Raw genomic sequence first — 144,179 nt, forward strand, 5'->3', positions numbered from 1 at the left:
GTGGTGTGCTGCTGGGGCCAAGTGGTCAACAGCGAACACAGAGGAAAGCAAAGGGGAATGACAGGCAGACTGGGAGTCCATCCCAGAGGGCCTGAAATATTGTGCTAAGAAAAAAAAAAATCGTGTAGAAAAGTGTTTCTAAGCAAGACACAACCCTTCGCTCTGTTGCTTGGTGCCTGGCACAAGAATGCGGCATTTTATTTAGTCCTTAATCCTTAAAGTTTTTACCTTTGTAAGATAGATTGTTTTTTTATCACCTCTGCTGTTGAGGTAAGGAAGCCAACCACAGAGAGGTTAACCAATGAACTCAGGTGAGACAGAGGTGAAACCGGCAGCTGGGGAAACCCCATGAGGCAGGAAGCTTGCAGGGGCTCTTCCATTCACATCTTCACGTATTTCCTCATTCAGAAAATAACTTATTTAATACCAAGAAACATTCTAAGCGCCGGAAGGTGCAGTGGTTGGGAAAACAGGCAAGGGACTAGAAATTATACAACTTATAAGATACCTGAAGAATATTCTAGTATGTCTTAACGTAGATTTGTATATCTAACTTGGGGACAGGGAAATTAAACTCAGCTACGATTACTTACTTAATTATCAAATGTACCCCTAGAGTTTAACCTTGAAGAAACCAGAACTAGGGGTATTTTGATTTTTTTTTATGTGTTTGAAAGGACAGGAGTGAGAGTAAGAGCTAGAAAGAGGGGAAGAAATAAAGGAAGAAAGAAAAAGAAAGAGGGAGAGATGTACCTTCTCACCCCTGATTCGCTTCTTAAATGTCTGCAAAGCCAGCCCTGGGTCAGACCATATCCATGAGCATGCGATTCCAGCCAAGTCTCTCACATGGATGTATGGGAGTTGTCATTTGCTGCCACCCAGGGTGGAATAGTGGGAAGTTGGATGAGACAGGCAGCAGTCTAACTTGTGATGCAGGTGTCTCAAGGAGTGGTTTAACCCACTGTGTCACCAAACCCACGCCACATGTCTTCTCTATCTCCGATGTGTAACACTTAGGAACTGCCGCGTAAGGATTTGACGAGTGAATGCTGGGATGGCTCACCAACTGGCGGAGTGAGCGATTAGACTCATGGTAGTAGTCAGAACCACCTGGTAGGCTGTCCGTTGCTGCTGCTGGAACTGGTCCTTTAAACTGGGGCACTGTCTCTCCTGTGCACTCTCCGGTCCCACTGCTGCTTGCCTAATACCCTGCTTTGTGTTGCAAATCTCATCTCCCATTTATCCCTTGCCATAGGTCAAAGTTGCTAAAACAGAGACCTCATTCATCAAGTAATCTTCCCACTGTCAAACGTCCAAATATCTTCCATTGGATTCCAGAGTTTAGTGTAGCATCTAAGGCCTCTTTGAGAGTCCACCTGTAGCCCAGTTTAACTCTTCGCATTCTAGTTTAATTGTTCTCATACAGGCCATGCTCATGGGACTATTTGCAGTTCCTCAGCCGTTCCAAGCATGCCTCTATTTCTCCCCTAAACTCCTTCAAGATACAGCAGCTCAGAAGTTACCCATCACAACTGGAGTTCATTGCGCCCCGAGCTGAGGGCAATAGCAGCACTTGGTTGACAATTCCGCTGTGGTGCTTCCAAGACTTCATTCTGTTGAGGTCTTTCCATGCTTATCTTTCCACAACAAGCTCAGGGGTGAGGCTTACTCATCATCGTGTGGGCAGTTTCTAGAGGGGTGCCCAGCAGGTAACAGGCATTGAACAAATCATGCTTGCATGAAGGAGCCAGCGAAGGGAATGACAGGCTTTGGCCAGGACGCCTGGCTTTGACAGTTCTTCTTGTGTGTGGAGGTTCACACTGGCGAGCCAGCCCTGGGACCCACTACTAGTTACCACTTGGGAAAGACGGGCTGTCCATGAATGTACTATGTACAGGCCATGTTGCTTCATTCACAAAACCTCTCCCATGGAGAGCACTCACCGGGCTGTGGCGCATGTGCAACTACGAGCCCCGCCGACTGTCCCGTGGAGAGACTGAGAGACGGAAGTCCAAAAGCTCAGCCAGAGGCTCAGCCTGCCCGTGTTCACTGCTATTCTGAATGCTGGTCTCCAATCTACTCATTTGTGAAACGAGAAAACGAATAGCCCATACTGTGAAAATCATGCAGGTACCACGATTCGTTCCACACCATTATGTTAAGGCTGCTCTCAAAATGCGGACATCCACCTCAATTTTTTTCTTTCAGGTTTTTAAAACAAACAAAAAAGCTTAAGGAAGAGAACAGATGTCATGTATTTCAAAGCTGTAATTCTAACATAACCATACTTTCCCCCTGCCTGCTTCTTTTTCTTTCCTCACCCTTCCTTCCTTCCTTTCCATTTCCTTTAATGTTTGCAAAAGCATCATTTCAGCCCGCTGTATAATCACAGGCTTAATGCACCATGAACTAGAATATTCATTGAGCAACAAGTAGAATGAGCACAGTACCACCAGAGTAGAAACAAGGGCTAAAATCAACAACCGACTCACAGCAGCCCAGTGTGTTGTGGAGGGCGTCGCTGCTCCCGTTCAGCACGGCAGTGCTCCTGTCCTGGTGCTGAGTAAGCAACCAGGGTGACAGTGAATTTCATCTTCCCTGGCCAGATAACCCTGCCATTTTCCGCAGGAAGGCAGTTGACCATCCAGGGCTGCTTGAGGGTAACTCGAAGCTAACGGAAGCACACGGGGAGCACCACTGTTTATGGTGTCTGCTTTGAAGACCTGGAACAACACACAGGACGTCCTCCAGGAGGCAGGAGCCTACTTGATGCTTATTTCTAAAGGCTCTGAGTACCGGAGCCTTTAACACGAGACCATGTCTGCTTTACCATGTGAGAACGCAGGAGTTGCCCAGCTCTCACACATGCTTAAAATCTTCTGCCCGAAGATTTCTACCGCAAAGAAAAATTGTTATCCATATTAGGTTGCATCCTGTGCTGTTCTCTCATGCTTCATATTGTTTTTGATACAGTCACAACTTCTCAAAGACCAGAGAGCTGCCATATGCTTTTCTGGTAACCCGGATGAGCCCCAATGTAAAACCGAGTAAACAGATGATGCTCTCTACGTAACATGATCGATAGGGTTCCAAGCACAGAGATAAAAGGGCATGTGAGAGATGAATCCTAACACATTCACTTCTTTTGAGGCGGCTGCATAAGAAACCACGATTATTTCTGTTCTGAAAGCTACAGGACAAACAAGGTTCCCAGAGCAATGATCTACACAGTTACCCTAAGCTGCTCCTCTGGCTCATGCTGACATAGAGACGGTTTGTAGTAGTGGGACTGAAATTTTATCACGTTTAAAACATAACCCGGGCCCGGCGGCGTGGTCTAGCGGCTAAAGTCCTCGCCTTGAAAGCCCCGGGATCCCATATGGGCGCCGGTTCTAACCCCGGCAGCTCCACTTCCCATCCAACTCCCTGCTTGTGGCCTGGGAAAGCAGTTGAGGACGGCCCAATGCATTGGGACACTGCACCCGTGTGGGAGACCCGGAAGAGGTTCCAGGTTCCCGGCATCGGATCGGCGCGCTTCGGCCCATTGCGGCTCACTTGGGGAGTGAATCATCGGACGGAAGATCTTCCTCTCTGTCTCTCCTCCTCTCTGTATATCTGGCTGTAATAAAATGAATAAATCTTTAAAAAAAAAAAAAAAACATAACCCAGGTGCCTCTATATGTGGAATTCCATTGTTATTCTGTTGTCATGCCTTAAACATGACAGCTGAGACCCAAAGAGACACAGGAAGGCATTTCAAAGAGTGAAATGGTTGGATGAATTACTTCGGGAAAAACAATGGACGCATTCATATTCTTCAAGATCACAGAAAGGTTGATAAGGAAGAAAGAGTTTGATGAAAATAAAAATAAGAGTGACCACAGAATGACCTTCCAAGTCCAATAATCCCACCACCTAAACACACAGCGTGAAGAACGGCTCACTTGATGGTCCTGTGACTACTGCTATGAATAGGTTTTAGGTCTGTGATCAGTTAACGGTGCATGAAGCCCCAGTTTCTTATTAAGGAGACCAAAACTACTTGCGGCTCATGTGCTGAAGAGCAGGTAACTGTGCTTTCTTACCAAAATCTGACATGCTGGTCTTCACAGACACACCGTGCTTGGGGTTTCTTTACTATCATACCTAGGTACTTCGCATAGCTCGTGGGAAAATAGCAGGAAAAGATATGCTTCTGTCGGCACAAACCAGTGTGAAAATCCTGCATTGTATTTTTATTATACGCATTCTCACAAATATTTGGAAGAGCCCTCCTATGCATGGATTTTGAATTTTTTTCGCACCAAAATAAAATTTTAATTCCATTTTCCAAGATCCTCTTGAAATATTCTCATCTGTCTTTACCTTTTACACCCACAACTTTTTTTTTCCTCTAAATTCCTGCAGAATTGTATTTGTCCAAACAGGATCTGGGCATGTCATGACTTCTCATATGGAAGGTGTCATTTGCCCTACTAAGTTTGTTGACAGAAACAAGGATGAAGACCATAATAAGAGGAGGTCCGTTTACGGCGCATCTCCGGTACGCCATGTTCTTCAAGCGTTCTAGTGAATCCGAGTCATTTAATCAATGCAATTTTCTTTGTATGATTATTTCGTCTGCCAAGACGCAGAATAATATTGCTTATGAAATCAGTACAATGGCAAGGAAGTTCAACAGTTTATTTTCCCTTTTGGTAACCTGGAGACATGGGTCGATCTATTTGTGGCTCGATAGCATTAGTGGTTGCTCTGTATAATTTTCCGGAAGCCTCTGTTAACCAGGCATAGAGAGCCTCCACTTCAGGCATTTTACTTCCTCTCCAGTCCAGTTTAATGGCATGAACCCACCAGGTTCACAGCCAAGGCTCACGACTTATCCAGGCCAAAGCAAAATTACAGAAAGTGACTATAGGGTACACAGTGATAATACCTTTGGGCCGTCCCTGTGGGTCAGACACTGTAAACATACCACCATGTCAAACTGAGAAGAAAATCAACAAACCAGGTCCTGGGAAGACAACGAGCTGCAGGATACATGTAAAGGTTCTTTAAGAAGTCTGTTGTATGTGGAAGCAAAATATAACTTTATTTTGATTCAGGTTGATTTTCAAATCCATGCATTCGTGCATATAACTGAGATGTTTCAAAAAGACTCCATAATGAATTTGCAAATGTCCCGTGTGTTTCAAACTAATGTTTCTGTGTATATTCAAGTTGGGTGGGTTCTCAAATACCTAGGTTTGAAAGCACTGGATGCCTTAGAAATAGTAAAAAAAAAAAAGAAGAAGAAGAAAAAGAAAAAGAAAAGAAAAGCAACTGAGTTTTATTTAAAGCTCTACGCAGTTCAAAGTAAGTCTTCAACATCCTCAAGAAACGCCCACTTTCAAAGAAATGATGAACTTGTGAGCAATGGGAAGGCATTTTCAGTCAATTCGGTTACATTTTCCATGATTTTCAGTGCTTGCTCTTCAGAGTGGTTCTCTGTTGGGTTTGTTGTGGGCTCCCAAAGACACAGAACGCCCAAGCCGAGCAAGCATCTTCCTGCCGCTATTGCACAACTACCCTGCATCTCTCCAGCTGCCATTCAATTGCAGCATCTGGAAGAAACTTTTCTGGGCCAACGGAAGTTGAGAAAAGAGGGGTAAAGGGGTGTTTGCGGAGAGAGAACCATGGCAACTTGTCTTTGAACTCCTTCATTAGCCTGGAAAACTGAAACAGCCCAGTTTGTGAACAATCTATGGCATTTTTGCCAAAGAAAAGGTCGGAGCCTGTAGAGTTTTTTCTTCCTTTGGATTGGGAGGGCAATCTTAGAGCTTGAGTTGCTTCAGAGTGATGGGCAGTGAGTCAAGATGGCCACATTCCCAAGCTTTCTGGATCTCTGTGAAAGTTCTCAGCCTCGATGCAAAGATTTTTTTTTTCTCTCTCTCTCTCTGCCAAGTGGTGCAAAAAAAAAAACCCAGTGAGAACAGGTTTTCCTTGTAAGGTGGCTGACGCCTCCGCATTCGACTCTGGCAGGAAACCAAAGTGAAGCAGCATTGTGAGGAACCTTGTAGAACATCATAAGGGGACAGGATTGGAATGTGGTTTCCAAGCATGATGATTATTCAAGGACATGTGTCACAGCACTCACACTCACCATTAACCAGCCAAGGAGCCAAGGAGCCAGGGCAGGCTATCTCGTGGATATGAATTAGAAAGCTTTTTATCAATTCAGCATGATCAGCCTGTGGCCCAGGAGGTCTTCTTCAACAAGGAAGCTCCACAGTCCATGGGAGCTTCAATCTCCAAGATCTTTTACCTGAGTTGTTACTTTTTAATTTCAGGAGGGGATTTCTCCACCTGGCTCAAAAAGTCATTGATTTGGATCACTCAGTGAAAGCAGCTTTTCTATTTGCCACCCTTTGTCTTTCCTGAGAAAGAAAAATCGAAAGAGAAAACTCTATCTGTGGCTTTCTGGCACAAATGAGAAGGGAACACGCCTGATGGCTCCACTCTCTGCAGGTCTAGGGGTTCAGATGCTCTCTGGACACAGTAGAGTCAGGTGAAACCAGCGCTCACCCACTTGGGTGGCGCTGGGGCTCCCAGTGACCGAGAGCCCCCAACCATCCTCTTCTCAATTCTTCTGGGAAAAGCCCTTGGAGGGACCAGTTGCGCAGCAGCTTAGGCTTGTTGGAGAATCTCAAGACTTTGGGCCTTCCGTGCCTGCGAAGCCTGAGAGAGATGAGCAGCCTAGCTAGGCAAAGTGATGAAGCAGTGCCTTCACTGGCACGCCTGCTATGCTTTCAAAACAATAGTTTGGGGGGCAGACATTGCACCGCATTTCATAGATTGGAAAAAATAGATGATTTACCTTCTGCAAGGTCCTGCAGCGTCTAGGCTCCACGCGTACCCTGCAGCTCATTTACAGTGGAGTGAGTTCGCCGCGTCCTGCGTGGCCTGTGGACGGACATCAACAACAACGGAGATTCTGTTGGGAATGCTCATCCCCAGGCCCTTCCCAGACCTCCTGAATCAGAGTTTTCACAGATCCCAAGTGACTTGTGTGCACATGACAGGGAGAGACGTGCTGCCTCGCACCCGAACTGTGTTCAGCCAGAGTGCAAGTTCAGCTGAGGACTCAACCACACAGTGACCTAACGGGATGAAATGTGTGCCCTGTGGGAATATCCAGGCAAGCTCACATTAATTTTGCGTGATTCATATGCAGTTAGTCCCCAAATTTAAAACAGCCCCAACTTCACAGAGTCTCAGCGTCTGTGGTAGATGAACATCTACACACCCCAGATGTCTCGGGCTGGGAGGGCAGGAGGAGCGTCATTTTCTTGTGGGTCTTCTTGACGAAACCTAATGAAAACAAACTCATGGCCTGGGCCAACGTTGGGGACCCCGCTGACACAGCTCTTGATAAGTAAAGCCCAGTCAGCTTGAATACTATTGGAGCTTATCGTGGAGGAGTCATATTGATTCTTGCTTGAACCAAAGCTGCTTTTCATGTCTAAGATGACAAGTAGCTGCAGGGTAGGGGTTGGAGGAGATGGGGAGGAGAAATCCTCCAAGAAGAACAGGAAGGAAAACTGCCTCTGACGTCATTGCCTGCCCTCTGAGAGGCCTCAAGAGAGGATATGTCAAGCACTCAGTGCCTATCTTGAAGATGTCATTGTCATTAAATAATTAAATAAGACTGTGCGTAGATTCTTCTCCAACAGGTTCAACTGAGGAAGGAACGGTCAGTTATGGAAATTGCACACGTGTACCCTCGTCTCCATCCTTTCCGCAGGGGCAGCAATTCTGTTAAGTCATTGTGGCTGACCAAGAAGCACTCACTGATATTCCAGGACATGTCAGCCTGCTTGGGTAAGAGCCACAGGTCATACTGCACACAGGCAATGTGTCTGGGAAAATATTCCAATCTCAAGCTGACTTTGTTTACTTTGGACTCTGGGACTCAGAAATCCAGGTTCTCTCTGACAAAATGAGATCAGGCAAGCTCACTCTTTCTGTGAATTCCCTGGGTCTAAAGCAAACTGTAGAGGCCAGCATAGTGGCATAGTGTGTAAAGCCTCTCTCTGCAGCGCTGTCATCCCCTATCAGCATGTGTTCAGGTCCCATCTGTTCCACTTCCAATCCAGTTCCCTGTTGATGCACATGGGAAAACAGCAGAAGATGACCCAAATTCTTGGGTCCCCTAGGAGACCTGGAAGAAGCCCAGGCTCCTGACTTTGGCCTAGCACAGTCCTGTTTGTTGCAGCCGTTTACGGGTGAACCAGTGGATGGTAGATGCCTTCCTATGTCTCTCGTTATCTCTCTGTAACTGTGCTTTCAAATAAGTACCTCTGCAGAGTGAATTGCAGTCCGGTGCACCTATGTGGTTCTTCCCTTCTATGCAGTCAGCCACACTTGCGACTCACAGGATTGAGTAAGCTACTGTTATAAAACAAGTGCGTGACTATCGTATATCAGATCTTCAGTCTGATCAACAGATTAAAAATTTGAGCCCCACATTCCCTCTTTCACCTGTCTTTGTTCTCCAACAGTCACAGGGCTTCTAACCAGAGTCTTGTCTAAACTCTGGTCCAACTTGGTCACCTGAAGTGCTCCGATCCACTGCTCATAACACGTTCTTGCGCTTGGATTCCCTATTAAGAATCTCTAAGAATTCCGCAGAAGGCTTCTGCTGCAAATCCTCTATGCTAATAGAAAATTTGTCTCTCTTCACATTCCTGCCATGTCCTTGCTGCTCCTGGGCAAGTTGGGGCCACGATGAATGACACTAACTCCAAACCAAAATCTAGTGTCAGAGACTCCATTCAAGGCGCCCATCTCCACACGATCACATGTAAGCAAACATGTGAGTCTAGAAACATCGGCCATTTTCATTTGGGGGAAGACTGAACATCATAAGGCATTTACATATATAAATACATACTTCTTCATTTAAAAAATGAATAAACTGTGACAACATTAAGAGGAAACATTCTAGAGATGAAAAATTCTCAAGTTTCACATTATAGCATGAACAAACCTTGCATTCTCCAGCTGCGTTTCACATTGGCCTTGAGTCGTCTCTTTATCCTGTCAACATCGGATGCAGCATCTATTCTGATTGACTGCCAAGTATCACAGTGTGTGTTCGAGTAACTCAAGTCATTCATTTGATTCGGTGTTGACTCTGAAGCGCAAAAGCAGTGGTGTGTACAATTCAGACATGCCCAAGTGAAACCATCAAGCGCTTCCTTTAAGTGAAAAGGGAAAATTTGTCACAGGTGTGGGTGTTCAAGAAAGAAGCAGTTTTGTTGACATGCAGGGATCGGTACAATCCTCAGTGTCAGACACCCTTGGGGTTCTGGAACCCGTTGTCAGCCAAGAGGTGGAGGCGTGCTACCTCCACATCAGCAGACAAGACACACTGTTTTCTTTTACTCCAGTGAAATCTCCAGAGCGTGTTAACCACAGTGCTCAACTCTTCTCTCTCAGGAGTACATCGTACTAAGTATACTCCTTAGATGGATGGTCACCCCGATGATCCCAGTTTGTTCAGGGCTACTAAGCACGTAGTAGGACTCTGGCAATGATTTGTTGAATAGATAAGTACATGATTGGAAGGGCTGTGAGAGACAGACAAATTATGTTTCCCTGGTCCCCGAGTTGTCCTGTTTCCCACCTTCCATGCACATAGCTGCTCCCCCTCGAGTGACATCGGAGGAGCTCCTCCGGATTCTGAGAGGCTGTGGAGTGAATGCACAGTTAATATTTCCTTCAGCTAAACCGCGTGGGCTGCACCCATTCAGCCTCGGACCTGAGAACCTGGCTGTCTGCAGGGAGAGCCATCAGCTGTCAAGAAACAGGGCTCGAGTGGAAAACAGTTGTAAAGCTAACAAAAGCAAATGGGGTCCTGTTCGCCCATGACATCCTGGGGAAGCAGTGGGTAATACAAGAGAGAAAGCAAAGAGAGGCCTGATACTATAATGTGCTGTTCTCTCAAGTGCACACGCCAGAAGAAGGCAAGTCCCCTTGAAAGGGAATGAACGGGCTGGCAGAAATAATTACTCTGTACTTACTGCCACTGGAGGTTGGCCCAACAGGGGAACAGGGGGTAGAAGGCGCCGGAGTTGTGCTGCTGGGAGGGAACCACTGGGCACTGAGCAATTGACAAAGAGCTCAGTTGCTCTACCTGCAGAGAGGATTGTGTGTGTAAAATATTACATTTAATTAACACTTGAAGAGGGGAATGAAGTGGCTCACACCGGTGATCCCAGGCTGCCTTTGTACGAACCAGATGAAGGGGAAAAAAACCTTATTAAGCACTGGCCTTAAATACAGTTTTCTTGGATTTCCTTTTTCCTCCTTACCATATAATAACATGGCTTAAAATTAGTTCTGACAGCTAATCAGAATAAGTGGCTCTTTCTTTTTCTTGAGTGGTTAACAGAACTGTGTGCATTGTGCCAACGTAACGACACTGCTCAACGGACGTAGAAAGCGAAGAAACGATTAGTCCTTCCATGGTAGGCATTTCTGCACCTTGCTTCAGTTGCAACTGGAGATGCTGTTATACCAGGGCCAAGTTCTGTGTCTGGGAGAAGCCTGGGAACGTTAACACTCAACTCTGCTGGGCTGATGGTTCCCCCTGCTCTTCCTCGCCGGTTCTAACATGCCCCTTCCCTCACCGGGGCCTTCTGTTGATAGTTACTGTGGCTGCTGATGGCGCTGTAGAAAACTGTACAGCGGAGATGGAGTGCTGAACTAAATGCAGACTGCTGAATGAGAAATCAGGGAACAGCTCAAGACAGAAATAGAAAATCCAATCAAAGGCTGTCTTTAAGAGAACACGGGACTCAACAAGGACAGGCCTGAGTATATAAAAGACACAATTTAGGAAAGGTCATCCCCATGGGGCTTTCCCTGCAAGGGCTATCATTGGCTCAGCTGAAGGAAATTTGTCCACCTCACCAAGAATTGTGCTTTTCTAGCCTGGAATGCAAATGAGCGATTGCTGCTGAAAGGGATGGGATGAAAGGGCATGGAGCCCAAATGGTTCAAGATTTCTCAGGCCCGACGGCGTGGCCTAGCAGCGAAAGTCCTCACCTTGAACGCGCCGAGCTCCCATATGGGCACCAGTTCTAATCCCGGCAGCTCCACTTCCCATCCAGCTCCCTGCTTGTGGCCTGGGGAAAGCAGTCAAGGATGGCCCAAAGCCTTGGGACCCTGCACCCATGTGGGAGACGTGGAAGAGGCTCCTGGCTTTGGATCGGCACAGCACCGACCATTGTGGTCACCTGGGGAGTGAATCAGTGGACAGAAGATCTTCCTCTCTGTCTCTCCTCCTCTGTGTATATATCTGACTTTGCAATAAAAAGAAATAAATCTAAAAGATGCATTTATATAAAAAAGGGTTTCTCAAAAGAAAGACATACAAAGTGATAGAATGACTGCTTTAGTGATTAAAAAATAATATCCATAGCTCGGGCAGCTGAAGACACAGTGTTTGGACCAAACACAGCACACAGGATTTCAAAACCTGTTCTAAGCTTAACAGTGTTCAACATCCCAAGCACCCTTGAATCTATAGCTCCCAACATGTCCCATTCCGAGAAAGGAGGCCAGGATAAGAGTTTTTGGGCTTAATAGCAAAAGCTGGCAACTTGAGGCTTAAACTGCGGGCGTGTCCCCAGAAGGGAGGTGGAGCCAGGTCCAAGTCCATGAGCCAGGGAACTGGGTCATGCCCAGTTGGCCCCAGGCTGGGCTCCTCAGAAGACTCCCTCCTAGGTTCTCTTGTGGATGAAGGATGCGTACTCACACTTTTCAGCCCAATTTCTTCAGCTTCCCAGATAAAAATGAGCCCGTAACACAAGAGTAAGTTCTTAATTTTTGAAGTGTTATCTACTCACTCTTCCATTTGAAAGACAGAGATAAGGAGGAGGCCTCTCCATTTGCTGGTCGGCTTTTCCAGTGCTGTTTCCCTCCCAGGGATGGGTCCAGCTGATGCCAGTAGCCAGGAACTGCATCTGAGTCTCCCATGTGGCTGTCAGGGGCCCAATATATGAGACACAATCTTCTGTCTCCCTTGCACATTAGCAGGAAGCTGGATTGGAAGCTGAGTAGCTAAAGCAAATGGTCACTCTAAAATGGAGCACCAGCATTTCAAGCGGCGCCGCAACCTGCCGAGTGGGACTTCCTGGGCGCAGGTGTTCTGGCATCGGGGGCCACGTTTTGCTGTGCTTATGCCACGAGGCCAAAGGAAAAGAGGAAAGCCAAGCCTTCAGAGTCACCTTTGAAACATGTATGGGCTATTCTTGGCTACATGTTCTGGCTTCTCTTTAAGTTGCAAGAAAATATGCATGGTGGAAGACACACTTTAACATTTGAGAGTGTGTAAATCTGTGATATCAATTGCGGTCAGAATATTGTGCAAGCACAGCCACCGTATTCTTCAATGATGGCTTCATTGTCCTGAAAGGAAACTTGCACACACCGGCTGGCACCTACCCTTTCTACTTTCCTGTGTCCCAGACAACCGTTACCTTGTTTTCTGTCCCTATGGATTCCTGGGCATGAAATCTCGTACCATTTGTGTCTTTCTTCCTTTACTTAGCATCATGTTTTCAAGCTTTATTGGTGTTGTGGCTCACCTTATTGCTTTTAATGGATGGATGGTATTCTGCCGCATTGGGATATCCCAGTTCATCCACTCAGCAGTCAACACACTTCTGGGTTGTTTCTAGCTCATGGCTAGGGCAAGTATTGGTGTTAGGAATGCTTATGTACAATTTCTTTTCTGAACACCTGTTTCCCATTGTGTGGGGGTATTACATGTCTAGGAGTGGGATTTCTAGTCATATGTTAATTTTATGTTTGACTTATAAATGAACTCTCAGGTTCCCATAGAGATTCTACCGTTCTACATTCTCACCGGAAATTACAGGGAGGCTTCAATTTTTCCATTCTTTCGCCCACACTTGCTATTTTACTATTATTGTTATTGCCATTCTAGTAGATATGAAATGGTGTCTCATTGTAGCTACAATTTACATCTTCCTGACGACTGAACATGCTGGCACTATTTTTATATGCTTTTTGATCATTTGAATGTCTTCCTTAGGGAAACAGATTTTTCAAATCCCTTTCCTGCTTTTACATCACATTGTCTTAGTCTGCTTGTTGTTGAATAGTAAGAGTATTTTTATATATTGTAGATATCCACAATAAGCTTATCACATATCAGTAACAAATAATCTCTCTCACTCTATGGGCTATCTGGATAGTGGGCTGTCTCGTTTATTAAGGAAAGGATGCTAAACAAAGAATCAGATGTTCTTAGAAAAGGAATGTCAGATTGTGCAGTACCAGCCACTAACATTTGAGGGACAGAGCTGGTGTTGTAGCACAGCTGACTAAGCCATCACATCAGATATGAATGCCAGTTCAAATCCTGGCAGCTCCATTCCAAACCTGCTGCTTGCTAAAGCACCTAGGCAAGCAGTCGAAGGTGGTGCCTGCCACCCATGGGAAAGCCTCAGGTGGAATTCTGGCCCACTGCTGTTACCCTGACCAAGCCCTGGCCTCTGGGGTCACTGGGGCGTGAATCCATGGAAAGGAGACACTCTGTCTTCCCACCCCCTCCTCCCTTCACCCTTGTAACTCTGCCTTTCAAATACACAAAATAAATAAGTTAAAAGTTTAAAAAGCTTGACTTTTTAACTTTAACCTTTAAAAGTTAAATTTAAAACCTTAACAAAAAAGTGGTATGTTTGGGGTACATCTGGGGCCTTCTTGGCCATGGACAAAAGGATCATTGAGGGGTTCTGATGTTTTCAAAGAAGATTTGAAAACTACTACAAGGCCCTGTTGCTTCATGGAAGAAACCAAAGCTCTTGTAACCTCCTGTAAAACAGGTTTAGATAAAAACAAACCCATTCTGGGCTTCACGGAGTGAAAACAGATGTTACATTTCCACACACCCACTCAGGTACTCGTGCATACACACATACACACCCTTGCACACCCCCCCTGCATCCCACAATTCCTGCCTATTCCTACTCTAGGTGCACAGTGCCAATTCTGAAGGGAGTTGCTTCTGAATTCCCACTCACAGAAAAAATTATTATAACAATAAGTCTTTTGCCAGGAACCGCATCCTTGTCCGGAAGCAGCAGTTACCAGTCCTCAGTCAAGGATGCCTGTCAACCACCAACCAGCCTGAAAGACGCCAAATCAGAGGCATCCCTCTCCTTGTTACCACCAAGCCACAAGGAAGGCTTCCGTCCTTTGTCACCAGCGGCAGCCATGATGCTGTTCAGCAAGAGGCTGGTCTGAGGAAGCCACACGAGGTGAGGTTAAGCCTGAGGAGACACCACGGGCAGGTGCTCATCCTTCCCGGGGGGTTGGATGGAGAGGTGGTTCCATGTGAGGTGAGAGGGACATGGGGCTGCCCGGTTTGCTCATAGCATTTCTGACCTTCCAGACAGGGCAGGTTTCAGCAGGTACAGATTTGAACCTGGCTTTCCCCCAAGTACACTGGAAGTGAAGTATGATCCAGGTCAACCTGCTGCCCCTCGGTCCAGAGGGTCACTGGATGGACTAACTTCCAGGCAGGCTGTCTTAGGGGTGTGAGGTTCAGCATGGAGAGGATGAGCACTCTCCTCAAGGGTGAGAGAGACTTTGACATGGGTGTACAGGCAGGTGGGTTTGTGTAGCTTCTTAGAACCCAAACTTTCTTTTCTGAACATTTGTACTTTGTGCCGCTAAATTTTCCAGTGCTGCCCCAGTTCCTAGTATGAAATCACATAAAGAGGCTTAATGCTATGAACAGGCCACATATAAGGAAGGGGTACTGGAGAGACTTCCTGCCTCCTAGATCAATTGGGATCCCAAAGCACAATGACTTTTCTTTTTCTTTCCATCCTTAGTTTTCTTCAATTTAAATGCTATCTAGAACCTTCTGTTCCCTTATGCTCTCCCATACCCTTTTAACCATGGGCAGTTATTACCAAACTCCTAAGGTACAGAGTGTTTTCGAACTCTCAGGCACTGACCGTAACAAATGAGGCCACCTAACTTAAACGCAGAAACCGCAGAGCCAACAGGTGTCAGCTTGCTGTGTTCTCCAAGCCCTTCCCAATGGCTTGCCCAGGCACTGTCATCCTGTAAGCAAGCCTCATTCACCATGGAAGTCAGTCGTAGGTTAAGCAGGTTGTGTGGGGTTGTTGCAGTCAGAAGGACCCTGCTAAAATACACGTAGCATTGTAGGTTCCGCCGCTGAGTGTTCTCACTCTGGAGGAGTCAGTCAACATGAATCCACAGACACAGGTCGGAGCAAGCCTAGCTACGTCCTGCCTCCCGCTGCTTTGCTCAACACCCACACTGGGCCATGCCCAAGTCACATGGCCAACAGTTCCCATGTACCTGCAAACACTGAGTCATTCCTGGAAGGTCAGATTCTTTAAGGTTGAGAAAGCGGTCCTTCGCCCCATCTGTCTGTCTTTTGAGGCCGAGTAGTCTGGCTGAAATGTGTTCTGTCCTTTGCAATCAGAAGTCTTTCCTGCCATCTGAGAATGAATAAAAGTATGGGGAGATTGGCACAACTTTGACTTCCTGACTTCCCGGCTTCTTGGATGTTTTGATAGATCATGATGTCTAGTCTCTTGGTGTCGTGATCCAGCCAGGAAGGAAAGAAGAAAGGGTGAAGGGAGGGCATCCATGGGCAGGTATTGTGGTATGACACGTTAAGACCCTGCTTGCAAAGCCAGGATTTTATACCAGAGAACCCAGGTCAGTCCTGTTCATGCGCCTGGGAAGGCAGTGGAAAACAGCTCAGGTATTTGGGCCTTTGTCAATGAAGGTGGGAGATCCCAGTGAAGTTTGGGTTTCTGGCTTCGATCAGATGTTGGGGTCACCTGGGGACTGGGCTCCTAGATGAATATTTCTCTGTGTCACTCTGATTATCAAAAAAATCGATGATCTTAAAAAAAATGATCTTAAAAAAAAAAAAAACAGAATAAAGAGCATTCTCAACACACTACAAGCTGGCGAGGAGCTCACTGGCTCCTCTGCCATGCCATTTACTCAAGCTGACCTCGGTCTACTACACCTGAACAGGGTAGTAGTGACATTGTCCCACCAGGAAAAAAAAATCAGCCAACAGGTGTCTGGCCAATGCTAAAGGCCATCCCAAGGGTGCAAGAGACTGGGGAGCTGGGTTTTGGTGGGCTCTTGGCAGCCCTAGAAGAAAGGGGGTAGAAAAACGGCTAGCTAGCACCCAATAGCAGGGACAACATAATGACCGCAAGTGTCTAGATCGTGATTCTTTGAGGTGTACCTTTGCTGTTATAGCTTCCTATTGTACCGAACTAACCAATCTCAGGGATTCTGGGTGAGAAAGCCCATGGATTAGATGTGAAGGTTCTGATAGCCTAGTGGCTAAATCCTCACCTTGCAATCACCAAGATCCCATATGGCTGCCAGTTCGTTTCCTGGCTGTTCCACTTCCCATCCAGCTCCCTGCTTGTAACCTGGGAAAGCAGTTGAGGACGGCCCAAAGTCTTGGGACCCTGCATCTGTGAGGGAGACCTGGAAGAAGCTCCTGGCTCTATACTTTGGATCAGCTTAGCTCTGGCTGTTGTGGCCACTTGGGGAGTGAATCAGAGGATGGAAGATCTTTCTGTCTGTCATTCTGTGTAAATCTGACTTTCAATAAAAATAAATAAATATTTCTTAAAAAGATTGTACTAAGTAGCAACTCATACACTCTCTAGTGTATGCTTTATATGAAATCAAGAAATGCTCTGTCTCACATCATTGGGGTCTCCCCAAAACCCTGCTCATAACCCCTCCACTCTCACAACAGTAGAATGTAGGCAGCACTTAATGAGTTCACAAAGCAAAACTGTGTGTATTGTGTTAGATGCATTGCAAACATGCTTGCTAAATTAACTGTGGCTTCCTAAATTAAGTCGTATAAGCGAACAAAAGAAAAATCAATTTTCTGATCAATCATCCTTATTGATCTTTCAAGGTCATACTTCAGCACACAAAGAAATGAAAATGACGAAAGTCATAAAATTTCAAAACACAGCAATTGTTCTCTTTATCCATGCATATGTCCAGAATCCTACTTCTAGAATAAGGCCTAGTGTTCACATTGGGGTTGCAGACAGCATGGGTCTGGATATCTATAGATTTGGCTCCACTGTTAGAAGCATATTTGTTGGAACTTGAGAGCTTTCTTGAAAACAGATTGTCCAAGACAATCTCCGTCAGCCAAATTAAATAATTCACCTACAGAAAGAAGCAAAATATGCCCTTGGATATCCTATTATACTTATTTTGCTAAATTATATATACTATACTTGTACTCTTTAAAATATTAATTATATTTTGAATGTCAGAGTTAGAGCAAGAGCAAGAAGAGAGGAAGGAAAAAAGAGATAGAAATGTCTTCCATTTTCCAGCACTACTGGGTCACTCCCTGAACGGCTGGAAGAGCCAGGGTTGGACCAGGCTGAAGCCAGCAGCTTCATTCAGGTCACCCACTTGGCTGACTTCAGCTACTTTGTCCAAGCCACTAGCAGGGAACTGGATTAGAAGCAGAATAGCTGGGACTTGAACTGGTACCCATCTGGGATGCTGAGGTCACAGGCGTTGTATTTACCTGCTATGTTGCAAAGTTGGCTCCTATACTTGTACTATCAGTGCCCCAGTTACAAGTTTATCTTGGAATCAAGACTCACAGTTGACCTAAGTTTCATCATTAAACATGAATTAAGATATCCAACTTCAACACATTTTTATTTGAGAGGGCAAACTTATACGTCTGTTTATAAAACAGGGACTTAGAAATAATTCTTAAGAGGCATAATATTTTAAAAGTATAATTTCTACATAATATTTAGATACATTCAAAGTAAGCTTTCCTTTTGAAAGAGAAAAGGTAACCCAAATTTAAATGTTTAGGTTCATAAGCAGAAACATAGGGTTACCTTTGCCCACACCCACCCAAGTTCCCTTTCTATTACCCCTTTCTCCCTAGGACATAGCCTGGCCTTGGGCTGCCCTGACTCTGACCCCTTTGTCACAGAATTGAGAGGAATCGGGCAAGCACACTAGGTTTCTATTTGTGAGTGGGAGGTCTTGCTACAAATTCTGATTCTTAGCCGTCCACCAGATCTATTGATGCTGAATTTCTTGGAACAGGACCAGGAATTTTCTTTTTAACAAGATTCCCAAGTAGCTCTTTTCTTCTTAGAGATTTATTTATTTTATTTGAAAGTTAGAGTTACATACACACACACACACACACACACACACACACATATACAGAGGGAGAGGGAGAGAGAGAGAGAGAGAGAGAGCTGATTCACTCCTCAAATGGCCACAATGGCCAGAGCGGTTTCTCTCTGAAGCCAGGAGCCTGGAGTTTCTTTGGGGGCTCCCATGTGGGCGCAGGGTTTCAATTACTTAGGACCATCATCTGCTGCTTTCCCAGGTGCATCAGCAGGGACCTAGATCAGAAGTACAGCAGCCAGGACTTGAACTGGCATCCATACTGGATGCCAGCCTTGCAGGCAGTGACTTTATCTGCCGTGCTGTTTTTTGTATTCATAATTTTATTCAGGTTTTACATAACATATTTCTAAGGATCAGCTTTGTGCCCTCATCAGTTTCTTCAGTTGTAAGAAACAGTTGTTTATATTTTGCTTGGGAAAGAAAACGCTGCTCTTCAATTGCCTTTCCATTTCTCTCGCTTTTATTCTACACTGCAGTTGGCACTTACCTGCCTCATACTTCCGAAAATGCCAAACAGATTTTGGCAATGGATCCACTGAGGGTGAACAATTGTGCTTCTTTGGAACTGACCTGCTTTTAGAACTGAAACTCCAAGATTGCAAGAAAGCCTTCAGTCCCAGACAGGACAGGAAGATTGGCCACTCTTGACACCACACTACCCAATACAGTAGTCACTGGCCTTATGGGACTACTTACACGCAAATCCAACTGAAATGAAATAGATGAGCAAATTTAGTTCCTTGGTTCCACTAGGCACATTTGAAGGACTCAAAGACTACATTTATCTAGACTCCTTCACTGAACGACAGAAATTTCCATCATTGCAGAAAATTCTGTTGGCTAGTGCTGACCCAGAAGGTGTTTCCTGTGGTTGGTTCAGATCAGCATCCTATAAAATAGAGACCCCATCAAGTTGGAGGAAGCTCACATGATTGGCTGTCACCTTAGTCAACTTGCAGGGTGTGCTTGGTCAGCAAGCCCGCAGCAAAACTTTCCTTTATTTATTTATTTATTTATTTATTTATTTATTTATTTATTTATTTTTGGAGTTAACATTTTGTGATGCTTCAGGATTCTGGAAATACGACTTGATCTTCTTGGATCATAGGAATTTATGTCCTGTTTTTGGTATTTAATGGAAAACAAGGATATCACCAAGGAAACACTTAACAAAACTTCTGGCAAGAGGACTTGCATCTTCTTCAATGGTACCCAAAGGCGTGGGGCTCATGCTGGTTTGGTTTCCACCCCTAGCTGGTCCTTGGATGCACAGCCCCACAGAGAGCTGGATCTAATTGACGGAGAGCTGAGGAAGACACGCATGAGTCAAGCCGCCTTCGGAATGGGCGACTTTCCGTCTGTTGCATCTCTGCCCCCGAAGTAGCAGTAGGATGAGGCTGCAAGGCAGCCAAGAGTTGCACAGAGGGCAGCATTTTGGCAGCCACTCTCTTCTCCCAGGGCTAAAGCAAATTAAAAGCTGCAGCAGAGACTGATGGAAGCTTCATTACAGAAAGACCTAATTGCAGACACAGAGAGTTCTTCATTTCATAAAATATTGTTGAGTACCAACTGTAGTCCTACCTCAAGACATTCTGCATAGGGTGGAATCAGATTTGCTTACTTATTATAAAGTATAATGTAGCTAGTGATTTGTAAAAATGGTGATGATGATGATGATAACTTAAGAACTTGTTAAGTTCTTATTAAGAACTTTCTGGAAAGTAAGCTTGAGTCTCAATGCTTTATGTGAAGACATGCAAAAAATACTTATTTTTTAAAGATTTATTCATTTTTATTACAAAGTCAGATATACAGAGAGGAGGAGAGACAGAAAGAAAGATCTTCCATCCAATGATTCACTCCCCAAGTGACCACCACAGTTGGAGCTGCGCCGATCTAAAGCCAGGAACCTGGAACCTGCTTCAGATCTCCCATGAGCATGCAGGATCCCAGGCTTTGGGTCGTCATTTCCCAGGCCTCAAACAGGGAGCTGGATGGGAAGAAGGGCTGCCGGGATTAGAACTGGCACCCATATGTGACTTAAGTCATTAAGCCCCTGTGCCAGATCTGAAAAAAATACTAATCTTTAAAAAAGTGTATTATGCAGATGCCAGAATATAGCAATCTCTCCAAAATTTCCAAGATAATTAGCATAGGAACAAAGCAAAATCAGCTTATGAGCTTTTTGGAGAAGTACCATATTGAGAGAAGTTTATAGAATGGAGTTTTTCAAAAACAAGCCTTTTCAAATTGGGGACAATTTTAGACTTAAGGGACAGTTATGAAGCTAGTACAATTCCCACAGGGGAGTGGGGTTCTGAATCTGAGCCCACAGCTTCAAGACTCAGATCTGCCATTTTTGCATGGTGTATTCTGGGACAAGTCATTTAACTACTTATTTTTCCAAAGATGGAATTCCCAGTTTGTAAAATGGTCTATCAATACTTACTTTAGGGGGTGCAGAGCCGAAATCAAAGAGGGAATATAGTTAAGAGCTTGACACATGTCTTGTCCATTGGCATGCTTCAAAATATTAGAAGTTATTTGTTCAGATGATACATCTGTCTTAGCAAAAGAATGAAAATCCCACATGAGAATGCTGTTAAATAAATCAAATCTAACCATTTTAGCTTTTCAAAGGACACACTCCATTTCCTTCTTACCCTGCTCTTTTTTCTCAGGCAGTTGAAAGATTACTTAATTATAACCATTACTCAGGTCCAGCGCACCTGGTCAAATAGATCCACTATCCCTATTGTCTCAGAGTAAAAATCTCTTCCCACTTCAAGACAGGAAGAGAAAGAAAAAATGGAGTTGTTACATACATTGTCTCATCTAGCTCAAGGCTCTAACCAAATGACCCAAATAAGAAGGTAGCTTAAACAATTCAAATCCATTTCTCACTATCCTGGAGGCTGGGAAGCCCAAGATCAAGGTCCCAACCCACTCCAGCTCCAGAGAAGTAAGTTTTTGGGCATCTCTCTAAGAGGAGCACCAATTTTGTGGGAGCTCCATCCTAGTGACCTAATCACCTCCTGAGGTCCCCACCCCCCAGGCCATCGTGGGAGCAGGACTTGAGCATATGCATGCAGAAGGGAAGGGCAGACACACACCGTTAATTCTTTGCACCCATGGAGGTGCTCTAGTCAAGCGGTACAAAGGCACCCCTCAGGAGCTCTGAGAACAGGTTCAGAGACTCCCTCTTCTGGGAACTGGTAATGACCCATAGCCCAGGTTGCAGTATCTCCTTGCTGAACTGGAGGATGGGAGCAGAGGACCAGGGGAACTGCTACCAAGCAACTTCCACAGCTGCCCCTTTGCTTCCCAGTCTGAGATCTCCAAAGTAACGAGAGGGCTAGTGTCCTCCCCCTGCCAAAATCCCTAAGGCCTCTGTGGCAGCCATTTAATTCATGCGCATTTCCTTCCACCCTTGCCTAAATCACTCCTGCCAACTGAATGTTTGAGGACCGAATATTTCTAACTAGACAATGTTTGATCTATGAACTCAAAAACTGAGTTTCTGGGGCTGGAACATGTGATAAAGATTTGAGCGTGATTGAGTTGTTCTGTAGTTGTGTGTCCCAAGAAGGCATTAACCATTCTCATTTGATCTCTATTTTGATTAAAACGAAAATACAGGAAAGACGTCTAGCACAGCAGTTAAAATAGCACCTGGACCACTTTTCTGCCATATCGTATTGCCTAGATGCAAATTCCAACTTCACCCCCAGTTTCAACTTCTTGCTAGTGCACCAGGGAGGCAGCAAATGACGGCTTAACTGGGGCCCTTCCACTTATGTGGGAGACGCAGGTGGAGTTCTGTGCTCCTGGCTTTGGCCTGACTCAGCCCTGGTTGCTATGGTGACTTAGGGAGTGACACAACTGAGCAAAGGAACATTTCTGTTTGTAGCTCAACCTTCTAAATAAAAGTAGAGCAAAGCAAAACAAAAGACAAAGATATCAGCTCCACACTGAGTGTGTGTCTTCCTACTCCCTTTCCGGGATGCATCCTCCTGGTTCGTAGACTTACTCTTTCTCCCTCATTCTCCAAGAAAACTGTTGATAATTCACCAGCTTTGAGCTTCAGGTCAATTTCAGTTGGCCTTTTTCAATTCCTAAGAAACTTAGCAGAGGTTATGGGGAAATTCTGGGTCATGACTGTTGCAATGGAAAGCCCCAAGTTACGAGTAAAGATTATTATTTTTTTCAAATCTAGAAGCAACGGTTGGCCTGAAGATCACTGCAGAAGATGTTTGGGAAATTATTCCCCTCCAATGCCTTCTGGAAAAATATCAGGTTCCCAGCAGTAGAGATTCAAGCGGCAACTTTAGAACTTCCCACATGCTGCCCACTGAGGCTGCACTGTGAATTTTATTCTACAAACTCACGGTCTAGTGATGGAGACGAGGGGACCGTGTGGGCATTCTGAATTCAAACATTCTGCAGGTACTTCCCATCACAAAACCTCACCCTTTTCGAACAGCTACAACCTCCACAGGTGCCAGCCTGCTTGCGTTCCACATCGTCCCATTCCATCTGAACAGCAACGTTCCAAGGTTGAGTTGGGTTTAGTGTTCTGCTTCCACATTTGAGGAACAAGAGCCAGAGAACATTTCATTAACTCACCAGCATGGCGCAGGTGGAAAGGACAGCCAGGACCTGAAGGAGGGAGTTCTGAAAATGGAGCTCACTCTGTTGGTGAAAACCACCTTCCTCCTTCCACTTCAGCGTTCGCACATCTTTGCAAGCTATTGTTGAGCTGCAAGCCTGAAGTCTCCCTGAAACAACAGAAAATGACATGACTCCCTTTCAAGTCCTCCAGCAGCTTGCAAATATCTCTCGCCACCCTCTCAGTCTTACTGTTACTGTTCAGCATTGAAGGTAGACGATAGAATTCAAACAGCAGTGGCCCCATGGCTGATGGACTTGCCAGGATGACTTTGCTGTACTGTCTCTTATCTTCCAAGACTGTTCATCTCGAAAGTGACAGCCAGAGGGATGGACACAGCAATGTGTCTGTGAACTCTACTGAAAAATCAACGACTCTAAAACATGGCCTTTTTGATGTTAATACCGTGGCGGAGAAGGTGTCCCTGGAAACAGAGCCCTGATAGGGCATTGCTGGATACAGGGCAGTAGCTATTGCTTCCTAAACTACAAAAATAAATAAATAAGAATCAGCTTCCCAACACTCCAGATAAATTCACAGGCTGCATTTGGTCACAGCCTTGAATACTGGTGTCTGCCCCGCATCTGCTCGCTGTGTAGGCCTTCCTCAGTCATGTTCTCACAGCTGCTTCTGAGTCGTAAGAGACCGAGAAGACAAAAGGACAAAATGTTATGTTAAAAAAAGTTCAGACAACTTTCAAAACAAAGTCTACAGGGTCTGAGGACCAGGGTGGAAACTCAGATCGCTCCTCAAATTGGCTGTTATCTAGTCATTTATTTCAGTCCCAGAAGCCCAACAGCTAGAAAGCATTTTCTTTATTTGAAGGTAAGACAGACTTATTTTTAACGAACATGTGATTGATCTGGGGCACCAATCGAGCAAACACGAGTTCCTGTAAGTAGCTCGAATGATCATGAATATTCTAGAGGAGATGAGTGACCAGGCACTATTTATTCACCCAGATAACATGGAGCAATCTCCGCTGGACACTTGCTGCACAAACATCAGACTTGTTTGCTGGCAGACAATGCCAAAGGAGGTCAACAGGTGTGACCTTCACCTGGAGCAATTTTGTAAACAAGCACTGTGTGAGATTTCATTTCAATTTCATGCAAGGCGAGGATGGCAATTCTATTCACAGGGCAGTGAATGATTGAGCGAACCAACTCCCGGTGACCAAAAGAGAGTGAACTACTCTGCAATGAACAATCTGGCAGATTGGTTTTTGTTTTGTTTTGTTTTGTTTTTCAGAATAAAGAAAAAAATTTTAAGTATATTCACCTTCTCCTAACTGTTATGAAGCACTGCCCTCTATTTCTAGGCACGAAAGCCAAATTTTTTTGAAAGGCCATATAATATTTTGGCAATGCAGAAATAAGGAAACCAAGTACAAACAGCAACAACCTCCCCCACTTGGCCAAAAAAAAAAAAAGAGATCTGTCTGATAATGATCTTTGGCAGTCGGTCTAAAAGCACAGCACAAGCATTCATTGTGTGTGTGTGTGTGTGTGTCTGTAAATCTCCAAAAAAATTACTTTGAAATTTAATAGCTGTAATTCCTTAACAAAGGCCACTTGCTTGTCCAGGGTTGAGGGGTTATACAGGAAACCAAATCTTGTTCCATTCTAGGAGCCATTTCTGGTGCCTCTCTGCGCACACACATGGACACTTGAAGAGACAAATAAAGCCTTTTCTCCTCCCAGGTAAAAGACCTGGTGCCTTAAAGGATGAGGTGGGATCCCGCAAAGCACCCCGATGGCAGTGAGGGAGAGCCCTTCCCTGTCCCCGCACAGGGGCATGCGCTGTTCCAAGCTGGGACACTGGATTCTTCAGGATCCTAGAGACCAATGATCCACAGCTGAAGGGAATTTTCTTCTGGGGGAGCTTTGATAATGCTGGGTGATATTTTTGCTTGATGGTCCAAGAGCTTTGATAGCACCAGATAAGCCATGCGAATTGAAAAAGCATCATGAAGGCTTAGGAAACGAAGTTGTCGTTGGAACTGCTACCTGCAAATGTCAAGCCAGAAACAAGGCGTCAACCCCAAGATGGATGAATGATTACTAGAATAAAAGATTTGAATAAAGACTTCAAATCGACTCAGATAATAATCTAAATGTATAGGATACAGCGGAAAATCACCGGCCATTCCAAGGAAAATCACAACTCGAATGAAAAAAAAAACAAAAAAACAATAAAACCTCAACTCACACCAGCAGGAAATGAATTGGAGACTCAGGCTGTTCATCAAAGATTTGAAGTTACATTTAAACATGTGTCAAAGAGCAATTACAGATGCCCTCAAAACAGGTCAAAAGAAGAAAAGGCAAGTAAAGAAACAGAAATTACAAGAAATCTAAGAGACAATGATAAAGAACTGAAAAATATAATTAAAATATAAAAAGTCAGCAGATGAGCTCAAGGTCAGAGTGGAGCTGACAGAGCGTAGACTCAAAGAACTTGAAGACAAAGTGACAGATGTCCAGGGAGAGTGTGAAAAGAAGGATGGGGTTAGTCATGTAGTTGAAGAACTAATGATTTAGAACTCAAATTTGGTGCAAGACGTTAATCTACAGATTTTAGAAACTGAAGAATCTTCAAATACGGTACTGCAAAGAAAGCCTTCCCTCATCAACCATGATTAAACTCCTGTACATGGCTGACAAAGTACTGAAAGCAACAAGGGAAAAACAAAACTCTACTACAGTGAAAAATTAATCCAATAAAGAGCACAGTTCTCATCTGAAACTACAGAGGCAGAAGGAAGTAACACATCATGTAACAGGTGCTGCGAGAAAGGCTGTTGAGAGGGGAGTCTATATCTTACAAAACCGTTATTCAAGCACGAGAGGTAAATTTAGACATTCTCAGATGAGGACAGCCTTAAAGGACTTGTTGCTACAAGACCTGTCCTGGTAAACTAGCTAAGTAAATCATTCAAACCAAAAGAAATGGGAAGAAAAGGAAGCCAAAAATGTAAGGGGAGACTTAAGAATAGCCTAATGGCTGGAAATAGGAGTCCTAGGATAGACTAGATCTTCTCATGAAATTTACAAATCATATTTAATAATCAGGAAAAGTAGAAACATTTGAGACTATCACTATGTTACTTAAAATGAAAAAGGTGAAAGGTTGAAGTGGAAGGAGTCAGATTTTCCTATGAAAGGTTCGAATGTAAAGACATAGATGGAAAGGTGGCTTGTGTCATCTCAGAGCATCCCCTGAGGAAACTACGGAGGGGTGGGCACTGTGACTCACCAGGCTAGCCCTTCACCTGCAGGCACTGGCATCCCACATGGGTGCTGCTTCATGTCCCAGCTGCTTCGCTTCCAATGGTCTGGGAAAGCATGAGAGAACGGGCCAAGCTCTTGGAACCTTTCACCCACATAGGAGACCCAGAAGAATCTCCCGGGTTCAAATGATCTCATTTCCAGTTGCTGTTCACCATTTGGGGAGTGAACCAGTAGAGGGAAGAGTTAACCCCATCTCCTCTTTTCTTTGTAAATCTGCCTTTCCAATAAAAATAAACACTTTCTACAGATATAGAAAACACTCTAGATAGCCAAAATCTTAGAAGTGTTCAAACAGCACACAGGAAAGCAACAAAGGAGGACCAGAGGTATAAGTAAAGAAAAAAAAAAAAAAAACAAGAAGAAAATAAGTAACTATATGTAACATTTAATTCTGAATATATCAAGAACTGTCTTGAAGAAAAATGGCCCAAATATACTAATTGAAAGGTAAATGTTGGCACTGTAATTAAGGTTAAACAGGACAAACCAATAATCCATGACCTAACTAAAGTTATCTGCAATAAACTTATTACTAATTTCAATGAAAAAGCTAGACCAACAGTGCAAGTAATGGAAATTGTATACTGTGTGTTCACTTATTAAATAGAAGGAATTGCTACATTAATACCAGATGAAGTAGACTTTATCTGAAAAAAGTAAAGAGGAATGTTACAGAATCATTAATGAAATAATCCATCAGGGATACATAGTAGCACTAAAGATGTTCGCACCAAGCAACAGAACTTCATAATACAGAGCAAAATTGATAGACTGGATAGTAGAAACTCCACTCAATGACCAGATGACAGAACTATTAAAAAATCAATAAAGCAACTATTGCTCATAAGCACATAAGTATAGATGAATGCATTAATATGCAATATGAACATAGCTGATTTTTGTGTCTCTATAAAGACTATTAAATAAAATAACCAATGATTGAATTCTGTTCCTCTTGTGACTCATTTCCCAGGAAAGCAGGAATTCATAGAACACAAAAATATCAGAAGCTTGAAAGTGGCCTATGTTGAATCTACTTTTTTAAGCTTGATGATTAACTCAGGATACAAAAATCTGAAATATCTGAGTGCTTTCAGTGTTTTTCTGATGAGCACGCTATGTGCAAACTAGGTGAAATAGGACCTCGTCTAATAAAGATCCTTCTAGGCATATGGCTTCACCTCAATACATTTCTCAGACCTTAAATCATCAAATTAATTTGTGCAAAATCAATTCACTTGAAAATTCTAGAACTTGAATTCAAAAAGGTATAATTCAAGAGATAATGAAATCTTGCTGCACTTCTTGGTAAGAGAAAAAAAAAAAAAAACCTGCCTGGTTTTTGCTATTGCATGAATAGCTGAGTAAATTCTCCAGACCCTTTGACTTTTCATGTTCTCATCTAAAACACTAAGCGACTGAACCAGCTGGTGTCCAGCTGCGCTTTCCTACTCCAAACTCTTAAAGTAGTGGGAGTCAACATCAGGCTTCTACATACGACGGATGCTCTGACCTTTCTCTGAAAATGTACCTTCAAAACTTCCAACAGCGAACTCTGCCCCTCTGAGTGGGCAGAGAAGACCACCACGTGGCATTGTGGTCCACGGGAGAGCAAGGCAGGAGACACAGAGAAAGCTGGCTCTGAGTCAGGTTTCCCAGGGCAGCACACAGAGCAGTGGGTGACAAAAACAAAACCAAACAAAAAGCAAGAACAGACAAGTTCAAACTCCAGAGCCTGAAATCCACACACGTTCTTATCAAACACAAACAGGGCCTTTGCGGAAAGTTCTAGTTACAAAAAAAAAAAAAAAAAAAAAGACCATTACGTGGCTTATGAGAAAAACAAGCGCTCATGGAGGTAGTGACCCAATTGGGGAAATATATAACTGTCACTTCTCCATCACACATACAGCAAATGAACAAGCTTGCTACAGGTGCAACATTCTAGACTTCCTGGTCTTGGCTTCGACTGGTTCCCATTCACATTCAGTCGTCTCCAAACGTATCCACGTGTTATTGGAGAGTTACTTTTCCAGTCACTGGAGGAGATACTGGTCCAGAAGTATCAGGCATTTTAGGCACAGATGAATGGCCTTGGGTGATGAGAACAGTAACAATGAGGGAATTTAGAGAGTCCCTAGGTAAAAATGAAGAATAACAATATGGCAGCTAATTCGTTCGAGCACTAAATCCTTGTTAGCATCTGGACTTCTCCTGCTGCCTTGACCAGTGCACACAGCGAGGATAAACTAGAACTGGGTGGCAGCTTCGGTCGGGCTTGCAACAGGAAAGCGTAGCCCTGTCATCTGGAGGGTTGTTGATAGGCCTGCTTTCCCAAAGAAACGCAAAACTAATAGTGTCCATAGCACTATGGGATATGGAATAGCTTTAAAGAGAATGAGCCATTCCAGAGAACTCCGAGCACGTTAAGAATGAGTGGAATAATGACAAGTCTCGCCAACTTGTCTCGCAGATCAGAATGACTGAGTTTTATTGGCTCTTTGCTTAGCACTGGCAGCTGGAGACTGTCTCTCTTGGGTCACCATGAGAACCCACTCCCTCAGACACTTCACCTTAACCTCAGGGACTCTGCTTGGCTCTCCTTATTTCCTTCCCACCTGTGTGCTACCTGCAGCTGCCAGCACAGAGCAACCTCCAGCACTTCCCACCACGCTTGAGTCTGGGTTCTGTGGGAGCAGACTTACAGCTTCATCGATGGGCCCCGTGGTTCCACGGATGTCCTGTCTTTGAGAAATGAGACAGTCCCCATCCGTGGGTGGGTCGAGCAGCCCCAGGTCACACAGGTGTACAAGATCCTACTCCGGTCCGGAGCTCCTGACTCCAGGCACTTTGTACCTGCCACATCCCTTAGGAATTAGCCCAGGAACAGGTTATGCCTCTCCCAGGCAGAACCGCGACTTGTGCCAGGCACACGAGCAAATCACTTAATTCAGTGAGGTTATTCTAAGCCTTATCTTCTGCTACATGATGTCTGGATTTTTCCATGATTCACTCAATGCATTCGCTTCAGCTCAGACTTCTGTATATTCAGAATGACAGAATAATGTGCAGGATCATTTAGGCTCCATTAGAACCTTACGCATACCTCTATTATAGTACTTATCACATCATGCTGTAATTTTGTGTTTACATATCTGTCTCTGCCACTCGCCTGTTAGTTTCTCCAGGGGTTAGGCTGTGTCTCACTCATCTAGCATTCCGCCTCCTTCCCTGCAGCCGACAAGCTGAACACTTTGAACTCAGCAGGTTTGGAATGAATGCGGCAGCTTTAGAGTAAGGCTCAGCAGACTCGTATGTCTGCTACTCACATATTTATTATTACTATCATTTGCTCTTAGTTAACAATAAAATCATATCATTTGTGGTGTACAACAAAGTGTTTTGCAGCGTAAGAATGACCTCAAGAAGTATACGGGAAATGGGACCAAAAGATAATGCAGCTTTTTCATATACTTTTTTTAAAAAGATTTTCTTATTATTGGAAAGCCGAATATACAGAGAGGAGGAGAGACAGAGAGGAAGATCTTCCATCTGATGATTCACTCCCCAAGTGAGCCGCAACGGGCCGATATGCGCCAATCCGATGCCGGGAACCTGGAACCTCTTCCGGGTCTCCCACGCGGGTGCAGGGTCCCAATGCATTGGGCCGTCCTCGACTGCTTCCCCAGGCCACAAGCAGGGAGCTGGATGGGAAGTGGAGCTGCCGGGATTAGAACCAGAGCCCATATGGGATCCCGGGGCTTTCAAGGCGAGGACTTTAGCCGCTAGGCCACGCCGCCGGGCCCTTTCATATACTTTTAAATCTGCCTTATATATAGATACTTCAATAGTAGCTAAACCAACATAATTAATGTATTTCTCTGCGGTGACAATATTTAAAATTTAGTCTTAGTAATTTTCAAGCATGTAATAGATTCCTTTAAAAAAAATTGTGGGTTTTTTTTTTTTTTTTGGTGGGGGGAAAGTCAGATTTATTTATAAAGAGAAGAAAAGATAGAAAGATCTTCTATCCACTGGTTCACTCCCCTAGTGGCTACAACGGCTGGAGCTAAGCTGATCTGAAGCCAGGAGTCAGGAGTCTCCTTCAGGTATCCCATGCAGGTGCAGAGCCTGAAGTCCTTGAGCCGTCTTCTACTGCTTCCCTAGGCCACAAGCAGGGAGCTGGAAGGGAAGTGGGGCAGCTGGGACACGAACTGCTGCCCGTATGGGATGCAACACAAAGAATTTAGCCACTAGGCTCTTGCGCCAGGCCTGTAATAGATTCTTATTAGCAATAATCATTGTGTCGTACAATAAATTTCTTGGACTTATGTACGTTTCACAGCTAAGAGGCAAAGACAAAAAAAGTGTAAACAAAAAATTACAATATGATATTTTTAACTATCAGTAGGATATGCATAGACTTAATTTTCTATTGTGTCTTCTTCACCCTTCATCCACCAGCAGACACTTCGGCTGACTCCATTGTTAGTTATTATACATAATGCGGTGTGGACGTGGGCATGCAGCCATTGTTCCAAAGCACGGATTGCATTTTCTTGGGATCAAATTACCATTCGTGGGATTACTAGGTCACTGATAGCTATTTTATTTTATTTTAAAAAATTATGTATTTAGTAGGCAGAGTCACATACAGAGAGAGAGGTCTTCCATCCACTGGTTCATTCCCCAGCGAATTGCAGCTGGACTGGTGCCAAACTAGGAGCTGTTCATTTCTTGCAGGTCTCCCATGTGGGTGCAGGGGCCCCGGGCCTTGCTGCAGCTTTCCCAGGCACATTGCCAGGGAACTGAATCAGAAGTGGAGCAGCCAGGACTTGTACACATTAGCAGGAACGGGAATAGGAGCAACTGAGACTTTAGTTGGCGCCCAAATGAGATGTTGGAACTGCAGGCAATACCTTTACCCACTATGCTACAGTGCCAGAAGTGTCTCATGATTTGAACATTGTGCTTCTCTGAGGTTACTGACGATCGTATTTGTTTTCAAACGTTTTGGACATTTGTGTGTATTTTTAAAGGAATGTCCATTTATGTTTTTTCCCATTTTTATTTGTTTTTAAAAGACCTACTTACTTACTTTGAAAGTCAGAGTCACAGCGAGAGATCTGCCATCCGTTGTCCACTCCCCAGATGGCTGCAATGACCAGTGCCAGGCCAGATGCAAGCTAGAATCCTTTTCTGGGTCTTCTATCCGGGCTCAGGGTCCCAAAGACTTGGGCCATTTTCTGCTTTTTATCTAGGTGTGTCAGCAGAGAGCTGGATCAGAAGAGGGGCTTCTGGGACTTGAACCAATGTGCCTATATGGGATGCTGGCATCACAGGCAATGGCCCAACTCACTGTAGCATGGCACAGCATCAGACCTTGCCAATTTTTAAACTGAGTTTTTGGTCTTCTTATTGAACAGACATTTATTGCATATTTTGTGTTGAGCATTAAGCTTTAGCAATTCAAACGTACCATCTCTAAGACAGAATAGCTTATAGAAAAGATTGATTTACAATCGCAATGCAACTTGTAGGGATGAGTAGGCACTAAAAAAACATCTAAGGGGTTCTTCAACGTGTCCTAACTGAGGGGAGAGGTTCGGGGAAAGGTTCTTGGGCTACATTTTGTAGCCACAGGAAAACTATTCCACTTCGTGTTGAGCCGTGGCCCCAGAGAGAAGAGACAGCAGGGGTGAAGGCACCGGGCTCGAAACTCTGTCACATTGGTGTTGTTACAGGAAAATCAGGTACAAAATAAGAGACGAGGCTGGAGAGAGACCCTAAGCTGGGTGGGAGTGAGCAGTTGGTGAAGTCATGGGACTTGGATGAGGTGCTGCAAGTGATATTGGTGTAGTGGAGGTATCAGCCAAGCAGGGATGTGGCATTTCAGAAAGCACCACTCCCTGGCCTTGTGACAATAAAGTTGGGAGATAAAAACAGAGTTTGGAAAGCAGGAGACAGTTGCTATGGTGCCACAAGAGATGAAGACTTGAACTAGGAAAGTTGGAGAGCAGGTGGAAGGAAGGGGTCTGATTGGCTTTGGGAAGGAAAAGGAAGAGAAGGGAGAAGGACGGCTCCAGGTGAAGGATGATGGTATCCCCGCAGGGAAATAGGTGAGAAAGACCAGGCTTGGGGGTAACACTGAGTTACGTTAGGGGAAGGTCTTGCAGTGGGCCTGGCTTGTCCAGAAGTTGCTCCATCACAGAGGAAGATGTGTTGGGGTTCAGTGGGGACTGGGAAAGGACCTGAATTAGGAGTATAAGATTCATGGGCATAGACCAGGAGGCAGTGGTTGGAACCTTGATAGCACAAGGACAGGTCAGCAGTGTGAGACCAGTGCCCAGCCAGACCAGCTCCCTGCAGGTCACTGCTGGCCACTGACAGAGAAAAGGCTTGCTGGCCACCCTACGGAGAAAGCAGGGGATGCTGGTAAGAGTGGTCCAGCCCACGGCTGCCTCGCATCGCTTCCCATCACTTCCCAGACACCCCGCTTTCAGTATTGCTATATTCTCTGAAAATACGGCGATGTATCTTTTCCAAGTTACTGGAATTGTCATTAGCATCTACTTTGTGATTGTTTAACATCTTTTTTTCCTTCTGCAATGGAAGCTCTGGGCAGGCAAGGCCATATCTGTTTTATTCCTCAGGAAGTCTCAATTTGTTCAAGACATCGGTGGACACTGAAAGACCCAAGTTCACGAAAGCTCAGAGTCCCAGAGCGAAGAGCCTCGACACTACTCTGAGTGCGTTGTTCAAGTCAAGTGAAATGTGCTTATTTCATTTTCCCACGGAGAACAAATTTTCATCAAAATTTTTTTAAAGTCAATGACCAATTCTCTCTTTTCTTGGATCGACTTGAGGTCTCCATACACTTGGAGTAAAAAGACTCAGGCAAACAGATTTAATATATAATACTGTATAATATTAGGTAGCTGTTGGCCACACTCAACTGTTTCCCAAAGTTTGCCTGGTGGGGAATAGGTGGTTAAATGGCTTCATGAAATTTTGAGAATCAATGTGGTTGGTCTGCTATGGGAAGCTTCATCTTCAAAATCATTTCATCCCTTTTGGAGATATGTTATTTGGGGTGAGTGTTAGCCTAGCAGCGGATACCCGAATTTCGTTAGATCACAGTCGAGTGCCCGGGCTCTAGTCCCAGTTCCAGCTCCTGTCTGCAGCTTCCTGCTAACACAGACCCCCAAGAGGCAGTGATGATGACTCAAATGACCGAGTCCCTACTACCAAGGTGGGAGGCCGGGATGGAGTTCAAAGACCTGGCCAAGGTCTGCTGTGCATGTTTCTTGAGTGAAGCAGTGAGAGCTTGCTTTCTCTGTCTCTTTGTCTTTAACTCTCTTTGCCTCATAGGAGCATTTTTTTAAATTAGTTATTCATTTATAAGTTGCTTTGGAGCATTGTCCTCAAGAACTTTCTAGAAAGCATGTGTGATCTCACCCTTCTTCTATTCAAGTGTTGTCATCGATTTGTTGTTTGTTCTTACAAAATTCATCTTACCCTGCTAAGGATTCTTTTCAATCTGCTGTTTTATCCTAGGGCTGCAATCTACACCCTATTTAGACATGTTGGAACGGAACACGTGACATGACTGGATGGCCTATGGTTTTGCAATCTATACTCCATTTTTTCATAATATACATTTTCCATGGACTTTCTGATGACCGTTCATGGTACAGATTTATTAAAGAGCTGTTAACTGAGTTGCAGCGCCAAATCTCCCAGCAAGAATTTTTTAGTGACTGCGTCAGTGTTTACGAGAGCTTGCCTCTGCACACCTACAAACCTTTACGTCCCTTTGTATCTCTCCCTGCTTAATCAGTGGTAGGCTTAAGCTCAATATTTTTGCATAAAGGGAGGCAGCCTCTATCTCTAAATTGACTTCTAATAGATGTAACTCGATAATTTGTATGTGCACCAAATTTCAAACTATAGCTGATCCTTTTAGTGACAACTCTCCTGGGAAGATGGCCGGAGAAAAAACCCTCAGCAGGGAGGGGAGTATTGAAAAAGAGTGTCTGTGAGTGGCTGAGCCAACATTGATTCTTTGTAGTTAAGTATAGCCGGCATCCCATATGGGCGTTGGTTCGAATCCCAGCGGTCTTGCTTCCCATCCAGCCCCCTGCTTGTGGCCTGAGAAAGCAGTGAAGGACGGCCCAAAGTCCTGGGACTCTGCACCCATGTAGGAGACCCAGAACAAGTTCCTGGCTCCTGTCTTCGGATCAGCTGTTGTGGCCATGTGGGAAGTGAATCAGTGGATAGAAGATCTTCCTCTCTGTCTCTCTTCTTCTCTATATCTGACTTTCCAATAAAAATGAATCTTTAAAAAAAAAGACTACAGAAGTAAACTCCGATCTCTATATTTTGTTGAATGCATATTTTAGCAACCTGGACTTCTATTCCGATTTGAAAATGAAGATAGCAAAATTACTAAACAGGGCTGGTGCTGTGGAGGAGCAGGTTAAGCTACTGCTTGTGAGGCTGGCATCTCGTACCAGAGCCCCATGTTGAGTCCCAGCTGCTCCACTTCCAGTTCAGCTCCCTGTGGATGTACCTAAAAAAATCAACAAAATATGATAAAGGTCCTGGACCCCTGCCACCCACATGGGAAACTGTCACCCACTGCCACCCACACAGGATGGAGTTCCAGGTTCCTGGCTTCAGGCTGGCCCAGACCTGCAAGTTGCAAGCACTGAGGAGAGGGTCCACAGATGGGGGCTCTTTCAATCTCTCTCATTCTCTCTCTCTGTATCACTCTGCCTTTCAAGTAAATAAAGAAAGAAGTAGATATTTAAAAGCAATCATCACAAAGAGGGATTAAGGGTATTAAATGAATTAACATGTCCAACTTGGAACACTGGCCGGTGAAACAGTAAGAAGTGTAAGGCTATTAGCTGCTTTTATTATTTACAACTTAGCCAAGCCTACTGAGTTTTGCACGAAGTTTTACATGACTCATTTCCTGGATTACCTACTCCTTTGGAATGGTTTGTTATGGCCTTTTATTGTGAGGAAAAACTCTCTCTCTCTCTTTCTTGTGGTCTAATTTCTTGCTCCCACAGGGAAAAGAATCTAAAGCCGAGACACAAACACATCGCTCTAGGGAGAACAGGACTGATTCAAAAGAGAGTGGGTACAAGAGCAAGCAGGTGGACAGTCCCACATGGAGATACGAGTCACAAATGGGCCAGAGTTATCCACGGGGGAAGGGTGTGGGAAGAGGCCACAGCCAAATGATGCCTAAGGATGGTCCAGCAACCAAAATGGGGGAAAATAAATAAGCAAGAGGTGTGGGGCAGTGAAGGAGGATATTCAGAATCTTTGCTATTGTGGGAGACAGTAGCAGGTTGAATCTCCCCTGAAGGCACCAGGGGCAATCGCTAAGGTTTAGATGAAGAATCAGCCAGAGGAACTAGCTGTGTTTTGGGGAACTTCACCTTGCTGTTGAGATGTGAATGGCTCAAGCCCCTCCTCCCTGGATGCCTACCTGACAACCTTCCTTTAAAAGTCTGATGCTGCTAATAAACTTTGGCTATTGACCATCAGTCAGTAGTCCATGCGTGTTATTGTCGGCTCCGTGCACCAAGTCCATTGCTGCGGGACAGCGACAGGGTGGGGACAGCTGCTCTCGCCTTTTCTGTCCCTTTTCTGGTTAGGACAGAGTCCCCTAGTTGAACTGACAAGCAGGAAGGAGCTTTTTGGTAGGGGTAAGTGTTCATGAAGCTTCCTGGGAGTTGCCTGGTTCTTCCACCTGTGGCCAACATGGTGTCTCCTTCCCGGTTCTGGATGACAGGGCGGGGCACGGTGAGAACGCAGGGCCATGTAGAAACTGTGAGAATTCTCTTCCAACCAACCGTTCTGCCTACTTTGCCTTTATCTTGAAATACTTGAAATACCCTTACTCCCCCAAATTTGTAAGTTGAAGCCTCATCCCCCACGGTGAAATCAGAAGCAGAGCTGGAAGAGGTGATGAGGGCATCAGATCACAAGCACAATTTATCTCCTTATAAGAAAAGCCTGGGCTTGGCGACGTGGCCTAGTGGCTAAGGTTCTCGCCTTGATCCCATATGGCCGCTGGTTCTAATCCCGGCAGCTCCACTTCCTCTCTATCCCTCCTCCTCTCAGTAAATCTGACTTTGTAATAAAAATAAAATAAATCTTAAAAAAAAAAAAAAAAAAAAAAAAAAAAAGAAAAGCCTGGGCCCGGCACGGTAGCCTAGTGGTAGCATAACAAAGTTCTTGCCTTGCAGGTGCTAAAATCACATATGGGTTTCAGTTGTGTTCCAGCTACTCCATTTCCCATCCAACTCCCTCCTTGTGGCCTGAGAAAGCAGTCGAGGACAGCCCAAAGCCTTGGGACCCTGCACCCGCGTGGGGGACCCGGAAGAAGCTCCTGGCTCCTGGCTTCAGATCGGCTCAACTCCGGGCCTGTTGTGGCCAGTTGGGGAGTGAACCAGTGGATGGAAGATCTTTCTGTCTCTCCTCCTCCCTGTAAATCCGGCTTTGCAATAAAAATAAATTGTAACAACAACAACAAAAATGAAAAAAGGGCCTGAGGGGTTTATCTGTCTCACCACTTGAAGACACAGCTGGAGGTAGCCATCTGCGGGCCGGTAAGCGATCCCTTACCAAACATTGGGTCTGCTAATGCCTTCATCTTTCTGGCCCCACGAACACATTTCTTTTTCTTTGGGTTTTTTTTCTTTGAACAATTCCCGCAGCTCACAGTGTTTTGTCACAGCAGCTCCAAGCAGACCGGGCAGGACTGACTGCATGGCAGCTCTTGAGTGGCTGGCTCAGGCATTCTCCTAGCAGCAGCTCCTGACCCCGAGGACTGTGGCCTGCTGAGAGGTGAGTGTACTTCTCTTTCTGTTTGGGCCTCCGTGTCCAGTCTTGGGCTCTTTCTCCAAGGACTTGTAAATCGCTGCTAAACCGGCCCTAGCACCACCCTCAGACTTACATAACTGCATTGGGAGCTTTACACGGAGGGATTGGCTCCACTCCCCCAGTCGGTTGCCCGGGGAAACCAGCAGCAGCTGATGTCACAAGGAATCGCATTTCTAGCTCTCTCTCTCAATTCCCTCTCTCATGGCTGAGGCGGGGCCCAGTGCTGCAATCATGGCTCCTCCCCCAGCAGCTGTGCAGGGAACCTCCCCCACACCCCTCAGTGTCTAAACTCAGGTATGTTGGAGCCGTGCCCGCAAGGCCCTCCTTCCCTCTACCCTCTGGTGCCCAGGAATGCCCACTTCTCTAGGACAGAGACATGGAATCAAAAAGAAAGAGAATAACTCTCGGAGAGGATTCCTGCCGTCGCTCCCTGGAGGATCAAAGGTGGTTAGAGGTTACACAGAGCCTGCGTGGTAAACTCAGGAGCCCGATTACAACACCCCACTTCCCTCTGCTTCGCTTTCTTCACGCCCTCAACACGCCCACACATCTCCACCTCCTGTTTATCAACCTGTTTCTGATTGTCCCAAAAGATATTATTGAAGCTCCCCTATCAAGTCTACATGAAAATAAAACAGGACCATGTGGATATTTCAAAACGAGGCCATTTCCCCATGCCTCTGTCACAGCTTCAGGAAAACTAATGCAGAGTGTGTAGCTCTTGGACTCCAGCCAAAACAGAGCAAAGTGCAGCCCTCGCTCCCTGGCCTCCAGAAAGCGTGGACGTTAAAACATATGCAAATCTGCAGATTATTATTATCTAAACGCAGGCAGCTGAAAGCCGGGCCATAATCCTGACTCACGAGTATATCAGGAACGGAGCCTGGGAGAGAAGCAGAAGCCAGCCGATGGTGGAAGTTTCAGCAGGGCGTGTTTTCTAGCTCCGCAGCCTGCCACAGGGCTTCAGCAGTGACTCAGCACCAGGAAGGAAGCTCCAGGAGCCGACCCCGGCGCCCCCGACCGAGCTGGCCATGACGAAGACTGCGGTGTGCATATACCACTTCCTCCTTTTCAGCTGGTATATTTTCATCAATCATTACATCTCACAGAAAGGCAAAACCCAGTTGGGATCCAAAGTCTTTCAAGATGGTGGACGGTGGAAGTACTTGACAATCCTGAATCTGGTAAGCCCCTAGAGCCCAAGCGGGAACTGGTCTGTTTTTGTGTAATGTCGGGGCTTCTACATAGAGCATCTTTCGAGTCTATCAAAATGCAAAATCCCATAGTTGGCCTTCCTTCCCCACCTACTCAGGATTTCTGGCTCTCTCTTTTAGTTGAGCCCCAGTAGCTGCCATTTTGTGCTGACTCATTGTTAAATGGTCTTTGGAAAAGAATCTTGTCTTGGCACTTCTCAAATTAGGCCAAACTAATGATATCATCGTGGCATTGGCTACAAACGCAGCAAGACTTTGAACTTTGGGGAAGTCTGGAGGGAGAAGGCGGAGTGGCGTATGTTGTGTAGGAAGTGTAATTTCCAATGGAGGAATAATGCCATTTTACAGCACACACCAACAGATTTATCTAAGAAAAGCAAACACATTTTGCCACGTTCAGCTCCCACTTTAAGTTTTTTTTAATGTTCAGCCTCCGTTTGAAAGGACAGATGAACCAACTGAATGGCAAACAGATTGTTTTTTAACTACTTAAAAATGAATTATATACCTCGATTCTTTTTTGTCTTCCCAACCTTGCTGACCCCAGTGTGGTGAATGAAGTGTGAATGAGTGAAAGGAGAACAGATTTAAGAAAAACTGTCTCGGGGCTATTTAAAGCATTGTTACAGTTAGAACCTTCAGATGAGACATTTGGGGGAGTGACGATTACTGTCTGAGGGTTTTGATGAAACTGTTGAGTGCCAGGGAAGCATTAACTTCAGACCCTGGCCCCTCCCCTCCTGGGTGGTGACTGTGTATTGGGCAAGCAGGAGACACACCTACTCAGAAAAGGTGATTCTGGGAGTGGCTTGGGAGCCAGAGGGGAGCGAGTTCAAGGTGAGACAGCCCAGAAGAGCAGATTGCTGGCTTCTCAGTTTGAGCCCGAGAGCGTAGAGCTCCGAGCACAGCTCCAGTGTGCTGCTAAGGCCAGCATCCCCGCTCGCCCGGATGCTAGAGTTTAAAAAAAAAAAAAAAATTAGCAGAAAATGGTTTTGTAGAGTAGTAACACCATGTTGAAAACCAAACCAACCAACCAGCCAATCAGCAACAAAGGCTTATATCTCTGTTAGCTTTATACTGAAAATGAGCAACCGAAGAGTGTAGTGTCTACAGCCAGGATTGGTGTTCTGACCAAATCCAGTTTCCAATGTGGATGTCCACAGATAGACTCAGGACTGCCCGCTGCAAAGCAGCTCTCTGGCATCTCAGTGCAAGCTCATCTACATGTCCCAGGGCCTTCATTTCCCAAAAGCAAGAAAGGACTGTTGTCAGTAGCGCCGTCATTCCAGGTGCGCGTTCCAGTTTGGCTTCCAAGCTGGAAATTGGTGCCTTCTTGGGGGTCCTTCGCCCTGCCTTCTGCCCCTCCCATCCCGTGTGTCACTCATTTGCACCTGGGTGACTTCATCATGTCTCTCACGGGCCATTCCCCTCCCTTTGCCACTCAGTGTTGCCAAAGTGCTGTTCTCCCTGTTGGCTCATTTTTGTTTTCTACTCTTCTGAACTGCTCTGCCTTATGACATTAACCCAGCGCCCAGGCTCCTGGCCCCCTCTTCCAGCAAAGCCAGGATCTTGGACCCTAAGGTGTGTGTCACACTGCTCCTAGCACTGCCTGCTCTCACTTCTGTAGTTATTCTTTGCAAGGCCTTCTGGTCTTTTCCACCACTTTCCTTCCTTCATAGAGCACCCACAGTCCACGATCTCCCTGAAGATCTCAACCCACCCTCCTCTTCTGATCGTGAGAGCGGTTCCTGGGCTCTTTTATCTTTGGACAATGTATCTCATAGTTGCACCCCTCCCCGACATGTGACTCTCAGCAACCCTACATGGCTCAACAACCGTAACTGATTCTGCTGTTGTGTTTGTCACAGGGAACTCACAGACCAGGGGCTTGGTGAATGATATGTCCGCTGGACTCACAAAGCTTTACGCACTTCTGGCTCATGCTTCCCCCTTCTATCCTTCTCCAGCCCTGTGCGTGAGCGGGAAGGGTCTCACCTGTCACAATCTTCTCTCAGTGCTGTTAGCTGTCACCTTGAAAGGGGCACAAGGAAATGCCCCTCACTTCCGGTCAGGTGGATTGATTGTATGTCAGAGAATGAAGGATAGGTTTTAAATATGCTATTTCAAGTGAAAAAGTTGGCCCTTAAGATTTCTAGCTCTTGAGGTCTCATGGGCTGATTAATGGTGAAGTTTCCTACTGATTAATTACTGTTAATTAATGATGAATTAGTGAACAGCTGTTCTGATCCAATCACAGAGGCCTGTACGTCCACTTGGTGGAATTAATATCAAAAACCAATGACCCAGGAAGTCATTAGCTCCTCCTCAAATAGATTGAGGGCTTCCACCCACAACCCTGCTTTTCCCCCAGTATTTGTTTATTCGTTTGAAAGTGACAGAGGGAAGAAGAGACATACAGAGACAGAAATCTTTCCATCTGCTGGTCCAATCCCTCAGTTGCCTGCAATGGCCAGGGCTGAGCCAGGCCAAACCTAGAGCCAGAAAAACGATCATCTAGGTTTCTCAGAGGAATGCAGGAGCCGAGTATATGAGCAGGGAGCTGGATCAGAATTGCAGCAGCTGGAACTTGGATTGCTGTTCCTTCCTGTGGGAAGCTGGCGTCGGATTAGCTCGCTGCACCACAGCATTTGCCTTTAGAGGTTCTGCCTTCTGAGAATACAACCCATGTCTGTGCTTTGGGGACCCTTAATCCCCTCCTTCCTGAAGCTACTCCCAGGGGCCCAGAGAAAGGACAGGGAGGAGCTGTGCTGGCCAGGTCTTTGGACCAGTTGCTGATTAAGAAAGGCAAGAGGGCCCAGCACAATAGCCCAGTGGGTAAAGTCTTTGTTTTGCGCATGCCAGGATCCCATATAGGCATCCGTTCTAATCCCTGCAGCCCTGCTTCCCATCCAGCTACCTGTGTGTGGCCTGGGAAAGCAGTCGAGGACGGCCCAAAGTTTTGAGACCCTGCACCCGCGTGGGAGACCCAGAAGAAGTTCCTGGCTCCTGGCTTTAAACCAACTCAGCTCCAGCCATTGCAGCCACCTGCGGAGTGAATCAGATGGATGTCTCTCCTCCTCTATATACATCTGACTTTCCAATAAAAATGAATACATCTTAAAAAATAATAATGAAAAAGGAAGGAGGGGAGAGGTGAGAGTCTTTGTATAACAAAACAGTAAACTGACCACAGGCAAGAGGTCACCAGTGCCCTCCTGGGAGGGAGCAGCCATGTGGCTGTCCCTTGGGATAAAGAGCTCTGGGGCCAGCCCAACCTGTAGGTAGAGACCTCAGTTCCAGAACTTACTAGCTCTGTGACCCTGGGCTGGGTGCCACTTTGTGTCTTTCATTTTCTTATCCAATAGAAATAACAGCAGTAGCCAACCAGGCAGTACTCCAGAGTAAACAGTGTGATAGATGGGAGAGGCCGGAGGACAGGGTCAGGCTCGTGTGAGCAATCTCACCTGTGATAAACACGGAGGGTGCAACAGGGACGGTGTCCGACAAGAGGAACATCGGTGCCTGCACGCAACACCGGGGCTAGTGGGTAGAGATCTGGCCAGGTCACCTGCTGCCCTCAGGACTCATGTCTGTCCCTCCATCGCCATCACCCCAGCTACTGGAGGCTGGGCCTCGGCCTTCTCAGCGAAGGCTGCCAGGGTGGCTGGCCTCAGGCATCCGAGCAGAATGCTGGTAAAATTCGTAGGTTCAATCATAGTCTAACGAACAGGCAGCCCGCCACCCCACCCCCCGGTCTGGGCGTGGCCGGCCCTTGGAGTTGGGCGTGGCCGGCCCCGGGGCTGGGCGTGGCCAGTCCCGGAGCTGGGTGTGGCCTGCCCCAGAGCTGGGCGTGGTCAGCCCCTGGAGCTGGGCGTGGCCAACCACCCGTGAAAGGCTTCAGGCTGCTTCTTGTGGACTCAACCTATCTCACATCTGTTCTCTACTCTACCCACTCCTTTTCTACTTTTCCGCCCCTCTTCACGAAGCTTCCCATGTCTCAGGCATTTATGACATCATTCTGTCAAGCTCTGTGATGACATTGTGACATCATCACAGTTTCTCAGAGACGGTGAGGCAGGGCCAGGGGAAGCCAGAGCTTGGGAGACCCTCCAGTGATCCAAACTGTGAGACAGCTTGAGATAGGACTCTTTTGGAATCACAGCACCCCTGTCTGTACTTGAAGGACACCCGTTAATGTCCAGGTTGGTCTATTTGTGTTCATCTGTCGAATTCCTTGATGCTCAACAAAGTCAGAAATACACGTGACTTGCTTTGCCTTAGGCTGTGGCCCACAGATTTCACTTCTCAAGATGGCTGCAGGGAAAGGGTAGTTGAACTAGGGCAATGGGCACCGCCAGGGCTCCAAACAAAACATCTGTGAGTGACAAGGACAGGGTTTGGGTGGCTTTCTTGGAGCTGAACCCTACTTCCCATTTGCTCTGAGATAGTGAACTGTTCAACTTCTCTGTGCTTCAATTTCTTCCTGTGTGGTGGTTGTGGGGGAGGCCCTCGAACTCTCCCAACCTCCCAACATATTCATGTCCCAGCTACTGGGAGAAAGAGGTTGGCCGCTGAAGGCCCCTGGCTGAGTTCCCCACCTCTAAAGGACCTCCACATGAGTGAGGGAGGCCAAGGTGTCAGCTCTCCACGGATGTTGTAGCATCCAGGGACTGGTTACTAAGGGGTACCGTGGGTCTGTTCCAAGATGCAAATGCAGAACCAGCTCGGCTCCAGCTCCCCCAGGGATAAGATGATGCTGTACAACTGAGTTGCCCTAAGCCGGCCCATCCCCCAATCCCGCTGCTGCCTCTCATGGAAGTTTTGATAACATTGCTTCATGTGCACCTTGCAGGCACATTCTGGAAAGTCAGAGTCTGTTTCCCAAACCTGATGGTCATCACGAAAAACAGTAAGAGTACATGCGGTAAACGTTCTACCTCTCTCTTCATCTATACTCTTCACTCCCCTCTTCCTCTTTTCCCTATATCTAATATGTGGGTGTTGACATGGGGTTTGTCCTGGCCTGTGTGATGTCTGATACAGTTTCTTGTGTCTAACCTATACTCCATGAATGTTAGTTGAATGAATCAGTGACCCGAAGCTAACTCCAGCTGGTGTGAGCTGCTGTCCTGGGCACCCCACCGCATCTGGCAGATGCTCTATCACAGGCCGTCCTATGGCTACGCTGAAGCCAGTGGCCAGCAGCTATACAGCATTGGCCAAGCATTCATTCCGTGAAAGAAGCACCTGGGAGAGGCAAAGAGCAAGAGTGAATGACCGAGAGAGTCAATCTGCTGTTTCGCTTCCCAAATGCCCACCATGGTGGGGTGGGAGCTGGGAACTGAGTCCCATGTGGGTGGCAGGAATCTAACTACGTGAGCTATTGCAACCGCCTCTCGGAGTTGGCTGTTGCAAGAAGCTAGAGAGCCCAGGCACTGTGATGCAATACATGGACATTTTACTTTTAAATATGGGTATTCATTAATTCACTTTAAAGACAGAGCATCAGAGAGAGGGCTATATGAGAAACACGAAGAGTTTCTGGCAGCTGTTTCACCCCCCACATGCCTGCAAATGCAAATGTCTGAGCCAGGCAGAGGCCAAAAGTTAGACACTCCATTCTATGACAGGGGTGCATGTATTCAGGCCCCCTTCCCAGGGACCTTATCAGCGAGTTGGACTGAAAACAGAGCAGCTAGAGCTCAAACTGGCATTCCAATACGAGATGCCAGCCTTCCAAGCCGTGGCTTAGCCTACTGCGTAACAATATGACTGGAACATGGATATATAAATAGAGTAACTGAGAGACGCAGAGAAATAGCTTCCATATTCTGGCTCATGCCCCAAACAGCTGCAATAGCTGGGGATAGGCCAGGCTGAAACCAGGAGGTAGGAGCTTTGCCCGTCTCCTTCATGGACGCAGTGACCCAAGCATTTGGGCCTTCCTTTGCCACTTTCCCAGGCTTGTTAACAGAACAGCTGGGACTCAAACTGGTGCTCATATGCAATGGTTGGCATTGCAGGTGACAGCTTAAGCCACTATGTCACACTGCCAGCCCTGACACGAATGTCGTAACTTCCGATCGAAATACACACTCCTGGCCTCACACTTTCCTATTTCTTCCTCCTGAGTCTCTCTCTCAATAGTCTTGATTTCATTTCTCTCCTCATTATTGCAAATCTTGTTCTTCAAATTATTTTCCCTCGTGTGCTCCTTAACTCCCTCTCTTAATCTCTCTCACTAAGCTAAATGCAAATGTGTGATGACTACGTCTAATTCAGAAAGTTCAAGGGAAAGTGGACTTGGGATAGTTACATTCATGCAAATATTTTTGGAATCCAAGCATAGTTGTTGTTGTTGTTGTTTGGTAATACACGTTTTCCACGTACATTTGATGAACCCTCCCCTACCCTGTGGGATAGGCTTGGCATGGGATAGGCTTGGCAAAGGCTCGCTTCCACCTGCTCCAGACACGGCCGTGTGATACACAATGTTCATCATGCCTGGCCTCACTGGTTCTTTAACTCAGGAATCATCTTCTCCATGCAGAGACTGTTTCCGTTGGGAAGAGAAGAATAAGAAAGTCCCCTCCTGGTTGGATCAGGCTTGGGCTCCTCGGCTGGGGACTAGGTGAGCTGATTCATCCAGTGAGCTGTTCCGTCTTGCTCCGGAAATGTGTAGAATCTCCCTCTTTGGAATTATTTTTTAAATGGAAAAATTCTCATTTCCTGGGGGTAGTTGAAGAGGATTCTGGCTTAAAGACAAAGAAATAAACTTAATGGTTTAGAAAGGCTAAAAATCTGTCATGTCAAGGTTCTCTCTCTCTCTCTCTCTGTCTCTGTATTTTTGTGGATCTGTGAGGCCACAGGGATGTAAAAACTGCACAATTCCTTAAATTGCATTAGTTACAAACGTGAAAAAATTAGCTCTGGCGCAGGTGGTAATTGGTTAGCTAGCAACGGAAAGACAGCTAACGGATTTAGAACTGTGTCCAGGGAAAGACGCAGACGCTCAAGTGTCGCAGAACCGGGGAAGAACCAGCAGTAGAGACAAGAGGAAGGCAGCAGCTGTGGAATAGGCCAGACAGTAAGGAACCACGGAGTCGGCTTTCCAGGGTGCTCGGAGTACTGGAGACTTGTGCATGACAGTGTTTGTGTTGCGGCATTATCAGGGAAAGGCCATTTGGCTATAGTGTGGTTTACCAGGGTGCCATGATTGAGCCTGGTAGACCAGGTGACTTACACAACAGAACTTAATTCTCTCCCAGCTGTGCCACCTGGAGGGCTGTGGTCAAGACACCAATAGGGGTGATTTCCTCTGGGGCCTCTCTCTTTCACTTAAACAAACTTGTCTTTTCCCTGGTATTTGCATTGTGGGTCCTCACCCGTTCCTGTAAGGATTTCAGTCTTATTGGATTTGAGCCCATCTCAATGATCCCATTTGCCATAATTTCCTCTTTAAACACCCTATCTTCAGGGGGTGCGACATTTAGGATAAAACCGCTGCCGGGAAGCTCTGTATGGGTGCCTGTTGGTGTCCTGGCTGCTCCACATCCTAGCCAGCTCCCTGCACTGCACCAAAGGAAGCAGTAGAGAACGGCCCAAGTGCTTTGGCTCTTACCACCCACATGGGAGACCCAGATGTGGCTCCTGGCTCCTGGCTCCAGCCTGACTCTGTCTTGGCCATTGATTCACACTGGGGAGTAAAGCAATGGATGGAATTCTCTCCCTCTCTCTTTCTCTCGGTAACTCTGCTTTTCAGAATGAATAAATCAACCTAAAAAGGCAAATACAGTCATGTCCTAAGGCACTAGGAAGCAGGGCCTGCACGTGTGAATTTGTCAGGAGTGGAGGGAGGGGACGTTACGCAGCTCCTAACAGTTGGTGTTTCTGCCTTGTTCTTCCATTAACTTCACACGCATTGAACTTGAGAATAGGCAGACTGCGCGAGTCGCCTGTGCTGCTCAGGTACCTTAGCCCTGTTGCAGCCCAGCCCTTGGGGCTCCCTTCTGCCCAAGCCCTTCTCCTGGCTCTAGCACCTGCCCCTGGAGCATCCCGTGGGTTTCCCCACAGGATCCGCACTGATACAGATGGCGACATGTCAGTGTTGACTACCTGCAGCAGCGACAAAGCTGCCTGGCACCCACAGGTGGTATCTGAGATGGCACGGGGAAGCAGCGTGGCAGCTGACAGCGGGGGAGGGGAGGGGGAGGTGATTGACACGTTTGCGGTGGGGAGCGTGTTTTGTCTGATGGAGGAGCCCCGGAGGATCCGAGTAATGCTTCTTTCCCTTCATCTGATTTCCATATTCTGGGACTGTGAAAGGCCGCGCTGGGTTCACCGTGACTCGGGCGAGCCCTGGACAGCATGGAGCCCAGAGTCCAGGCCCAGTGCCTGCTCAACTTGACTAAAACAGGGACCTGCCGTAGTCTGAGCTGCTAGGATGGAAACCTGGGGTGGGGCTGGAAGAGAAAGGGGGCAGGGAGCGGCCTTGAGGGACACAATTCTTCTGACATCCTATACAACTGCATGTCCACGCTATGCAGGCCTGGTTGGGGGGAGTGAAGGATGCTTTAATAGCAATCAGAGGGCTGGATGGTAGGGGGCTGGGGACCACCCACTCTTGGCCCAGCCCCTCCTTGAAGCCCCCCTCCTCCCGTGTTGACACCACTTCCTTCCGGGTCGGTTTCTGGTTTCCTGTCACTTGGTCAGCCCTTACTGCGTCCTCCTCTGCCCCTTCGCCTCCTGTGGCTTGCCTACTAGCCTTTTCCCGGTGCTTGCTTTCCACCACCCCCTCCTGCCTGTCCTGCTCTCAGGCCAGCATCCTCCCCACCACGAGGGTTCAGCCACCTCCACACGCCCCGTCTTGAGACTGCCAGGTCTGAAGTTCATACAAGATCATTTAAACAGGGGATGCCCAACCTCACGTGCCGCGAGGTAGAATCCTCAGGCAGGAGTTTATCAAAAATTGAAAAGCCTGGGGTGTGCTCCCAGATCCATGTAAAATCTCCGAGAGTGGAATCAAACATTGATGCTTTTGTCTTGAATTGGTTCTCGATGTCCCACTTGGAGGTAATGACTGTCTTTATTCTCTTTAAAAACTTGTAGCTATCTATCTAAAAACTACAGAACCATTGTGGGGCGGAAGGTGGGGGAGAAAGCGGAGCGCTGTTTCATTCATTGGTTCTCCCCCATCGAGGGCCCACCCCAGCAGGGGAATGAACTGGGCCTGAAATGAGGACCTAAGGCAACAATCTCGATGTCCCCCGTGGAGAGTAAGGACCCAGCCATGTAAGCCACCACGTGCTGCCTCCCCGGGTCTGTGTTAACAGCAAGCAGGTTTGAGTCACCAGAGCTGGGTCAATCCCAGACGGTGGGCCAACACAGGTGTTCTCTCTGCACGGCTCTTGATTTTCTTTCTTCACATCTCCTACAGAATTTTATCAGAACTTTTTCTCCAAGCCAAATAGGTGGACAGAGGTGTGTGTGTGTGTGTGTGTGTGTGTGTGTGTGTGTGTGTTTTAAATGCGGTTCAAGGATCAAACCCTGGGTTTCAAATTGGCATTGATCAGTTAATGAAATGTTAGACAAGCAGCTGTATGGCTCAGTTTGTTCATCTTGGAATTGGTGCTGTGGGAGGGTTCGTCTACAACAGAGCTGACCTCATAGAGCTGTTAGGAGACTGGAAGTCTTACTGGCACAGGACAAGTGATGCGTGGCATTTGGTTATTAGAGCATGAAGTGCTCACGAAGGTTACTGAGGGACACATGTGTCTAATTCAGGGGTTCTCTGTCCTATGTAAGGATTATTTACAGATTTGGTTTTTGTAGAAAAACAACCCAATGGATTCCCTTTCCAGAGATTCTGGTTCCAGAGTCTGGGTTGGACCAGGGTCTGACTCCCATGATGCAATGCTTGTGGTTCAAGTAGCCGGTAGGACGGGGCACTGGCCGGATTCACAGCTGTTCCTTCTCTGGTCTACCCCACAGCCCAGGCAGTGGCATGAGCCCAGCTCTGCCATCCCTGTTCTAGCACATTCTGGACTCCTCCCCAACTGCCCTTCTAGTATCTGTTTAGAGTAGCCGCAGATTGAGATGGATCCTGATACAAGTATAACTCAATACCAACCTGAGCCCTGTTCACTTGTCCCCAACCCAGGCCTTCAATGAGAAGCCCTGAAATTGAGCAAGATCAAAAGAACGGGTCAAGTTTGCCTGTGATGTCTTATCGCAACTTGAGCATCCGTAACCCAGAAACGCAAACTCTGAATCATTCCAGCACTGGAACCCTTTTTACTACAGGCCTATTATGATGCCACAGCAGGCGATTCTGCACTTGACCCAGTGTGAGAGAGGTCACTGCTAAAACACAGCTGCCTTCAGGCTATGTGTGTAAAGTGTATAAGAGACCTAAGTGGATTTCATGCTTAGATTTGAATCCCATTCACATATTTCAAACCCCTCCCCCCAAAAAAGAAGAACCGAAATCTGTTACTTCTAGGATATGCCACCTGTACTTCCTTGAATAAAACTGTTTCTCTTTGGCCTGCTCTCCAGGGCTGCCCATAGTTGGGAGCTCCCCCAGCATCCCTGCTGACTCTATCCTCAAGTGTTTCAGTCAGATTTGCTCCAGAAGGCCTTGAAGCATCCCCTTTAAGCAAAGCGGCTCCTCCCCCACAGAAGTAGGACACCTTTATTGCACATTTCCTCGGGGGAGCACAGAGCTACACCTCGGTGCCCTTGGCCTTGATCTACCTTCCGTAGTGAGATTTCAGCGCTGAGCGGTTTTTGTTTTCATTTTTCTTCCTAGGGTGATGCCTGGTTTCCACTGCTGTGCCTGGCTGTTTCCCTTGTGCTGGTTGGGTTCATTGTTTTTGGTTTCTCTGTGTGTGTGTGTGTGTGTTTCCTTCCTCCCACCTCTGTTCAGACCAGGTATCTATCTCATTACAGGTTCCTTTTAAGCTGACTCAATTTTGTTTCCATTTTAGCTCAAGCCCATTACACTAAATACTGTACACATTATTATCCCTGAAACAAATTCCCTCAATCAGTTTTAGCCAGCAAGGTCAGGGCCCAATGAGCTGGAAGCCCAGCCCTTGAATTGGCTTGTAACCAAAATCACCCCACAGCCCCCTCCTTTTCCAATCACCGTTGCTCCCAGAGGAATGAAGGTTTACATCAGTGAAGAACGTATTAATTAAGGCAAGTGAAAGTGCCCTCATTTGTTGTAATGAATTTAGCTCTTGCAGAAAATTTTCTTCGGGGTCGCCTGCCTGGATGATGTGCTGAAAAGAATCACAAGGAGAAAGACCATTAAGTTTGTAACTGCCTTCAGAGACCTGCTCTTCAGCACCCTGGCTTTTCCTGTATCCACGGTGAGTAACCAAGATGTGTATCCAATATAATAGACGCGGACATAAGGATGAGCACTTTTCCCCGGGGAAGCAAGGCTGTTTGGCAGCCCATCATTGTGACTCAGAGCAACTGCATTTGCATGAATGTCTTGTCTGACACTTGCATCACGTTGTCCACTGTCTTCAGGAAATAGAGCATGAGGTACATTACCGGTCAGCTTTGCCGTGAACTTTGGTATCTCAGTGGAAGGTTTTCATTGCTGTCTAGTGGGAAGTTTGAAGAATCTTTCTGAATGAAACTAGGGACCGTATGTGAAGGTTTAACCAATCATAGGTCAAATATATTCGAGAGAAAAATTAAATAGTAAAAATATAGTTTAACAGCTAGTGACATTTTATTATGTTTCATACACAATCCAGAGATGAGTTAAAGTGTAGAAGACAGGAGTGTGTTAAATGCCATGCTGTGTGTTCTGGTGTCCGTAAAGGATCCTGGAACCCATCCTTGTGGGTACCAAAGGACAACTTGACAGCTAGGACATCGTTGGTTCCATTACTGTGACAGAAACGGAGAACCCAGGGGAGGCAAATGACCCATTCCCTTTGATCCATCTTGTTTTATTTGCTGCAGTAGCCACATACTATGTCTACAAGTGGAAAACCAGCAAATAAAAAATATATATTTTAAAAAGATGTAAGATCTTCAGGGTTGACACATGGGAATGACAACCAAGGGGACCAAAATACCAGTGTTGGGTATACAGAAGGTGCCTCATCCTTGTGTGGAGTGAAGGGACGCTAGGAAGAAGCAAGACAGGCCCTAGCTTGTTTGCTGATGCTTTCCACCTTGCCCGACATTATTCAGGTGCAATGGAGACAAAATGAGAGCAAGTGGCTTCTGGCGGATCGGCCAGGCTCATAATTAAAGCAACTATCTTTCCCTACCCGTCCTTGACCTGCTTCCTGCAGTACCAAGACTTAAAAACCAAATGCCCAATAGATCTTTGTAAACAGTAACGATTCTCAAACAGCAGAACAAGCTTCTGAGCACCTGAGGATTCTTTTGCACAATACTTTCACTTCCACCCCATAACATCTTCCGAAGGGCACGTTGGGGCTTTTTGTTTGTTTGTTTGTTTGTACGGTAGAGTCTTCATTTTTCTAAGGGTCTGAAATTGAACATAGGAAAATTTTAAAGGAGAGAAGGGCAGAAAATTAGTAACCACCTCCCAGTCTTTGTGCTGAAGTTGTAACACAGTTGCATTCTCTAGACAGCCCAGGAGAGCAGGGATTGGAGATCAATTCGACGTTCTGAGCGCTGGAGAGCTCCAACTCCCAATTTAGCTTATGAATGATCCTGGAGTTAGCAGAGCTTCTCTGCTCTCCCAGCCACCTGCTTGTCCTTGCCACACCTACTTAGAGGATGAGTGAGGAGTTCATCAGACTCGAGGCACTTCGTGTGCTTCTATTCTAGTACTTTCAATGAAAGTTGGCAGGAGAAAGGAAGCACCGGGTAAATTCAATGACTGCCGATCATTATGTCTGCCCATCCATACCTTCTTTGCCTGCTACAATAACAAATAGGTAACCTCTATTGAGGAATCCCCAGAGAGGGTAGAGACAGCAGTTCTATAAGGTTCATTGTCCCTCTCTCATTTTCTGTCCCCCTAAAGTCAAGTGAGCTGTTTAAAACGGGTTTACATCTGGGCAAGTGGAGACACTAAGGTGTACTGTGTCAGCCAGTGGATTCTGAAGATTTCATCGCGCTTGGAATGGCTAGATTGGCAGCAATTCGGAACAGTTGAATTATTAAAAGCACTTGAGCCCTCGGGGCATGCCCCACATCGGGGACCCTGGGATGGTTGGGGGGGTAGGTGTGGCTTCTCCCTTTGTCTCTCCCCTTCCCCCAGATACAGGAAAGAAAACAGAGAATGTGGAAAACATGATATTACTCTTTCCTGTAGGCCTTGGCCCTTTAAGCCCTAATCAGTAAAGATCATCAAGAAAAATAGTAATAAATAAATACAATTAAAAATAAATAAAGAAAATGGGTTTGCAATTTTATTTCACAATATCCTTGGGTACCTTAGAAGACTCGAATTAAGCAGACACCTAATGAGGCTGTCTTTGTATTTTATTTTCCAGTTTATCTTTTTGGCATTTTGGAGCATCTTTCTCTATAATCGAGAACTCATTTACCCCAAGGCCATTGAAGGAGTCTTCCCAGCGTGGCTGAATCATGCAATGGTGAGTGTAGAAAGTCAATGGCCCCTGAACGCCCAAGAGGAATGTGTTTATGTTTCAGAACTCATCCTCCATGCCCAGCATCCAACCCACTCTTGCTTCTTCACCCCATCGCTGCTATTCAAATAGCATAAGGTCACAGAAAAGACAAGACCCAGTACTGCAGTTGTAGTGTCTACCGGGACCAAAGGAGAGGTCCCAGTAGGACCCTGCTACATCACTCGGACAGTCCTTAAGAAGCCTTACAGCAAGAACTGTGGTCACTTTTTGGACGTAACAGTGGCAGTGGCTTCTGCCAGTTGCATGTGGTAAAATTCCAATCTGGAAGCAGAATAAAGCAACTCTATAAAAAGATCTTATCCCAACATCCAAAGAATATCTCACACTTCACTAGGACCAGTCATCTCAAATGAAATAATTACTCCATTTTTAAAATATTTACATGTTTCTAGGAATGTGAGAGTTGCTCCAAGGAATTCAGTTTTGGGGGGATGCCAAAATGTTTAAAGACCCATGCAGTAGAGTTTTTCATAATCTGTGTTTTCCAAGAGGTGTTGGGGATCCCTTGTGCATTCCCATTTGGTTTTCCATTCACGCATGTGCTGTTGAGGCATTGCATAGTAAACAGAGCCAGTTCTGGGTATTGGTTCTGCCTTACAGCAACCACTGCAGACTGAAAATAAGTCACGGTGGCCCAGCCGAGCCGAACTGGAGCCAGGGGACCCAGGACTCCGTGCACAAAGTAGTAGTCCAAAGTCCCAGTTCAGCTTCAAAATACTTACCAATCAATGTCTACAATATGAGTTGAAAAGCACAACCTAGATTCTATGAAGCAAGTGATGTTAACAACCAGCGGAGGGACAGGTGTTTTACCTACTGGTGAGGATGTCAGTTAAGACATTTGCTTCCCAGAATCATGGCTCTTGACCCCAGCTTCCTGCTAATGCGCACTCGCAGGTAGCAGGATTGGCTCACGTAGTTGGGTTTCTGATACACAGGAGACCTGAATTGAAATCCTAGCTCTCTGCTTCAGCCCCACTCCAGTCCCAGACATAGTGGGCATATGGGGAGTAAACCAACATGTGAAAGCTGTCTCTCTCTCTCTCTCTCTCTCTCTCTCTCTCTCTCTCTCTCTCTCTAATAATCTAAGCATATTAAGGCTTCTGAAATTTTTTCACAAAGTGGTTCCTATGTCCTATTCCATTCATTGTCTCAAAATCCACAGGCTGAATCTCCCATTGCAGGCAACAGTGTCAGAATTACATAGGGGTGATTTTCATGTCCCACAGGTTCTACCTCTGATCTAACTTTTTGGAGAAAAGCAGCAGAAAATGACCCAAGTGTTTAAGTCACTGCACCGCATTTGGGAGACTGGCTGTGTCCGTATCCAAGGAGTGAACTGGCTCTTTTCCTACCTTTCTGTAACTCTGATTTCCAAATAAATAAAAACAAGCTTTTATTAATTAAAAAACTCACATGCTGGCCAACCTGGAAAAGCAGTTCAGTGCACGAACACTACCCCCACAATGTGTCCTGTCTCTCAGAAGATAAATTTCATTTCAGTTTAAATACTGTGTTCACTGAGATAGATTACTGACCTATTGAATTTGGAGTTCTGGACTTGAGATGTACACTAAACAAGTCCCATTCCTTCCCACCACCTTCTTGTCAAGAAAGTCTTCACCTTCCTGATTTTGTATTATTGTTGATCTGAATACACCTGCCTACGGAATATTCTGGCTTCTTTTCATGACACTTTATTTTGTATAAAGCGGTTCCTTCAGCTATGTGACCGTTTAGTTTATATCTTATTTAGTTTAATAACTTTTATATTCTTCCCTTAAAACAAAACAAAACAAACAAAATAAAACCTTTGGATTGCATTGATTTACACCACGAAATGCCAGGCCACAGCCAGGAGCTAGGAGTTCAATGTCAATCTCCCATGTGGGCAGCAGGAATCCAGCCACTTGTACCGTCACTGCTAGCTCCCAGGGTCAGAATCAGGAAACCATAGTCAGGAGCAGAGCCAGGTATCGAACTCAGGCACTGGAATGTAGGAGAGGACATCTTTTAGTATTTATTTTTATTGGAAAGTCAGATACACAGAGAGGAGGAGAGGAGGAGAGGAAGATCTTCCATCCGATGATTCACTCCCCAACTGGCTGCAATGGCTGGAGTTGCGCTGACCCGAAGCCAGGAGCTGCTTCTGGGTCTCCCACGTGAGTGCAGGGTCCCAGGGCCACTGGCTGTCCTCTACTGCTTCCCCAGGCCACAAGCAGGGAGCAGGATGGGAAGTGGGGCTGCCAGGATTAGAACCGGTGCCCATATGGGATTCTGGCACGTGCAAGGCAAAGAATTTACCCTCTAAGGCTACCACACCAGACCCAGAAATAACGTCTGAACTGCTGGGCCAAACACCTGTTCCACAACCTTCTTTAGATAACTGCAATCATCCTAAATTTAAAATTTAGAAAGTTAAAGGCTCAAAGGGGTTCAGTTTCACGTTGGGACTCTCCCACCTCATATGTGGCCCAGCCAGCATTGAAACCTGGGGCTGTTTCTTTTGCTACAATCAGTCTGGAACTTGCGGTTCAATAATGGTTCATGACCCACCCGGCGACCAGAAGGATGTCTCTTAGCTTGATTAACATAGCAAACCAAGAATGCTCACTTTAAAAAAAAATCTGTAATATCCATCTGTATGGTAATAAGCCAAAACTCTAAAAACTTGAAATGATTTGAAACATTGCACTAGATGTTACTAAAATCAGAAAAAGACAGCATCCTTTATTTGGTGCCAGACGTGGAGGCCAAATACTTTCTCAATATTCTGTGTGCTCATCTAATAGTTTTCTTGTAAAGACTATGTGCTTCCTCCCTTTGGGGGGTTCCATTCTCCACACGCATGTGCACTTGGACTTCTTCCAAATTGTTGATGATGAAAGTGCTCAGTATTGGTGACCTTGCTAAATAAACAGCCATATGGAGTTTGGATCATTTTGGAAACAGAGAATTGGGAAAGGCACATCAACAGCCATTAGCTCATTAGCCAGGCAGGTATACTGAGTAATGGAAAGCTTGAAATATTTTTGTGCCTTGCCCTGTCCCTTGCCCTTTAAGCGGTCCAGGAACCCTAACTTCTTAAAGAAAAAGAGGCCCATGTTAGGGGAGGTGGGGCAACTGGAAGCAGGGGGAAGAGGAATGGGCAGCCTGTCTTGGATCAGATAGAGACAGCATGTACTTTTTTTAATTGGAGAAACTACAGGGCCATCTCTAGGGAACACGCTAGTATCAGTAAAATGGGCTTGGGATGACCCCAGTGCAATGGTCCTTAAGCTTCCTGCTCCCCCTGTGTCTACTCTAAATTCCGTGTCCTCATGACTCTCCTCCTTCCTTCCAAAGCTTATGCCTTCGCTGAGATATGGAAGACATATTCTGTCCTTGCTGTCAGATACCATGGGTCTATAGCTTCCACAAAGGGACTTGCTAAGTTCCTTTCCTTAAAATTTCCATTTATTACTTTTCTTGCTTTATTGGAGAGGCAGAAAGAGAAAGAGAGAGAGATTAATTTACTCTCCAAGTGTTTGCAGGAAGGGGCCAGGCCAGGACTCAATCTGGATCTCCTATATGGGTAGCATGAACCCAACTACCCGGACCATCAGCCGCTGCTTCGTAGACTATGCGTTAGTAGGAGGTAGGATCAAGCCAAGCCAAGCCTTTACCCCCAAGCACTCCATTACAACACATGGATGACACAGGCGCTACTCAAGTACTGTGCCAAATGCCCAAGCCTCTTGGCCAAATTCTTGGCCACTGTTGGAAATTCACATGGAAATGATTGTTCCTGAGTCAGTTTGTTAACATTTCTCTCTCACCAGCAATGTTCTTCTGTGGCCACCCCAAGGCGTGAATGCAATGGTGGGAAACCATTACTATGGCACCCAAAGGAGGGGATGGACAGCCAGGCTGGCCACTTGGGACTGAGCACCCCTGGGTGGGCCAGCCAGGTTTGAAGAGACTTGGTTTGGTTACCTGTACTGCTGTTGCTTGTTTTCCACGATGTGAGAATTACCGCCACGATGTTAGAGTTACACTGTCCTGAATGTTCATTCATTCCACAGCATGCCTTAGACTTGCTCTTTTGGCTTTCATTTATGGGGTATTTTCCCCTCTACTATTTGGAAGGCCTCCCTAGGTTTTATGAGTAGCATTTTTTCAGGGGCAGAAGCACCACCACTCTTCTCATTGATGGAGTGTGGTTCTAGCCACTTTATGACTCATCAGGTCTTTGGAATCCTTCCAGCCCAACCCTTCTACCTGACTGAACACTTGTCATGGCAACAGGGCCAGTCTCCTGGCTCAGACACAGATGCTCTGTGCATCTCTTAATTCTGTTCGGATAGTAAACTCTGTGGGATGTTCGCATCCGTCCTGGTCAGTTTGGTTACAGAGGCTCTCTCGCTGTGATCTGGCTGCTTTCTATAAAGGAGTTCAGGAGATCAGCCTGACTGCTTCATGCTAAGCGGTTCTCTAGTCTTCATGGAAGAAGAAAAGAACAGCTAAGTGCACCTCCAGTTCTCCTAGGAAAACAGGAACTGCTCAGGTCTGATCTACTATGATTACTAAAGATAAAACCAAGAGGAGACATTTAAATAGCTGAAAGGAGGTCTCTCAGTCACTGAGAAAACCATGAGGCGCTAACCAAAGGGGAGCTGGGAGCGGGTTTCTCTGCAAACCAACCTAAGTTGTAACGGTTGTGTTAAAGGAGACATGAAATCAGATTTCCCCTCAAAGTCCTTGTACATTTGGAAGTAGCAAACAATGGTAACAAGTGTGTGTACAGCACCTTATGACCTGTCAAGGGGTGCAGAGGAAAAGTTATGACCATGCATACGGAGCAAGTCCTGGCCACAACCTGCCACCCCAGCCTGCATCCATGATTGTGGAGTTTCAGAACTGAAAAGCCTCCTTGATGCCAACGCAGGCTTCAGAGCAGCCTACAATTGAGACCAGGCCTTTCTCTGGCTTTTTTCAAGTGGATGTTGCAGCAAACACAGCATCTACTCAATTACTTAATGTGTTGCCACTTACTTGATTGGGAATAATGATTAAGCACCACTGTGTGTGTGACCCTGTGACTGATACTTGACAAGGGTTTGGAATCTAGCGATCTTAAGTCTGGTTGGATTTAGAAATGGTAGGGTGACAGTTGCAACAAGATGTTAACATGGATGGTGGCTTGCCATTGTGTGTGATCCCTGCCAGATGAAGGTTACACGGGGGATGGCTTTTGTCCCTGGATGTCCTGGGCTGGCTGTGACTTCAAACAGCATGGTTGGACAAGCTGAGGCCTCTGAGCTCTCTCCTCAGGGCTTGCTGGGAGCTCAAAATCCCCAGGGAGTGAAACTAACGCTCCCAGGTGTTTCCTCAGTTATAGCATGAGGAGTAATGTTGGTTAGCACTAGAATTTAGATTCTTTGCTACTCAGAAGACTAATGTGAAATTATTGGTCTCCTAAGGAGAGGTTGATGAGGTGCAGAGGAGCAGGGCAGGTGGACCATGGGCATGTCAGCTCCAGATGGCCACTCTTTACCCCTGAACTTTGCAAAGTCCTCCATCCTGGTCCCTTGTCTGGGTGTTGGTCACCCCAGACATCTGAAGTTACCTCAGTAGTTTTCAACCGTTAGGGAACAGACTTCTCTGTATGTCTGAAGGCATGTATGCCCCAAGGAAGAAACAAATGTCTGTAAACTCTTGGGTGCAATTTGAAGCAGCTCCTGGGCTCTCACAGTTGCAGGTATGAGTCTCAGGATAAACATGTGTGATCTAGCTGAGCAGACACACTCGGCAAGGAGGTCCCAGATGACTTCCCACGTAGATTTCAAGTCAAAAGGAGAAAATCCAGCGCTACGCATTATTTAAAAGCCTCTATTATATGTGTACAGCTGTTTTTGTCTCTATGAAGCAGCAACAGAAATATTAGGCAAGCTTCCTAATATTGAGGAATTGAACATTGAGATACTTCACACTGAATGTGGTATTCATGCACAACGCAGCTAGTGTGTGATGATGAGCTATACACTTGACTTTAGTATGTGGAAGGTAGTAAAAAGTAGCTTGATTGCCTACTGTGTACCAGATTTTAAGAGCTGAAGACACAACAATAACAAGCCTGTCAAACACCCTGTCCTGTAGCGCATGTGCACACCCTCATGAGGAGTGATCGTTGCCAAGTAGTGATAAAACTAAGTGTAAAGTAGAGTGAGGGACAGAGTGGTGTGTGTGTGTGTGTGTGTGTACACTGCCACATGTATATGAGGGCAACAACAGCAGGTTCACTGGGCTAGAGGACAATTGGGGTGACACAGGAAAGGCTCTGTGATGAGCCGATGTGATAACAGAAGAGAGCCATAAAAACAGACGCAGCAAGTCAGCACTGAAGGCCTCACACAGGACAGGAAGCAAGCAGCCAGAGAAGAAATCTGGATTCTTCAAAAATAATAACGATGAGCCCAACAGTGTGGCCAGTTCTGAGTGAGAAAGACGATGATATCCTAGAGCAGGGATCTGTGTTCTGCTTGGTTTGTAAGAAGACAGGATTCTCTTCTGAGTACAATGGCACCAGGCACCTTTTCAGACTGGCCTTCCCTGCCCCTCCTCAACTTGTGTACAGTATAAGCTTCCTGTAATATACACAACCCAAATAAGGCAAGTGGTGGGCAGGGATGCTAAGGACGTGCCTGGGTTCTGGAGAAGAAAATCAATGGCTGTGTTTGAGGTTACAGGGGTGGGGACCCCCACAATGAAGTCAGGATTGGAACCATGCAACTGGACATGTGATCTGGGATGGACAGGGGCAACTGTGGGTTGGTAACATAAATGTAGGTTTCCTCATGTAGTTGAATGCAATAAGATTGCCCAGGAAGGAGGTGTGGCTGAGCCCCAAAACATTGCAACCTTCAATGGTTGGGAGGAATGGAGACCAATGAGGAGGAAATCCTGTGCTCTTTGGCCTCCTGGAAGTCAAGTGCAAAAAAATATGCCAAGAACGAGGAAGTGTTTTCTGCTAAGAGCATCTGGAGTCTGCGCTTCCTGCAGGAGAGGACACCATTGAGCTACAGCAGACATGGCTAAGAGCAGTTTTGAGGTTTGTTCCTAGGGGAGGCACCGCCTCCTGTTGCATTAATTTCTCCTTGAAGCTGTAATACATTATTTCAAACTCAGTGACTGGAACAAGACAAATTAACACATTATAGTTCTGGAGGTCCAAAGTTCAAAAGCAGGTCTTATGGGATCAATCCAGGTATCAGCTTGGCTGCACCACTTCTGGAGTTTTGTAAGGGGGAATTTATTTCCTCATCTTTTTCCGTTATAGTGCACTTGCCTTCCCTGGCTCGTGACTCCTTTATCCTTATCAAGGGAGCATCACTCCTCATCTTCCTCTGACGTCATAGCCCTCTGTTTTGGCTTCCTTCTTGGCATCATCTTCTCCACCTCTGTGCTTGCTACATTACTAACAGGCTCCCAGGATGACATGAGGTCCACCCAGATAGTCCGGGAGAATCTTGCCACCTGAAGACCCTTAATTACTTCCTCCAAGTCCCTCCCATTGTGTGGGGTAACACGTTTACATGTGCCAAGGATTAGGAGGTAGACATCTTTTGGGACCATGGTTCAGCCTACCATGCAGCCTCAGTCTCCACACTTTATTCCCTCTGTTCTGGAAAGTGTGCGTCATGTGATAGACAACAAGGGTTGTATTTGTTCTGTTGCATAAAGACGGCAAGAAAGGGCAGACATGTGGCACTGCTTGGTACAGCCACATCCATTGGAGTGACAGGGTTCAAGGCCTTGCTCTGTGTCGGGCTCCAGCTTCCTATTCCTGTGCACCCTGGAAGGCAGCAGGCGCAGCACAAGCGGTTATATTCCAGCTTTCCACTTGAATTGAGCTCTGGGCTTCTGGCTTTGCTCTGGTTCATCTGAGAATGTTTGAGGTATTTGGGAAGTGAACCAGCAGACAGAAGTGCTTTCTCTTTTGCTCTTACAAAAAATAAAACAGCTAAATGAAAAATTTAAAGCAGCAATAATGAGCTATGTCCCAAGCCTTTTCACTTAACTTATACAGTGCCCCCTCATTAGAAGGTAAGATGGCAGATATTTGGTCCTGATAGGACAATAGATGCAAAAGTATAGTGACAACAGAACATGAGAAGGTCACCAGGACTGGTTAGAGAAGGAGACGCAGGTTCTTGAGGGATGTTGGTACGTGGTGATAAAGATGAGAGCGTATTCTCAGCTGTTGACCATATCAGCTCCTCATTCAGGATATTCCAGAAGTTTTCTACTTTCTTTTTCCTTCCTCTTACATTCCTGGGCTCTATTCCTGAAAGAGAATTATTGGCTAATGTCAGCCTTCCAAGAGGCCCAAGTGGGGAGGTGCCCCTAGCGACCAGCAGCACCTTCGGCAGTGTCCCTTCAGGTGAGTCACTGTGCCAGCCCCTTCTCCACCTGCCGCATGAGCAGGACTGCCTCTCCTCCATGCTCTCTGAAAGAACACTGGCATCCATTTGTCTTGGAAGACTGCGCTAGAATATGCTCCTGGGAAGACGTTCAGAAGAAAAGTGAGGGATGAGAGCTTTACCCAGGACAAGGGAGCACGTGCTCCCATGAACTATCACAGAGTGAACTGAAGAACCCTGGGACCTTGCTCAGCTGTTACCCTCCACAGCAGTCAAACCTAAATCCCATCTCCTTAGCAGGTCCACGTGGCACCTTAAAGGACAATGGATAAATCATGAAGATCAGCTTTTGTAGAGTCTGAAGAAAACCTGGGGGATCTGTGCTTTCTGGAGCTATACGTGTTTACATCTTCTTTTAAAGAATGAGTTACGTGTCTATGACCAACAAATTGACCCAGCAACAACATTCATGGAAATCCCATAATCTGTGGCTGATGTGGTGGCATAGCAAGCTAATACTCTGGCTGTGACATCAGCATCCTTTATGGGTGTCAGTTCTATTCCCAGCTGCTCTACAACAGAGCCAGTTTCCTGCCTATGACCTGGAGAAGCAGTGGAGAATGTCCAAAGTGTTGGACTCCTGCACCCATGTGGGAGACCCAGAGGAAGCTTCAGGTTTCAGCTTTGGATCAGCTCAGCTCAACTCTCATTTGAGGCGGGAAACAGCAGATGGAAAAGAAGAAAAGCAAAGGAAAGAAAAAAGAAAAGAAAAGGGAAAAAAAGGAAATTCTGCAATGTGCTGGTAAAGACCAGGCACCTTGTGTGCTAATGGAATGAAAAACATAATTCTCACCATGGAAATGAGCAGACGACAAGGAACAATCCCCAAGATGCCATCAAGGAGTACAGGACAAGGCCCAACCACCGTTAGACAGGCTCACTTCTAGCTACGGAGCTCCAGAAAGGCTGATGATGCGGCAGGGATGTATACTGGATCTCCAACATGCCATGGCTTAGAAGAAGCTCGGAGTACCATGAGTTATCTAGATCGGTGTATTGGCCGGTGTGACTGCCTTACAAAGCACCACAAACTGGGCATCCTCAGTCAATAACACGACATTGCTTGCAGCGCCAGAGGCTGACAGACTGAAACCACAGCTTTGGCCCAGGCATTTGCCCTTGGGAAGCTCTAAGGGAAACTCCACTTAGCTACGGGTATGCCTTACCATCCTTGGCTTCCAAATCCATCACATAAGCTTTGCTCGGCCATCACACAGCACTCTCCCTGTTTGTGTGTCTGTCTGCTCATCCCCTTGCAGGTATGTGTGTGGGTATCTGTCTCTCCTGTCCGGTAGGACATCTTGTTAATTAATTTCATTTGTGTTGAAGTCAAAATGAGGTAGCGTGCTTTGGTTCTAGGAAGTACTTGAACGTTGAAGAGGACAGCATTCCCGTGGCAAGAACAGAGGAGTCATGGAGAGAAAGCAGGCGAGCAGAGAGCAGACATGTTGGGTCTAACGTGGGGTGCCTGAATGCCAAGCGTTGGTTTCTATTCTGTAGGCAAAGCAGATCAATGGAAAGTTTTGCACTTGCAAGGTCCCTCCCCTTAGAGTGCTAATAACTAGACAAGACCTGGTGAGATGGGAACATTTGGGAGATGCCATTGTTTTGCATGACTGGCTAGAAAAAATGAGAAGCTCTCCTTGATTCCAGATTTTACCTTTATTATTTTAGGTTTCTTAGGGTGAGTGTGGAAAGCTACAATATGTCATTTTTCCTCCATTAAGTCTTATTTTCCAGGCCAAAGAAGAGAGCAGGATTCTATTTCCAACACATACTTAAAATACCCATTTGGGTTCTGTTTTGTAATGAATGCAGTATTTCCAAGTTATTTATATTCTGTGTTGGTAGGGATGTCAGTGTTTGTATCAAACAGTTATCCCTAATTTGCTTTCCTGTGTGTTGCTTCCTGGAGACATAAACATGAACTGGAAATCATGGGACTAAATTGATTCAGTCTCAGTAAACCTCTCACCTTGCATAAAGGGAGCTTCGCGTTTCAGTAGTTTCCTCAGCTTACCCAAGATCACAGAACTTGTGGCAGAGCTGGATCTAGACTATGGTCCTAAGCCATGGACCTTGTGTCTTCTCTCATACCTTAGGCTAAATACATTTTGCAAAAATTTATTTATTTTTACTTGAAAGGGTGATTTTTATAGAAAAAGAAGGAAAGGCAGAGAGAAGAGGTCTTCTGTTTGCTGGTTTGCTCCCCAAATGACCACGATAGCTAGAGCTGAGCTGAACTGAAGTCAGGAGCTTCTTTTGGGTCTCCCATATGTGTGTAGGGGACCAGGGACTTGGATTATCCTCTACTGTTTTGCCAGCCTCTAAGCAGGGAGCTGGATTGAAAGTGAAGTTGCCAGGATACAAATTGCACCCATATGAGATGCCAATATTGCAGGTGGAAGACTAGCATGCATGCCATAGAATCCATCCACACATGATTTATTCAAGGTATATCCAGATTCATAGCAAAAAAGCAAAGTTTCTTTGCTCCATTATTTTCATTAAAGGACATTTACCTGCTAGCTGCATAGATTTCTTTCATCTTTTTATTTTTCTACTTGAAAGAGAGAGTAATAGAGGGGAGAGGGAGGGCCGGAGAGAGGGATTTATGTATCTGCTGGCTCACTCTCCAGTAGCAACAATGGCTATGTCTGGATCAAGTTGGAGGCAAGAGCCTGAAATCCCATCTCGACCTCCCACAGGGTTGTAGGGACCCTCGCCCTGGAACCCTCACCTGCTGCGGGTTGTACATATGCAGGAGTCTGGATTGGAACTTGAACCCAGGAATTCTGAAATGGATACAGGTGTCCCAAGCAGCATCTTAACTTGTGCCACAGCACCTGCCCCTACATTCTATTTCTGAGCTCTTCAAGATAATTACAGATTTTTATGTCAGTGAAAAATTAAGAGAAACCAGTGCACTGGCTCAACTGGCTAACCCTCTACCTTCAAGTGCCAGCATCCCAAATGGGCATCAGTTCCTGTCCCATGTTCAGTTTCCCATTCGGCCCCCTGATTGTGGCCTAGGAGAACAGAAGAAGATGGTTCAACGGTTTGGGACTCTACACCCATGTGTGAGACCCAGAAGAGGCTCCTGGCTCCTGGCTTCAGATCAGCTCAGCTCCAGCTGTTGTGGCCATTGAGGAATGAACCAACAGATGGAAGATCTTTCTTTCTCTCAGCTCTGTAAATCTTCCTTTCCAATGAAAAGAAGAAGGAGGAGAAAGAGTTCCCCCAGCGGTGATGTCTCAGTGCATTTTAATATGACATGCCTCACAGGACATGTGAAATATCTCAAATCAAAATCTTAAAGCAACCATTTCAAGCCAGGCCACTCAGTCATGGTACCATTAAGATCTGAAGTGAGCTGTGGTCATTTTCTAATATAGACAGGTCTCCACTGGAAGGAGGGAATGGATCTGGGAGTTTACTTCTGATGTGATGCTACGGAGGGTGGAGATATAGCCACTAAACTAATGAATGGATGTTTGAAGGGGAGGCGCCTTGTTCAGAGCCTTGCTGCATAGGAACTATGCTGCTGTATGGGAGTGGAAATGGATTTCCTTGGATGTTATTTGTTAAAAAGATTTTTTTTTGTAATTTGAAAAGCAGAGTAGTAGAGACTAAGAGAGAACATCATTCACCTGTTCACTCAGCAGATACAATCTGGGTCTCCTGTGTGACTGTCATCAACGCAAAAGCTTGGGCCATCGTCTCCTGCCTTTTAAGGGCTTGAGCAGGGAGTTGGGTTGGAAGCGGAGCAGGCAGGACTCCCAACAGGGCTCCAGCGTGGGATGCTAACGTCATAAATAGTGGCTCCACCCACTGTGCCACCATGCCAGCACCTACCTGGGAATAGCTGAAGCTATTGTTGATGTCTCTCTGTTTTGAAACATTTCTGGTCACTGTGTGTGTGTGTGTGTGTGTAACCAAGGTCAGTTGTAATATTCTCCGGCATCTACCTGAAGAACACTGAGAGGTTAGATCAAACTGAAATGAAATCTGAAGTTTATGTAAGATTAGGAAGGAATCAGTTACATGAAAAATAAAGCCATCTTGCCCCTCACAATATCTTGGGACATAAGAACCCAAAAATGAGCTGCCAGTGGAGTGCCTGTCCTCACATGTTTTACACAAGTAAACTCAGATTCTGCGCATGCTTTCTTCATCCCTGGAGACACAGCCAGAATGGACAAGGTGCCATTTGTTTCCTTTTAATCCTAATCCAGAGAAAATCTGACGTGGACTGGAATGCAGCCTGACTCTAGAATCCCATCATCCCTTGGTGATTATCAACAGGCTGACTTTTAAGCAGCATCTCTCTCTCTCAAATATTCTTTTTGTAATATTTATTAATTTTTATTAGAAAGGCAGATTTACAGAGAGTGGAAGACACAGAGAGAAAGATCTTCCATCCACTGGTTTATTCCCCAAATGGCCACAACAACCGGAGCTGATCTGATCTGAAACCAGGAGCCAGGAGCTTCTTCCAGGTCTCCCACGCTGGTGCAGGGTCACAAGGCTTTGAACCATTCTCTACTTCTTCCCTAGACCACAAGCAGGGAGCTGGATAGGAAGTCGAGCAGCCAGGAAATAAACCAGGGCTCATGTGGGATCCCGGTACTTGCAAAGTGAGGATTTAGAAACTGAGCCATTGCCTCAGGCCTTCAAATAAAGTAATTTTCTATGAACAGGTAGCTGAGGTTGCCATTGTGGTATAAAAGGATAAGGCACTCCTTTAAAAGCTGGTATCTTGTCTCAGGGCACTAGTTTGAGTCCCAGCTATTCCACTTCTGACCCAGCATTCAGCTAGCATGCCTGGGAAGTGGCAGATGATGGCCTAACTACTTGGGTCCCTGTTCTTCATATGGGAGATCAGGATGGAGTTCCTGGCTCTCTGCTTCAGCCGGACCCAGCCCTGGTGGCTGCAGCATTTGGGGACTGGACTAGAAGATGACTTGGGTCATTCAGATGAATCTCTGTTGCTTCAGAACAGAATGATTTTTAAGCAGAAGAACGCCACTGGAATTTATATCACAATTTCTAAATCAAAGGTTTTTCGTGTGATCCAAAAGTGTAGGCACCTTCTGAAAAGTTTCTAGGAATGGAAATGATTGAAACTGTTCAGTGTCCTTGAGGGCTTATGAGTGGTGCCCCTCCTCCTGGGTGAATCACCGATCCTCACTTCCATGGCAACCCATGTGTAACCCTCCAATGAGAAGAATGAGTTCACCTTGGAGAATAAGCATGATGCAAGTCACAGCAGAAGATCCGAAGCCTCTCTGAAATACCAAGAGAAAAAAAATACAAATCTAAGTGGGTGGGGAAAGTCTCAAGGCAGAAATGAAAATGCCCCAGAGCTGCCTGGTGGGTGGATGGGAAAATGTTCTCTGCCAGATTCAAGCTGATGAGTGAGCCAGCGTGTGAATACCATTGCACTTCTGGTGGCTTCGCGGCGCCACGTGCAGGCACGCTGACAGCTGTGGGTTCCTGGCCTTGCCTTGGAAAGGGAGTAGCTGACAGACTTCCCATCCGCCCCCACCGCTCTCATCCCAGGCTCTGTAACCACTCTGCTACGGAGCAACTGCTTGTGTCTCATGGCAAATAGAGTTTGTCTTGCTCTTCTAACTCCCGACACTCACTACCAGATCCTTGGGTGACCAACCAATGGCACGACTCTGAAGGTCATTGCTGGTCGTCGTCCTGATGGCATCACCACACTAACCAAGGTGTTATATGTCCCTCTTGGGGCAGCTTAATTCTCAGATACTTCCTGTCTTAAGTTTCTCAGTGAAAGATGTGCTCAAATTTGTGGGTTTTGTTTTTTTATGCCCAGGGATACTATACCCAGTGCCAAGTGTACATGTGCCATCTGTCAACCGTGGCTGGCAACTAAATGTGCCCCAGATGCCATTAGAGCAGTTTCATGAACACAAAACTCTATGCAATTGTAAGTGCACAAGCCCTCTTCCCACTCCAGGAATCAGCTCTTTGATTACAACGGTGCTAAAACAAAAGGAGGCCCTGATGGGGACGGGTCTGTGAATCGGGGACCCCCGCCAGCAAATGCTGATTTTGCTGTTACCTTAGGACTGATGAGGCTGCTGGGTGAAAATAGGATGAGATTTCCTTTCTTACCTCTCTCCTGTTAACAATGAATCCTCTTTTGTAGCAATGACTGGCAGACATATTCAAATACTTAACCTATCAAATCATATTTAATAAAGGTCTTTTATCTCCGATTGGCACAGAGAGCTTAGTTTAGGCTTATATATGGGAACATTTGAATTAATATGCATACTTCTCCTGACATATTTTAAAATAATACTTCACTAACTGAATGTCAGAGTCAGTAACATTAGAATATCATTACAATCACAGAAACTGTAAAGCTGGCAAACTAGAAAGTGCTTAAGAAATACCTGTTGAGTGATAATTGACAATGGCAATATTGAGATGCATATCCAATGGGAATGGTACGTTTGGAGATTTTTTTTTTTTGGAGGTGGTGACTTTCAAAGCATGACACAGATGGTCCCGTCACCTCAGGAAATGGACCAGACAGTGGATCAAATTCTGCCCCCACACATGTCCTTTTACATGTGTTCAGTGACTACTTGGACCAAAATGCTGACAGGAATGAGTTGCTAAGAATACAGGTTGGAGCTTAGTATCTGAAAGCCACGTTAGGATGAATGCAAGATTTCCTTAGAGTCTGTGTCCATACTGCAAAAATCATTAACCTTAGCTATTATTGTCTTTTCCAAAAAAATTCTGATTGTATGTAGTATGCGGTAGTATGTGATCATTTAATGATGAGCATTTCTATGTTCTAAATTATTTTTTTTCCTATTTTGGGGGGTTAACAACAAGGACACACAGCTACAGGGTACAAGATGACACCTTAACAAGTCCTCACAGTGTGTGCAGATTAAGTCAGAGCAATCCTCGTCTGCCTTTCCCCACCAACAGTGTTGGCTAGGAGCCTCTATCACAGAGCTCCCTTTTCTCTGTAGGATAGGTCGTTGTGAACAGCAATCACCCCCTGAGTGCTGTAGACCACTCTAACCTACTCATATCCAGCAGGGCTGCAGGGCTCAGCATCTGTCATCAAATTCCCCTCTCTCTACCCTTGACTCCATTCCTGAATTCGTCCATTTTCCTAAAGTTTAGTTTTTATTTTACAAGAAGAATTCATTCCAAGTACCAGAAAATCCTTGATTCGAATTCCATTGCTGCCATTGATTTGTTGTGTATGTTTAGAAAAGTTAATAAATCTCTCTGAGTATTGAGTTTCTTGAAATAGGCAAGGCATGTTCACCATCTGTCTCAGTCTAGTTTCTGTTGTTGTAACAAAACACTGGAAAGTGGATCATTTCTAAGGAAAAGAGCTTTACTTTGGCGCACAGTTAAGGAAACCCAAGCACATGGTACAGGCATATGCTCTGCTTTGGTTAGGGCCTTGCATTGGAAGATTTATGTGGCAAAGGCGGAAAGGAAGCTAAACTCCCCAATAGCCAACGCATGCATCCTTGTGGGAAAGAGACAAATCCCTCATTATCATTGCCTTCCAAGGCCTTATGGGAAGTCATGTCAACATACATCATGGCAGGCACAAACCACATCTAAACCATATGACAGCCTTCACTCTCAGCATTGTTGTTAGGAGCGAGAGAAATATTTTTGTGATATAAACTGCCATCAATGACTCAGAGTTACCTAGGATCATCACCTTAGACTTGTGGTCATCCAGTCCTCACTTCCTGTGCACAGTAGGGCATGAGCTTGGGACCACACATAGTTTCTGGAACCCTCTTCTCCAAATAGTTCCAGCAGTGAGCCATCCAGTGAAGAGGCCTCCTCATGAGGTGTGGAAGAGCAGAATAGCACGTTATTCCTTAGCAAGTGAACTCAGTGTGGGGAAGGTTGCAGGCACGAGACTGGCAGTGTCCTCTGGACAAGCCTTGAGAAGTCACGTGTGTCACTCTTCAGGCAGCTGAGCTGCTGGGTCATGCTCCATGCAGATTTTTGACATCTGCAATGGCTTTCTGTTGAGTCAGCCCCTTATAGCAGAATTTTCCCAGGTTTTCACTACCCCTCCTTTCCATAGCTACCTAAGCCTCAAACCCTTCCTCCTGGAAGTCTTTTGCCTGAAGGAGTCCTGATGATCCATGACTGTCAAACTCACACTTCCTCCTGCATCACAACCTTTAGCCTGTGGAGGAAGTCATGCATTAGGAGGAGAGAGCGCCATCCGTGGCGTCCATGTCTGGCCGTACCGTGAGATGACAATAGCCTGGGAAAAAAAAATCTTTCCTTTAAAGATGCCTGCAATGCTAAATAAAATATTGAAAAAGTGTATTAAGTATGTGGCTTTCTGACAACAAAAATAACGGAAATCCCCAAAAGTCAAAAATAGAAGCACAAAGATCTTTCAAAACTGAGGTAATGGCAATATTGCAAGGCAATTGTTGATTATGTAGCAGCATTTATGACAATTTGATCCTCAGATTCAAGAAAGGCTAGCACCTTTCACAGAGGCCTGGGGTTGACAAAAGTCAGAGCCATTAGCCCCTTTGTGAGAAAAAGCAGCCAGTCATAAGGTGCAATTCCGAAAGAGAAACCACATGTAGCCATTCTTATGTATTCCGTGGCTCTGCAGCCGCAAGTTCAACAAATTTGGGGTCAAGAATAGAAAAAAAACTGTGTCTCTACTTAACACATACAGACTTGCCTTGTGATTATTCCCCAAACAAAATAATTTTGTAACTATTTCCATAGCTCTATACTGTATTATAATATGTCATGTAGAAATGATTGAAAAAAAAAACCTGAGGATGTCTATAGGCATTAGGCAAATGCTGTGCTGTTTTGTAAGAAGGGCCTGATCTTATACTTATTTTGATATTCACCGGGGTCTTTGAATGAATACCTGGGAGCCCCAAGAGGCAACCACTGTTGGACAGAGCCGGTTTCTCAAGAGCAAGGTGCAGTAAGTCGGGGATGAGCTTCCAGACCCTGAAGGGAAGAGCCGTGAGTCTGTTTGCTCACCAGAAGTGGCTCCTGCCATAGGGGTCAAAGGCAAGTGTTGGCAGCTGCATTAAGGCAGGCTTCACCAGCCACAGACCCTCATTTAGAGAGATGCTCAAGAGACTGCGGCAGCAGGAGGAAGTTACTCTCAGAAGGGATATTCCCAGCATGAGAAATGATGTCAAACAGTGTGTTCAAGCCGCTACAGTATCAGGTGAAGACGGGATTGAAATTGTGAGGGGATGGTTAGAATGAAGGCAGGGATTACTGGCAGGGAGAGCCTGAAGGTAACACATACTGGCTGTCATCAATAAATATACAGGTTGTAACTGTTAAAATAATAGCAATCATCATAAAAGGTCAAATGTACAAGTCTCATACCAGTTTGTTGGGGCAAGAAAGAAGGATGAGAATTCGGATTCACGGTCTTGGTTATTGTAAGAGTCATAGGCAGTCTTGAGCTGTGGACCGGGTGGAAGTGACTTGCTGGGAAATGGCCTCTGGTGCAGCCGTCCGTTGCCTCTGGCCAGAAGCACCTGTGCCGCTTGGGAAGGCACACATCTCCCATCACACAGCTAGACCCTGATGATGCAACTCCAGTTAACGATGCAGACAGCCTAGGGGAGGATGGCAGAGATGGGCAGGAGCCATGGGAGAGGAAAAAGCAAACTTTGTAAAAGTTTGTAAAATAGTAATTTTAAGGAGATAGGCCTACTCAAAAGCAGGAGCGAGCTGATGCTGTTCCCTGTGGCTTATTCCACAGGCAGCTATTTAATGATGCAAAGTTGTGACTGCAGATGAATCTGGTAGAGTGCTCTTTTTGGATCCTAGCAGCTGTCCCTGGAGGAACTGTCTTGAGGGCTTGGGCCATGAAGAAGCAGCTCTTGATGGTAATATCATCACCCATGGGATCAAAGTGTTTGGCTGCTGTGATAGGCAATGTAACAATTAGGCATGTGTTTGTATTTACTCACATCCTTGTACATGCTCTTTATTAAACTTGTGTATTATTAGACTTTTAGGGTTGGATTTTAATGTGCCTGGATTCGTTGATCTGTTTAGTTGTTCATGTTAGCAGGGCAGTTATATTCACAACCCTACAGAACCACCTGGGTCTCCTCTTAAGGGTAGTGGTAAAATCCAATGGGATTCCCCCACTGGCAGATAGAACTAGAAAGTAAGTTGTCAGATTTCCCCAAAGTCTGCAGCAATGCCCTAAGTGGAGACTCTGCTCGTATAAGTCCTACTTCCTTGCCTCCCCAACCCAACACCTGCCTGCCAGTCTCTTCTATGCTTTTAAATGACATTGGGTTGGCTAGCTCCTTTCGCTTAGACCACATTAAAAGCAAAATGGCAACCCATGCTTGGTGGTGGTTCTCAGTCCTTGCATCTGCTGCTCTGTCTTTGGATCTGACCATGTTAGAGAAGATGGAAGCAAAGAAGTGGGAAGGACTGATCTCTTCCCAACCTGGAGCAGAGGCAAACCCAGGTCCCAACTTCCTTGTCATGGGCAGTGCCCTGACCTGGTGTCCACAGAGCGTCCCAAGGCAGACGCAGGCTTCACTGATTCTGAGCAGATGTTGACATTCAACGAACACAAGGAGCACCCGAGAGCATTCCTTAGAGCCGGGCATCGTACCCGTTCCGATCCTACCCCTTCCTCTGCCTCTGTGCATTGCCAAGTTCAGGACTCCTGTTTTTGTCTCCATCTTCCCTGTCATTATTGGCCATAGTAGACCCCCTCCCCTCCCTTGAACCTCTCCTGCCTTTGGCCCCTCACCCTCCTATGCTTCCTCCTTCCTCTACCGTCGCTGGCATCCTCTGCTCACACTGGCCCTCCTTTCACACACCCACTCATCTCCATGACGCCCATCCTCTCCATGTGCCGTCTTCAGCTTAGGTCTGTGCTGTGGTTCACATTGCCCTGTGAAATGGCCTGCCTCTATTGGCTGCTAGAGACACATCCAAAGCAGGTCACAGACATCTTTGTGTCAGAACTGAGCATATCATACGCTCATTGCCAACCCTGTCCTGGGTTTTTCCATCCTCCTAACAACTCAAGGTAGAAACTAACATTGACCTTGCCAGCCTCCATTTTTTCCATCCTGATATCCATTGCACTAGTTAATCTCATCCATTCTACCTCCAAAGTCAATGGCAGATCTGTTTGCTTTAAGTTCCACTGCCAACACCCATGGCTGCATTCACTTCCTATCTGTACCATACAATACCCCCAAATGGATCTTCCGGCCTCCGGTCTCAACCTTCTCCATACAGCAGCAAAGTACACATTGGATGAGGTGGTGATCTTCCTCCTGATTATCTTTAACGGCTTCCCTTTTCACCTGAAATAAACCTGAATTCACATCTTTGGCCAACCAGGGTCAGTGCTGCAGACTCAAGGCTGACATATCACCTCCTGGCACTTTATAGTCTAGCTGTTCTGGGATGCCCTGCATTCCTATAACTCTTGAAGCTCTTTGCTACACCTGGGTGTTTGCACTTGCTACCTTCTTTGCCCGAAATGCCTCCATCTGTCCTCTCTTGGTTATTTCTTATCTCTTAGAGCTCGCTTCACAGAAGACCTCAGAATAGCATTCCTTGGCTGTTCTACAGGGTATGCCCTTCCACTTGAATTTTGATGGGCAGATTCCTGTTTGTTTTTCCTGCTTCTGCATAGAAAATTTCTTTGTTAGAGTGCAAGGTCTGCAAAGACAGGGGCCTCATTCAGTGCCTCAGACCCACACATGCATGGCATGTGGTAGACCCTTAATCAAGACTGTTGTGGGAGCGACTCATTGAATGACCTTGATTGACACCAGACTTCTATCAGAGTGGGACAGAGTGGGAGATGGGAGGGAGAGTCCTACAACCACTCGTGGAGTCTGGTTGACAGAGACTCTGTGCGTTGAAACGTTCAGATGTTCTTCTATACAGAGTTCACAGTGAAAAAGCTGCTGCAGAATTAACTGGAACCTTGAAATCCCTAGAGATTGGTTGCTGTCTTAGAGACAGGGTGGTATGTTGGTGACTGATTCAAGTTCAAAGACATGCATGCAGTCTTTTTTTTTTTTTTTTCCCAACGTCTATTTTTGAAGAAGTGAATGTGTTGGTGATGTGGGCTGTGACTCAAAGATGAATGCTTTCTGGCAAGGATTTCGCACTTTACTCTCTTACCTCCCTTTGAGATGTTCATTGAGGGAATTGTTTCTGTGACCAAGAAGAGTTCAAGAAGCCTTTGAGTCAGGGATGGAGGGTGGCAGAGATTGAAGCAAAGATGAAGCATGACAAAGGAATTGGGCAGGTAACTTGGTGGAAGAGACATGGCCAAGGAAAGCAGGAGGAAAAAGGGTTGAAAAAACAGCCACTTTGCATCTCTCTGAGTGACCGCTTTCCCTCCTCTCTGGTACTGCCGGGCTAGCAATGACCCTAGTATGGTACCCAAGGACTGTGCTGCTAGCTGAAGATGCTGGTGGAGGGGTTCCCTAAAGCGGTATGTGTGAAAAGGGCATTCATCAGTTGAACCGCACAAATAGGAGAAGTCCCTTGGTGCTTGCCGTGGGAACTAAAGTTTTAACAGTTTGACGGTGATCAAGAATCATTCCCTTATTTCGATGGCAAAAATTTTAAGAAAAAAAATAAGCCAGAAAATGGTATGGAAAATTTACAGCATGCCACTTCTCTGAATAGGAGACTTTTACCAGTGAAAATTCAGATTTGAAAACTAAAACACACACAAACACACAAACACACCAGAAAGCCACTGTGCTTTTGACTCTTCCCTCTGATTGAGAAACAAAAACAAGACGCATGATTATCTCAGAGGGGTGGTCCAAAGAGCTCTCCTAATACAATAAAAGCTGGAGGTGGGTTTGGTGTCTCTCTCCAAACACATGCAGGAACTCCGAAAAGCTGCTTTTATTCTACTGTGGTAAGAAGGAATTTTGTGACCTTTCAAGAAATGCTGTTCTTTTTTTTTCAGCAGATAACCTTGATAGGGAAGTGAGCCAGATTTTCCTAGCCGTAGGAAGTCAGTCTCAGAGCTGCAGGTTCTGATTCTCAGGGGCAGAGAGGGGTCTGAGCAAGAAGGCAGGTCAACACCTCGGCCCGTATGTAAGTTGCAGTATTTTACAAGTTTGCGAAGATGTTTACTCAGCCTTGATTGAGGGAGGACTGGGGGTGGGGATGGGGGCGGGAGCAGGGACTAGGCCACAGTAACCAAGGAGCCATGTGCAAGCTAACTCCCCAGACTCAGGTCACCAAATCAACACGAAGCAATTCAATGAACAGGAGGCAATGTTCCAGGGTCCTGAAGCAGGGATGGACAATTTGAACTCAGGGACCAAGCTCCTGCGGCGCACTGCTTGTCCCGCGCCTCGTGGTTGAGGGTCTGCTCCTCAACCATGGACACACATTCAACCACATCTTCCTGAAAATACTGTTTTGTCCTTTTACTTCCAGACTTTCTGGCCACTCCTATCAGCTACATTCACAAATTGGTTTTGTTCTTGCCACCATTTAAAACAGGCATACTCAATCGAAATTGATTTCCCACCCCAGGAACCATTTGAGAAGGTCTGGAGGCGGCATTGTTGGTCACACTGAATGGTCCTCCAACACAAAGAATTGTCTGTGTGAAAATGTCAATGGTGCAGAGTTTAGAAACCTTGACTTAAGTGGTGGTTCAATTAAGTTGTGGTTTACTCCTTGAGCTTTTATTCTAGCTCTCACTCACTCCATGGGTTATTTCATCTACTACCTCTTTAAAAAGTTAGATAGATTCTTATAAATCCCGCATCTCTGTCTCCAACTGCAGCCAGATTTCTCTTCTGAGTGTCATATTTATCAATCCTCAGAACATCCTCACTTGGTGTTCTATGGCCTGCATTTGGGGGCTGGAGAGAGAGTGCAGCCTGTTTAAGATACTTAACACGGAAAAAAATGAAAAATGCTCATGAATGTTTTTGAAAAGAAGTCTGTGGTAGTTACCTCTTTTTGACAAAACACAGGTTTATACTTTGTTTTGAAAGTATAGAACAAATCAGTGGTACAATATAATCGGCCCAGGCTAGGAATGTCACAAAAGCTGCTACTGAAAAGAAACTTGAGCCTTTCTAGACAGAAAGAAACCTTGGGAGCCTGTGAGCCTACAAAGAGAAGTAGCTTTGTGAGTTACCTGAGGATCTTCTGGGCTTCAGGAGTTCCATGCACCGCTGCCCACTCTTGCCTAACACTGCCCACGCCTCCCCTGACATAGTACCTTAATGCCTCGTCCTGGCCTGACAAGGTAGGGTTGCAGTAAGTGTAAGTAGAAATTTGCTCATATTTCTTGAAGCTCCAAGCTCTTTTTTTAACCCTTTGATTTGCCTCCAGGACCCATACTCAGCCAGCCATTTGTCCAATGGCAAGCAAGACTCCCAAAGTGAGCTCATGTGCACACGCCCTGCAATACACACATATAAGCAGCTTAACCCTAACGTGGTGCAAAGCATTCAGTGGCCTGCAATTCTGTCATTGCTTATGAACTGGTCGCTCCACTTCTGATCCAGCTAACGCACCAGGGAAGACAATGCGAAGCGGTCCGGGTGCTTACAACTCTGCCACCCACAAGGGGGGTCTTGGGTGGAGTTCTAGTTTTCTGGTTCAGTTCCAGTCCTGAATGACCATTGCAGCCATTGGAGGATTGAACTTATTCTTGTTCTCTCTATCCCTCCCTCCCTCCCTCCCTCTCTTCCAATAACTTTTCCTTTTAAATAAATGAACAGTTCTCTTAAAAAAAAAATGCACCAGTCAATAGGTGTGATTTTTGCAGGGCAGCTAACAGTCTCTTCATAATAGCCTTCTGGGCCAGGAATGCCAGAGGCAGGAAGGAATAACAGCGAGCACTGGTCCTCCAGGGAATCAGTCACTGGAGGGTTAGCCACTTTGCCTGGAGCTTGGGTGTCAGGACACTGCTTGGATTCACTGTCATCTCGCAGGAACACCAGCCGCTGCTGGCACTTTCTGAGTTCTTCATTGACCTTGTGTTGAACTATCTGATAAGAAGACGTGGTGTCCTGAGACACAAGGCTTCACACCCCAAATCATCCGCCGTGCATTGTAAACTTCCTTCCTGAAAAGAACAATCTCCTTCCTCCAACTTGGAGCAGCTTTCTAGGGGGCTGCCCATCTGTCTCCGTCTTGACAACAAATTTCTGTCTGTACCATGTGGAGCGAGGCGAGACGCGTGGAGGAAGGCGGAGGGTGCTCAACAGGAAGGAAAGAGTGGAAGGAAGGGAAAAGCAGAGGTTGGAGTTCCTTTTACCTGGTCTAAACTCAGGATGGAGACGGCATCCCCCGGTGTATCACGGTGGACACAGGCCAATATCATCGTGGAGACGGAGACCCTGCCCCTGGACCCAGGGCCATTTCCCACTCCTCACAGCTCACAAAATTCGCTCAAATCCACCCATTCACCAATCAGATGTAACCCCGGCATTTCACCTGGGAATCCCACCCCAGATCTCTCCTGGGCCCCTTCCCCAACCCCGCCCACTTACCAATCATCCTTACGCAATCCCTCCCAATCCCTGCCCCACACCTTGCAGGCCCACATGAATGGCACAAAGAGCCCTCAGGTGCGGCTCTGTCTCTTCTTCTCTCCCCACCACACCCCCCACCCTGCTTCTCTCTTTTTCTCATCACCCTCCCACCACCTCTGTCCTATTCCTGCTCGGCTGGAATAAACCTCCTAAGATACCTCGTTGTGTCTGGTGTTTCTGGCTCACAGTAAAGGAACCAGGCTGCGGGAATTAGCTGCACGCAATAACGTAAGAACTTCAAGTGTGTTAAATAAGTAACAGGACAGTCTGCTGGCTGCTGCTTCTTCGTTGCAGTGCTGTTTGTTGAGCCTACAGTTTGGTGGTGGTGTATGGACACCACAGCAGTTGTTAGGAGCCAGACCTGCTCAAAAGCTTCCTACTAACCCCATCACATGTTTGCAAGATGTGGGATTCTATCCATAGCTGTGAGAAGGAGTCCAGGTGAAAGGTGGGAGTTGATTCCACGATCCTGCTTTCCTGTTTCCAGACTGGCATGAGGCTTCCATGACCCAGTGATGCTGACCCGGCTTGGCTTTCCAGGCGTTCTCTTCTGCCTAGCTACGTTATCTAGCAGACTCTCTCAGTGATGCCATTGGGTTTGTGTGGCCAGAGTAGATTAAGCACTGCAGCAAAGACAGTGACAGCCCTAAGCTTTGGCTTTGGTACACGTTAGCTGAGTCCCTCATGTGATGATGTGATGGGAGTGAGTATGGGGGTTCTGGCTGCACTGTGAAGGATTTCTGCTAGATTTCTGGCTTCTGAGTCTCTATAAAGCAAGAAGGCCAAAAGGGACTTGATGGGGCGAGGGGAGGGCAGGACACGTGTGATCTCTGATTCAGTGGTGAGAGAGGGCACAGTGGTGTGCAGGTGAGTCTTTAGGAGGCAGGAAGAGTGGAGCAAGTCACGGAAGTAAATACGACAGGTGACCAGGTCTCTGGCACTTCTGCAGACTCAGTTCTGCTGTTGAACCAATCAGTCAAATACTGACTAAATAGAGGCTGTAGGCAGGGGGTGGGCATCTTTAAACAACTAATGATAGATTTGTCTTTAAAGACTTTTCAGTCTCAGATTAAGAGGTGTGTTTGGGGTAGGGGTGTGTGTGTGTGTGTGTGATGGGGGAGGAACAGAGGTTACGAAACTGATAATACAGAAAATGAAATGGACTGTCGGTAAGCCCTGAAGAGTCTAGTGTTGATCAAAATTGCTGCAGGCTGGATGGGAGAGTTGACAGGAGGCAGGAGAAGGGACTGTAGCCTCAGGGGAAGCAGAAGGGCTGGGAACCCACGCCCCAGAAGCAGGTGCAGTGACATCCCTAGGGGCCTGCTGCTTTGCAGTCAAAGGCTGTCACCATCACCTTGACTCTGGCCATTTCTCCAAGCATTTGGATCTCTGCCATATAACAAAATGACAGACTCTTCAGAGGAAATTCGGTGTGGACCAGTTCTCAAGGGAGAGGCTTTGTAAAGCGTCTGAACTCTCTCTTGTCTCTAGCCTTGCCATGTAACCTACTCTGTGTCAAATGCACTCCCATTGCAAATGACATCTGAGCTTAGAGCATGGGATTCAGATATTTGTTTAGGGGTGATGAATAGAGAGGAAAGGAATAAGAACAGAAATACTCCTGGTGGTTACAGTTCTACAATGCTAGATCTTTCTTTTGTTTTATCCTTATCTAGACAGAACCCAAATGGCCGCTTGTTCACCCAGCAGTGCCTTCGAGGTTTCCTAGTTGAATGATGCTTTGAAGTGTTCGGCAAGCTATGTAATAATTCCAAAGACTACAGTGTAGTAGGTGGAGGGATCTTCAGGAGACTCCCAAAGTTGTCATTTACCTACCTGCTCATTATACATAAAATTGCAAAACTAACAGTGTATTTGTCTTCCTTAGCCCAATGGCCCATTCATTCATTTCTAGTTCCAGGTCGATAAAGACTATTCACTTTCTCCCAAACTTCTATTATGAGCTTTCTAGATTGTAAAGCAGGGTAGGAAGAATCTCACAGTGAACACCTGCTTCATCTATCACTTAGAGTCCCCTGTTAATAGTTTGCTGTTCTCGCTTTGTTTAAATGTATCCATCTAACCGTCCATTAACTCGACTCTGTTTTCGTGCATTTCAGAGTAAATTGCAAACATTGCTACACTTTGAGGTAAAGAGACTGCTGGTTTGCAGGATGGGCAACCAGTGTCAGCCCACCTAGGTAGGCAGTGGAGATCAAAGGGCAGCCCCTGGCTCCTTCTGTGTGTGGCTTATCTCCCCAGTTCCCTCCCCTCAGGCATTTTAACTTGACTCTTTAATTACAGGGGAGCCTTGCCTTAGCTCTGGAATTTTTGCAAAGTGGAAGAAGGAATCTACAGATCCAATTCTCTATAAAAACATTCATATTTAGGACTGAAAAAGACTAAGACAGGTAGTGCAGATAGAAGAATTTAAGATTAAAAAAAAGAAGTCCCCTACAGAGATAAGCTCTAAAGCCTACGTGTACATTTCCGGATCTCCCTCTCACAGGTCTGCTTTAAGCAAAGCAGCACCTTTAGCCTTCTAAGAAACAGTCAGAACACACCTTAACTCTGGCATTGCACACAAAACCCTCTGGAAAATGCATTGAAGACCATCATTACTGTCCCTCCCTGGAGAGGCAGGAACTGTAGTAGGGAAAGTTCTGAGCAGTGAGGTGCAAGTTTTTTAGCTGGCAAAACCAGGGGTGGCCTTATAAGGATGTACAAAATAACTATTACTGTGTTTCTGCAGGGCATGGAGCGTTCTCCGCAGTGTAATGACAAGCCTGCATACAACAGCCTAAAGTTAGTTTTGTTTCCATTTCTGTGGCTGTTGTATGTATAGTTGGAGTCTTAATTGATGTTTTGATCATGTGTTTGTCCCTGAGGAAATCTTGTAGGGTGTCATTTTTTAAATAAAAAGAAAGGCATATCTGATATACTTTTAGCCCCCAAAAAAGTCCTTCATGATACACCCCAAAATGAAAAGAATCTTGCTAATGCACTAAAACACTGAAGGATAAAATAAGAAGCTAGCACCATAAACACACCACAGGCACGACGTGGGAGACTTGGTGACGGGAACCTGGAAGTGGAGATCAGGAATTCCTTTTTGGGAGCCCACGTCGGAAGCCTCTCCAGTGTTGCTTGAAGGGTGGAAAGGAAGGGGACTTTGAAGCCAGACTGAAATAGGTGGGTGTGTAAGCGCCTGCAAAGACAGCAATCTGAAGCAGAAAGCCCCCTGCTGACTGGGCCCAGCAGGTGGTCTGGCTTGTTAATGGGGTTAACTCACCTCAGGGGAGAAGATAGCCCAAGAGGAAGGAAAGCAGTAAATAGAGATGATGTTCTTACATGATCGTCAAGGGGCATTTTAAAAGGTGTGGTATCCCTGACTTTCACTGGAGAAAATTGAGCTCTCTCTCAGTCTCCTAGGGAACTGGTGGGCTCCGCTAAGCCTGTGGGTTGCATCTTCGGAGGTTCCACGACCGTGAACTGTCTGCTCTGTGGGCTGTTTCACTACCCCCAGGACATGCTGAGTTCACACACAGAGGAAATATTTGTGGCAACTATTTATTTACTGGCATTTGGGTGAATCCAATGACGTGCTTAAATCATTGCTGTTTTCCATGTCGCCACTCTTGCCAAGTTGTAAGAATTTTCAATGTGCTGATCCATTCGAGTACTTATCTCCAAGGCTATTTTTCAACCCCAAAATCAAAAGCGCAATCAGTACACTAATACTCCAATCAAGGTTTTCTGCTTGCAGCTTGTCTCTCAGGTGGTCAGAGAGCAGTCGGTGTCTCTGTGGACCAGCAGGGGAAGGTGTCTCTGGGCAGAAAAGGACAGGAAGAGCCGCTCTTTAGAGACAAAGACTGAATGGAAACTACTTAGCCAGAGGAGAGATGCTGTCCCCGCCATCCTCTCTGTTGATGCACGCTATTGTTTCAGATCAAGATGTTTTGTTTACTTCGGAAGGAAATATTTTATCCCCTCTGAGATCATTAATTTTTGTCAGCTTCACTGTTTATGAGGGAAACTGAGAAACTGTTAATTGAAATACAAAATGAGTCACTGTTTTCAGTAATTTTTTGGCAGCATTCTAATTTGTGTCAATCCCAGCCTAATTATTAGATTTTTTTTTTGGAAGCAAAAAAGCATATTCGATTTTGTCTTCCTGAATTTTTTTTCCTTCCTGTTTTTTTTTTCCCTTAATATTTTGTCTGACACAGGTTACATAATTTATGCCAATGTGGGGTGAAAGGCAAGTGCCTTTGAAATACCAGGAGGCTTACTGCGACACGCATATTTGGCCCTTCTCAGCGGCTCAATGTTTCAAAAGCTCACAGAATGCATCCGGTCCTTCTTGTCTATTCCTCTTGCCTCCTGCCTGGAACCCTGACCAGAAACTGGGATTCATTTAAAGACCTTTTAGCTAGTACGAAGTCACAGTATATGGCCCATCACTAATGACACCACTGAAGTAAATTTCCCAGAAACCATCCAGGAGAATTCATTTGGAAATCCAATCGAATGTCACTCGCATAGGGCAGCCTGCTTGGAGAAGTGACCAGTCATACATCCCCGAGTTGTTTGTTGGGAAAGTATTCATCACCACAAACTCGTTTACTCCAAATGTGAAGTCCCCTTCCATTAATCCACAGGAATTCCATTGCAAGTGACCCTGAGCGCAGAGGAGCTGCCGAGGGTGGGCAGCGGTAATACAATCGGGCAGACCGATGGCTGCTGCAATGGGCCTGGTCATGGTACTTAATACAAGTTGGCTGCTCCTGGATGTGGCAGAGTGCAGGCTGGCAATGTGACTGGCAGGCAGATAGTTCCATCTCCTGCCCTCTGGGATGGGCTCTGGGTGCAGAGATTGTTGGGGTCAGGGCTGGGAGGACCATAGGAGGGTGTAGCTCTCACTTTCCAGTGGCTTCCACAAAGGCCTTGGGCGTCAGGGCATGTGGGGATAAGGAGACCACAGACCCCAACTGAGAAAGAGCAGTGCTGTGATGGGGGGACAACCACGGTCATTGCCGTCTGGAAGGGCTCCTGGCCAAGAACTTGAATTGTACTGACCGCAGTCCTCACAGCAGTGTTCTGGGGGACCTGGATTCCTTGTAGCTCCCAATGGGTAACCAGAGAAGCAGGTTTAGGGAGATTTGAAAGTGTGGACCCTGAAACAACTTGCGGCTTTATCAGAACACAGGTGCAGTCAGCCGGACGACAGGAGGACACAGGCTAGGAGGATGGCTGGCAAATCTGTGCCAGTCAATCACACAGCTCAGACACTAGACTGACACAAGCTCTGCCTTGCTCCTCCTCCTCCAGGCTCTGTGGCCAAAATGTGGGGACCAAGACCCCCGAGAAGCCCAATGCTTTGAGCCTTGGCAGGGCTCCCCTGGAGGCCCGCTTCATACAATGATGCTCTCTCCTCACCCCTGCACCATCTCCACCCCACCCCTGCACCATCAAACCTTGTCATACTTGTTGTTAGGGATGGTTCATCTTGTTTTCCTGAGAGCTCAGTGGGGGAGGCAGGGAGCTGCTCCCTCCATCACCTGCTTCGCGAGCCAAAGACTTTGGCTTTGGCATTGACAAGCGCATGCTGCTGAGAGCTGGTGTCTTGAGTTGTGGTCACATAGCTGGGCAGGGACTATGAACAGAGACCCTCTACTCTCCCTCCCAGCCTTCCTAAGCTCTAGCGTGTATGTGAGCATAGTGCTGATACTGTGCAGGGCTCGACAACAGGTGTGGGATGGAGTGCCCAGGGGCAGTCTCTGAGTATGAGAAGCTGCCCATGCACACAGCAGGGAGAAGGGATGGAGGAAGAAGGGTAACTGAGTGTTCAACATGCACACTCATACACACAGAAGCATGGCTGGACACTGTCAGGAAGCAGACTGCAGCAGAAGGGCCTCAAAAATGTTTCCAGTCATGAAAGGCCAGCAAACTGCAGTGACCTCACGGAAGAGGGGAGCGGGCCCTGGCTGTGCCCACTTCTGCAGGCACCACCCTACTGAACACTCCCTTCCCTGATGACGTCATTAAAAAAAAAACAACTCTGGCTTTCAGGCTTTGGAAGCTGTGAGGACCAGATGGCGATAAGGAGGGGGTGATGCCGGGGAGGGGGTGGACATGGAGGGGAGCAGAAGGAGCTCACACCCATCCCACAGCACCTCCACCTCTGCAGGGCTGAGCCCAGAGCGCACACTGAGCACGGAAGACAGGCATGGGTCAGATGCACCGTGCAACAACACAGAGCTTGTGAATGGCCTGCTGCGTGCCAGACTGCACAGCACGGCACAGACAGGAAGTAGAACTGCAGGAGAGAAACTGGCGGGACAAAATTCAGAGACAGGCTCCTAGAAGGTTGCCTCGATTGCAAAGCGTAGAAAGGATCTGAATAGGAAGAAGTGATGAGGCGCAGCCCACGGGAAGACAAGATAAGGGTGGCAGACTGAAGAGCATGACTCTCTTCTAGTGGAGGGTGTGTGTGTGTGTGTGTGTGGTGTGGTATGATGGTGGGCAGTGTGTGGGCATGAATTAGCATGGGTGCCCATGTGTGAGTTTACACATGTATGATTATGACAGTATACATACACATTTGCAGGTACCTGTATGTGAGCTGGTGTACATGAGTGTACAAGGTGTGAGAGTGTAAGTAGAGACTGTGTGTTGTATGTGTATAGGCACAAGTGTATGTGTGTCAGGAGATGGTGGTTGTGGGTCCAAAGCAGGACCAGAGAGTGTGATCATGTTGTGCAAAGAACCTTGGCAGGCAACCGAAGGAATCTGGACCATTATGATAGGTGACTGACATCACAGTAGGTCTTTTGGTATCCAAGAAACAGGATCTCAGCCAAATTATGAAAAATGTGTATGTAGCAGCGTGTTAGAGAGTGGGGAGGGAAGTGAGGGCTGCGGGTACTGCAGGCAAGTTGGCACCTGCCCTCACCAAGTTGCATCCTTTCTCCGGCAGCACACTACCATATTGCCTTTCTCACTGGGTGAGATCATCCTCAGACCACATCACTACCCATCGAGGAAAACAGGACTCACCGTGCTGGCTATTGGTGGCCTTGCCTACATCGGCAGGTAAGAATCACCTAGAGAAAACCCCAGAAACTTGCCATTCAGGACCTTGAGCAATAGTCCAGAAATCAAACTTCTCTGAGTCCCTTTATCTGGGCTTTGTGGAGATTTAGCCACCTTTACCCCTCCAAGGAAGAAGGCTTTCTTGTTGTTTGGTTTTAATACTCATGCAGAGCTTGCATGCGTAGGAAAGTTCACAGAGCGCATCGCAACTTCTTTCTTACTTGGGAAGAAGGCATCACTGCAAAGCCACGTGGTTGCTTCCCCAGGAAAATGTTGATCTGTGGGTCCACTTGCAGTTGCGATGCTTGAATGGCTGGATGATCTAAGGCATCAAAATCTATTCCACCTAAAAAAACATTCCACGGGGGAAGCATGCTAAGTGGGTCCACTCTTGTTGCCTGCTTCGTTATGGGCTTATTTACATCAACATCTGGGATCAGAACTCCTGGGCGGTTGGACAGTTGCCTAGAGGCATGGGAGATGATTTCAGGGGCTGGCCTAGATTTCATCTTTCAACCACCCGGCTAAGCTGATTCTCAGGAATGCCACCGTGTGGTCAGCCATCAAGGAAATGTAATTGACCTTCCTCCAAGGGGCTGTGAAAGCCCCTTGGCACTCTCTGGCCTCCTCCTCCAGCACCAGGCTTTTGTTTCTGCTGAAAGGGGTAGGCCGAGCACAAGACCTGCAGAATGGAAGCCGTTTGGTGTTCTTTCCCCAGACCCACATCAGCTGTTCGTAAGTGACTGAGCCCCGATCCCTGCTGCATGGGCAGAGTGTAGTTCGGTACAGGACTCTGTCAGGGATGGAGGCCGAGAGAGAGTAAAGGACCCTGGATGGAGCGAGGCCTTTCCTATGGCGTTTAGAGCATTTGCTTTAGACAATATACTCAGTAAGCTCAATGCGCAGGACTCAGATGCTGGTCCCCACCTAGCCCTTCCTTTCCTGTTCACGTGGACTTTTACTCCCACCCTTATTGAACTCTCTTTTCCCAGGTGCCTGTAGTTTTTCTCATCTTTGCTGTCTGAGAGGAAGTATTTTCTCAGTAATTCTACCCCGCAACCTTTGGACTCTATTATTCTGGGGCCTCTGTGTGCTCACAAAGGACATGTATGGAAAGCAGGGCTTAACTGGTGGCTCATATTTGTAGCACTGAATTAAAGCTTTTTGTTTTCATTTGAAAAGTCAAGATTTACACAAACATAAAGAGAAGCAGAAAGATATTTTTTCTTCTTCCACTGGTTCACTTTGCAGATGGTTGCAATGGCCAACACTGGGTCAGGCTGAAGCCAGGAGCCAGGAGCTTCATCTGGGTCTCTCATGTGAGTGGCAGGATCTAAAAACACTTGGGCTATCTTCTACTACTTTTCCCAGGCCATTGTCTGGGAGCTGAATTGTATGTGGAACAGCTGTGATAAGAACCAGCATCCATATGCGGTGTCAGTGCCCCAGGCAAAGGCTTGACTCAACTGTCCCAGGGTGCTGGCCCCAATTCTGAGGCTTTACCAGGAAAAAAAAAAAATGCCTGATTGCTAAGTAGTGTTTTTCAAAAGTACAAGAACGCTCAGTGGCCGAATACAAGCCATGGTATGTCATTACTAGCTTGTCCGAAAGTATCTCCCTAAACATGGAGTGCCTGGCCCTGGGTTGGGCTAAAAGTATATACACATCAGAGTATTCCTCTCCAAATTGTGTTGAAGAGTATTAAGGTGGTGGAGGGTTTATGCACAGATGAAGATGTTGTCTAGGATGTCTGCTCCGCATGCAGAGTCGAGGCTCGGCTCCTGACTCCAACGTCCTGTGAACGCATGTCATGGGATGCGGGTGATGCCGCACGTGGGGTCCTTATCATCCAGGTTGGAGATCTAGATTGAGTTACTGGCTCCTGGCTTTGTGAGGGAACTGTGAATGGGAGATTCTCTCTCTTTCTCTCACTCCCTCTGCCTTTCCAATAATAAGAATCATTATTTTTCAAAAAAGATGAGCAAGATGAGAGCTGGCTAATTATATGCATGAATTTGTGTGCTCTATTATTGGTAGACTTTAATCTAGCTTATAGTTCTTTGCTAAGTGTGATTTAGGGAGATCATATATAAGCCAGCGTCTTTGATGTAGAGCCTTGTTCTACCTAAGGACTTGAAAGTTGATTGACAACGTGTGTGTGTGTGTGTGTGTGTGTGTGTGTTCCACTGATGTGAGAAATTGGGAGTTTGGAGAAGGGAGGGATAAGGTGGTGGAGGATGGGTTCAGGGCATGCTCCGTCCACCCAGTTGTTCCTCATTGCTGGCACTGTGCTAAGACACCGAGCGCACAATGATGCAGGGACTGTGTGGGAAAGACTGGGAAGAGATGGTGGGAATACAAGGTGCTGAGACTACAATGGAGAGAGTCTGCATGCTCTGAGTACTTGGAAGACTGTGCAGGCCTGGCTTCTTCAAGGGAAAACCTGTCTAAGATGAGGCCCAAAGAATGAGGAGGCGTATGGCAAAGCTGAGGCGGAAAAGAACCTTATGCATGGAGGAGAGTAACAGCAGAGGGCCAGAAGAGCCGAGCGCAGGCCTGCTGAGGACGATCAAGGAGAAGCAGCCCGTGAATCAACGGTAGTGAGCTGGTCTCTTAAGCCAAGTGCTGTTCGACAGAAGAGCTGTAAGCAGCGTAAATGATGCAGCTTTTAATGAAGGTCAGTTGGAGGGTGATTTTGGCAGAAGTATGAACCAAACCGGAACAAGAGCTTGGTGACGTTTGTGGATGCTGGCTAATTCAGTCATCTCACAAAGAAAATCAGAGCATGACAGAGGTGACATCCATTACCTAGCCCTGGAAAACAGAAGTTCCAAGTAGATGAGCCATTGAGCCCAAAGTCATATGGTGGGAGGCAGGAGTGCAGAGTAAGCTGGGGCTTAAGCCGATTTCAATGCAGATCTTCTGTTCCCAGCTCGTTTTCTTTCCACCGACTCACCTGGCCAGCTGTTTGTTCAACTCTCAGTACATGTACAAGCGCTCTGCTAAGTCCTGGCTGCATGTGGAGGGTAAAAACAGCTTGACCAAGTCTGTGCTCTCCAAGCTGCTGCAGCATCCTTGTCCTCAGCTTGGTACTTGGATCAGACATGATGGTCATGGTAACGGAGCCGGCAGAGAGGAGGAGTAGAGAGCTGGCACTAGGAGGACTGTGCCCAGAGAGTCGAGGCACAAGGATTTTGTCCTTGCTCTCATGAGTAAGAATTGGGTCCATTAAACCACATTTTTGCCAGAACAGTCATGCTCGGATGAGGGCATTTCGTGTTGTTCCACTGGAGGAAGCTTCCTTCTCTCTGTCTCTTTGTTGATTAGACAACCTCTGATTCTTGGCTGCTTGAATCTCTACTGTTACACGATGCGTGGAGGTCCAAGGGCCCTCACGGTCACAGATGGCTGTAAGTTCCACAAACTCTGGCTATCCATGGAAATGTTTTGGGGAAATGGCTGAGGGTCAGCTGTTAGGTGTGTCAGTTTGGATGGTCAGATGGGGAAATGACAGAGCCTGGTCAAAGGGAACGTGACAAACACAAGTCAGCTGGACAGTTGGAACTGTGATCAGGGGAAGCATTTTGTTGCCTGCATCATGTTGCAATGGGCTAAAAATCGCCATCAAGTCTGTGGGGCCAGCCTCACCTGTGGTGTTTGCTTTCTGTTCGTTTTTCAGCTTGCAGAACTGGAGGGCAGGCCCCCAAGTGGGAAAATAAAGCTTTGCAAACTAGTCATGACTGAAAAATCTTTCATTTCCTCTGGAAAGCATTAGTCACCTATAAATATGGGCACTCACCCACTTCTCCCTGCTGGTTCACCCCAAAACACCTCACCTAGCTCTCTCCAAGACTAGTGCTAAAGAGAAGAAAAATAGAGATGTTCCTTAAACTGGTTCTTATTCATGCTCTTCTTGAACAAATATTTCCCCTAATGCGAGACTTTCCTGCTGGGAAAAAGTAGTCATGTAAGGCCAAGCCTCAGTGTGTTAGGAGGTTTATACATAAGCCATGAAAATGAAGCTACACATGCAAATTATAGGAACACAAGATGGAAAGTAGTGACGTGTCACAAACTGCCAGGAGCCATGGGATCGTGGAGGAGGAAGAGGCTGAGCAGAGGGGCCAGAGTGTCGCAGAAGGTGTGCATTCTAGGACAGAGTGGGAGAAAAATGAACAAGAGGGATACAGGCCCGAGGCCAAGAGAGTAAAGACTGTGATTCAAAAACCCCTCGTTGCTGGATGCAGAGGGCGGGACACTAGATCTTGACGCCAGCACTTAAAAGGGATTGGACAGCCAAGAGATGGGAAACAAAGGAAAGTATATAATGGTTATATAAAATAAAGCCTAAAAAATATTTATTTGTTACAAACATAAAAATTACCTAGAAAAAGAATTTAAAAATACAGTATCCTAACTTAAAAAAAATCACTCAGAGCATTAAGTTGCCTGAGTCATTCACAGCATCTTATTCTTCCTATTCTTCACCCACTGTTCCAGTGATAGGCCAAATATGAGTATTTAAAGCCCTTTCGACATGGTTGCAGATACGTGGTGCAATGCTGGGAGTTCCAGCAGGCCACTGAATCCTCACACCACAGCCATATCACGCAAGGTGCAACCCACATTGCTGACTGTCCACAGTGCTGCTGGGTCATCCAAATGGTAAAGTCACAATTCCTAGCCTCACAGGCCAGTGCCTCCTCCTGGGACAGCACAAGCAGTGAGCTGGCACACCTTCCCAACAGTGTCACTGCTGATGGAAGTACAACAATACCCCTGGCCACAGCAACCACCCAGCTGGCCTGCAGCACGCTAGAACCCTGCCTTTGGTAGAGCAGAAACCCTCCAATGCCAGTGCAGTCTCTGGTGGTATGTGAGGTTGTGCACGCTAAGTGTAGGTGTCCCACTGACACACAGCCGTGTCCTAGTGTTAGATCAGAGGACTCTCACGCTCTGCTCACTCACTTGAGGGGTCTCAGCAAAACTTCCTGGGTCCCTGTGCATAAGAGTCTTTTTACCTCGTATTTCTCTCTGTGTCTTTCTGTCTCTCACTCACACACACACACACACACACACACCTTACCCCAAGAATACACTAAGTAATGCCTTTATGGTACAGTGGGTTAAGCTACTACTTAGAGCATCAGCACCCATATGGGAGTGCTGGTTCAAATGCCAGCTGCTCACCTTCTGACCCAGCTCCCTACTAATGTGCCTTGGAGGGCAATGAATGATGGCCCCCAGGGTTTGGGTTTCTGCCACCCACCCTTGTGGGAGATCCTGATGGAATTCCAGGCACATGGCTTCCTTTGGCTGTTTGCAGCCCTGTTAGGGAGGGAACTATGGGATGGAAGAACTCTATCTATCTATCTATCTCCCCTTTTTTCTAACACTCTACCTTTAATTCAATAGCATAAATATCCGAAAGAACTGCCAAGAGCTGGGGTCAGCTGAGTTCCAGGGCTAGCCACCTTGTAATATTCAGCCTGCCCACACAGCTTCTCTTACTGGCATGTCACGGTGAGCTTCTCCTACCCCCAGAGCCACTGCTGCTGCTCTTGAGATATGACCTTCATCTGGAACCACTCAGATCAAACATAATTGTATTACCTCGTATCTCCGTGGGACTCCCAATCACAGGCCTGTTTTCCACGGAAGGGTTCATTAGTTCTTCCATCACCTAGCATGTGTAGACAGATACAGTGATGTCACCCAAACATCCTATGAGCAACATCTGGGTTCTAGCCAAGCTGCAGTGCAGAGTGCAGAGGAGTGGAGCTGCAGACTGCAAGAGGCCAGTGTGATGTACACTCGCTGGTCTTCCTGCCCAGCCCTCAGGTCCTGCTCACCCACCATGCCTGCAGCAGAAATCAACCACCCCGAGAGGAACAGCAGCTTTGCAGTCACAAGTGGGAGATAACGCTGGCCTCACTGCTGCAACAACAGAGTAGTTTTTGTGGATTAATTGGCATATAGCAGGCAAGTGCAAAGGGGAAAAGCAATCAGCCATCGTTAAAAAGAATTCTAATAATTATTTTAAATGAGTGGGCTGGAAACGTGATGATTCTGTTACTTAAAACATCATCCATTGCCTGGTCCCATTCAAAAAGATCTAATTCTGTTTGAACTGATTCAGGATGTATCCTGATCGCTGGAATCTTTAAGGCCCCCAAGACAATCCTAATCTTCACCTGAGATCAGGAACTACCTGCCAAAAGGAACCTTCAGATGCAACTCTAGACCTGGCTATTCCAAGGGGGACAAGGAGCCAGGGGAGATCCAGGTAGTTGAACAGAGTTTTCTGGTAAGAGAGGGAGAAAGAGAGATGTGAGGAATGCTGGGAAAATAAGGCAACAAGGCAGAGAAGGTGGTAAGCAGTGATCAGGTTGCAGCAGCCAAGGGCTGAAGAAGAACCCTCACCCACCCGAGGTGGGACAAAGCCCCACACCGGAAGAGGGCCGTTCAGAAAGGGGCTGGGCAACAGTTCAAACACCGTGACAAGGGCCCCTCCCAGTTCTCATCACTGCTGCTATCTCCACCATCCAACAATTTGCCTAACACTCTCATTTCACAGTTTCTGCTCACACCTTTTATTTTAATTTTTTTACTGTTGGGTTAGAAATACAAGATACAAAGGTTAACACTTCAACACATCTGTGTCAACTCTTACCTCTAACCCATAGGTATTCACTGCTTTCCCAGGGGCAAGACAAAAACCACCTGAGTTTCCTGCTAACCCAGTGATGCTACAGAATTTAGAATGAGAAGGATCTGAGACTTCCTTTTGAGACTGCTAGATGGTACTCATCTAGCTTGGCTCACATTACCAGGTAACTCAGGAAGGGCTGGGCCCAGGACATGGCTCTCAGAAGTGAGGTGAGGCACAGGTTAACTGGCATCTTCAAAGTGTTAATAAAATGTCAAAGCCAAGCATGAGAAGCTTTAGGACGTATTTCCCAGTCTTCCAAGGCTGCTGGTCTTGGTCTTGGTGGGTCAGGCAGCAGAGAGCCGTCTACAGTGAATAAGGCTTACAGAGCGACACCCCAGCCATTCATTGAAAAGTATGTTTTAAAATGGAGTGGAGCAGCTGTGCACAATGGAGACCAGCCCTGTCTCTGCAGAGCTTCCAGACTGTTGAGGAAAACAGTGCAATAAGTGACAAGGGTAGGAAAGCAAGTGGTCTAACTTAACTGAATGGTGCCCGGGTGCAGGATCTTGAACCAATCTTGTCTAGAAAAATGATCTTAACAGCTGAGACTCGCCATTCAAAGCTGATTCAGCCAAGCCCCGGCTGAAAACTCAGAGGTGTTCCCACTGTAAAGAGGAGCAGGGCAAAAGATCCAGAAACTGCACAACTTGAGGCATTTGACAAACAGAAAGGAGGGCTGGGCACTTGGCCTGCCTCAGTTAAAATACAGTCTATGTTGGAGCGCATGAGCTTGAGTCCCAGATCTGCCCCCAATTCCAGCTTCCCAATAATGCGCTCACTAAGGGACAGCACATGTTGGTTCAAGTGGTTCAGTCCCTGCCACCCACCTGGAAGATTGGGATTGAGTTTCTGTCTCCTGGCTTCTGCCTGGCCTTGTCACAGCCATCTCAGGCATTTGGGAGAGTAAGATGGGAATGTCCCACCTAGCCTTGCTCTCTCTGCCTCTCATAGAAATTAAAAACATAATTAAAAAGCAACAGAAAGGAACTCTGTGTGGATGTACTCCAGATCTGGGTGTTCAGGCATGAGGGTGTTTTTCTGACACTGTGGAGTTCTGCTGGCGTGAGCAGATGGATAACAGAAGGCTTGCTGACTTGCTGGCTTGCAGCAGAGTGGACTGAAGAGGGCGAGGACTGGGAGACAATGGCAGGAACTCGGAGGAGATGAAGAAGCTAGAGTGGGATGAAATGGATGTGCCAGGCTATATTTAAAAGGAAAGACAGACATGGTTGCATGGAGCAGAGAGTGAGTGGAGTTTCCGCCAGCCAGCCTCTGTGTTTACTGCCTTCTCTGTGTGCCTGTGTGCGTGTCTCTCTTCCTAAACGCAGACAGGCCCTGTAGAAGGGAAGTGGGCCAGCAGTATGACTGGCTCCTCCCTTCTCTCGGCCCAGCACCCTTCAGTGAATTATTGTCATCTTGCCTCGTGATGTTTTCCACTGTCAGTGAACACACCAATGGCTTGCTGGGCACGGTCTCTGGGTGAAAATCCACAAGAGCTTATCTGGCCTCTGGAACGTTCCTCTATGAGCCTTATGCTGAAGAGAGCAGAGCTGTTCTAGGCATGGAGGGGGCGGTGCCTTATTTGTAGACCATCTTCTGTAAGTGTGTATGGGGATGAGGAAGCCCTAATTCCAAGGATATAGCCCAACAAAGAGGACCAGCTTAAGCAACCTGTTTGACCTATGAATCAGATCGCCTTGAGTGACCCCAAGCTGCAACTTTGCCCCCGCCTCAGGGATATTTATTTCCTACCCCTTGTAACTTCTCTCTGCAGACACACAGGCGCGAGCCCTTACTATCCCAAAGTACGCCTGAGGGAGGCAAAGTGTAAGAAATTCCCATAGCGGCAGGATTGACCAGTACGATTTTTGTTATGATCATCTCATCACAAATCTGAGAAAAGCAGCTAGACTGGTTTGGAGGAGCAGAATGACAGGACCAGGGATCCATGCTGGCTCTAGACTTGGCAAACCTTTAGACTGACACCTCCTAAAAATGTTGTTGGATTACAAAAACAGAAAACTAAGCAACGCCCACATAACATAAATGTATCCACTTGACCATCTTTCAGTTCGGTGGTATTAAGCACCTTCGTACTGTCCTACCATCATTGCCACTGTCGCTCTCCAGAAACATCTCATCTTGACCAAAGCACAAGACCCAGGAAACACTCACACTTCTTCTCCCTCCAGACCAGTTTTCTTTCTGAATTTCATACTCCAGCTGCTCATGTTGGTGAAGTCTTAGCATATGTGTCTTTCTGTAAGACTTACTTTACTCAGTATAATGACTTCAAGGTTCATCTGTGCTGTAGCATAGCCCCACCAATACTGGTTGTCTTCTTTTGGGGGAACTTTTTTTTTTGGCTTGAATGTTAACAGTAGCCACCTGATGGGTAACGGGTACTATCTCATAGAAATTTTGATTTGCATGTATTCAGTTGTTAGTAAAGTTGACCATCCTGTTATATGCTTATTGGCCACTTGTACAACTTCTCTATAGAATGTTGATGTTCCCTGTGATTGGTTCATTAGGATTTCATTCAATCATAGATGTTCTTTATACATGCTGGATAGTCATCCCTCATAGAGACATGATTTGCAAACACTCTGTCCCATTGCACGGGTTGCTCTTTCACAGGTTCGGCTAGGCTTTTCAGAGATGCTTCATTTAACTTTATGTCCTAGGGATCTTCCTCACCTCACCCTACTCCTACTCTTTAACATGAACACAATTCTCTTCTGCAGAACTTAGATTGAGATAACACTTGAATCTCTAAAAATGTAATTAAGCACAGAATTAAATTCTTCCAGCCGAAATCACTTGACAACTTGGGGAATCCAAACGTGGATTTTGTTTCTGAGTCATAACACAGCTTTTGCTGTCATGGAAGAGTCACAGCCTCCCGGGAAGCCTCGTGGGGACACTGCCATGGTGTCACCTCTCCGTGGGGATGGAAATATTTGAACTCCTGTCAAACCAGGTGCCAGGCTTTGTCCCACAGAGCTGACGCAGAACATCACACAGGGCGTTAATGTGTGTTAACTCCCATAATCTCCACAACAGCTTTGGGTGATGTGTCCTGGTGTGGGTCTCCACCTTCCATAGCAGGAAAGGGAAATTGAAAGGTTAAAAACATTTCTCAATATAATAGTTAAAAGGTGGCAGAGCTAGACTTGGAAGCATAGAAGTCTTGTTCCTAATTCCATACTCACAACCAAATAGGAGCTGTGGCTGATGGTCCATCTTCCCCATATTTCATTTTTAAGTTATTTTGGATGTTGGCATCTTTGGCATGGTCGGTTTCCAACAAGCTGCCTCGTTGGGCTCCACTTAAACCTCACAAACTCTCTCCTAGCATTTTTTCCCCTTCACATGGTTCTAGTGAAATGGCTTCTACTCTTTAGGAACAATATCAGAAGCTCTCTGTAAATTCACCCATTTCTACTTAACACCCTATCCATGACTCTACGCAGAGCTGAAATTAGAAGTACCAAACTCCGGGCGTGTTGCAGTAGAGCAGTAAGGATCCGTGTCTGCCCCTCCTAACCTGATAGACTTGCAGAGCAATGCACAGTTGCACCGAACGCTTAGACAAACACACGAAGAAGCCCGCTCCTCTGGCTGAGAGCCTGAACACGGATGCCTCTTCGCGGGTTCCAACATCTCCGGGACTGAAATCGTTCGCATTAGCTCTCACTCTTCTTGGTGAATGATGTTCCCTATCTTCTCGTATGGCCTTCCACAAGCACTGAATTTTAATGGATTTTAGCTATAGTAGCCCAACCCAACCCACAAAACAGGATGCCTTATTAAAACACATCATTCTGCACAGACACGATGACGGCTGTCGGTCTGTAGGTCACTTCAGATATTGACAAATGCAACTCATGCCTTTTTTAGCACCTGCTGAGAAGAAAATGTCTAATTACGCTCTCGTTCTCCTGATCCTTGTGGCTTGTTTTTTTTTTTTCAGGGTCCTGTGGCTCTACGTTGAAACGGGCACGTGGGTGTACCCTGTGTTTGCCCAGCTCAGCCCCTTTGGCCTGGCCGTCTTCTTCTCTCTGAGCTATCTTTTGATGGCGGTCATCTACCTGCTTGGAGAAAAGCTCAACCACTGGAAATGGGGTCAGTATGTTTTTCTCACTCGCAGATCCCTCTCTCCCCCTCTCCACTCACTTCTTGTACAGACAAAAGGAAAAACTAGTCCAGAATGGAAGCCGATGGAACCTGATGCATTTTCCCCCAAAGGACTGAAGTTCTGACCAAGGCAGGCAAAGGAAATCCCACACCCCAGTGTGGGGGACAGACTTCCACAGGACCCTGCCATATCCACACCCCCTTCCTCTCTGAAACAACACCTCTTTCATCTTAGAGCTAAAGACAGTCTTGTTTCAAAAGTTCAGAGGTCAGAGAAGACGGAACTTGGAAGGAGAGCTCATGGCTTTTCCCAGTTCACTTGTGAGCATCCAGTGCTTCCTCCAGGAAGGAGGCAGTGCAGAGGCCTCGTGGCTCTTGTCCAACCCCAACATGCATTGATGAAGGAGTTCCCGTTCAATGATACAGTTCCCATTCAGTATCCCTGATCCGGAAGTTTGAATCCCAGAATTGTGTTTTAACGCTGACCTGATACGTACATTTTTGAAACTTTAACTATTTTGGATTTCTATATTAGAGAGGCTCAACTGGCAAAGTCTATGCAAACATTACAAGTTAAAAACAACAACAACAATAACAACCACAAAACCCTCCAATAGCGGCAACACTTCTGGTCCCAAGCAGTTCAGATAAGGAACAGTCAACCTGTATGAGATAAAATCACATTGAAGATTCTATCTGGTGTTGTGGGTGCTTGGGGTTGTGGGTAATCAGTAAGCTAGGCTTTCAAATCATAGGTGAATATACCTTGGTGCTTCTTCTTTAAAAAAGAAAAAGGGAAAAAAGATGCTTTTAGGATGGAAGAATTTATTCACTACTCTCACCCCCAGGTTGCAGAATACTCATGGCTTCTTTCCCCCCTAGCCAAAGAGAAGGACAGGAATTTTACCCCGCTCTTGCAGGAAAGTAAGGCGAAGAGCCACGTCGCTCACCCACATGCAGCTCTAGCACAGTGGTGATGGCGGGAGTAGCATCTTCTCCACTTTAGGAGCTGATGCGGAACACAAGCCCGTGTGTGCCTGGAGTCCAGAGGTTCACAGGGTTCAGTCCCATGAACTTGTTTCCACAAAGAGGCCGAGATCCTGGAGAAGTGGGCAGGCAACTTGAAACTGCCACATGTTTTCTAGTCCTGGAGAATCTGATTGGTTAAGAAGGTCTCAAAGAAATATCTCCCTTGAAAGCAAACTCTTATAATAACTGAATATTAGAAATTGTTCCCCTTATCATGATTCCAGATCAGCCGACATTATCTGGCAAAAAGAAGTGGCGTTGACATTTCAGATACATTGGTTCTAGCTAATTTTTGTCCCTTAAAATTTTAGGTAAAGGTTTCTGATGCTTCCCCAAATCTATATTTAAAATAAAACGAAATTAAACCATTTGAAATTTGATGTAAGAAGTGCAGGAAAAAAAAAAACTAGTTTACTAGAGCTTAGTAAAATTTTTTAAAAATTAGTTTATTGACTTCAATGATGATTAATTTTTCAATTGTTACCCTGAAATGAATTCTAAAGACATTGAATCAAAAATAAATTTCTCACTGATTATTACTGAAATCACTGCTTCCAACACAAAACCCTTCTTAATAAGCATCATTGTTTAGGCAGTATGTCCAATATCTCACTACAATCAAGTCCCAATGAGCAAATACCCTGGCACCAACGTATGGATCTTTATTTATGCTGCACATGAATGCCACGTGAGGAGCAGACCCTGTTACAACTCTGGGTCTTTCTGCCTCTCATCAGATCAGGTCATAAACATCTTACATCCTGAACAGATCCTGAGCAACCCAAAATGACCAAAGAAGAATTGAAAGTGAAAATGGAGCTCACAGAATTACAATGGCCACGAACACTTCAGGTGACTGAGAATGAGCCAGGGCAACCCACAGAGCGCGTTTCTCCACGTTCTGTTTTGCTCACAGCACTCTCGGTCTTCCCCAGTTTACAGAAGACAGTCCATATTGCGGAAGGAATGCAGGATCTCCAGGATCCAGGCCTGAGCTTGGCATCTGCGTTCCTCCTCCCTCCTCCTGCTTGCGTGCCCCAGTAGCATCAATTGCTTCTTTTCCTCATGTTCATTCCTCATACCCCCAGGCTTGGCCCAATTCACACACCTACTCCTCCATTTGAGCACACCTCTCCCAGGAAGCCTGCACTTATCCGCCCAGGGTTGGCTCTGGTGTCCTCCAGGGTACTCCATGGCGCTCCCTGCTGGCACCTCTTCACTAAGACCAACGTGCTGTCTTTTTTGCGTTTTCACTATTGCTTCAAGAATTTGTGTAGCCCACCCTGGGTTTTTAAGGGTTAGGGGTATGTCTTTGGATACCCCATTTTTGCCAGCTTAACCACTGCACTAACGAGTGCAGGTGAGGGGTTATTCAAGGGCTCTTCTCTCAAGGCATGAAGTGGGACTCTGTGCATGCACGCTCAGGACACAGCACCCAGGGAGACTCTAATGGTTGCAGGTGACAGTATTGAGCAGGCAGCTTCAGGGACACAAGAGGAGGAGGGGGTGGAGTGATTTCAAGAGAAAAACATGTCAGGACCAGCAATGTAAAAACAGGGGGAAGAACATTGGAATGGGAACTAAGCACACTGAAGCATGTCCCTCGCCTGGCCACAGGCCATCCGTATAACCCAAGGCAATTCCTCAGGGGCAGGACAGCCTCTCATGTGGCCCAGTTTGCCCAGAGTGTCTTGGCTTGTTGTGTCAGAGTTCGTGGGGCTTAGTGGTGGTAGGGCCCCTTCCTGTGAGTTCCTCTCCAAATCAGCTATTCAGAATTTGTGGCATTTGGGCTGAAATTTTCTGGATTCCCGGTTACTGGAAATCCTGAGACAGAATGTGGCCCAACTGAGAATCACCCTCCAGACCACAGAAGCCAAGCATCAGGCACATCATCGGTCAAGATCCACTGGATGCGCCAGAAATCTTGCTGTTGTTGGCCTTGGCTTTACAATAAAAAATGAAAGGGCAGCTTTCGAAGTACCGATTCCCATGTCCACTAAATCAAGTCCATTCATGTCCCTAAAGATGGGGACTTTCTATAAAGCTTCCTGGTAAAATTTGTTGTCTGGTCAGGAGCCACTGTTATAGATCAAGGCCTCTCAAATTCATAGTCTTGTTAAAATGAAGATCTTGGGTAAGCTGGAGGTCAATGTTGAGAAGTATATTCTCACTCAGTAGAGCTAAGGTCCACAGCTGTGGATTCTGCCCTCCCTACACTGTACCCTAGAGGTTCTGAGGCTTCTGGTCTACCGAATGACGCCCCGTTGACCCCATGTTCTTGGCTTCCTCCCAGCTGGGATCATTGTAACAGCCTGTGTGGTGGGAGATTCTCTCATGTGGGCTGCTGTACTGTTCATCAACTGTACTGTTGATTGCCGGAGTCCAGCTCCGGCCCGGGGTTCAGAACTCGTGAAGTGTGCGTGGAGTCGGAGCAAAGAGAGAAAGAAAGAGACGGACCACTAGGATTCCATGATGATAGTGGACTATGCAATAATGCCGTCTGCTTTATTTAAGCAGAATCAGTCAAACTCTGGCTCAGACTTTTCACGTCATGGTCAAGTGGGTGTTTCTAAGGACAACCCTGCCACCTGCTTTACCCAAAAACAATAGAAGTTCCTGCTACAATTCTTATTCTACAACTTAATCTTGTATCACAAGGAAAAGGAGAAAAAGGAAAGAATGAAACCCTAAATACAGGTCCCTTGATTAGCATAAGGTCAATGGGGACAGCCAAGACAGTAGGAATAACAGAAGGGCCCTTTTGTAAGACATTATTATTGACATTAACCTCCAAGCTCACATTGTGTAAAAAGCCAGTCTCACAGTAGCAAAAATGCCTGGACAGATTAGAATTCTTCTGCAGGGTGGTCCGGTATCCATGCAAAGGAAGGTGGAGCTGCATCCAGGTGGCTGTAGATATCCCCCGGCCCTGCCTCAGCAGGAGGTTCCTTGCAGCCCTGCCAGCAATGGAACAATGTCTTCACACCCTCGTGTCCTCCACATCCACTGCACGGACCCCAACAGTTGATGATTAAGATCACAGAGGCTCTGTCTCACCTTGCTTTCTCTCCATTCGTGTGCCTTGTCTGTGGCTTTCATGAAGAGGACAGGGAAAAGGATGGTAACAACAAACCTTACCAGGAACCCCGTGGAAACTCAGCTCATGTATGATGAGGATCTCCCAGGCAGGAAGTGGCAGAGAAGTAGCCCTGCACCCCAGGTCTCCCAACAAGGTTCTTCTGGAAGACACTGAGGCTCCAAAAACCCCTCAAGAGTTTCCCCAGGATGCCCTTCTGTGATGTCCCTACTCATTCCTGGTTCTGTGTTTCTGCGAGGCTTCCCGGGCAGAGGGCCCGACCAGCTCCGAGCCCTCACTGGGAGCAGCTTTTGTAGTTGTTGGATGGAGTGAGGTAGAATTCTGATTTTGAACAGTGCTGGAGGGAGACAGGGGAAGCTCTCATTGGTGGGTAGTTGTGAGCTTAGCCACTACGTCCCAGCATCTCTGTATGCTCCAGGCAGATGCCACTCCACCCTAATCAGGGAAAGCGGTGTCGTAACATGTCCTCACAGGGCCCCTTCTCTGCCCTGTAAGTATTTAATTTTCTTTTTCTCTTGATAATAGGATACAAGGATGCTGAGCCCAGGACACAAGTCCCTCAGGAAGAGAAAACCAGCTTACAAGAGACAGCAGACTCAGAGAGGGACTAAGCATCTGCTGGCTGGATGGCCAGCCGCCCAGTCAGCTGTTGCCCATGGCCTGAGGGACAGGTGCCAGAGGTCAGGGCCCAAGACCATAGGTCCTTTTCCTCCTGCTCTGAACGTGTGAGCTAAGAACTCTGGGCTGGCCAAGGGACCTGGTGATAGTACTTTGAACAGACTATCAATTTGTAATTCAATTTTTAAAGATAATTTAACATAATTTTGCACTGGCAGGATTTATTTACTATTATTTCCTTAACATTATTTCCCATGAGCCTTTTCACATTCGTTTTCTCACATTTCTTATTTATAATTATGGGGTAGAGGTTGCTAATTCAATACCTGGGTAACATGTGCAATGATTAGATCGGCAAAATTAGCTTGTCACTCTCCTTAAACCTATATCATTTCTTTCTTCAGGGAGGCTCCAATGCTCCAGCTCCTGGTTCTTTATATAACAGAATAAACAGTCATAAGCCATAGCCACCCCAGTGTGCCATAGAATGCTGGACCCTTCTTTTCTATCTCCCCAGATTTTTGTTGCCTGATGCCCAGGGCCCTTCTGTAATCTCTCCTGCTCCATTTTTTCCTCCCTGTAGTGACCACTCCTCCACTCTGTACTTCATAACCCAGAATCGTGAAAAGGAGACGTTTATTATGGAAACTAGTTAACGGCCCTCCGGTCTACGTCCTTGGTTTCAATCTTGAAGAAAATCATGACCAAGTCCGTCTCTCTTACATCCTTGATCCTTTTACAGCAACAGAATTTTGTTTTTCATGCTCTTTGGATGACTTTAAAATTTACACTTGTGTGAGTGAAGTTGAATAGGCCTTTCTTTGATCATTGTGTACAGCCCTTGCCTGCTTTCTTGCTGGGAAATATTCTTTCTATTTGTTAAGCTGTTTAGTGGAGCCCATAAGCCTCTGGTTATAATATAAATTAAAAATGTATTATCTCAAAGAAGCCATAAAAATTACTTTTTAGAGGATTTTACTTTTATTTGAAAGGCAGAGATAGAGAGAAAAGGAGAGACAGACAGTGAGAAAGATTGTGTACTGGTTCACTTAATGGCTGCTGTGGTCAGAGCTGAGCTGATCTGAAGCCAGGAGCCTGGGACTTCTTCTGCCTCCTCCACATGGGTGCAGGAACTCAAGGATTTGGGCCATCCTCTACTGCTTTCCCAGGCCATTAACAGGGAGCTGGATTGGGAAGTGGAACAGCTGGAACACGGATGAGTACCCATATGGAATGCCAGCACCATAGACGGAGGCTTAGCTCATTACTCTATGACTCCAGCCCCTAAAATAGTTATTAAAATATTTTTTTTAACTGTCATGGGGTTGCTATAGGGAGACAGAGGCAGACGGAGGGGAATTTTATCATGAGATGACTCCTATGCTACTCTACAGCATGACCCCAGTGGGCCAATGTTTAATCAAAAACAAACATACAACCCCCTTTGGCCTTTCTTATCGTCTAACTTTACCTCTCTGTGCTCAAAGCTAGTCCACTTGGGATTCTTGTACTACTGCCTTCCACTCAGTCTCTTCCCCTCTGCTCGTCCCCCTGCCAGCCCTCAGTTCCAGCTCCCTGCTGGAGTTGCTGCTCAGCAGGGCTCAAACCCTTTTACTGTGGCCCCTGGCATCCCCACAACCGCCTGTCTTTTTCCCCTTTTCCAGAGCAGCCCACTGAAAGTAGCTTAATGCGCATCAAAATTGTGCTTCAAAGCCTAGGAGGAGCTTGTAGACACACAGGTATAAATCTTTGGGAATTTTGTTTTTATTGAATACTTATTTTTATTATTTTAGTTATTGTGATAGTATACAACAATACATAAAATCCATAGTAAGGTTGGTTAAAACAGTGGTTTCTTTAAAAATGCCATCAGAAAACGGTTTGATTTGTCACACGTGAAAATTAACCGTTTGGCGTAAAATATCTGTAAGCTTTGGTACTGTCTGACAGGTGAACGATGGACCAAGATAAACAGGAATAGCTCTAACTCCTTAGCTGCCAAATGGGAGACTTCCAACAGACAAAACTCCCTTGAAGCAAGGAAAGAACATGAAGGGGCCACAGCATGTCTCTATCAGAGTTTGAAACCAATGGCGTGGATTCCATTTGAGTAAGAGACATAAACATTACACTAGTTCCCTCGTGTCCAATCACGCGCTATGAGGATGAATCCTGACCACTGAGAGAAGCCTAGAAACTGCTCCACTGCTGGAAGGAGCAACAAAGCAAGCAGCCATGACCTCTAACATACTGAGGTCCTCCAAGTCTCCATGGGAAATGACGGCTGTCAGAGCTTCACTCAGGGACCTGCAGGGCAGGGTGGCCTCTCCAGCTGGGCATGCATTCGTGGGAGTTTCCTGGGGCTCTGCTGACTGCTTGGTTTTACGTGCAGGAGGAGTCTCTGATGCAGCGGAAGGAGCTACGTGCTCCACCCCCGGCAGAGTCTCCCACCACTGCCTTTGTGTCTCTCTAAATGTCTCTGCATTTGCTACATTTCTGAAGTGGAGCCGGAAGTTTCCGATCCTTGGCATTCGATTGAAGGAGTGAGGTTACAGTAACCTTCCAACTCAAGGAGCTGAGGTGGGGCTTGCTAGGCAGAGTGTATCAAGGAAGCTTTGAAAACCCTTCTCAAATCCTCAAATAGACTGCACAGGGGTCCCAGTTGAGAAGTTGATATTGCCAAACTCCTGCATGTGAGGGAATTAGCTAGTTGTATTAAAGGCTCAGAGTACATACCCTGCAGAAGAGAGAAAGTGCTTTACTTGTGCTTACAAAACCACCATAGAGAAGGCCTGGCTGGGATAGACAGTCACCTCAAAGGGAGAAAAGGCAAGTTGAAATGAAAGCAACATTAAACCGACACAAGAAGATAAACAGTCAGGCTTAGGCAGAGTGTGGGCAAGGAGGAGGGCAAGGAGCCCAAGAAGGGAGAGTGTTGACTCTCCCAAGGAGAGATCTCTCAAGATCTCCCAAGAAGAGATACTGCGAGAGATGGAGGCCAGGGTGGTCACGTGAGCTGGGTGCCCAAAGAAGTGGCCGTCTTACCTCTGACTTTCATACAAATGACCTCACTGTGGTTAAGGGACCACAAGGTAAGCTCCAAGTGCACCTGTCACACGGTGACGAGGGAAGTTCCAACAGAATGGAATCAATGCAAGATATTTAATTTTCCTCTCACTTAATAAATGACTGGAGCTCACAGGGTTTGAAGCACAAGATTAAGGGGCTTAACACGACTATTGCAATAATGCCTAGCTAGAAAGGAAAAGACATTAAGTTGAGGAAAATTCTCAAAATTGGATTAATGGGAGGGTTGGTGGTGTCGAGAAGCAGGTTAGGTGCTGCCTTCAGCATTATCATCCCATATCGGTGTACCGGTTCAAGGCCTGGCTAATCCACTTATGACCCAGATTCCTGTCAATGTGCCTGGGAGTACAGAGGAATATGGCCCAAGGCCTTGGGTCCCTACCAACCCCTGTGGGAGACCAGGGTGGTTTTCATCGGATTTAGTCCTGTGTTACACCAGTGAATAGAATTTATCTCTCTCTTCCTCCCTCCATCCCTCTTCATGTCTTCCAAATAAATAGATAAGTATTTCTTTAAAAGAATAAGGCTGATAGTATTTGATAGGAATGTAAATATATATATATGTATAAAACGTGTATATATATATTATAGGAAGAATCATGTACCGATGAAATTTTACATCTTATATACGTTATCCATGAAGGTATCAACTTATTGTAGGAATGGAAATTATCTTAGATAACACTATACTTTCAGTAGAATGAAACCTTACTGAACTTACTGCAAACTATTCCATGTGCCAGTGGATTGATGATTTACTGAGAGGAAGTGGAATGACCCGCAGTAGGTGAGCATCCATGACCCTGCGTCCTCCCTAACCTGACGTGATGTCTTTGTCTCCACCTGTGACGTTTCAAGGTTTGACCATGGATTGTTCACATCTTGCAATCACTCGCCAGAAGCAGTAGCAGTGGGTGCAACCCCATGGCTGCGTGGGGACAAGCAGCATCCCTGGTCCATTGGCCACTATGCGCTCAGTGGCCAGAGGGCTGCTCCCCTCCAGGCAGTGAAGGCAGCTGTATTGCCCGACTCCTTAAGTGTGTCTTCCCACTGCCCTGAGTCAGGATGAATCTCCACCCACACAAAAACACACCCACGAGGGGACTCTGAGGTTTCTTTATTTTTGTTCCTCCAGGTGACAGGATGCAGCCACCGAAGAAGAGGAAGTGATCACACGCCATTTTCCAAGAATCAAGGGCAATGAACACACAAGACTCTCTCTCTCTTTTTTTTTTTTTTTTTTAACTTTCAGGTTGGGGGAAGTGGTGCAGCAACATAGGAAGATAGAAAAGTGCAGGGAGTGATAATCAAATGTAATAAGAGCAATATGAAAGTAGCTTCATTGGAGGAGACTTGACTCTTTGCAAAGCTGACCGTGCGTGTCAAAAGCAGCTCCTGTGGCCTGGGAATGTGCTACCTCAGCTGACCTGTATGTGGGATGACCTCTGGTCAAAGTCACACAAATGCACTGTCTCAGTTTATCAGCAGAGAGGTCAAGCTTCACTTGTTGGAGGAAGCCAATGGCGACCTAGCTGAAATACCACCTGCGGGAGGCCAAGTTAGATGGCCACCGTCTACCAGATCTAATCCTAGTCCTGGGCCATTTTTAAATCCTCCCAAGCTTCCTACATTTAAAATTAATGTTTTGGAATGCTAGGCACTTTCATGAACTTCTCATCTACTTTTTTATCCTTCCCTCTAGAAATGTTGGGAGATAAAGTCGACCAATTTTTTTTTTCTGTCCACCCTGTACAATAGCACATGAATTGGACCAATGAGAAAATCAGTTATCAAAAATAAGGGGAAATCTTGCCTTCTTGGGAGCAAAGATTCATGCACTTTGAACATAGTGACATCACCCAAATCTCTTTCGTTGGAATGTCCATTAATTCGTCAAATGAATGCTGTACATTTTACTGGGAAGGAATATAGATGGGGAATGATTAAAGGCTGCTGTGACTTTATGTGGTTAAGCAAAGCTAATTATTAGGTGATTGCTAAGGATTCACGAACCTTGCTTTGATTTTCTCTGTAGAGTTATTTGGAGTGAAAGAGGCCTTTAAAAAAAAAAATCATCCGTAGCAAATATCTATTGTGGGTAAATGTGTCTATTTTTAAGATCCACTTGTTTGAAGGAGTTACAGAGAGAGAGAGATCTTCCATCTGCTGGTTTATTCCCCAGATGGCCACACCCACCAGGGCTGGGTCAGGCTGAGGCCAGGAGCTAGGAGCTTCTTCCAGATCTCCCACATGGGCGACGTCCAAGCACTTGGGCCATCTCCCACTGTTTTCCCAGAGTAATTAGCAGGGAGCTGCATCAGAAGTGGAGCACAACAGAGGCATGAACTGGTACCCATGTGGGATGTCGGTGAGGCAGGTGGTAGCCCTACCTTCGACACCACACTACAGGACTGGGTATATGAGTCCACTGGTATGTCACCAAGAGCCTGTATGTTGGGCTTCCCAATGGAGCATTATTTGGAAGAAATTTGGTTAAAAAAAAAAACAAAGAACCCTGAGAAAAATCTGAAAGGCCAAGGCAAGAAAGTAGGTTGTCCCAATAGAATGAACTGCCCAAGGATAGGCTGCACTGGGCATCCAAAAAACTTGTGACTCACTGCACTTGTTCTGCTGTTACGTAAATGTGAGCCTAAGTCTCCCATTGGAGACGGTCACCTCTTTCCCACACCTGCTGCAGCACCCAGTCTCAGCAGGTGCCCAGGAGCACTTGTCTCAGTGGAAATTCCCCAAATGTGAAGCCTGCAGGGGATCACCCAAATTTTCCACACCCCAAAAAGATGACTCAGTTGCACACTTCTTGTGGTCATAGCAAGCTCTTGGCCAGGATGGGCCTGTTGTTTTCTATTCGTAGCTTCACTATCTTCAGGACCTAATTAAGCCTTGATTGTCGTCTGCCTGGCCAACGTGCCATAGCTAGTCCAATACCAGAAGTCCTCAGAACCTCCCATTAGCATGTACAAAAACACACAGTGCTCTCTGCAGCTTAAGAAAGGATAAGTCACAGAACGTCTAAAAGGTGCCCAGAAGGTAGGGCTGTGGCAGATCCTTAGGAGTCTGAAAATGGCACCAACAGAAACCAAATGATGATCCCAGTAATACTATGTATTTGAACCGTGTTATATAATTTACAACACTCATTTCAGCCTCCCCCAAAAATTTGTGGGTAGACCATGGTCTATGTGCAGATACAGATGGTTTTCTGATGGTATTGTGCTGATATATGTTTACCACCAATGGTTTTCATGTGTTGCTTCTCTCCCTGGTCTTTTCCAAGCTTCTACCGTGTCACTGAACGCAGAGTCGAACAGATGTACACTACCCCTTGGTTCTTGAGACTCTGTATGAACTGGCGCCAGCTCAAGTTCAGGTTCAGAGCATTGAAATGGCCAATCCAAAATAAGTCATGCAGATGGTCGATTGCTAAGCTACCTTCCTTCCTCTTGATTACAAAGCAAAGCAGTCATTATAGATCATCAAAGCCGCAAGCAAAAAATCAAAACCCAAGAAGGTAGACATTTCAGCAAAGCTGGGAAAAAGAAGGTGCTCTGGGAACCCCCAGGAGGGCAGCGACTTCCTCCTCCATGCAAGGGGGAGAGCTCTCACCTGGCCCCATGCTTGAGCTCCCATGTCACTGTGACACATGTGAAAACAATCGCATGTGCATACAAGACCTCGTGTTTGCTAAACAAGACATTTGCTCCATCCTCCCCCTAAAAGGCTCCTACGTTTCTCCAGCTATTTTCAGCTCCTCTGCACCTACTCCCTTGCAACACTTGTCATAACAGGAAGCCTGTTACACAGACTTTAATCCCCAAACACGTTGTACCTGCATGTGGGGAGCACAATAGGGCTGAGCGAGCTGAGCAGAGGGAGGCCAGGCCTCCCTGAGGGCCACTGGGCCAAGCTTTGAGCTTCTCTCACTGCCCCACCCACACCAAAACCTGGATTCAGAAACCAAACTCCATATCCAGACAATCTTGTTGTTCTTTCCCGTGCGGTTAGTGGTGGTTTTTTTTTTTTTAATAAAGCATTTGAGTAGGCAGCAGAGGCGGTTAGAACTGTTTATTTATAGCTGTGGATTTTCAATGCTGTATAAATTAGAAATCACTGCTGAATGAGGCCTGCGCCCACTCACACACGCGGGGCCGCTGTCTGGGCGTCCTTTCATGCAGTTTGACTACACAGTTGAAATGGGAGAAAATGACATGCTCCAAGTCAAATGACGGGGCCACAGCTAAACGGCGAAGCAGAAAACCAGCAATTATTTTTCCTGTGCACAATATGGGGAGTGAGACAGGTGCAATTATCCAATATTATTTAACAGCACCAGTTTGTGGTGTAGGGAGAAAATAAAGGTTTCTGTGTCTTGGAGAGGAAGGAAAAAAAAATGAGAAAGAACCTGCCTTGTGGCTTGTGTTGCTCAGGATTAAACCGTGTTACATAAATTGAAACCGACCAGGATTCCAAAACCAGAAGGGAAAAACCACCTGGCTGGCTCACCTCCCCCTATCCCCAGGCCTGCCAGCCACCATAGCAACATCACCAGGGACATCTGCATGGCCCCAGCCTCCCGGAGCAGTGGCCTGAACATTGTCCTCCAAGGGTGAACCTCTAGGTAAGTGTAGAGGAGCTGGGTTGGCCAACTCCCTGTCCCCTCGGAGAGCCACTGCCTGCAGACCCCACCATTGGCTGGCTCTCCTTCATCCGCAGTTTGCAGCGGTGGGAGAGGAGGAGGAGGAACAAGGTCTGAGCATTTCTGTTTCCCCCCAGCACAGGGTTCCCACCCTCTCGCAAGCTTTGTTAGCATCTACCTGGAAAGAGCCTTCCCCAGGGCCCGGTGGCGTGGCCTACGGCTAAAGTCCTCGCCTTGAAAGCCCCGGGATCCCATATGGGCACCGGTTCTAATCCCGGCAGTTCCACTTCCCATCCAGCTCCCTGCTTGTGGCCTGGGAAGGCAGTCGAGGACAACCCAAAGCCTTGGGACCCTGCACCCGCGTGGGAGACCTGGAAGAGGTTCCTGGTCCCGGCATCGGATTGGCGCGCATCGGCCGTTGCGGCTCACTTGGGGAGTGAAACATCGGATGGAAGATCTTCCTCTCTGTCTCTCCTCCTCTCTGTATATCCGGCTTTCCAATAATAATAAAATCTATTAAAAAAAAAAAAAGAGCCTTCCCCAGCCAGCTCCCGTGGGGTAGCTTCAGGACCACTCTGCAGTGCGAACAGCACTGTCTGACCCCTGGGGTACCAGCCCCCTGCCGCGTCTGACTCACCTACAGCACCTATCAGATCTGTGCAGTGTTGCCTGTTTGTCTACACCAGCTCCTCCACGCACACTATGGAGTGCGCTCTGATTATGAAGGACTATACTACTGTAAAGATATCATAGAAATCGGAGGCGGAGGGATGGGGGGAGGGTAGGTGGGTTGGGATTGGAGAAGGGAGAAAAGGAAATCCCAGAGCCTATGGAACAGTATCATAAAATAATAAAATAAATTATACATATATAATAAAAATAATATATATAGAATATTATATATAGAATAAAACCATCAACTTCAGACCCAGAACAGGTGTGCGTTTAGATTCTGACTCCACAGCTTGCTCTCTGCGTTGCACTTGGGACAAACAGCTTGATCTGGGCTCCTTCTTCATAAAGGCAGACAAGCAGTGTTTCAAGCGGCAGATACAAGTGCCTGATAGCCCAGCTCCCCCTCCCACCCTGACGGCTGGCAACCTCCTGAGACCAGAGATGATAAGGATTCATCCATATGCCTCTCCAAGCCAACCCTGTGCCACGGAGGGCCCAGGAGAGCGTGCAGGTCCCTTGGAGCGGGAGAAGCAGGAGACGGCTGTGACACCCTGAGCCTCCAGCTGGATCGGCTGGCACCGGGGAATCTAAACTCCCTTTACTGTGGGGGGAAGAAGCTAGTGTCGGGTTATCACTACTTTCCAGGAGACAGCAGACAGCAAAGAAAAGAATCTCGCGTCCCTTTGACCCCCAAGGAGCCTGGGGCACGGCTGAGCCTCCCCAGGTCCCTGCGCACCATCTGCTCAGACCCGTGGCTGAGATCCTGATGTGTTGAGGCTCTCAGAGGCGCACAGTTGAGTTTTTTTTGAAGGCCAGAAGCTCGCCTTATTCACCATTACTGAGCACAACACGTGACAAACAGTAGACTTTTAACACCTGACACCCGAATTTAAGCAGCCAGGTCAGTGTCTTCTGGTTGTGAGGAGTGATTGGAACGTCCCATCTTGGACCCTGCGCCATTTATCCACCAATCGGATGTAACCTGCGTCTTACTGAGAATCCCACCCCCCAATTTCCAGCCCCTCCCCCCAGTCCCCACCCACCTACCTGCGACTCAGATAATCCCAGTCACTGTCCCTGGGGCACACACACAGAGCCCACACAGCCCCTCCCTTCTCATTCCCCTCTCTCCTCCCTTCCCTGCTTACCTGGCTCTCCCCCATCCGCTCCATCCTGCCCCCATCCGTGGCCTGGCAGCCTCCATTCTGCCACCATGGCAGGAGATCTGTCTCTTCCTGTTCCCCACCCACCCCCGCGCCCGTTCCTACCCCGCTGGAATAAAAGGACCTCCTAATATCTCATCACGTGGTGTTTCCACTCACGGTAAGCTAACCGTGAAAAAAGGACTTGGCTGTAGGAATTCGCTGCACCTAACAACGGTAAGAACTGTAAGAACTTAGTGCGCTTGAAACCTAACAGTGATGACATCAGAATTCAAATTCCAAGCCATCAGAACCACACACCTCCGTAGTTCCCATTATACCAATGACTTCCAATCTTTGTCTACTGATACATTCAGAAATAGGTTTTACAAAATGATCGTGTGGAAACACATATGCAAGTGGCAATCAAAAGTTCCATAAAATCATATTTAGTTTGTATGATTGATTCCTTTATTTTGTGTGATATTATTTCCTAGTCCACGATTTAAAATGCCATGTATCATGACCATCAAATTGATTTCTTTATCTAATGATAACATCATTAAGAAGTAATGGATCTCTTAAGCCAACAATCATAGGGTTCCACTTCATTCAACAAGCAGAACAGCTCCGCATTTCGCCCTGCTGTAGGACTGACTCACTCCTCCAGCAGGTCCTTATAACGCGCTTAGCAGATATGTCCTTGGCCGTGAGGAAGGGAGCACGTGTGTGCCTTCGTCCTGTGGTGCCCCAGAAAGGCAGAACGAGGCTGGATTTTCCCAGCTTGCCCTGCTAGCAGCTGCTGCTGGAGATGCTGACAGGAAGACAAGAATGATGGCTTTCACCGGGAGAGCTTACAAACCCTTCCGCTGAAGCTGAAGTCTGGCCAGGCAGATATATTCGATTACATGTTGGGGATTTACTTTCACTCAACACTAAATTTTATTAAGATTTGAATGATGAAGTCAGATGACGTGGAGTTAGGAGACCGAATCCTGTCTGACTCTTCCCTTGCTGGGAATCTGCTACTTGAGTTTGAACACTTACGGACAACACATATTTCATTCCTTATGAACATTTTTCTGTGTTCCAAAATGCAATTACGTTATTATGTTATGGACACACACAAACTCTGCCCACTTTTGACCTGGAGTGATTAAATAAAATCTTCTTATTGTAAGCAGACTATGCTGACACTGCTGGTGTTTTGTTCAGCTAAGGTCTTCCTGCCATCATGACCTGTTTTTGTCCTCACATGTCACCAAGAGACAGTTGAGAGAGCTGTGGACTGCCGATTCAGGCCTCATTTGGAGAATCCTCAAATCACAGAAAAGGGACAAACAGTTGCAAAGTATCCCTCCAACTCAGATGGGCTTCTCTCAACTCTCTTGGGGCCACTTGGGACCTAGAGCATGGGAGGAAGTGAGCGTTGGCTTAACTACACGGTAGTTTTCCCTTTTCCCAGAGGGGTGCATCCCAAGACTCCCACTACAGAGCTGAGACCAAGGACGATATTGAACCCTACATACGCTATGTTTTTTGCTATACGTACATACTTATAATAAGATGTAACTCATAAATCAAATTCAATACGAGTTGAACAATAACCTAAAATCTAAACAGAGCAACTTTAGCAACATATTGAAACAAGAGCTGTTTTTTTAAATCCTATGAATTATTTGCTACAAGAGCATCCCATATCTGACCACGGTTGGAGTCCTAGCTCCATCACTTCCTGTTTATCTCTCTCTACTGTTCCATGGACAAGAACATGGCAGAAGAAGGCCCATGTCACCCATATGGGAGACCCAGAAAAATTCCTGAGTCCTGACTTCTGTCTGGCGCAGACCTGGGGAGGGAATCAGTGGATGGAAGATCGGTTATCTACGTATGTGTGCATCTATCCATCTATCTATCTATCCATCTATCTATCTATTTATCCATCTTTCTGATTCTCTGACTTTCAAATAAACAGATCTTAAAAACAAAATACATCGTGCGTATGAATTGTGGTTCTGTGGGTCTTAATTGAGTGAAGGATGGAAAACACAATTCCACAAGGGGAGTCCCAGTGTAAGACTCAATGAAACCCCAAGCTCTTTGTGTGTGTGTGTGTGTGTGTGTGTGTGTGTGCTTACAAGTAGCTTCATTATGCGTGTTAAAGTGGCTGTGCTTACAACACAGAGATCAAAGGAGAGCCAGAACTTCCTCTCTGGTATGATTTTGGAGGAACCCAGAATAGGTTCCCTGATGTTGATATTGCGGTCTTTTGCCCCTCAACTTGCCCCCCTTCCACCCCAGCATTTATCGTTTCACTTCATCGCTCTCAAGGTCATCTTTGAAAGGCTCTTTGAGGTACTGGCACAGTCATCCAATTGGCTAATCCTCTGCCTTAAGCACCGGCATCCCATATGGGTACTAGTTCATGTCCCGGCTGCTCCACTTCCCATCCAGCCCCCTTCTTGTGGCCTGGGAAAGCAGTAGGGGATGGACAAAAGCCTTGAGACCAGAAGAGACTCCTAGCTTCAGATCAGCTCAGCTCCAGCCATTGTGGTTATTGGGAGTGAACCGGTGGATGGAGGATCTTGCCCTCTGTCTCTCTCTCTGTAAATCTGCTTTTCCAACAGATTAAAGCAAAAGTCCCTCTCAGTGGCAGTGGCCTTGGTTCTTAGCAGAAACCACTATTATATAGGGTTCCTTACATAGTATCTAAATAATTAATATTCAGAGAAAGTGGTTTTATTACTATATTTTATTATATTTTAATATAAGTTCATTATGGTTACAGTAACCTACAAATGGAGTCATGATTATTAGTATTTATTTCCTGGAGTTAATGTAGTAAAGTACCATCTAATGTTTAAAACAGGTTAGAGAGCAGTAGAAATTTCTCCTCCATTCTTCAGCAGTCTTAAATCAAGACATTGGCACAACCGTGCTCTCTTTGAAGACTTCAAGGAAGAACACGTCTTTCTGGTAGCTGCCAGCAACGTAGGGCTGGTAGCAATCCTTCTAATGTCTTCTTCCATCTCCACCTGTGTGTCTCCGGGCCTCTTGCCTTACTAGAAATCTGATTCTGTCCAAATCTCCCTCTCTTTTCTTAGAAAGACACAGTCATTGAGCTCAGGGCCCTCCCTAAGTCTCGAATGATTAATTTCAAGATTGGCAACTAATCATATGTGCAGACACACACACAGAGTAGGGTTTCAGACAGACATCACACTGGGGTGGGGGAGACATCCCTGTTCAACTCAACAAGTCGTGCCCCCCTCCCAAGCCAAAACACATCAACACGCCATCCCCCACCTCCCAAGCCTGAGCCAGGATCAGAGGACAATGGATCACATCTCTGACTTCCTAACTTTTCTCATTTTATTATCATTACTCTTATTATCATTATTTTCAGACCTTAACACACGATGGAGAGACAGATGTCTTTGTCCCAAATGGTGTCACTGATGCTCTGTGAGGATGGTGAACCTTTCCCAGAGGATTATCTGAGAAGAATGGAGCAGAAAACTCTGGCTGGCTCTGGAGCTGCTCCTTCTCCTGTTAGCTGCTCCTTCTCCTGTAAGCCATATGACAGCTACCAAATCTTACTTTTCTGTGCTTTCTGAGTTCCGGACCAGCAATCCTTCCTTCTGCCTCCTTAAAGTCAAAACATCCTCATTCCAAAGTCAAAATGCCTTCGGAGGCAATGCAGGAACGGTGCAGTTTCAGGTAAAATTGTATGAACACGAACATACTCTTTTCTGAGTGCCATCCATGGCAACAGGCATGGAAGCGGGTAAGTGGGCCTTGGGAGAGTCTTGAAGGGAAAGGGGGATGCCAAGAGCTGCTAAGGGGTTGCTGTGGTTTCAGTGTGTCCCCTAAAGCACGCGTGCTGGAAATGGAACCTCAAAAGGCAGACGTTGATGGTGTCAGGCAAGGGATTAGGATTAGGTAACACTGGGGGGTCTTTGTGTTGGCATTTGTGACATTTATAAAACAAGAGGGAGTGGAAGGAACACTGGCTCTGTCTCACTGTGTGATGCCCACGGCCATGGTAGGATTTCACACAGGGCTCTAAGCACAAACCAAACAGACACGGGAGCCATGCTCTTAGAACGTCCGGCCTTCAGAGCTATGATCTCATTAAGTACATTTTTATTACTTATGAATCACTCAATCTAAATTATTTTGTCATGGCAGTAGTCAATAGACTAAGATAGGGATAAATGGCACAGCTATTGAATATTTGTTACCTGGGGGAGGGGAATTAAAAATACTTAGGTCTGATTCCTCTGTCATAGATTCAGAATTGATCTGGGAAATAAACTGAACTTGCACTTAAAGTTCATTGCCAAATACAGCCAAGGTTGTATTCCACCTTGACTCCTGCTATACGAGAACTCTACTTCGGTGGGGCAACTGGGCCCTTCGGGTTAGTTTGAACATTGCTCGGAGAGCTGCTGCCTTCAGGAGTCACATTGTTGCCTGATGCTCTAAAAATACTTAACACTAGGTGCTTCATTTTTATTTTAAAAGGGATAATGTATTTATTTATTTGAAAGTCCTAGCTTCAGAGAGAGAGAGAGACAGTGAGAGATCTTCCATCCACTGGCTCACTCCCCAAAGAGCCTATATAGCAGAGAGTGGATTCGGCTGGAGCTAAGAGTCAGGAACAATATCGGGGTCACCTATGTGCGAAGCCAAGGGCCCACGTGCTTGGAACATCTGCTGTTGTTTTCCCAAGTGCATTAACAGGGAGTAGGATCTGAAGTGGAGCAGCCAGGAATCAAACTCAGTGCTCTTGTGCTGCTATGGAATGCCAGCTCCACGGGTGACAGATTAAGCTGCTATGCCACACTGTTGGGACTAGCCAGGTAATTTATAAAAGGATGGAAATGTATGTCTTCTAGTGCCGGAGGCGGGAAAGTACCAGACTGAGGGGCCCACATCCCATGACGGCTTGCCGACTGTGTCATCCCGTGGTGCAGGGCAGACTGCAAGAACTCATGCATGGGAGACAGAGACAGTGAGGAGTCAGACTTCTGAGCAAGTTACCCACTCCCCCCAAAAAGAGTAACATCAAGAGAGCAGATTTCGTGTATTTCATAGATACAGTTATTTTTTTTTAAAGATTTATTATTATTATTGGAAAGCCGGATATACAGAGAGGAGGAGAGACAGAGAGGAAGATCTTCCGTCCGATGATTCACTCCCCAAGTGAGCTGCAACGGGCCGGTGCGCGCCGATCCGAAGCTGGGAACCAGGAACCTCTTCCAGGTCTCCCACGCGGGTGCAGGGTCCCAATGCATTGGGCCGTCCTCGACTGCCTTCCCAGGCCACAAGCAGGGAGCTGGATGGGAAGTGGAGCTGCCGGGATTAGAACCGGCGCCCATATGGGATCCCAGCGTGTTCAAGGCGAGGACTTTAGCTACTAGACCATGGCGCCAGGCCCCTAACTCTGCTTTTTCAGCAAATTCTTAAAAATATAAAATAAATGAGGAGGGAGGTAAGTGTTGTTTATTCTTATAAGTGTATCTATGAGGGCCCAGCGGCATGGCCTAGTGGCTAAAGTCCTCACCTTGAACGCCCCGGGATCCCATATGGGCGCCGGTTCTAATCCCGGCAGTTCCACTTCCCATCCAGCTCCCTGCTTGCGGCCTGGGAAGGCAGTCGAGGATGGCCCAATGCTTTGGGACCCTGCACCCGCGTGGGAGACCTGGAGGAAGTTCCTAGCTCCTGGCTCCAGATCAGCATAGCACCAGCTGTTGCGGCTCACTTGGGGAGTGAATCATCGGACGGAAGATCTTACTCTCTGTCTCTCCTCCTCTCTGTGTATCTGACTTTCTAATAAGAATAAATAAATCTTAAAAAAAGAGAGAGAAAAAAAGAAAAGGCAGAGTTAAAGAGAAAGGGACAGAGAGAGAGAGGTCTTCCATTTGCTGGGCCACTCCCCAAATGAACTCAACAGGTGGGGCTGCACCTGCAGAAGCCAGGAGCCTGGGGTTTTCTTCGGGTCTCCTGCGTAGTACAAAGGCCTGACCAATTGGGCTGTCCTCCACTGTTTTCTCAGGTACATTAGCAGAGAGCTGGATGGGAAATGAAAAATCCAGGACCTGAACTGACACCCACGTGGGTTTCTGGTGTTGCGGCAAACCAAACTCTGGCCCCTCAACTTACTTTATAACCATAAGCTTAATGCTCCTTTAAGTAAAGAGTTCAACAAATAGAAAGTATAAAGACCACTGTTGCATAAGAAAATATAAAATGAACTATAAATAAATAATATCATTATAACTAAATAGTAAATTGCAAGATGTCAGTTTCATTCATGTATTTTACGGTGTTTTGTGTCCTACATATTAGGTACCACAAGTCAGAAAAAGCTTATTTATTATTTTGTCTGGTTTATGTCACTAGGCATAATGGATTTCAGCCACTTCCATTTTGTTACAAAAGACAGGATTTCATCTTCTTCATGGCTGAGTGATATTATAGGTATATTCTAACATGTATATATGCCACATTTTCTTCCTTTAAAAAAAAGATATTTATTTAGCCATTTGCAAGTTTGCGTTACACGGAGAGAGAGAGAGAAGAGAAAAAGCAAGAGAAATATCGGGCTAGGGCAAGTTGAAATCAGGAGCCAGGAGTCTCTTCTGGATTTCCTATGTGGGTGACAGGGGCCCACGTACTTGGGCCATCTTTTGCTGCTTTCCTAGGCACGCTGACAGGATATTGGATGCAACGTGAAGCAGCTAGGACATGAACCAGAGCCCATCTGGGATGCCAGTATTGCAGGTAGCAGCCTAACGTGCTATGCCACAATGCTGGCATGGAATACAGATAACTTTCATATACCAATTTCATTTTCTTTGGGTAAATCCCCAGGACTAGGATGCCTGGGTCATAGGTTAGCTCTGGTTTCAGATAGCAGAGGAACCTCCAAGCTACCTTCCCTAATGATTGTGCTAATCTACATTCCCATCAACAATGTATGTGTCAGGGTGTCTTTCTCTCCATAGTCAGCAGCAACTGCATTTCCATGATAACAAGGCCATTCTTGTAATAACTGGCCCACCACTGGGACAGTGACATTAAGCCTTTCATGAAAACTAAATCCTCAGGCCCAGCGTGATGGATCAGTTGGCTAGTCCTTCCCTTACAAGTGCCAGGGTTCCGGATGGGCTCAGCTTCGTGTCCCGGCTGCTCCACTTCCCATCCAGCACCCTGCCTGTGACCTGGGAAAGCAGTCGAGGATGGCCCAAAGCCGCAGGATCCTGCACCCGTGTGGGAGACCCGGAAGAAACTCTTAGCTCCTTATTTGGGGTTAGAACTGCTCCAGGCATTGCGGCCGGCCACTTGGGCAGTGAGCCAGCACATGGAAGATCTTTATCGGATCTGCCTTCGCAATAAAAAGTAAATCTTAAAAAAAAAAAATTCTCCTGACCCAATGACCTGTTCAAGTCTCCGCCCCAACACTGCTGCGGTGCTTGGCCAGCTGGGTGGCGTGAGCGACCACCTGATCTCGTCCCTGGGTGACCGACCTCGAGGTAGAGTGTGGGGCAGGCTCCTGCGGTGATTAGAAGTGACTGAGTGTAGGCGGGACATACAATGGTCCACTAAACTGAGAAATAATCCTGCGATTCAACAATGAAAAAGTAAGATTTAGATGAGACAAGATTGAAGCACCAAGTGACAGAATAAGCCAGCTTGCATCAATTTACTAATCAGTGAGGAACTAAGGGTTCGAACTAGCATTCCATCATCCGTTTCACTCCTTTTGAGGAGTCTGCCTCCACAGCATGTTGCTGGACTTTGTCACACTATGTGAAAAGTCTGTGATAGCACTTGAACCTTGTGTCTCCTGAGTGGCGGCAGTTAGGACAACAGATGGGCAGCTCTTTGAGAGAGAGAGAGAGAGAGAGAGAGAGAGAGAAAGAGGGATCAGGCTCAAGGTCAGGTTACTACTGCTTGTTCCCACACAGGAGACCGTGGCAGAGTTTTTCCACCTGCAGACTCCCCCCTCCTGGCCAACAGGTCCCCAGTGGCAAGAGCCCAACTTGGAATGTCCTTGTGGGAGTTCTGCTGGCCGCTGGCCTTCAGACTGGAATTGCAGGGTGAACCCCCCTGCCTCCCTCCCAACCTGCATGTTGGACTTCCATTACATAAGCTGACGCCTTAAAAGAAAGCTCTCGCTGCAGGCCCATACATCCTCCTGGCGCTGCTTCCCTGCAGAGCCCTGATCAGCAGACTCCTCTCTGTGCCCCCCACTTCCTTCCTCTCGGTCTGCCTCCCCCTCAGCTCGCGCCCACCCTCCCTCATCTGCCTCCCTCGGCACCGCTTGCCTGCAGTCGCTGTGACTCATAGGCCTATAATAATCCCGCAGCTTCCTCTTGCCAGCATCTCTCTCTTCATTCAAGAGGCTCCTGAAATCCTACATCATCTAATCAAGGAAGCAACAGTCTGTCCACCCTCAGATGAACTCATTCAGTGAAAAAAAAAAAATTTTCAGGAAGAAAACCCTGGTGTGTGAGTGTTGCTTTGACAATTGATTTGTGAGACCATTGCACACAGTCCATAGGGGCTGGTGTTCAGAGGTTCTGCTGCAGAGGCCGGGCCACCCGGAACCCTGGCTGTGCTGCCCGCTTTGCGCTGTGGATAACGATGCTGATAAGTCCATGGCCTTGGCTGGGACTTCCTGAACGAGCTGCTCAAGGCTATGATTTTGCACAACTACAGAGTTTCCAGGTAGTCCCTCTTGCGACCTTGTTTAGCAGGTGTCCTGGATGAGGGGGTGTGGGGAAGTCAGGAAAACCTAGAAGCGTATTTCCTCTTGACTGTGAGGCACTCTTAGCAAAGCCCATCCTTAACGAGCTCCATGTAGATGTCTGATACTAACGTTCACAGCACGAGTCAGGGCAAGGGACACTGCTCTATGGCCCATACATGCCTCCAGGCCAAAGGCTGTTCGAAGCAGACTCAACCGGGAGCTGGGATGAAAAGAGAAGCTGTAGTCAACCATCACAGTCACTACAAAAGCCCTGCCAGGCTCTCATCCCAGCACACAGCCCTGTGGCTAGTGGGTACCGCAGCGCATCTCCCCTCCTCTTCCCACCACCCTGGAGAGGGACTCTGTGATGTTGCTGTAGCTGCAACGAAGCCACCTGCCGAGGGAACGCTGGACAGCAACACATGCGCAGTCTTGAGCTCCGCTAACGAAGGCCCTGCAGGAGGAGAGGCTGATGCCAGAGGAATACAGAGAGCTCCAAGCGGAAGTCCGCATCACGAGGACTGCTGAAACGTGAGAGTGGAAGAAACGTGAGCCTTACAGGCACTGGGAATGCAGCCTTGCAACCTCTCGGAGCTTGCTTTGCTCACATACACACTGGGGGTGCGGTGGAAATGACTGTGAGGATGGATAGCAGTGAATGGATCTCGAACATTTAACCCGGCGTTGACACTCAATAAACATCCGCTTCTTCCCCTGCTCTCTTGACTCAAAGTCTCCATTAATGCCTGGTAGATTTCATGTTCATCTACAGAACGCAAAGGAGCTGACGGTGGCACCAGGAGTCAGAAGATGTTCAAGGCAGAGAAACCTATCTATTGTCAACATGGTTTCACACTTCAAGAGGTCCCCGGGCGTACATTCCAACACCCATTGCCTGACCTGAAGTTTAAGAGGAAAAAGTAAATGAAGAAAGGCAGCCAAAATTATAAATGTATAGCTGAGATAGACTCTAGAAACTCTACTGGATCTTTTTTTAATCCCTAAACTCTTTGAAATACTAAAATGTCAACAAACAGCCCCACTCAGTACTCTTCACCTTCAGGGCAACAGCCCACAGGATCAACTTCCTCCTTCCCACCAACTCGGGCAAGCGGCTCCCAAGCGGCCCCTGCTTTACAGGGCACTGGAGATAAATTCACTTTGAAATTAAGAAAGTTTAATGAGACCCTGAAAAAGCATGACCTGACAAGGTGCCCTATGGTTGCAATATGGATGTGATGGGGAGGAAAGAAAACATTTACATATGTACATGTTCATACACACATAGACATACACACATAGATACACACATACACACATAGACACACATACACACATATACATAGACACATAGACATAGACATACACACACACACATAGACATACACACATAGATACACACATACACACATAGACACACATACACACATATACATAGACACATAGACATAGACATACACACACACATAGACATACACACATAGATACACACATACACACATAGACACACATACACACATATACATAGACACATAGACATAGACATACACACATACACATAGACACACACACATACACATACACACACACACACATACACACATAGACACACACATACACATAGACACACACACATAGACACACACATAGACATACACACATACACATAGACACACACACATACACATAGACATACACACATACACATAGACACATACACATAGACACACATATACATAGACACACACACATAGACACACACATACATATACACACACATACACACATACATATATACACACATACACATAGACACACACACAGACACACACACACATAGACACACACACATAGACACACATACACATATACACACACATAGACATACACACATACACATACACACACACACATAGACACACACACATAGACACACACACATAAACACACACACACATAGACACACACACATAGACACACACACATAGACACACACACATACACACATACACATAGACACACACACATAGACACACACATAGACATACACACACATAGACACACACACATAGACACACACACATACACACATACACATAGACACACACACACATAGACACACACATACACATAGACATACACACATTCACATAGACACACATACACACATAGACACACATACACACAGACACACATACACATAGACACATACACATAGACACACATACACATATACACACATACACATAGACATACACACATAGACTCATATACACACATACACATAGACACACATACACATAGACACATAGACACACATACACACATAGACACACATACACACATAGACACACGTACACACAGACACACATACACATAGACACACAGAGATGTGTACCTATGCAGAGCTCCAGCCCTCTCTCTGTGTGTGCACTTTCACCCTTATGGTTTCAACTGCATTTTTTCTTTATTATCTCACGTTCGATTCTGTCAGTTCGTGGGAAGCTGAGAGCCCTCTGGTGGCTAAGTTGACTCTTCCCTTTTACGGAAATGAAAGAAATGATCTGTTTGGTCAGTCCTGTCTACGCCGTGTCTGAATTAGCTATTTGCTACATAAACCTAATCTCTCTTCCATTTTGTGCCCCCCCCCGAGTCAGCAGAGGATGAGTTGGTCTGTTCTCAGTCTCTTGGATGCTGAGATGCATTGAGGCTAATATTTCATCTATCTCCTCAAGAGCCAGAACACTTTTTTTTTTTAAGGTTTAGTTTTCAGATATTTATCTAACAGATATTTACTGGCCGTCTTTATCACGCCAGACACCATATTAACTATGGTAAGAGATTCAAAGAGAAAGAAAGTATCTCTAATTGCAAGAAGCTTATAATAAAATGTAGGGAAGAAAGTTTTGACCTTAAAAAATTCCTATACGATATAATCATTTCCACAAAGATTATTTGTTAAAAAAAAAAATGCTCCTAAGTTGCCTGCCAATCACTGGCTGCCAACCAGGAATCTGAGCACCATTTGAAATGCAACGATTCACCAGGCCTTTCCTGGCCACCTTAGGGGCCCAACATTTCATGTCACTCCAATATGCTCTTGAAACACACATTTTCAATGTTACTTTTGAGGGCTTAACACACACACGTTAGATACAATTCAACATGTACAAAAGTGAATTCCTAAAAATGGAAAGTGCCCCCAGTTTCACTCAACTTAAGCAACAAGTCCCGATGTCCTGGTTCTACTTTGAGGAGATCAGCTATCGATGTGCAAACATACAAAGGACGCTATGCTCTTCGGTGCCTTCATCTTGTATCTTTCAATAGATAGTGCAAAAGAAATTTTTTAAAGTAAAAAAGAGGGTGCCTTCCTTCTTTTTTAAAAGGAAGCATAAGAATGGGTGCTGTGGTAGAGTGGGTTAAGTGACTGCTTGCAGTGCTGGCACCTCCTATGGGTGTAGGTCCAGGTCCTGGTTGCTCCACTGCTGATCCAGCTCCCTGCCAATGTGCCTGGGAAGGCAGGGGGAGGTGGTCTAAGGCCCTGGATGCCTATCTCCCCACATCAGAGACCCTAAATGAGCTTCCAGCTTGAACCTGGCCCAGCAAGGTTTGTGGTGGACATCCTTGGGGTGAACCAGCAGGTGGAAGATCTCCCTCCATTTGACCTTCTCTGTACTCTGTGCTGCAAAAAAATAAATAAGCCTTAAAAAAAGAATGCAGAATTTTTGATATGTGTATTACCATAATTTACTTCATCAGTTTCCTAATGATGGAAATTCAGGTGGTTTCCAATCTTCTGTTGCAATAAATAGCTTTTAAACAGACATCATTTTCTTTTTAATTTCTTATTACACTTTTTATGTGCACCAGGATATCCTTAGAATGGACTCCTAGAACTGGAACATGTGTGTGTGCTTTTTTACATATACACATGCATACATAGATAGATCTATGGAGAGAGCTCTAGCTACATATATAACTGTATACAGGCATGTATTTACTTCTGGCAGTTGTTGCCAAATTACTCTTCATAGAGATTCGGCTAATGTATGCCTTCACCGATAAAATATGAGGTTCTTTTTCTAAACTTAGCAATCCAGTGAGCTGCAGCTTTGCGTTTTATCTTCAGCAACCATATCGGTAGAAATGGTATCTCCTCCCGGCGGCGTGGCCTAGCGGCTAAAGTCCTCGCCTTGAACGCCCCAGGATCCCATATGGTAGCCTGTTCTAATCCCGGCAGCTCCACTTCCCATCCAGCTCCCTGCTTGTGGCCTGGGAAAGCAGTTGAGGACGGCCCAATGCATTGGGACACTGCACCCGCGTGGGAGACCCGGAAGAGGTTCCTGGTTCCCGGCTTCGGATCGGCGCGCATCGGCCCGTTGCAGCTCACTTGGGGAGTAAATCATCGGACGGAAGATCTTCCTCTCTGTCTCTCCTCCTCTCTGTATATCTGGCTGTAATAAAATGAATAAATCTTTAAAAAAAAAAAAAAAGAAAAGAAATGGTATCTCCAGGCAGTTATTCTGATTCCAAGAGGCTCTTTCTGCGTTTAAGATGTGTTTTATTGCATTGCTTGTTTGACTGCATTTTCTAAGAGCAGACTTTTTAGATCTCTGGTCCATGGTTTCTGATGTGCTTCCTTCTATGGAACTGGTGGATTTGCAGGCAGGCACCTGCAGGATGGGCCCGGAGGACTCACCCTCTGACATGCTCTTCTTTCGTACTGTGTCATGATGAGTCCATGTGACCAGTAATGCAAAAAAAAAAAAAAAAATCACTTGTTCTAGGGGAGGCTTGTCCAGTGGGAATGGAGCAGAAGCTCCCCTACCTAAAACACACTGGAACGACTTCAGCCTGCATCCAGCCCCGGGAGGCCTCTACAGGACAACCCCATCTGAGGTGATCACTTAAACTCTCCTGAGAGGACCCAGTCCAGAGCCACCCGCTGAGCTGCTCACACAAACTGTGAAATAAGAAAACCACTGCTCCAAACTGTCAAGTCATTGGGAGTAAGGCTTTCTGTGCTAAATTGATAATACAGACCTCTTCATACATTGAGAAAACCAAACCTTTTCCTTGAGCTGCCCAATGTATGCTTCCAATATTTCCCATAGGTTCAATGCCTACCAGGTTTCTCTGTGATATCTTTTCTTTCTTGCCATGTAAAAATAATAAACAATCATAATACATAGTGAAACTTACGGAGGGGCTTGCTTTTACAGTGGGTGAAAAAAAAAAGACAATAAAAAGTGCAATGTTAACGATTAATCGACGCGATATGTTGATGGAAAATAAACTTTAAGTTTTGTCTTATGATGAAAACATCAGTTAAGATGCTTGAATCTCTCATTAAATTGCCTGGTTTCAAAAGCTTTCTCCAGCTTCTAACTCCAGTTTCTTGCTAACACGGTGCCTGGGAGGCAGCAGTGGTGGCCTAAGTAACTAGGCCCCTTCCACTCACGTGGTAGACGTGTACTGAATGCCTGAGTCTTGGCTCTGACCTTGACTTGGGGAGTGAACCAGCTGAGAAGTGATCTCTCACTTGCTTTCATTAAAACAAATTTTTTTTAAAGATTTATTTATTTTATTACAAAGTCAGATATACAGAGAGGAGGAGAGACAGAGAGGAAGATCTTCCGTCCGATGATTCACTCCCCAAGTGAGCTTCAACGGCCGGTGCGCGCCAATCCGATGCCAGGAACCAGGAACCTCTTCCGGGTCTCCATCACGGGTGCAGGGTCCCAAAGCTTTGGGCTGTCCTTGACTGCTTTCCCAGGTCACAAGCAGGGAACTGGATGGGAAGTGGAGCTGCCGGGATTAGAACCGGAGCCCATATGGGATCCCAGGGCCTTCAAGGCGAGGACTTTAGCCGCTAGGCCACGCCGCCGGGCCCCATTAAAACAAATTTTAAAAATGTTTTTAAAAGGCGTAAGTTAGCACACGCTCTATTCAGTCTGTCATTATACCATGTTCCTATTTCAAGGACACAGTCACTTTATCCTGAACCCTAGCAATCACTAATTGAAATTCGGATCAAATACACACACACACACATGAATTCTGGAATAAATAGTATGCGTATGTACATGGATACATAGATAAAATTGTTATTTTTTGACTTAGACTTATGAGAAAGAACGTGAATCATCCTTGTTTCTGTGTCTGGCCGGTTTCTTTGACTATGATCACCAGTACCACCCATTTCTCATTCCTCCAGTGACAGCACAGCATTCCATTAAGTCAATAGTTCATATTCTCTTCATCAATTTGTCCATCGATGGACATTTAGTTGATTTTACGTCCAGCACAGAATATGAGAGCGCGAGTATCTCTTTCATGTGCTGGTTTGATTTTCTTTGCACATTTGCCCAGGAGTGAGATAAGATGAGTTATATGGTTGATTTATGTTGAGTTTTTTAATGAATTTTCTTATTGTTATCCGTAATGGCTACACTAATTCGCATTCCCACCAGGAGCATAGAAGGATTTCATTTTCTCCGGCATTTGTTATTCTTTATCTGTTGATAATAGCCATTCTAACTAGAATGAGATTATACCTCATTGCGGTTTTGACTTTGATTTCCCTAAAGGTAATGATATTGAGCAACTTTTAATGTGTTTGTTGTCCTTTTATATTTCTTCTTTTGAGACCTGATTCTTCAGATGCTTTGTCCAGTCTGTCACTGAACTGGTTGGTGTTTCATTGTTGAGTTTTCTGTTGATATCTTCTGAATCTTAGTCTCTTTATCAGACCAAAAGTCCTGTTGATGGTTTTGTAAAATTAAATCCCGAAGAAAAGGCTCAGGGACATCTGAAACTATAATAATGATAATAATAATTAAAAGGTTAACATTTATTGAAGCCTATCAATAAGAAACAATTGACCATGGTCATCTCATTCATTCCTTATACTCTACATAGTCCAATACAAGGAAATAAAACTTTTGGAAGAGTTCACGTGCTTCATGTTGCTGGACTAAAAGTTGCTATGCCTGAATGTATATGAAGGAAAGATTTTGACGTACTTTTTTTTAAGTTTTCTACCTGCTTATTTGCGTTTATTTGAAAGCCATACGGAGAGATACAGAGGGAGATCTTACATCCGCTGGTTTGCTTCCCAAAACCATGCAACAGCTAAGAGTGGGCCAGGTCCCAACCAGGAATCTGGAACTAAACCCAGGTTTCCCATATGGGTTGCAGGGACCCAAACACCTGAGCTCTCATCTAATGCCGCCAAGGGGGGGACAAAAGGCAGGGTGAGAATTCAAACCCAGTGCTCTAATTTGAGGGACAGGAGGCAGAAGCAGCTTCTTAACTGCTAATGCATACACCTGTCCGTTGCTCCTTGTTTTAGTAAGTTCTATTTTGAAAAAGATTTTAGTCTGCATTTTCCCACACAAGCAGGAAATTTACAATGATGGAGACATCACTGATAAGTTATAAGGCTCAAATGTGCTTTTTCTTTTAAGATTTATTCATCAAAGGTGAACCGTAGACTTACAGAGAGGGAGAAACAGCAATCTCTCATCTAGAGTTTCATTTCCTCCAAATGGCCATGTCAGTCAGGCCTAGACCAGGCTGAAACCAGGAGCTTGGAACTCCCTCCAGATCTCCGAGGTAAGTACAGGGGCCCCGGGAATTGGGCCATCTTCTGCTGCCTTTCCAGGCACATTAGTAAGGAGCTGCATTGGAAGTGGGGCAGCCGGGATTCCGACTGTACCCCATACAAGGATGCTGAGGCTGCAGATGACAACTAAACCCACCGTGTCACAATTCAGCCTTATAACCATGTGTTTTAACTCCTTGTGTAAAGAGGACCAAAACACAATGTTGAGATCTGTTGATCATCATCATCATCATCTGAGTGATTGCTCACAATGTGGACTCGGGGAAGCCTCTGTCAACTCGTACCATGAGGGAAACTCCTTGCCCTGTGAAGACGGAAAGACAGAATGTATACGAAGCCTTCCTCCCTTTGACATGTAGAATGTCATGGTTAGTGGTGAGGTACACCTGTTCTTACAGGCTGGAATAAGACTATACCTTTGCAAAAGATAAATGTGTGCGACACCTGCAGCGTAGTTGACACAGAGGTGCTGCCCCCGTTGCTGGGCTCTGCCTGTTCACATCATGGATAGCTCTTGTTCACATTTTTTTTATTCCTATGCAACTGTCACTCCCCGCTAGGCAGGAGGACTTGCAACCAGCTTTCATGACTCCCTTCAGTCAGCCACACCGACATTCTGGCCCAAACAACCAAATCAGCAAGTCCATTAGAGAAGTCTTCATGACCAGTCCCACTGGGTTCCAGCAATAAGTCAACCTTGCAGGAGAGATCTGTGAGCCTGGCTTTCCTGTGTAACCTAAAGCAGAAGAAAAAGTGTAGCTTGGTCCTGGGAGCGTGAGTAAAGCGAGTCGTGTGTATAAACGGGTGATAATTTGTTCTAAACATGAAGTGCCTTGCTTATAGTCATGTTCATATTTAAATAAACCAGGGAATATAATTTAAACTTTGTTTAGTTCATTTGTTTTAAACTTTTGAGCCTTGAAATATTAAAGTTTTATTATCCTTGACTGGAAGCATCCTTTTACAGGAAATCTAGAAGTTGCGAGATCTCACTAAATCATTTCTGAGTTCATAACTACAAATAGAAAGCACACAGGCCTAGCTCTTCTGACCTGATACCAACCCAAAGGGGTTGATTTCCAGGTTGGTTCTCATGCATCAGTTGATACACAACTGTGTTTTCAAGCCAGCCCTGTGCCTCTGACACACAGGTCTCAGTGACCCCAGATATGGCATGACATCCCAAAGCTACCAAGACCCCTGGCCACATTCTTCTGATCAGGGTAGTAGGCCTACACTTAGCCAGGCTAGGGGTGAGCTACTCCTCTCTACGCATTCCCTCCCCGGTCACAACACACTGCTGGTGGGTGGTGGCCCGTGTTGTTACTGCTCTCCCCCTCCCACAGCCACCGTTTCTCCAACAGTGTGTTCTATCCTGGCCACTGTCACTTTCAGGGATGTTCTGGCACATTCATAAGTGCTCTAGGTGAACCATGACCAAACACAGTTACACAGTCCTTGACAACAGGGGCGGGTTTTGAGAAACGTGAATAAAACAACAGAAACATCAAAAATGATGTAGGTCATCTCACCATACACTAAGATCAGATCTAAATGGATAACAGATCTAAACCTACATCCAGAAACCTTCAAACTTTTGGAAGAAAATGTTAGAAACACACTGCAACACTTAGGGGTAGGCCCTCACTTCCTAAAAAAGACTCCAAAAGCAGTAGAAATCGAGACCAAAATAAACAACTGGGACCTCATCAAACTAAGAAGCTTCTGTACAGCTAGAGAAACAATCAACAAAGTAAAAAGGCAACCCACAGAATGGGAGAAGATCTTCGCACACGACTTAGGTGATAGAGGGCTAATCTCCAGAATATACAAAGAGCTACAAAACAACCAAAATGTCAAAACAAACAAGCCACTCAAGAAATGGGCACGGGAAATGGGCAAACACTTCACAAAGGAACAAACCCAAATGGCAAATAAACATATGAAAAAATGCTCAAGTTCTCTGGCAATAAGGGAAATCCACATTAAAACATCAATGAGGTACCACCTAACGCCAGTAAGACTGGCCCACATGAATAAAAGCACCAACAACACTTGTTGGCGAGGTTGCGGGGAAAAGGGAACCCTACTCCACTGCTGGTGGGGCTGCAGGCTGGTACAGCCTCTATGGAAATCAGTATGGAGAATATTCAAACAACTCAAATACAACATACCGTATGACCCGGCAATAGCACTCCTAGGAATATATCCAGAACACTTGTTTTATGAGAAACCAACATGCACTCCTATGCTCATAGCAGCACAATCAGTAATTGCAAAAACATGGAAGCAACCAAAATGCCCATCAACAGAGGATTGGATAAGAAAGCTATGGTTCATTGACTCCATGGAATACTACTCAGCTATTAAAAAAAACAAAATGCAGTTCTTTGTGGCCAAATGGGCCAAACTGGAAACCATCCTGCTAAGGGAAATGAGCCAATCCCAAAAGGTTAAATACCACATGTTTGCCTTAATTTAAGATGATATGATGTTATGTATAACATGTTTTGTTATGAATGTTATATGTTGTGTATAATCTAAAATTGAAATGTAAGTGAGGTGGTCACAGAAGGTGGCTAGGAACTCGCATTTACTTTTAACATATTGGTTACTCATTACTATGTCAATTAATTCCATAATGATGTAAATTTTTGCTGATGGTATGTTGGAGCTTTCAATTGACTGGGATGATACTCTGCTGGCTCTGTCTTCAGACCAGAGAGGGTATACCTAAGAAGCCGTTGAACTTGACTGGACAATAAGATGCTGGACTATATGTTTGGTATATGCTTGCAATGGGGGAATCTCAACTGAACTTGAGCTGTGGTTATGCAACAAGGTGGAGGAATCCACCATGGTGGGAGGGTTTGGGGAGGGGTGGGGAGAATCCAAGTACCTATGAAGCTGTGTTACATAATACAATGTAATTAATGAATTAAAAAATAATAAAAAAGATTAAAAAAATGATGTAGGTCATATTCATATGTGAAGATACAATACAGTATGCATCCCTACTTCCAAATCAAAGATGGGCTCCCAATGAAACTGTTGGACATATCTAGCCAATGGGATGCTGGACTGTCTGACATGCTCTGTAGCAGCAATGTCAGGGCACACTTAAATAACAGGCTGATGGAATTATGCCTGCTTGTGAAGGACTAGAATATTGTGAAAATATGGGGGAAATCAGTCGGGCAGTGATGTAAATGAATGATGTAGGTCAACCCATGTGGCGAGCATGAGGTTTTGTAAACACCAGACGGGCAGGACATCACGGGCAGATTGTATCACTCTCAGAGTTAAAAGTGCAGATAGCAAATGCACAAAGTGCTAACATGCTTACTTATTGTCACTGTTACATATGACATACTACATATCACTGTACGTGGTACACTTTCATGTGACTGGTAGCACTGTAGGTATGTACATGCCAGCGTCACCACAGACACGAGAGGAATGTACGGTGTCAACACCCGATTGACTAGGTGATGGAAATGTTGAGCTCCACTCCCCTAGCATCTCGTAGAAGCACTGCCATCCACATGGTCCTTCACTGTGTAAAACCTGGTTCCTTGGGCATGACTGTGCGCATGTCTTCACTGTCGCAGCTGTCTCTACGGAGGCTGGGTTGGTGGGGTTTTCTCCATATAGAAACTTCAACGAAGTCTTCGTGTCGCTTCATGACAGGGAAGCTGTTCAGCAAAGCAGCACTCCACTGTCTCCGCCTCATCTCCCTACTACATGCTCCGTGCTCTGGAAGATTCCTATTGCCTCTCTGCCTTCAGTCTTGCATTTTGTCAGAGCTCTTCTTCCAGGGACGTGAGACCAAAAACGTCAATTGATTTCACTAGATGTTGTGGGCACGTGCGGTGGTTTAGAGAAAGCCACTGCTATTGTTTATGTCCTTGAAGCACAGAGAGCTTGGCACCAGTGTTGTGTGTTACAGGTGAAGCATCCACTTGGTATGCTGGCATCCCATATTGGAGGACCAGCTTGAGTTCTTTTTTGCTCTGCTTTTGATCCAATGCCCTGCAAACATGCCTGGGAAAGCAGAAGATGGCCCATGCATTTAGGGTGCCGGACACCCATGTGTGAGTCCAGGATGCAGTTCTTGGCTCGTGGCTTCAGCCTGGCCCAGCCCTAGCTGCTGTGGGCATCCGGGGTAGTGAACCAGTGGATGGACAATTTCTCTTTGTGTGTCTTTTATTCTGTTGCTGCCACTTTGCCTTTTAAATCAATCAATAAATCTTTAGCGAATTTATGCATGAATTAAAATTCAAACATCTTTGTGCATAAAGAGTCGCTAAACACTAGGGGTCATATGTAAGTTCACTAAATGGCTCTCAGCATAGACGACCAGAACAAACAGACCTACTCGCGAGCGTCCCCACACATTTCAGAGCTCCAGCAATCAGAATGAACATCTAAGAGTGTGGCTGTAAAGACTGATTGTGATCGGATGCAAAGCTCTTCCCCACTTTCCTCCACTAACCCATTCCAGGCTCCCTGGGCAGCCTCTGGGGACACATTGCTCCAGTTTGGTTTGGCTTGGTTTTGAACACGCTTTGTGATGGTTAGTTTTCCAAGATGATGTTCAGCATCTCATGCTCCGTGCAATGTTGGAATGTAGGAGGTCTGGTAAGACCCTAGGTGGGTTTTTTTTTTTTTTAAGTTCATGAAAAACATGTATTTTGAGAAAACGAATTGATTTCAAAAATGTTTGTGCTCAAGTGCACTTATCTCTTTATTTCATTTGCCCTGGAATTTCTGAAGTCTCATAACATACATACATATATGATATATATATATATACACATATACAATATATGCTACGTACAATACATATGCATATGTATTATATACATACATACATATATATGAATGAAAGAGACAGAGAGACCTGTATCTTGGTCCATTGCAGGAGAGGATATGATTACTGGCCCATGAGGACAAGTGCTCCAGCATTCCAGTTCCTTCTGATGAGTTAGTGAGGAGAGTCTCCCCTTAAGACACTCACGGTCACAGATATTTGTCTCCTAAATGCTTTCAGGATCCCCATTGGCTTCTGAGTCACACAGAAGGCAAGTGTTTCAGACTTCAACGCACATTTGCAGCTCCCGGGAAACGGTCCCTCTCCTCCGCCAGTCTTTACATGTTCTGGCCCATCTGATTCACTAACAATCGTTCCATTTTTCATGCAGATTCTAATGTCCTTCCCAGCTATTTGTTAGACTGAATGTACATTTAGTGACTGATGGGAACAGCGGCGTGTAGAATGGCATCAAGAATTACAACAGTTCTGAGCGAGCTCAGGCGTAATGGGTGTGAAGGAAAGCACAGAGAATCCAGGAAAACAGAACATTACATTCACTGTGTTAGTCACAGTTTCTAAGATAGTTTTATATAGGGCCCAGTGCGGTAGCCTAGTGGCTAAGGTCCTTTCCTTGCATGCACTGGGATCCCATATGGGTGCCAGTTCTTGTCCTGCTTCTCCACTTCCCATCCAGCTCCCTGCTTGTGGCCTGGGAAAGCAGTTGAGAATGGCCAAAGCCTTGGGGCCCTGCACCCACATGGGGGACCCAGAAGAGGATCTGGGCTCCTGGTTTCCGATCAGCGCAGCACCAGCCGTTGTGGTCACTTGGGGAGTGAATCATCAGAGGGAAGATCTTCCTCTCTGTCTCTCCGTCTCTCCTTTCTGTATATCTGACTTCGCAATAAAAATAAATAAAATCTTAAGAGAGAGAGAGAGGGGAAAAGACTAAGACTTCCTTCTCTCTCCCAGGTCCTTGGAAGATTGCAAAAATGGATTAAGTAGCAAGAAGCCATTTTTACATTTTTAAAAAATCATTCCTCTCTCTTCCTCCCTGCCCCCTAGCCCCGCCTAAGTAACAGACTCCTGGTGGTGAAAATGGGCCTTAGTGACCATAGCTGGCTTCAGACAAATTTGCTACTGGCACAGTGGAAAACTCTGCTTAGCCTTGAACGAGGTCTCCTTTCCATGTACAGAACCCCCAGGCAGCAGGCACATTAAACCTGGAAGGTACCCCTTGACTTGTGCTAAATAAACCCATGAGCTAATAAATAATGTTCATAGCGTAGATGAGCAGCCCCATGGAGGTACTTTAAGAAGAAACATTTTCTTAGGGAAATCAATAATATTTCCTATCCCAGGGAAAAAGATACATCCTCTCCCCATCCTTGGCTGCTGTCCTGAGAGTGCCCACGTCTGAGAAGGGTACCAAATAAAGAGGCCGATGAAGCTTCGTTCAGCGCATTCTGCCAGTGAGTCGATTCAGGAAGTTTTCTCTCAGCTTCCAAGCCATCCGTCTGGGTTTAGCTTTGTGATTCTTGTGCTCACTCTGCAAACCCCGTTTCATCTTGGCCAGCTCTTTTCAAGCTCTTCTCTTGACATGCAAGTCTGTTTCAAAAAGCATGTGGAACCTGGAATGGAGAGAGAAGTTTCTATTAGAGCTAAAGTGTATGGAATACGTACACAGGTGAACTCTTCCATGAGTTCATGGAAATACAAATGATGAAAAAACTACGCACAGATTGCAAACATTTTTTTGTCCCCAAATACTTCTCTTTCTACTGCATTTTTCTGTGATGTTTCTGAAGCACCCTGGTAGCAGGTGTGACTGGATGGTCGGCCCTTCCTGTTTGCTTATCATCGCTGTCAGCGTCACCCAGCTCGCTTCTTTGCACTGTCAGTTACAGTGACAGCTGGCTAGGTAGCAAGGATTCCAGTCAGATTTTCAATACATGTGCCCTCTCAGAAATACCAGAAAGCTGGTGTTCTTTCCTTGGAGGCCCAGGACTCAGACCAATGGGATACATCCTCTAAGCTCACGTACAGCGCTGAGATAAAGGATGCCTGTCCTCCGAGCTCTGGGATTTAGCTCCCCAAGGCTAAACCTTCTCCAGACTCTGTGTTTCAGTGATTCTCGTGTCTGCCAATCCCTCCTCCCAACCTCAGGACAGATGGCTGCTTCCTGCAGCTGCGGCTGCTGGAATTCCATCGTGTTCTCCATTGGACAACTACGTCGGTTGAGTGGTCTCTGGTCAAAAAAAAAAAAAAAAATGAGAATGCTTCCTCTTTCCTACCAGAGAGAAATTTACACCAGAAACAATACCCCCAAGCCAGAGCTACCCCGCAGTCTTGAGTACCAAGCTTTCTGCCAACGATAGAGTCTTAGTGATGGATGTTCTGCAGAGCTTCTGCAGCTGGATTCTTGCAGAGAGAAAACAGACAAGTTCACACTTGACTCTCTCAGCCCAGATGGCCCTTAGGGAAGCAGGGAGCTTCCAGGTCAGTGTTTAAAGAATCTCTTACTTCTCCTGCCTGCCTGCTGAAAGCAAGACATAAAAGGTCTTTGTGGATGCTCAGAATTTACATTTCTTTCAGGCTTTGTGGGACAAGCAGCAAAATGGATAAAACTAGGTCGGTACTCACATACCAAAAGTTGAAACAAATGTCCACATAAAAATATGAACGCAATTCAAAATGGTGGTACACAACTACCAACGAAGGGAATTGAATTGCTGGGAGAGATGATATTTTACTTAATTCCAGTTCAAAGGCAATGTTTTCTATCACCAAATTGCTTGCCAAGCTGATCGATTAATGCTGATTTCCATGAACTTTCATATATTTGATCCAGTGTCTGAAATTATGTTCTATATAGATAAATATCAGCAAATATGATCATTATCTTAGGCACATATAGTTTTGTACTCACTAGAAGAAAATATTCATGGGCTTCTATAGATCCTTCTGTTACATGTCTGTTAATATACTTCAAATGTATCGGTTTAAATGGGAGATTAGTAGAATTTCTTCATTTGAAGGATTGAAACTTCTTTATATTTGCCTTGAGTTCTGAAAAACATTACTGAAACTTTAGTATGAGCTTGCTGATGTATCTGCAGCAAATTTATTAAGGGATGAGAAACTCATTATTTTAAATTCAGAAAGCATATAAAGAAATGTAATGTTAATTATAGTTGAAGCATCAGTTGTCAAAGTGATTTTATCCTAGTCAAGCTGCACACCTGGAAGTGCCATTTGCCTAGTACTTTTACGTTGCATTCATTAACAAATATTGTTCAATCTGTAACAAAGGCAATTCCCAAAGCCACTCAGTGTTTGAGAAAAATGATTTCAGATATTCTTTCCTTTCAGAAAAAAAAATTTCATTTTAGCCTTCAGCTCAAAATTTTATTGTAATAAAACTTGAACCATGTTAAATCATGTAGCAGGAAAAGTTATGATATTTACAATTCCAAAAACTAATGAAAATGATCATATTTGCCTGTAATAGCAACCAAAGCTCAACATGCATACTCTTGACTAAACACCACAAGATTTAAAAAATATTTGGAAAAGATATCTGTGGAGGGATAACACAGCACATTAAAATAAGCTTTAAACATTCTACGTTACAAGCTTTGTAAAACTCTTGTCTGTTTTTTCTCTTTAAGGCCCTCAACTGCAACACATCGTCGTAGGAGATTCCAGCTCAGGCTATACCAAATTCTTGTTTTATCGCCTTCTTTGTGCTGCGTTCATCTCCATTTTTTTTCACACAGATTATCCAGAGAGGCTAATTTTTTACTAGAAACGGCCTGGGCATTGATGTCTTGAATGAACGACAATTAAATAGCATTATAAACATCTGTCAGCTTATTCAGAGCCACAGAAAATCAGACTTACCTGCTTTGTCTCTGTATTGCTGTTTTTCCTCATGTTCGGAACTCGTCAAGCAACTGTTCTTGCTGAGAAGCTAATAATCTAAAACACGTTTCTTCTCTCCAGTTGCCTCTCTCTGACTGCTCTGCCAAAGCACGATTTAATGAACTCACCATCTGTAAGCGCTCGCCTGGCTAACAAACGGGCCACTTTGCAACTACAGTGTCGCGGCACAGCAAACGCAATAGGCTGCCCTTGCATTTGATAGCCAAATAATCAACCTGTCACCGTGCTTCAAAAACACGCACGCGACATCTGCTACCCCCTTGTTTTCTTGTCATGACGTAATTGTTATGAACTGATGACAAAATATTTCACGGGATAATGATACGTGTGGCACTCAGCATGCAGTGGAGTTTTACCTATGTCTCCGTAATTTGCAGAACACTCTGCTTCAGGAGAGGAAGCCATCACGTATGAACTCCATCAAAAGTACCATTTTGAATTGCTGTTATCCATGCCTCATGTAACCCAGAGGGTGGCTGTGAGCCAACAAAACATCACGCATTGACACTGCTCATACAATGCTCGCGTGTCTTCAGATATTATCGTCCATTTGATTTGTTCAATTATTGATGTAAAAGCCACTCTTCATTCAAAGCTATACAAAAACAGGCGGTGGGCTAGATCTGGCCGTGGGCCATAATGTGCCCAACCTTTTATCACTATAATAAAACTCCAGGTCTAAGGGCTAGGAATTTGGCTTGAATCATAAATCCATGAGTGACTGTGGCCTCTCACCTAATTGCAATCTAAAAGCAGTTCACAGGCCCAGAACCTCATTTGCTGAATGGAGGACCCAAGAGAACTTGAAGAAGGAAGTGGCTACCATAACGTGCTCATGAATGTTACGATCTACCTCCAGAAGGTTCTGCACCCTTTGTTAAAGTGACTTGCCTTGAGGAACCAATAATAATTAAATAAGTCAGGGACTAGCTGGAAACATGCAGAAAACTCAGCACTCAGTGAAAATATTGGTCACTTTTCGTAGGCTTTCATCACTACAATGTTTTTTAAATTCATTTTTGCTTGAAAGGAGAGGAGAGAGAAGGGGAGACCAAGAAAGAGATTGCATCTGCTGGTTCACTCCCCAAGTGGTCTCGATGCCCAGAGCTGAGCTGATTCGAAGCCAGGAGCTTCTTACAGATCTCCCAAATAGGTATAAGGGAACAAGGACTTGAGACATCTCCGCTGCTTTTCCAGGCCATAAGAACAGAGCTGGCTTGCAAGTGAAGCAGTCAGGACATGCACCAGTGCCCTTGTGGGTGGACAGCACCACAGGCAGAGTCCCAGCCTGCTAGGCCACCATGCTGGCCCCATCGTGGTTCATGGTTTTAAAGACACCCACTCTTATCCCCAAAATAGAAAAGAACGCACGCTACTGGTCAGTATCTTCACTGAGTTTGTTTCTGGATGCTCTTCTGTCCCTTCTGCTACTAACAGCACCTTGGCAGCCCCGGCCTTCCTCCCACTCATGCCTTCCACCAGGCTGCTCTCTGCCCTGTTCTTTCTTATCTGCACGTGTGTGATCACAACATGGTCCATTTATAGGGCCACGTCTGAAATAGACACTGAGGTGAGATGCAATGCCAGCAGCCAAGCAATAAATATTCCTTCTTCTCATGTGCTTAAAAATAGCCCATCTGGAGTGACATCATAGCAAAACTCCAGAGAAGACAGGACTAGCCCTGGCATGAAGTCACTCTGATTCACAAATGTTTAACTACAGAAACATTCTCCTGCCTCTTTTCATCTTTGTTTTCTCTCCTACAACAAGGAATGAAGGCCTTGCATTTAGTTTCCAGCATTAGTGTCTCCATTGAAAGAGGAATAAATCGAATTGTAAGCACTTCAGTGGAATCTTGTTGCTTTCAAGTCAAAATAAAACTGTGAACTTTGATAATGTCTTCAAGAGATCACACAACATCTCCAGAGCAGAACAGGTTGCAGCAGAAGGACAGGTAAGCAAGTGCCATGGTTGCCACACAATGGTGTGCCCATTGGGGCTGCTTCTGAGGAGTTTTGCTGCCCACCACGCCCATCCCATGTCCTCAAAGCAAGTGGGGACCTGGAAGAGCCATTTCCAGGGTGGTTAGAAGCACTCTGGTTGATGGCTTTACAATTATCTCCAAAATCTTTCATAAGAATCTTCTCAATTTGAAGGAAGTCAATGGTTTAAATAACGGCATCCATAACAGGTCAAGCGGACTGTCAATGGTATCACAGTTAAATGCTAATTTAAACTTTGCTTAGCCAAACTGGAGTCAAACTGCTATCTATGCAGACCAATGAGATTCAGGGAGACACGTGTATTCAATTATAGTCTTTCTCTTATCCATGTTTTCACTGTCCACATTTTCAGTGACCCACAGTCAACTGTGGTCAGAAATACTCAGTGACACTTTGATCATAACATCTTGGTACAGTTGTTCTGTTTTTCATTGTTCACCTTTTACCATGACTAATAGAACAGCAGACATGATTGGGTGCTGTCTGTGGCACCCAATCATTTTCTTTTTCCTCTTTTTTGAATCTACGATTCTAGCACAATACATGACCCACGTGGCAACTTAATCTCAGCTTCAAAGTACACCTGGACTATAGGGTTCAATGCTATTTACATGGCACAATAATGAACTTCTCTGCAGATAGCAGTAGCACTTCTGTTGGGTTAAGGTGAAGGTGTGTGAGATAAAACAGGGTTGGGTCACTTCCCTTCAACAGTGGTGTTGTTCACACCATGTCTTTCTGGAGAGTTCACCACCGTGCTAAGTCTCATCAGCTTCACTTCCCAGCCTGCTTTCAGAGTCTTTGCAAACCTTACCTTGGTGCATTACTCCTGAATTAAAAAAAAAAAAATTGGACAACAGAAAGAAACACCCTGTTTAATAATTGTGAGCATGTAACGTACCTGTTTCTGCTAACAGTGAACCTGCATGGTAAAACCTGTTGTCAAAAAATCTCAGCTCCAGCGCCTGACACATTAGCTCAATGGCCAAACCCTGCATTGCAACTGCAAGAGTCCCAGGTGGGTGCCAGTTTGTGTCCCAGTTGACCCATTTGCCATCCAGCCCCCTGCTCGTGGCCTGGGAAAACAGTCAAGGATGGCCCAAGGTACTAGGACCCTGCACCTGTGTGGAAGATTCTGGGAAAGCTCCTGGCTTCGGATCAGCTCAGCTCTGACCAGTGGACGGAGGATCTTTTTCTCTGTCTCTCCTTTCTGCAAAATCTGATCTGCCTTTCCAGCAAAAATAAGTAAATGTGGGCCCGGCATGGTAGCCTAGCAGCTAAACTCCTCGCCTTGACTATGCCCAGGATACCATATGGAAGCTGGTTCATACCCTGGCTGCCCCACTTCCCATCCAGTTCCTTGCTTGTGGCCTGGGAAAGCAGTCAAGGACGACCCAAGGTCTTGGGACCCTGCATCTGTGAAGGAGACTTGAAAGAAGCTCCTGGCTCCTGACTTCAGATCAGCTCAGCTCTGGCCATTGCAGCCACTTGGGGAGTGAATCAGTGGACAGATGATCTTCCTCTCTGTCTCTCCTCTTCTCTGTATATGTTTCTAATAAATTTTTTTTTTAAATAAATTTTAGCCCTGTGGGTAGTGTCTAGCACGGAGTCCATGAGAAGTCATCTTCAGGAAAATGCCTGGAATGTCCCGTGAGGGTGAGCATTTGGCCTTACACTGGACGCGCTGCAGCCCGCGTAACAGCACCTGTGTTTGATGGCACCTCTGGGTCCCGCCTCCTCTTTTCTGCACACCTGGATTGAGTTCCTGACTCGGCACTTCAGCCTAACCCTGTCTGACTTGGAGATCTTTGCATATAATTTAAAAAAAAAAAAAGATAAATCTTCTATGGCATAAAATGTGTTTAATACATTCCATTTGCCTGTTCTTAAAACTAACGCCTAGAAAATCTTCTTAGCTGGGAATACAGCTTACAAAAACACAGTCATGGACTGTAAACCAGTGACTTTGATTTTTAAAAACACACCTAAAATGTGTTTTTCGAAAGCATTAGTTTTCTCAAAGTACGCTGTATAAAAAGCATAAGCACATTTTCTGAATTTCTTTGTGATCCAGCAGGCGCTCTTTGAGCCAGCGGTTAAGCTGTGCGCTGGAGAAACTCACCTGTTGTAACTGAAGTTAATCCTCTTCTACGTCAGGAAATGCTTTCCGCTTCCCATCGCTACTAACAAAAACAAGTAGCGCTCCGTGCTGCCTTCAACTGATGTGTCTGTTTAGCATTAGGCGACTTTCTTGGCCTGTAAATACTAGGATAATTTTATCTTGAGGTCTAGAAATTAGAAGCATTGTTTAGGATATTTATACTTAGTTTTAATTGAATTATTTGCCGAAGCAGAATACCAATAGTCAACATATACACACATTTACCGAAGTAAGAGCATATGTTTTAGCATGTCTCTCACTTCAAATATAACTTATTTTAATTAAATAGTATAGTGCAGATTTGATCATAGGAAATAGCATCTTCATTCATTTTATTTATTTTTACTGGAGAACCATATTTTACAGAGAGAAGGAGAGACAGAGAGAAAGATCCTCCATCCACTGGTTCGCTCCTTACGTGATCGTGATGGCCAGAGCAGTTCTGATCCAAAGCCAGGAGCCTCCTCTGAGTCTCCCACGCGGGTGCAGGGTCCCAAGACCTTGGGCCGTCCTCAGCTGCTTTCCCAGGCCACAAGCAGGGAGCTGGATGGGGAAGTGGAGCAGCCAGGATACAAACCAGCACCCATACGGGATCCCCACGTGTGCAAGGCGAGGACTTCAGCCACTAGGCTACCATGCCAGGACCTTGATGACACTTCTTAACAAATAAAATAACATACTTATTTGAAACAAAAAGTGAAATTGATTTTTTTTTTCAGAAAAAAAAATGTGCTGTTTCACTGAGAATTTAGACAAAATTGGCTTTGTCAACTTAGGAAGGATTTTTGCATCCATCCAAAGAGCGCAACTTACAGCTTCAAGGTGTTGATGAACATATCTGAGATGACAAGGTAAACCCTTTATTGGTAACGAAGTGAGCGATGCTGTTTCTCTGCACTTCCACCTGCTGTGTTGTGGAAGGAGGAGACTCATGCACTACACTGGTCTACTGCACCTTGTGCTTCTAAGGACCCTTGTTTGGAACCAGGACCTGCTCTCTCTCTGGTCCTCAGTCTTGTATGAAAAGCCCTGGAAATGCTAGAGGCAGTGAAGGAAATACGTGTCCACTGGCAAATCCCCAACTCCTGGTCATTGGTAGGACAGTTCCGAGAGACTGTCCACAGGACACCGGATAAGTCTTGGTAAGCTGTTGTGGTAGACCCTCCCAAAATTTGACTAACACTTATTGTTCATTAAGTGGTCAATCGTCTGCCTGTCAGATGTGCCTAAGCATTTGCATGGATCTGTAGGACTTCATATAGTTTTTAACAGAAATGGTATTAAAAGTATTTTTTGAAAAATTACTATATGGTGTTTGGCCTATGCGTATAAGTCAGTTGAAGTTGAAAGAATTGGATGAAATCTTGGAATCTTGAACACAAGCATTTGTTAGTGTCTTTCCGATTACTAAAACTTTTAAACTTTTAAAAATTTCCATTGGAAAAGTAGAGTTACAGAGAGAGAAGAGATAGAGAAAGATCTTCCATCCACTGGTTTACTCCCCAAATGGCTGTAACGGCCAGAGTTGAATTGATCCGAAGCTGGGAGCCAGGAGCTTTCTCTGGGTCTCCCACATGGGTGCAGGGACCCAAGGCTTTTAGCCATTTTCCACAGCTTTCCCAGGCCATTCATAAGGAGCTGAATCAGAAGTGAAGCAGCTAGGACTCAAACCAGTGCCATGCTGGCACTTCAGGCAGAGGCTAAGCCTGCTACACCCCCACTTATTTACTGCCACGAATTACTTCTTTTTGCATTTACTTATAAAAATGAGGGAAGGGCTGACCAAACCAATGAAGAGATCTGTATTGTTCTGGCATTAATCATTCATCAATAGACACATGAATTACTGGGGTTGATTCGTTAGAAAAACCATTTTCAATGAAAACTGATGATAAAAACTATATAAATTATGAAAGTGTTGCTTTGACCAGCTGTGAAACAATAATGAAAAGAAGTCAGTACACAAGGAAGTTTTTAACACAGCCTTTTGACCGGGGAAGTACCTTAAAAACTCAATTTGCAGTTATCATTTGTCACAGAGAAATTATAGATTTTAAAAAAAGATTCACTGGCATAAAGATATGTATGAATTGGCATGACAAGAAAGAAGGAAAATATGCATTTTAGTGATAGTTGTGATTATTGAATTGTTATGGCATTTAGGTTCCTCAGGATAAACTTAAAAGAATATATTAACATCTGACTTGAAGCACTAATATTGGGACCAGTGATGTGACATAGCACGTTAAGCAACCACCTGTAGCACTAACATCCCAGCTGGGTGCTGGTTGAGTCCCTGCTAATGCGGCTGGAAATGTAGCAGCAAAGGATAGTCCAAGTTCTTGGGCTCCCGCACCCATATGGGAGACCTGGAAGAAGCTCCTTTCTTCTCTCTCCTCCTCCTCCCCCACCGTCCCTCACCATCCCAGCTCTGGCTTTCAAATAAGTAAACAAAATCGTAAAACAAAGTATCAATATTTATAAATCCTAATAATTTTACTGTTTACACCTATCACTTAAAGTGGCCAAAGTCAGGCCCAGCACAGTAGCCTAGTGGTTGAAGTCCTCGCTTTGAGCACAGGATCCCATATGAGTGCTGGTTCTAATCCCGGCAGCCCCACTTCCCAGCCAGCTCCCTGCTTGTGGCCTGGGAAAGCAGTCGAGGACAGCCCAAATCCTTGGGACCCTGCACCCTCATGGGAGACTCAGACGAAGTTCCTGGCTCCTGGCTTATGATCGGCTCAGCTCTGGCCGTTGCAGTCACTTGGGGAGTGAACCATCGGACGGAAGATCTTCCTCTCTGTCTCTCCTTCTCTCTGTAAATCTGACTTTGCAATTAAAAACAAATACAGCTTTAAAATAAATTAATAAGTAGTGGTAAAAGTCAATATTAAAATGTTACAGAGTCTCCCGAAGATTATGCAGTAAATACATTTGAAGTGTCATGGGCACTGTTTCTTCCCCAAATTCATGAGTCCTGGCCCTCGGTCTTACTTGGATAAGATCTTCACAAAAGTGATCCTGTTACAGTCAAGTCTTGAGGGTGTGCCTAATGCCATAGGACGTGTCTTTTGGGAAATAGGAAATTTGGGAGCAGCAACACATGTAAAGGGAAGATGCTATAAGGAGATGATGGAACAGCCAGCCATCTCCACGCCCCGGAGACGCGCTAAACACAAATTCCCCCTGACAACCTTCCCATTCCTTGACCCCTAACTTCTGACTTCCAGAACGTTAGGATAGTAGATCTCTGTTGTTGAAATCCACTCAAATGGTGGTGTGTTATTCAGACAGCCTCGGAAAACATGCATAGAGCCCATTCTGCTCTGGAAACTCTCCAACTATCCAGATGCGGGTGGTCACGGTGGAGTTTCTCGCAAGACGAGAACAGATAGATCAAAGGAGGTGAAAGCCCAGCCATTCCTATTCAGCGCCCAGAACAATTTTGGGTCTTTCTGGCATTGCCCTTTCCGTTCCCGGCATGCCGCGCTGGTAAATGCTCTCACACTACCTTTCTGCGCCATGTAGTCCCATAGAGCTCATGGACTCCTCAGCTTTCTTTTGGTGATTTGGCAGTTGGGGGGGGGGGAGGGTTGTAGTAAAACCACACTTTTTACACACCACGTAACATCAGAGGACTTCCACTTGCTCCTGCTTTCCAGGCTAATTTTCATTTACCACAGTTTCCTTAAATGTGCTTCTCCCCTAACATGTATACAATTTAGAGTCTAAAATTCACCATAATCTTTTTTTCTCTCTGCTTCTTTGCTGTAAGTCTAATTCTAGGTCCTCTTCAGTTATGGCATCAAAATCGGTGGGATCCTGGTCCCAGCACAGTAGCCTAGCAGCTAAAAGTTCTTGCCTCGCACACACCAGGATCCCATACAGGCGCTGGTTCTAATCCTGGGGCCCCGCTTCCCATCCAGCTCCCTGTTTGCAGCCTGGGAAAGCAGTCAAGGACGGCCCAAAGCCTTGGGACCCTGCACCCGTGTGGGAGACCCAGAAGAGGCTCCTGGCTTCAGATTGGCTCAGCTCTGGCCATTGTAGCCACTTGGGGAGTGAATCAACAGACGGAAGATCTTCCTCTGTCTCTCCTCTTCTCTGTATATCTGTTTAAAAACTGACTTCCAAAGTTTCATGGGTTTTAGGACTAACATTTATCATTCATACTGAAAATCAGGAAGCACTTCCACACATATAGTCTTAAGACTCACGGCGCCAGGAGACTCATCAGGCCCTCCTTGACTCCCGGGTTGGCCATTCACCAGGTTGGTGCCCCCGTCGCATCTGCGTACTTGGCAGCATTCACAGAGCCCACTCCTGTGTCAGATGAATACGCCCTTTCCCGGTGTCCAGTTCAGGGAAGACAGGGGCACAGCCTGCATCCGTGAAATGATGAACCAGTGCTGGAATGCCAGCCCGAGCCCTGAGTCAGAGGACCAGGAAAGCAGGTCCACTTGGAAAATATGACGGGGGAGCTACGCTTGATTTCCAACGGTGATGTGATAGCCATTCTAGCAGGAGCGTCTTCAGCAGATCTCTGGAGCCCAGCTGAGCTGCTAAGGCAATGTCTTGGGGGGCATTATTTCTTACTGAGCGTCTTCCACGCTTAGCACTCCAGCCCCCTCAGAGATGACCCACACCTGTAACGCTCTCCCTTCCCACTTCCTTTGGGGGAAAAAAAGGAGAGAAATTTATTCCCCAGCTTTAGCCAACAGCCTAGGTTGCCTTGTGCTCAGGCCAGTGTTACACTGCTAGGAGACGAGCAGCCAGTAACTCCTGGGCATTTGGTAAACACCAAATCCGTGTGAACTATGCCAGTGTACCAGCATAGCTGCTTGTTCCATTTTTTTTTTCAAGGTATGTGGGGAAGACGGGATGCTGGACAAGGACATGCAGCACTGCCCCCAGGTACACCACACTGCTCTAGAAGCAGGGGAAAGGAGGGGCGGCAAATTGTCTGGGAATGCATTAGAGTGGAAGCAACTGAGAGCATGTTTGACAGGGGAGGAATGACCTGTGGGGTCGTACATGGGCAAGGCCGCTGTACTCACAGGTAGGCGAGGGAGCAAAGATGGAGTGGTTTACAGGGGGAAACCAGAGGGCATGTCTGGCTCAGGTCAAGGCACCGATATGGGAAATCAGTGCCTGTTCCTCACTAGCGCACGCAAAAGGGGCTAGGGCATCCCTGGCTGGGCCATAGTACCCACTGGAATACGGGCCTGGTAGGCGAACTGAGGGGGACTCCTCTACTAGGCTATATCCCCTACTGGTGTGTGCAAGATCCAGGACTGAGGGCAGATGGGCTGGGCAAGGCTGCAGAACCCATTGGCATGCATATGGGCTGGGTCTGGGGAGGGGTGCCTTACTAGGCTAGGCAGCAGTACCCTCTGGCATTCACAAGAGCCTGAATGGCTGTGGAACAGGTTGAGCTAAACCATGACATCTGCTGAGTCACATAAGAGCTGGGTCTGGAGACGGGCTAGACTGAACTAAGTTGTAGCACCTACCAGTGGCCAGAATGGGTGGGGCCATGGACCATGGGGCATGCCATCTCAGGCTGGGCCATAGCGCCTGCCAACAAGCTGGGAGTCGGCCAGCCTGGAGTCGGCCAGGCTGCTGCTCCCGCTAATGAGTGCAAGAGCTAGGGTTGGGGGAAGGCCACAACACCTGTGTTGGCACACTTATGGGCGAGGTCTGGGTGTGGGCTGAGCTGAGCCAGTCTGCAGCACACACTGACATGAGTAAGAGCCAGGATGGGGTGCAGGCCAGGCTGGATTTGGACTGCCACACCCACCAATTCCCATGAGGGTCTGGGGCTAGGGCTAAGCCAAGCTGTGCTAATCTGTTGTACCTGCTAGCGAGAGTCGGGACCGGGGCAGGCTGGACTGAGCCAGGCTGCAGCACCTGCTGGACAATGTTGAGACTGGGGTGGGCCAACTCAGACTAGGCCACAGCACCTGCTGACACTCACAAGACCTGGGAGCAGGCCAAGCAGGAGAACTTTAGGGACTCCCCTCCTGGGCTGTTGCTTCCCGTGGTGAGCATGAGAACTGGGACTAGGGGTGGACCAGTCTGAGAAAGGCTGTAATATCCATCAGCTAGTGTGTGGATTTGGTCTGGGTGCAGGCTGGGCTAGACCACGGAACTGGATATAAGTCATGCCAGGTTGGACTGCAGTACCCCATGGCAGGTGCAACACCCTGGGCCGGGGAAGGGCCTGGTAGAAGAGGTGTTGGCACTCTCCTCCTAGTGTGCAGCTCCTGCTGGTGAGCACAAGAGTCAAGGCTGGGGACAGGTCAGGCTGGATGGGGCGTCAGTACCTGCCAGCATGAGTGCAGGCTGAGTCTGGGGGCTGGAGCACCCATGGATGTGCATGAAAACTGGGTGAGATGAGGAATGAGCTGTGTTAGGCCCTTGCACAAATTGGCATACACAAAAATGGGCTGAAGGCAGGCCTGGTGAGAGTCATTGGGGGTTGCCCCAACTAAGCCATGGCAACCATTGTTG

At 46.0% G+C, this 144,179-nt stretch overlaps 1 protein-coding gene across 2 annotated transcripts; it reads left to right on the plus strand.

Moving 5' to 3' along the window:
- Positions 1–38,169: 38,169 nt before the first annotated feature.
- On the plus strand, positions 38,170–103,289 carry ADTRP (androgen dependent TFPI regulating protein). Of its 2 annotated transcripts, none has more exons than XM_058668711.1 (6): positions 38,170–38,336; positions 49,607–49,741; positions 51,866–51,967; positions 83,086–83,201; positions 93,890–94,041; positions 103,020–103,289. In XM_058668711.1, exons 1-6 carry the CDS (start codon positions 38,184–38,186, stop codon positions 103,052–103,054), a joined length of 693 nt encoding a protein of 230 aa, XP_058524694.1. In that variant the 5' UTR covers positions 38,170–38,183; the 3' UTR covers positions 103,055–103,289. The 2 variants fall into 2 exon arrangements, with proteins under 2 accessions (XP_058524694.1, XP_058524685.1); XM_058668702.1 differs by lacking the exon at positions 103,020–103,289 and adding an exon at positions 98,705–99,008.
- Positions 103,290–144,179: the final 40,890 nt, after the last annotated feature.

The sequence above is a fragment of the Ochotona princeps genome, chromosome 1 (assembly GCF_030435755.1).
Source record: "Ochotona princeps isolate mOchPri1 chromosome 1, mOchPri1.hap1, whole genome shotgun sequence".
NCBI classification, from domain to species: domain Eukaryota; kingdom Metazoa; phylum Chordata; class Mammalia; order Lagomorpha; family Ochotonidae; genus Ochotona; species Ochotona princeps.

Excerpts from the sequence above, each read along its gene's own strand:
- ADTRP (XM_058668702.1), top strand. The coding sequence starts at position 38,184 with ATGACGAAGACTGCGGTGTGCATATACCACTTCCTCCTTTTCAGCTGG. Across the intron at positions 51,968-83,085 it reads CGTGGCTGAATCATGCAATG|CACACTACCATATTGCCTTT; the intron begins GTGAGTGTAGAA and ends TTTCTCCGGCAG. Across the intron at positions 94,042-98,704 it reads GCTCAACCACTGGAAATGGG|GATACAAGGATGCTGAGCCC; the intron begins GTCAGTATGTTT and ends TCTTGATAATAG.